At 39.3% G+C, this 144,179-nt stretch overlaps 2 protein-coding genes and 1 long non-coding RNA gene across 19 annotated transcripts in view; 1 reads left to right on the plus strand and 2 right to left on the minus strand.

Annotated features, from left to right (window-relative positions):
* Window positions 1-1,886: 1,886 nt before the first annotated feature.
* JAM2 (junctional adhesion molecule 2) lies at window positions 1,887-76,168 on the minus strand. 3 transcript variants are annotated; one of them, XM_058427521.1, is made up of 10 exons: window positions 75,551-76,162; window positions 31,526-31,591; window positions 25,199-25,306; window positions 21,154-21,306; window positions 17,703-17,905; window positions 14,279-14,378; window positions 10,475-10,582; window positions 7,118-7,137; window positions 4,236-4,274; window positions 1,887-1,987 (listed from the first exon to the last, which is right to left on the minus strand). In XM_058427521.1, exons 1-8 carry the CDS (start codon window positions 75,615-75,617, stop codon window positions 7,118-7,120), a joined length of 825 nt encoding a protein of 274 aa, XP_058283504.1. In that variant the 5' UTR covers window positions 75,618-76,162; the 3' UTR covers window positions 1,887-1,987; window positions 4,236-4,274. The 3 variants fall into 3 exon arrangements, with proteins under 3 accessions (XP_058283504.1, XP_058283505.1, XP_058283507.1); XM_058427524.1 differs by lacking the exon at window positions 1,887-1,987 and adding an exon at window positions 2,046-2,393 and having other exon boundaries at window positions 4,236-4,278; window positions 7,122-7,137; window positions 75,551-76,167; XM_058427522.1 differs by lacking the exon at window positions 7,118-7,137 and having other exon boundaries at window positions 10,471-10,582; window positions 75,551-76,168.
* Window positions 76,169-108,071: 31,903 nt separating this feature from the next.
* MRPL39 (mitochondrial ribosomal protein L39) overlaps window positions 108,072-144,179 on the plus strand; it is a 227,299-nt gene continuing 191,191 nt past the window's right edge. For 11 of the 15 annotated variants that reach the window (XR_009209756.1, XR_009209758.1, XR_009209757.1 and 8 more), the window contains exons 1-9: window positions 108,072-108,176; window positions 108,901-109,107; window positions 111,620-111,759; window positions 114,087-114,186; window positions 115,692-115,759; window positions 118,120-118,232; window positions 121,256-121,321; window positions 122,243-122,396; window positions 126,341-126,388. Coding sequence is in view for 11 of the 15 variants with exons in the window: in XM_058427707.1 (XP_058283690.1) it covers window positions 108,104-108,176; window positions 108,901-109,107; window positions 111,620-111,759; window positions 114,087-114,186; window positions 115,692-115,759; window positions 118,120-118,232; window positions 121,256-121,321; window positions 122,243-122,396; window positions 126,341-126,388 (969 nt within the window). In the remaining 4 variants the exon portion in view is untranslated. The other 4 variants (XM_058427710.1, XM_032175387.2, XM_032175388.2 and 1 more) reach the window with 4 other exon arrangements.
* Window positions 140,242-144,179, minus strand: part of LOC116482167 (uncharacterized) — a 13,388-nt gene continuing 9,450 nt past the window's right edge. The window contains exon 3 of the long non-coding RNA XR_004251780.2: window positions 140,242-141,511. This is a non-coding gene — a long non-coding RNA (uncharacterized LOC116482167). The remainder of the gene's footprint in view (window positions 141,512-144,179) is intronic.

The raw sequence follows: 144,179 nt of genomic DNA on the forward strand, positions 1-144,179 counted from the left end.
CGGCAGAGTCAAGTAGTTGTTAACAGGGACCTTATGACTTAAAATATCTACTTTCTGGCTCTTTACAGAAAATGTTTGCCGATCCCTGACTCATGTGGTGAAAATATGATTTTGGGGGCAGAGCCATGTTACAGAAGCCCAACCTCCAGGAAGGGATCTGGTGAGCGACATAGAATGTCATAGACAAGTCAAAGGGGGAGCATTTTCCTGGTGGCCTGGTGTCCAGGCACATGCTAGGCACTCAGTGGGTGCTTAATCCATTTGTTCGGTGAATCCTGGGGATTTGCTTCGCCAATTGGGTAGAAAGAGCAGACTCTTTTGAAAGAAGATTAACCTGCCCAGTGCGGTGGCTCACGCCTATAATCCCAGCACTTTGGGAGGCTGAGGGGGGTGGATCATTCGAGGTCAGAAGTTTGAGACCAGCCTGGCCAACATGGTGAAACCGTTCTCTACTAAAATACAAAAATTAGCCAGGCGTGGTGGTACGCGCCTGTAATCTCAGCTACTTGGGAGGCTGAGGCAGGAGAATTGCTTGAATCCGGGAGGCGGAGGGGTGGCGGAGCTTGCAGTGAGCCAAGATTGTGCCACTGTACTCCAGCCTGGGCGACAGAGTGAGACTCCGTCTCAAAAAAAAGAAAAGAGAGAAAGAAAGATTAACCATGTTCATAGTTGTCAAAGGTAGCAAGTGACCTTTTCATCCAGATTTGCCCAGAACAGGACATGCCCTAGCCATATTTTGTTTTTAATATCAATTCAGTAATTAAAAGAAGTTACAAATGATAGCATTTTTAACATAGTCTAATTGCTCTGGTAAATGGATCATTGGAATTTTCACATTGTAATAGTAGCTGGAGGCTTTTGTGGTTCATCAGTTGAGAAACCCACATTAGATCCACTTTTCATTTGAGCCATTGCTCATGTGCCCACTATGTATCAAGAGGGGTACCAGATGCAGGGAGTCATACTGAGCTTTTTCATCTCATTTTCCTGGTAGACTATTACTTCTTCCCTCCACATCCCTCCTTGTCCAAAAGCAGAATTGTCAACCCCTGACCAAGGGACTTGGCCCGGAATGTCACTGCACAATTTTTAGAGACAGAAAGATGTGAAGTCACCACTCCTGCAGGGAAAGGTATCTGCAAACTTGTGTAGGCTCCAGTGGTGAGTTCTGATGCCAAGGTCACTGATCCTCTTCAAAGAAATCTTACAAGAAGGAAGCAGTGGCAAGCAGCAGTAGGGGTGAAATAAGCCACTTGGGTTTGTGTTTGACCATCAAAATTATGTTTAATGAAGAAATCAGTGACACATACCAGGCAAATCCTGTGGTGCACACCTGTGAGCTCCAACCATTAGGCATTTCTTTTGATGTTGCTTTTAGTTCCCAGGAATGGAAGTAAACACAAAGTGCAAATCCTTGGGCATAAGACCCATCCTGCTTCCTCCTTTCTGTGGATGTGTTAGTGATGAACGAGCATCGGAATAACGATGATATTAGGGGAGAAAAGAGGATTCTGGCAGAAATGAGACCAGAGGTTCCTTTTGCATCTGTCAGAGTATTTGGTGGACCCCCTACATCAGACTCTTGCGCAGAGTCTGATTTATATTTTCATGACCTGTAGATTAACTTCACAATCAGTATGTTACATTTTAGTAACGTTCTCTAGAAGTTAGTTAGGAGGTGGTTAACATTTCCCAAAGCCCAGAACATTACAAAGTATTTTGATTCTTTTAACTTAGTCCAGACACAAGAAGCCAGATTGTATTTTAGGTGTGGACAGAACTATTTGTTTAAAATAACAAGTTCAGGTGAGTTAGTAGTCATGAAAATTAAAATGAAATACCAATTCCATTTCCTCGTGTACCTCTTTGCAAATGTCAGACAAAGCAGAGTTTTATAATAGTTTAATAACTTGTGTAACAACGGTGGCTTTGGTGTATCTCAAAAGTGGAGTCTTTAAATTATAAAGGATTTTGTGTGCTTGAAATCCTAGGAAAAGAAAAAACAAGTTTAAATATATTAATTCATATTTAAAGAAACATAAATCTTATGAATATCAAGCTGTATTTATTGTAAGAATCTTACAGGTAAAAACCAGTATTTATTTATTTATTTATTTTTATTTTTTGAGATGGAGTCTTGCTCTGTTACCCAGGCTGGAGTGCAGTGGCTTGATCTCAGCTCACTGCAACCTCCGCCTCCCGGGTTCAAGTGATTCTCCTGTCTCCCAAGCAGCTGGAACTACAGGCACACGCCACCATGCCCAGCTAATTTTTGTATTTTAGTAGAGACAGGGTTTCACCATATTGGCCAGACTGGTCTAGAACTCCTGACCTCGTGATCCACCCGCCGTGGCCTTCCAAAGTGCTGGGATTACAGGTGTGAGCCACTGCACCTGGCCAAACCAGTAGATATTTAATTAAACTTGTTTTATGGAGAATTAATTAACTAACTCCTAGCAGACAAGGTACTCTGAAGCTTTGCCTAGAGAGTGAAGAGGTAGGACTGGAAGGCAGAGGCAGATAAATCCTGTTAGGAAGATGCCCCGGCATCTGGTGTTGGAGGGCAGGCCTGTTGCTACGCATCCTATGATGTACAGGACAGCACCTTACACCAAAGAGTGATGTGGCCCAAAATATCAGTAGTGCTGAGGTTGAGAAACCCTGTGGTAGGGCACAAGAGAACTGAAGGGAACTCTAGCTCTTAGCTGATGAGGGCAACTGAGAGGAAGGCAAAGAAAAAATAAATGACTTTTGTTCATTCAGTTTAGCCACAATGTGCTTCATGCTGTTTGGAGGGATGGGAGTATTCGATTCCACACTCCAAGAGTATTTTCTGTAAATTGCAGGAACAAAGACGTTCCATAAATTGTAGGCACAAAAATGGTAGGAAAAAAGTTTCTTGTCCCCTAATTAAACATCAGTACGCTTTCAGTGTAGTAAACCACAAAATAAGGTGAATTCTGTAATAGTTTCTGGAACAATTTTTAAAAATCAAATTTTTACAGAAAAGTGGGTAAGCACTTAAAATACTGATGTCCAGGCTCCCCCACCCCCACCCCCCAGATTCTACTGAGAAGAAATCTGAGAGACTTCCTGCCATAGATGAGTAAAGCGTTTCTGAGAATCCATGCTTTGTTTCTTAAGAAACGACTTAGGCCTCTAAAACCATAGGAACTCCCCCCACCCCAACCCACTATATTCCTGAGAAAATCATCCAGAAGGCTGAATATCCATCCAAAGAGCTACAAAATCTGAGTAACGATGGTATTTGCTGCGTCAATGTAGTGTTTACAAAGAGTCCGAATGTCTAAATTATGTTCCTTAAACCCTCTGAGTTAGGTAATTACTGCGTCTTTTCAAACACTTCTGAAATGTTCCTTTCAATTATAACAGGATATTCTGTGCTCTGGTCTGAATGTTTGTGTCACCCAAAATTCGTATGTTGAAACCTAATCCCTAATGCAATAATATTAAGAGGTGGGGCCTTTAGGAGGTGATTAGGTGATGAAGCAGGACCTTCATGAATGGAGCTAGTGCCCTTACCAAAGAGGCCAGAAGGTGCTTGTTTTGCTCCTGCTACTATATGAGGACACAGCAGGAAGGCTCCATCTATGAGGAACAGGCTCTCACTAGACACTGAATCTACTGGCGCCTTGATTGTGGACTTCCTGGCCGCCAAAACTGAAAATAAATTTGTTGTTTGTAAATTACCCAGTGTATGGTATTTTTGTTATAGCAGCCCAAATGACTAAGACATTGTGTAGCCCTGAAATGTTCCAAGTGCTTCACATAACCAAAGGTGGGTCCTAGAACCACAGCTCTGCTGGAACCACTCTGCTTGGTCATGCTACAGGGAAGAAAAGGGCCTGGGTCCCAGCTCCACCACTGTTATCCTGTAAGAACCTGTGTTTTAATTTACTCATCTGTCAAAGAGAGCTGATAATGCCAGACCTAGTGATACTAAGAAGGCAGAGTAATTATAGAAAATACCATGAAACAAATAATGATATGATTAAAGATCACTTCTGCAATTGGAAATGCCAGGTATCTTTATCATGCCATCCTAGACAGGGTACGGAAGCTAACATCTACTTAGCTCCTTTTAAACACCAGTGATAGACAATGGTGCGAAGTGTATTAAAAGTGAAAATTCACAAAGTCCATATAATTACTTCATTTCCCTGCCCTATTCCCCAAACATATTCATTCTATAAATATGCTTTAAAGATACTCACATTTTCACTCATTGTCGTGGCTTTAGATGAAGAATTACTCTTCCTGTTTGTGGAATATAAAAGACAATGTTTACTACATTATCACTTCCAATCTGGAACACATATGCTCTTTTAGTTAATTTTACTTCCATACATTTTCTCAGCAAGAACATGAACATATATCTTAGGTAGAAAAAAAGAGACAATTCTTACTGAATTTCTTATATTTACAAACAATATTCACAGAGAAAGTCATGCAACAAAACATCAGTGTTTGTGAAGCCTTGTGCATGTAAATGTAGCTTGTGGCTAGTATACTAAAGATTTTTGTGGAATACACAAACCAGAGACTTACTAACTTTTAATTTAATATATTAACATTTAACATTTTGAAAGCTTGACTATTATAATCTCAAAATTTATTTATTTTTCCATGGAAAAAGTTTTACATGGTGACTAGGGTTCCAGTCATCCATTTCATCATTCAACATATTTTGAAGGCCACAGATTTAATGAATGTGAGGGCATATGTCTAGGAATGAAGTTACTCCCCACCAGATTACTACTTGATTTGCTGAGATACTGATGGAAGAATAACCTCCCTCACTGCAGCTATGTCACCCTTCCCACTTAGTAAGATGATGTCTCCCCTCTGTTCAAAACCTTCCAATTACTTTTCATGTCACTCAATAAAAGCAGAAGTCCTCACAATCACCTGGAGGTTAGGGGTGGGAAGTAGCAACACTTTCAGGCTACCCTGCCCTTCTGAACTCACTAGCTTTATTACTGCTAGTTCTTGATAATTTGAATTTCAACCTAGACTTGTATTAGGATCTTACAAGACTGAGAGACCAGGATTGAACCAGAAATCTGGGAACAGGAAGTCAACAGCAGCTGATTCTTCAAAGGAATTAAGAGATGACAAACTGTCTGAAGCCATGGCTTCAGTATAGCTTCTCCACTCCCAGCTGCCATGGCCTCAGATAGTTTGTCATCCACCTTCTCTCTACGCCCATAGAGCCAAAGTTGGATCTGCCACATCCATACATACAAGAAGGACAGTCATAAAACAAGTACACACAAACTACAGGGCTTTGGGGAGCTCATCCATATTTCATGTACCAATGACTCCTACAATTCTATTTCCAGTTATTTCCCCAAACTCTAGATTTTGAATATTCAGTTACTGATTACCTCTACTTGGAATCAAATAAACATATCAAATATTAAAATTCCAAACACTCCAACCTCTCCACTTATCCCCATCACCACTCCCAAACTCTCTCCTCTTAAAATCTTCCACACTTCCGTAAATGGTAATTCCATCCTTCTCATAATCTTGAAGCCATCTTCAATTTCTCTGTTTCTCTCACAGCCCACATCCAACAGATCATCAAGTTATTAAAACATGATATCCAAAACACTGTCACTTCTCAGCATCTCCCAACACTGCTTTGGTACCAGCCGCCATTTTCTCTTGCCTTACTTAGTGTGGTAGTTTGCTACCTGATCTCCCTGCTTCCACCTTTTGTCATCTCATAGTTTATTCTTAACAGAGAAGCCAGTGTGAGTTTTGAAAAATTAAGATGACACCACTCCTCTGCTTAAAGCCCTCCAGTGACTTTCTGTCTTACTCAGACCAAAGTCAGACTCCTCACAACTGCGTAAAAGGGACTCCATACAATATGCCCCCACTGCTACTTTTGTACACTCATCTCTGTTTCTCTCACTCTGTTCCAGCCACCCTGGTCCCGCTGACATCCCTCAGATACTCTAGGCTTGCCTGGCCTCAGGATCTTTCAATTTGCTCTCTCCCCTCTGCCTGAACGCTCTTCTCATGGTTATTTGCACAACTTGCTTCCTCACCCTCTTCAGGTCTTTCTCAAAAATCACTTATTAGTGAGATCCTTTCTGACCACCCTATTTGAAATTAGAATCTCCACTCCTACCCTTTGTATTGTATATTATCTTATTTGTTTTATTTTTCTCCATAATATCCCTATCTGATATACTATATAGTATTAACTGTTTATTTTCTGCCTTTCTCTACTAGAATGTAAGCTCCATAAGGCAGAGTTTTGTGGGGTTTTTGGCCTGTTTTGTTCACTGCTGTATCCCCAGTCCTTAGAACAGTGTTAGGCACAAAATTGGTATTCAATTAATATAAAAAATAACTAAAATTTTATTTGAAAATTTTCAATTTAGCAGAATACAGTAAATATGTTTTTTGTAATTAGTTCATGGAAATGCCTATGAAATCCAATTAGTGACCATATTTCTTGTCTGGGTAATCATTCTCTCTGTACTGTCATTTACAAGTAGGTATGAAGTGTGAAGTGGGATGTTCATAGAGTCTGGATATTTGCCTCGTCCAAATCTTATGTTGAATTGTAATCCCCATCGTTGGAGGTGGGGCTTGTCAGAGCTGATTAGATCATGGGGGCGGATTTCTCATGAATGGTTTAGTACCGCCCCCTTGATGCTGTCCTCAGAATAGTGACTGAGTTTTCTTGAGATCTGGTTGTTTAAAAGTATGTGGCACCTCCCCAACCTTGCTCCTGCTTTTGCCATGTGACGTGCCTGCTCCCGCTTTGCCTTCAGCCATGAGTAAAAGCCTCCTGAGGCCTCCCCAAAAGCCAAGCAGTGTTGGTGCCAGGATTGTACAGCTTGCAGAACCCTGAGCCAATTAAACCTCTTTTTAAAATAAACTACCCAGTCCCGGGTATTTTCTTAAAGCAATGCAAGAACAGCCTAATACAGATGTATTTCTTGATAAACTTGAGTAACTTCTTGGGAGAGTAAACCTACACAAATAACCCAACTTCTCTCTTTTGACTTTAAATAGATGATTAATAGAAAATTAGTTGACATAGGAGAAAGACATGCATTGTAGGAAAGTATACTTACTGGAAGGAGGTTTCTTCTACAAAAGAATAAGTATATATCATTAATGCAAGGGTTATTATGGCATGATACAGATTCATATAAAAATGAGTTTGGGTTGAATTTATTTTTATTAATTTTAATCTTCACTTGCTGACATTTATACCTTCTAAATTAAGAGTTGGCAAACTTTTTCGGTAAAGAGCCATACAGCAACCATTTTAGGCTTTGGGGCCAAGACAATACTATATAGGTACTTAAGTAACGAGAGAGCAAACAAATTTCCAAACATTTTTATGGATAAAATAAAAATATAATAATAATAATAATAATAAAAGTCTTGAAAAACAGGCCTACTAGTTAGAGAAATGGAAATCTTTTGGGGAAGATAACATTTCTCTTAATTGGGGTTCAAAGTCAGTAGTCCCTATCATCAAATAGATTGTAAATGTTCATCTGTAAAGCCATTTTTGTTCATAGGCCATAGAAAAATAGGCGGGGAGGGCAGATTTGGTCCACAGATAGTCTGCCAACCTCTGTCCTAAACATATATTCAAGAATATGCTTCTCTTGGATAGATTTTTCTGCTAGATGAAAATGAGAGTAACATTCTTAGGTAACGAACTCCTAATATTCAAGTCAACTTTTAATTAATTCAGTATTTTATGAAAATTTTTTTACTAACTCCTCATTAAAAAACTCAGACCAGTATTATTTTAGGGTATAGATAAAGATGACAAGAGTTTTGAAAATCTTATTTGTCTGTACTTTCACTGATGACCAGCAGGGGGACACAGCTGGATTCAATTCATAAAGTTACATTACAGTGGGCTAAATTGAAGCACTGAACAAGTATTAATTGACAGAGCTGCTCTTTTTGTTTGTTTGGTCAGTGTCTTGCTCTGTTATCCAGCTTGGAGTGCAGTGGTGAGATTACAACTCACTGCAGCCTCGACCTTCTGCGCTCAAGCGATCCTCCTACTTTAGCCTCCTGAGTAGCTGGGACTAAAGGTGTGTGCAACTATGCCTGGCTTATTTTTTATTTTTTGTAAAGAAAGGGTCTCCCTATGTTTCCCAGGCTGGTCTTGAAGTCCTGGACTCAAGTGATCCTCCTGCCTCGGCCTCCCAAAGTGTTGGGAATGCAAGTGTGAGCCACCACACCCAGGCCAGTTATTCTTAATTATAGGGCATCTCTTTGAATCCATGTCCACGGAAACATTTTATGAGACATAATACCTAGTTGTACGTATTATTAGGAACACATTTTATATTTAAGTTTTGTTTTGGCATAAAATATATATTTTAAGACCAGGAGTGGTGGCTCACACCTGTAATCCTAGCATTTTGGGAGGTTGGGATGGGAAGATTGCTTGATCCCAGGAGTTCAATACCAGCCTGAACAACAGAGCAAGAACCTGCCTCCACAAAAAATAGAAGAAAATTAGCCAGGCGTGGTGGTATGTGCCTGTAGTCCCAGCTACTTGAGAAGGCTGAGGTGGGAGGACTGCTTGAGCCCGGAAAGTCAAGGCTGCAGTGAGCCGTGATCACACCACTGCACTCAGCATGGGTGACAGAGTGAGACCCTGTCTCAAAAAAAAAAAAAAAATGGTTTTAAAAATCTAAATTCCAAAATTAATGTTTGCTGTAAAACAATGTGTCTAGAATTGTATATGCTATAAATTTATAATTCAATTAAAAATTTTATACACTATTGCCAGTGGACCTGATAGAATGCTGCAGCTTCTGAGCTCTCCAATAATATTAAAGAGGGAGTGAAGAAATGCATCGAGAATAAAACATTTTTAAATCTCACCCATTTACCTCAAACCTATTGCATTATCAAATGGAGATGTGAAGTTACAAGAGGTCTAAATTTGAAGAATTCAAAACTGTGTACAGAAGTAGCTCTCATAAATACAATAGGTTTCTAGTTTTGACTGAACAATTCTCTTTTTTGTTGTTTTTTTGAGATGGAGTCTTGCTCTGTCACCCAGGCTGGAGTGGAGTGACATGATCTTGGCTCACTGAAACCTCCACCTCCCAGGTTCAAGTTATCCTTCTGCTTCAGCCTCCTCAGTAGCTGGGACTACAGGTGCACGCCACCACTGTTGGCTAATTTTTGTATTTTTAGTAGAGACGGGGTTTCGCCACGTTGGCCAGGCTGGTCTTGAACTCCTGACCTCAAGTGATCCGCCCGCCTCAGCCTCCCAAAGTGGTAGGATTACAGGCGTGAGCCACCACACCCAGCTGAACAATTCTCTTCTAAATACAGTTGTCCTAAATTTAACATTCAACATTTCACTTTTCTACACTGAAGAAATATTTCACTTATTTATTTCAATGAAATTTCTTAAAAAATTTGAAATCAACTTATATCTTGAGATATACAATTCCTAACTTAAAATAAAAAGATCTTGGCCGGGTGCGGTGGCTCACACCTGTTATCCCAGCACTTTGGGAGGCCGAGGCGGGCGGATCACGAGGTCAGGAGATTGAGACCATCCTGGCTAACACGATGAAACCCCGTCTCTACTAAAAATACAAAAATTAGCCAGGTGTGGTGGCAGGTGCCTGTAGTCCCAGCTACTCGGGAGGCTGAGGCAGGAGAATGGTGTGAACCTGGGAGGTGGAGCTTGCAGTAAGCCAAAATTGCGCCACTGCCCTCCAGCCTGGGCGACAGAGTGAGACTCCATCTCAAAAAAAAAAAAAAAAAAGATCTTAAAGACAGGCAAAGATACTATGAATATCCGTTCACATTGAATATCTCTGTCTCGCTGCGCTGCACCACTCCAAGGATGCCTCTTGCATATTCTGTGGTGCTCCCTGAAATGTGCAACTAGGCAGTTCTGCCTTTTCTCCCTAGGTTTGCCAAGGTGTTTCATAAGCCACCTGCATGTCATCCTGAGCATTTTCTATAGCAGAAAATAAATGAACAATATTCTCCAGAGTTTGTTAGAACTTGCTAGGAGAGGGCCAGGCACAATAGCTCACGCCTGTAATCCCAGCATTTTGGAAGGCCAAGGCGGGCAGATCACTTGAGGCCAGGAGTTCGAGACCAGCCTGGCCAACATAGCGAAACCCCATCTGTACTAAAAATACAAAAATGAGCTGGGTGTGTTGGTGCACACTTGTAATCCCAGCTATTTGGGAGGCTGAGACATGAGAATCACTTGAACCTGGGAGGTGGAGGTTGTATTGAGTGGAGATTTTGCCACCATTGCACTCCAGCCTGGGCGACAGAGCAAGACTCTGTCTGAAAAACAAACAAACAAAACAAAACAAAACAAAAAAGCAACTTTCTAGGAGAAACAGTATCTCATAAATAAACTCCATAGCCATACAAAGTTATCTGCCAAAGAAGGGTGAAATTCACTTACTTGAAAAGTAGCCTTTCCTCTGAGCATAGCACACACCAAGGCCACAAACGGAAATCACTAAAGCCACAACTACTACGGCTGCTATGATGCCACTTATGTTGAGATCATCTGGAATGCAAAATAAATTATGCATACGTATATGTGGATTACACGGACAAATGCAGTCATTAAATCGAAAAGTTTCAAAAAAAGGTCCCCTTTGCAGCTATATCATAAAGCATACTTTAATGATTGTGAAGCCTGTTCAACTAACTCAATTCTAAGACATAGTTCAAAATTGATTAAAAATATTAACAGAACTTAAGCTTTGGAAAAATACTAAATTTTAAAAACTTCTCAGATTAAAAAATAAAATGTATTCTTTTGCATTCATTTGGAGATGTGTAATAATTCACAGGATTAAAAGACTGGAAGCAATCTTTGAAGTTCAATGAGTTCAAGTATTCTACTGCCACTCCCTACCCTACATCTTACTTAAAATTCTTCTACATCATCATCTATGTCAGTTTCACAAATAATCAAAAACTCAACATCAAAGAAAGCATGTGGTGCCGGGCACGTTGGCTCATGCCTGTAATCCCAGCTACTCAGGAGGCTGAGGTGGGAGGACTGCTTGAGGCTAGGAATTTGAGACCAGCCTAGGCAACATAGCAAGAATCCATCTCTAAAAAATAAAAAAATAAAAAAAATTATCCAGGTATGGTGGTGCATTCCTGGAGTCCCAGCTACTCAGGAGGCTGAGGCTGGAGGATCACTTGAGCCTAGGAGTTTGAGATTATAGTGAACTATGATTGCACTACTTCTCTCCAGTCTGGGTGACAGAGCGAGACTCTCTTAAAAAAAAGCACATGTCATTGTTATTCTGTAAAACTAAGTGTAAGAAATACGTTCCTTCTTGAATTATATGGGGATGTGTGTGTATGTGTGTATACACACATACACAGCCATATACATATATGCAACTAAACTGTCATCCCATTTATGAAAAATGAATTAAATTCTCTGAGGCTTTTCCTATGGCTGTTAAGGCATCCGTCCTCTAATGTAATGCAACTGGATTTTTTGAACCCAAGTTTGGAAATAAGTACTGTGAGGTTTTTTTCTTCTTCTCAGATTGATTCTGTTGCCTAATAATTACATTATTAACCTTCCAAGCTTAACATTTCTGCAAATTGAGAATTTTATTAAAAATACTCTAATTCAAGTCATTAATAACATGATGAATATGGATTTGTTTAGGAAAGAAATATGTAACAGGCTAGTAGACACCTCCTGCCATACAACACAATTTATTAACATTCTCTGAGCATGGGATTCAACTATGTGTGGATCCACCAAAACATTGTTTGGACCATATTTCTCCATCTTGTCCATGAGGATTTTATGAGCCACACTCTTCTGCCATTTAGATACTTCCCATGTATTTATTAAAGGAGCAATTCTTCAAAGAGTTCCCATTTTACAAAGCAAGTTTTAATTAGCCTATGATTAAATAACCTAGAGAAAATATGATGTAGCATTTTCTCAAAAATAACTTAAATATTTTAAAGCAATGTACATTTTGGAAATGAACTTTTTAGAGATACTGTTTAAGTGAATCTGTTTATCATAAAACCTTCTGGTCTCGAACTTCTTTCCTAATGCCAAGTGTGTTATTAATTTTCTTAAATACCTCCAAAATATTAATTGATATTTTAAAAAAAGAAAACTTGATAAATCTCTTGAAAGATTAAGTAATTTGACTAGAGTAGAAAACATTAATTATTGCTTGGTATAAACTCAGTTTGCTTGGGTATTGAGAGGTCAGTAAGATTCAGCTTTTTATTTACTTGGATTAAAAAGAGCAGAGAGAAAAAAATCTACAGTAATCATAATCTTAGGCAAAGTCAAATCAATAAGTGAAATTCCTGAGAACCAAAGTGTGCCTTCTATTTACTTTGTAGTGGTCATTAAATCTGACATCTATGAAGCATTCAAAGTAAGGGCTATTATCTAACAAAAAAAAAACTGTCTTGTAGTTTGCCAATGAATTTGACATCTATGAAGGAAGGATTCACCCTAAAAGAAAATACTGACAAAAAATTGTCTTGTTCTGTAAGTGCTGAGTTGTAGTATGAATTTTATGTTATTTTTCTTCAATGAAATGGGAGACAGAAGAGTAATAGATAAGGAGTAAGTTAACTTCTTACATCCTGTTCACCATTTTCCGTGATGTTGAGCAAGTCGTACAGCCATATTATGCCTCAGTGAAGAGAAAATGTAACATTAAGTATGAAAATATTTTGTGGTTTTTTTTTTTTTGAAAAAAATTCTCTATAAAAGGAAGGTACCATTTTTCTGACTGAAAGAAAAGGAACTAAACTGCTGAAAGGCTCAGTGTGAGTGGAGTCTGCTGCAGTTCTATAGGGAGGCAGCCATAAACAACCAACAAATCCATGCTTTACTTTCTGCACTTTGAAAAAATTTCTTTAGGACAGTTAACATATTCTAATTTTGGTTACATGTGAATATAGTTATAATTCACAAAGAAAACCAAAAAAATGAATTTATGAATTTGTATGTATTTCAAAAGATGTAAGTCCCAACCAAGGACACAAAACACCTCGGATCAATGGATAAGCATTAAACAAATTAATTTTAACTTTTAAGCTAACTTGTACTTAGAAAGAGTAGATATGTGAGAATCGTATTCAAATTAAAGTGGTCCTAGTGGAGAAACAAACATTTAAATTGTATTCGTTATGTATTTATTGTGTGCTAAGAAAAAGTAACTAATACATCAAAACCATGACTTCCCGGATATGATTCCTTCAGAGAAGGCAAAGGTAGACGTTTAAATTCAACAGGACCATTTAAATGGAAGGAAAAATAAACAGAAATAGTGCTGGTAGACAAGGTAATGGTAAAAACCATGAGGACAGGCCGGGTACGGCGGCTCACACCTGTAATCCCAGCACTTTGGGAGGCTGAGGTGGGCAGATCACCTGAGATCAGGAGTTCGAGACCAGCCTGACCAACATGGTGAAACCCTGTCTCTACTAAAAATACCAAAATTAGCTGGGTGCAGTGGGCATGCCTGTAATCCCAGCTACTTGGGAGGCTGAGACAGGAGAATTGCTTGAACCTGGGAGGCAGAGGTTGCAGTGAGCCGAGATCGCGACACTGCCCTCCAGCCTGGGCAACAGACAAAGACCCTGTCTCAAAAAAGCAAAAACAAAAACAAAACAACAACAAAAAAAAACCCATGAGGACGTATGTTAATAAATGAAACTAAGAAAATAATGCCTTAATTTTTAAACATGTTGTGATGAATTTTTTTTAAATGATAATTTCAAAGCAGCATTGAAAGGGATACTTTCTGATTACTTAAATAACTGCTACGTTGACTATAAATGTCAACACCTGAATTAATTTGGTGGATAATATCACTGATATACATTCCTGAATTTTAAAAATATCAGAAATTCAAACTTCTGGACCTTCAACAATTTAGACTACAAGATACTTAGCTTTTATTTGAGAGAAAGATTACTTAGAAGAATGTATTTTAAAAACGATTATTTAAAAAACTAAAAAAAGTTGTTAAATACAATACTAAGTATTTTTGGCTTATTTGGGAGATGGCTTAAAAACAGCATCTTTGCTTCTTTGCAACACACCATATCAAGTTAATTTTAATCTTTCTCTCCTGTTTATTCTTCAAGTCACTCAGACATTTCCTGCTCCTTGCTCCTTGTACCCCCAAATGCTGTACTTCACAGTCTAATTGCAAACCATTTGTTCCTCCCAGTATTTCATGCTTACCTACTTGCATTCGTTTCCCAGGACACCTGCGATATCCAACAGAATTGCGGGCTTCACAGGAATATTCTCCAGTGTCCAGTTTGGAAACAGTATTAAATTGCTATTTGTGGATGCAAAAATATATTTTTAAGCCATAGATCTATAAGTAGACTTTTTAAATAAACCTGTCCCTCAAATTTTAGCATTAAGTTTGTCTTTCCTTTTTAAAAATTTGGGACTTTCTGTCTTTACTATGAATTTAAAAATCTACCATGACTTCAAGGAGTTTAAGCTAGACTTTTGCTTAATTTGGTGAGAAGAACAAAGATAAAATACATACAGGGAAGTTCCTTTTTTTTTTTTTAACCGTGAAAGCAGTACAGTGAGGAAGGCAGTGAGCATTTTTTAAAGTTAATAACACATGGTAGTATTAAGTAGTCTAGGTATTTCTAATTCCTAGGAAACATCATTTATAAATGAAGGGCAGGCCTCCCTGGTAAAAGGGCTAATGCACTTTCCTAAGTCACAAGCGAATTCACTGCAGCAGCCAACAATAAACACTTCCTTTAAAGAGCCAGTTACTACCAGGAAGTAGCTTAGAGCCTAGGAAAATCTTAATTGGTATCGGTTTATAGGATTGTGGATTCTATCAGTTCTAGAATTTTTTTTAATTTGAAAAGAAAAGCCAGCCCTTGCTCCTTCCCATTCCTGTCAAAGCAACCAAAAGCTAAGACTGATATAATAGACTTTGTTATTTTTATCAGTAGTTTTATCCCCTTGGAGGATATTTGGAAGGAATGAAGGCAGACAAAAAGGAAGAAGAGGATAAAAGAAAGAAGATAGGGAGGGAGGGAGGGAGAAAGGAAGAAAGAGAGGGAGAGAGGGAGAAAGGAAGGAAGAGAGGGAGGGAGAGAGGGAGAAAGGAAGGAAGGAAAGAAGAAAGGGCTGGAGGGAGGGAAGAAAGGGAGTGTAATCCTGGTCACCTTGAAGGGTCATTGTCTTAGATCCTCCTAAATGGAGGGAGAGAAAGTTTTCCTGTTTTTCTTTTTTTTATTTTCCACCCTATGGAATCATCTGTCACTCTCCTCAAAGCCAGAATGCTTTTAGAATATTCACCATGAACTCAGGGCCAAGGTTACATATAAATAATATGTTAGACTAAAACCCAAAATGATCTTCCAGCATATTATAGCTGGTAATTAAAAGGAAGTCATTGGCTTCCATACACTGGAGTCTTTGTTGTTCATTTCTCACGTAAGAACCCATCCTAGTTCAACCCAGGTGCATTCCTTTGACATCACAAGCTATTTCAAGGGTTGAGGTTAGCTGAGGAAAGTGAATCTATCCTTTCAGACTTGCCTTGGGGCTTTTACCAACTGCCCTGAGAAAAAATAAATTTGAAAAGTAAATATAGCAAAGTGTGACAGCAGGATTTTCTGCCCAATTGCTCAGTGTAAAATCACTCAGACCTGCTGACTGCGCCTGCTGACTGCTGAGAGGCCAGAGCGTGGCCGTGCTTAAGAAGTAACTGCATCCAATAGGCTTTATTATTCAGCCACTTTAGCAATTTGCTTTTTTGTTTATCAGAAGATCTAGTTTGTAAATGTTATTGTGCACTTGTAGATGAAAGGAATGAAGCATTATATCCTCCTTTCAAAATTCATTAAAATTGGCTGGGTACGGTGACTCACAGCTGTAATCCCAGCACCTTGGGAGGCCAAGGCGAGCAGATCACTTGAGGTGAGGAGCGCGAGACCAGCCTGGCCAACATGGAGAAACCCCGTCTCTACTAAATATACAAAAATTTGCCAGGCATGGTGGCAGGTGCTTGTAGTCCCAGCTACTCTGGAGGCTGAGGCAGGAGAATTGCTTGAACCTAGGAGGCAGAGGTTGCAGTGAGCCAAGACTGCATCAATGCACTCCAGCCGGGGCAATAGAGCGAGACTCTGTCTCAAAACCATTAAAAAAATTATTAAAATTGTTATTATCACCACGCCTTTAAGTTTTTTTTGCTAATGGCTGCCATAGTGATTCTGCATTGCTGGAAGGCAGACAATTTTATACTGACATAGAATATTACATTGACTGAATTTTTTTTAAAAAGCTTCAAGCTTAATAACCCTTTTTTAAACTTCCACTTCTATTCCTATAATCAAAGATGAAAAAGTAAAATACTTTTTTCAAATGTAATTAGCTTCACAGAGCTTGCTTATAGATTGTCATCAGTATTCCTAGAAAGTCTTTCAATAAGAATATTTTACTAGAGGAAACAGAATATCTGGACTCAATCTAAAGTAATAGATACTAAAGTCACAGAGTCAATTGTTGGTGATCTACAGTCATGGAAATATTTAATGATATAGGAATCCTACCATGATTGACTACAGTTACTATTTTCACATGGTCAGGGTATCCCCAAGCAAGTTTTCATGCATTTGCCCGATGTTGTAAATTGAGGCTGCACTTAGTAATTTTCCAGGCCAGAAGACAGCTGTAGATAACTGCCTGATTCATCATCATGAATCAGGCTTAGTGGGCTTTGGGGGCACTGTTACTTAAGAAGGCAGCAGGCATTTTTTTTTTTTTTTTTTCTTTTTGAGACAGAGTCTGGCTCTGTCACCCAGGCTAGAGGGCAGTGGCGCGATCTCTGCTCACTGCAAGCTCCGCCTCCTGGGTTTCCGCCATTCTCTTGGCTCAACCTCCCGAGTAGCTGGGACTGCAGGCGCCCGCCACCACGCCCGGCTAAGTTTTTTGTATTTTTAGTAGAGACAGGGTTTCACCGTGTTAGCCAGGATGGTCTTGATCTCCTGACCTTGTGATCCGCCCGCCTCGGCCTCCCAAAGTGCTGGGATTACAGGCATGAGCCACTGCGCCCGGCCGCGCAATTTTTGAAGTTTATAGCCGGTAGTCTAGGTATTTCTAATTCCTAGGAAACACCACCGATATATATGAAGGCCTCCCTGGTAAAAGGGTTAATGCACTTTCCTAAGTCACAAGCGAGTTCACTGCAGCAGCAAATAATAAACATTTCCTTTAAAGAGCCAGAGTTACTACCAGGAAGTAGCTTAGGGTCTAGGAAAATCTTAATTGGTATCATTTATAGGATTATCAATTCTAGAATCTTTTTAAATTCTGAAAAGATAAACACACAGCCTTTACTCCTTTGTTTCAGGAGCTTTTGCCCCTTTGCTCTTTTACTGGTCCTTGCACACTTAGCTCCCTCAGTCTCTGTTTTCTCTTCCCATATCCTGTAGTAGCTCTTTCCATCACTTCTTGGTACAAGTGCTGCCATCTTTTCTGCTGCCCCTGCCTCTCTCCACTTAGCAAGCAATGGTATCCGTTCTCTATTCAACATCATCTTAAGTTCTAATAATTTTTTTTTATCCAAATGCAAGACAGTTATCAAGTCAATTCTTGACCTTACCAGAGTTCCAAATGACCTTACCAGAGTTCCAGTTTTTGTATTCATTGTGTATGAGCTGTTGGTGCTTTGGGAGCCAAGTCTGGGATTTTCTAGCAAACGGATGCCATCCTTAAACCACGTGTATTCAGGAGCTGGATTCCCTTCTTTGTCTTGACATCGTAGCTCTACCACAGTTCCACTCAGAGCAGAAGAGGGTACTTCACATGATGGAACTGCTGGAGCCACTGAACAATGAAAGTCAAATGATATTGGTTATTTATAAGCTAATCAAGGTTGTTTGTTTTCTTCAAAGCTGTTGACTTTGTCTCTACAATCAAGGGTTTTAATAGCCAGGTAAAGAGGTGTGCTTACTGGACCCTGTGATAGAGACTCCTTACTTGTCCAACAAACCCATCTTCTTTCTTCATGGGCACACAGTTGACCATGTTTCCCAGCACTCTTGTTGCCAGATGGGGTCATATACATGAGTTCTGGCCAATGGAATGTGGGAAAAAGTGATATATCCCATTTCTGGGCCAGACTAATTAAAAACCTCCCACATGTCCATTCATATCCTCCACCCCCTCCTACTATCAAGTACGTGTCAACAACAATGGTGACCTTGGAACGTCATGTATTGAAGATGTCAGACCTATATTAGGTTGAGTCTCTAATGATTTCATGAAATAAAGTAATATGGCTCCTCCACCACTGTCCCAACTATTTAGGCTTTACTTAAGTGAGAAAGAAACTTACTATGTTAAGCAACTCACTGAGAGTTAAGGGTTTATCTGTTATAATAATAAGCATTACTTTAGCTTATACAACAGCTATTCTTTATTAGATAAACTGTCTCTACTGTTTTCTTCAATTGGTTTATTACCACTTATATTTAAAAGAAGCCTAACGAGAGAGAGAGAGAGTGTGTGTGCGTGTGTGTGCAGATAGTTTTTTTTTTTTTTGAGGCAGAATCTCACCCTATAACCCAGGCTGGAGTACGGTGGCGTGATCATGGTTTACTGTAGCCTCAACCTCCCAAGCTCAAGCGATTGATCCTTCCACCTCAACCTCCCAAGTAGCTGGAATATAGGCTCGAGCCACCATGACCAGCTAATTTTTAAAAATGTTTTTGTATAGACAGGGTCTCACTATGTTGCCCAGGCTAGTCTTGAACTCCTAGGCTTAAGCAATCCTCCTGCTTTGGCCTCCCACAGTGCTGGGATTACAGGCATGAGCCACCATGCCCGGCCAAACCTGAGTATTTTTTTCAGGACCAGTACTCAACTATAAATCTCATTCTGTCTAGAACTGGCCAAGTTAGAAAATACCTGGTCCAGGTATTAGGGTTATTCTGGTCTCAGGGATTGCAAAGTAAACTAAACTTCATTAGGTGACCTATTTATTATCCAGCAAAACCCAGAACTGGCCGTATTCTAAGGTAGTCTCCCAAGATTGCAGTATTTCTACTGCAGAATTCCAAGGTGGTCTCCCAAGATAGCAGTCCTTGGTATAAATACACTTTTTTTCCAATTATTCGATCAAACACTAATCTAGGTACTATAGTAGAAAGATTTTGGAAATGTAACTGAGGTCCCAAAACCATTGTCTCTAAGATAGGATGATTTCATGAATGGGTTTAACCTAATCACATGAACCTTTAAAAGCAGAGAATTTTCTCTGGCTGATTACAGAAGGGAAAGTCAGATACTCAAGGCACAAGGAGAAGGCTAGGTGTAGTGGCTTATGCCTGTAATCCCAGCATTTTTGGAGGCCAAGGCAGGAGGATCGCTTGAGGCTGGGAGTTTGAGACCAGCCTGGGAAACATAGTGAGATCATGTTTCTACAAAAAAAAAAAAAAAAAAAAAAAATGGGTGTGTGCCTGTTGTCTCAGCTGAGATGGGAGGCTGAGATGGGAGAATCACTTAAGCCAAGGAGGTTGAGGTTGTAGTAAGCCATGATCTGGAAGACAGAGCAAAATCTTGTCTCAAAACAACAACAAAAATGAAGTACAAGAATTTGATATGCTTTTCTTTCATTGAAGATGGAAGGGACCATGTTACAGGGAATGTGGTGGCCTCTAGGAGTTGAGTGTGGCCCACCAACTGATAGCCATCATGGAACAGGGACCTCGGTCCTACAGCCACAAGGAACCAAAATCTGCCAACACCAAGAATGAGCCTGGAAACAGATTTTCCTCGTAGCCTGTAGATGAGAACTCAGCCTTGTCAACACCTTGATTTCAGCCTTGTGATACTTTGGGCAGATACCCAGTCTTCTTGTTGGACTTCTGCTCTACCGAACTATTTAGTTATTATATAACACTAGAAAATGAATAAACTGGCCGGATCTGCTGCAAGGTTTTCTGATTTAAATTTCTCCTATACTAGTGCATCACCAGTATTTCAGAAAGAGCATGAACAATATGAAAAAGGAAGGGGAGCTGTTTTAGTCTTGCAACTTGGTAGATTATACACCACCAGTGAAAGAGAAGAGATCGTGTTCCTCCACAAACTACCATCATGAGCTGTTACTATCTATCAGTGATTCTTTTTGTTTTTGTTTTTTTTTGAGAAAGTCCTGCTGTCTCCCAGGTTAAAGTGCAGTGGCACAATCATAGCTCATTGCAGCCTTGAACTCCCGGGCTCAAGTAATCCTCCAGCCTCAGCCTCCCAAGTAGCTGAGACTACAGGTGCATAACAACACAAATGGCTTTTTATATATATTTTTTAGAGAGAGTGATATAGGGGACTCACTATGCTGCCCAGGCTGGTCTCAATCTCCCTGACCTCAAGGGGTCCTCTCACTTCAACCTCCCAAAGTGGTGGGATTAGAGGCATGAGCCCCTGTGCCTAGTCTATCCATAATTCTTATAGAAACTAAACATACTGGTTTTGGAGTTAACCCCATCTGGATTCAAATCTTAGTCCAGACACTTTCTAGCTGTATGGCCTTGTTAAATCATTTAACTTCCATTTGTTCATCTATAAAAATCATATTAATGAAGATGAAGTAAACTTACTTATGTGAAAAGGGCTAACATATCAGGTATATAATTAATGTCAATTTCCTTTATTTACCAAATGACTTCTAATCCTACCTTCGGTCTACTTTTTTGTGTGTTATTGCTTCCCTACCATCTCATGTGATACTACTTTAAATGGTTGGAGAAATTGTGTATATGCTGAAAACTATTGAAAAATAAACTCTCAGGAAAGATACTCCTATGTACATTGTAGGATCATTAGCAATTGCCTCCATCTTTAACAAAGAGATACTTTGTGATAACGCATTACTAAAATTTCAGCAGCCAATGAGGAGAGGGGGAGAAATGGCCAAGAGCTTGCCAGGAAGGTGATGCTTATGGTCTCTGTAACTTGACTGGTTGAGGCTCCCAGTTGATGCTGGCATGTTCATGGACCAATGCTTGGATGCCCCCAGGGCTGGGTGGTGGAGAAGGGTGGGAGACGTAGTCACACATATACATGCACATCACCTAATACTTCCAGAGTGACTGTATCCTCTTCCAGGTTTTGGCCTTGCTCAGATGGGGCACTAACTTCACAACGATATTTCCCCGCATCACTTCTTGTCACATTTTTGATCCGGATATTGAAATCTATCATCTCAGCTCGATTTTTAAAATCACCTTTTAGAAAAAGAAGACATTGATGTTAGTAATAATCCAAGTAGCTTTCTGTGTAATACCTTCCTCTAGTCAGTTCATTTAGTAACCAAAGCATTTATTTCCCTTTTAATAAACTCAAGTTTAAAGCCTAAAAGTTGTATATGGATGCTGTTATTTAAAATTTTTATTTTGGAAAGGACAGTTTTTAAAATGTTCAAAAGGCCAGGCGTGATGGCTCATGCCTGTAATCCCAGCACTTTAGGAGGCCGAGACGGGTGGATCACTAAGTCAGGAGTTCAAGACCAGCCTGGCCAACATGGTGAAAACCCGTCTCTACTAAAAACACAAAAAATTAGCTGAGTGTGGTGGCGGGCGCCTGTAATCCCAGCTACTCGGGAGGCTGAGGCAGGAGAATTGCTTGAACCCAGGAGGTGGAGGCTGCAGTGAGCCGAGATTGTGTCACTGCACTCCAGCCTGGGCGACAGAGCGAGACTCAGTCTCAAAAAAAAAAAAAAAATTCAAAAAAGCATATTTAGTTTTATATTCTCATATTTTATTTCATTTTGACATCTAATTTTAGTTTATTCTACTAGCTAACTTTTTTGGCAGTGTTGTAATGCCTATGTTCAACCTTATACTTCTCACTGAATGAAAATTTTGAAATCTTTATGTATAAGGTGAATAACTGTCAGTTAAGCAGTTCACTGAGCAATTAAATGTTTTTGCCCATATGCAGTCAGATCTAATTGCTGCTGTAAGATAGTCATAATTTCTCCAGTTTCAGTCTAACATATACCTCATAGTAACAAGATGCAGGTGTGTACATATTTCTAATTAGTTGGGTGGCCCTTAACAAGCCATTTTAGGTCTTTGCCTTCACTCACATAAAACAGGGATAATAACATTTTTTTTTAAAATTTACTTTCTAGGTAAGCAGACATAAGGCCACATGAAAACATTTTGCTAAAAGTTGCTAAACAAACGTAAGGCAAAATTTGTAAGGTATTGTCATATTAATTATTTTCTAATATTTAACTGACCTTTTTCTAATTTAACAAATATAAAAATTGCATATTTTCAGAACTACAAAATTCAGTAGTTATACAAGGTGAATTAAAATAGTAAAGTTGGTCATAATAATAAGTTCATTCATGTATGTTTTTATTTAATTATATTAAGAAATAATTATAAAATAGGTAAAATTTAGTGAAATCATTGCTATTTATTCTGCTTAGGTGGTCTTGCCCATATCAGTGGATTGTCTGGCACTGGCCACTCCATCAGGTACTCAGACAGTCATATGGCCCATAGATTTTGTCAAACAGATTTGGCAATACAACTCTGACCTGTCCGTCCGTCCATATGCCAGATCAAGCATGTCAATCTCCTTGTCAGTAATTGTGTCTAACTTCTCAAATATGTGCTTTTCAAAAATGAGGTGACAGAGCAAGCCAAGGTTCCCTGCCATGCAACAAACCCATCAATATCTACATTATTTTCAACCACAACATCTAGCAGAGAGTCATCAACTTGTCCTTTGTTTGTTAATGTTTCACTGTTGGTTTATAAAGTGGACTGTTATTTTATCTTCTGAGCTGCTCTGGGCCTTCACTGACGTGTTTGATCTCTGGCTGACCCCAGTGCTCTCACCCCGTCTCCAGGTGCCCAGCTCCCTGGCAGGCTGTCAGCTCCAGCATGGGCCCTGTGAGGAGAAGCTGCCAGCAGGCCTGGCCACTGAGGCCCTTCTATATTATGTATATAAATTTTTTTTTTTTGAGACAGAGTCTTGCTCTGTTGCCCAGGCTGGAGTGCAGTGGTGTGATCTTGGCTCACTGCAAGCCATTCTCATGCCTCAGCCTTCCAAGCATCTGGGATTACAGATGTGCACCACCACTCTGGCTAATTTTTGTATTTTTAGTAGAGATGGGATTTCACCATGTTGGCCAGGCTGGTCTTGAACTCCTGGCCTCAAGTGATCCTCATGCATTGGCCTCCCAAAGTGCTGGGATTACAGACATGAGCCACCATGCCCAGCCCCATGTTATATTTTAAAGAATTCAGCTCAAATGCTTGCCTCATTCCCTTTCTAGTTCCCTTGTAAAAATATTCATGTCTTCAGAAAACCAGGGAGTCTGGTTTAATTGACTGGAACAGTAACTTTATGTGTGGTGGCCCATGTAACACTGCGGCACAAGAAAAGATGGTTAAAAACATTATTTTATTTTTTGATAGTAACATATTCAGAATTAAAATAATGTTTTGCACCCAGTGTGGTGGCTTGCACCTGTAGTCCCAGCCAACTGGAAGGCTGAGGTGGGAAGATCGCTTGAGGACAGAGTTTGAGGCCAGCCTTGGAACATGGCCAGATCTCATCTCTTTAGAAAAATGTAAAAATTAGGCAGGTACAGTGGCTCAAATAAATAGTTTTGCATAAAATAATAGTTTTGCATTTCTGCACATGCCAGAAATGGCAACTACAGAAAATTCAAGTGAAGACAGCTGTGCTATTAACACCTTACAGCCAGTAGTCTTATCTTGACAGAGAAGAACTCGAGGGGATATTTTAAATTTTCTATAAACTTCAAACATTTTCACTTAATTCTTTAACATTAAAGAAATACATAGTATTTTAAAATAATAACATGTTTATTACACTTGTAAAATTGTATTTCCAGCTTTAGAAATATTTATAATGGAAAGATTCAAGCATACAGAACATTAGAAAGTAGAGTCAATTGTACCTCAATGTATCATTGACCAGCTATAATAGTAATCAATGCATGGTTTATCTTGTTTCATCTGCATCATTAACCACTGGTTTATTTTGAAGCAAATGGACATTATAACAGTTCATCCATCATTATCAATATTTTAAATTATAAGTTCATCACATATTCAATGGCAAGAGTAGGTAGTAGAAAGAAATGTATAACAAAAGAAAAAAAAGAAAATAAAGCACTTGATAATGGTTGCTGTCATAACCCACCCATAAGTCTTAACTCCCTGAGCTTCTCAGTGGTGGCCTACCTTTCAAATGGAGTTAAGGAAATAGGGTGACAGCATTATGACTGAGAAGCAATCTTCCATTTCCAAACCACACCATTTTTTAATTCCTTTCTCTCAGGAGTTTATCTATAGCCAGGCAAGTGGCTCACACCTGTAATTCCAGTACTTTTGGAGACTGAGGCAGGAGGATGGGTTGAGCCCAGGAGTTCAAGACCAGCCTGGGCAACATAGGGAGACCTCACCTCATCTTTACAAAAAATAAATAAATAAACAAAATTAAATTAGCTGAGCATACTGGTGTGCACCTGTAGTCCCACCTACTTGGGGACTGAGATGGGAGGATAACTTGAGCCCTGGAGGTGGAGGCTGCAGTGAGCCATGATCATAGCACTGTGCTCCAGACTGGGCAAGAGAACAAGACCTTGAAAAAAGACAGAAAGGAAAGAAAGGAAGAAAGGGAGGGAGGAAGGGAGGGAAAGAAAAAGAAAGAAAAGAAAGAAAGAAAGAGAAGAAAGAAAGAGAGGAAGGAAGGAAGGAAGTGAGGGAGGGAAAGAAAAAGAAAGAAAGAAAGAAAGAAAGAGAAGAAAGAAAGAAGAGAGGAAGGAAGGAAGGAAGGAAGGAAGTGAGTTAGTTTAATCTACTGAGCCAATAAGAGCAATTGCATTTTGCATCCTTTATGCCTGAGTTGAGAAAGAAGAATCTAGGGATTCAGTGGGCTTCACCTCCCACTGTTCTCTGCTTTTGTGGCTATTGTGTTTTATGTCTCAGACATGGTTGCTTTCATCTCACACTTACAAAAACACATTTTCAGTAATCAGTCATGTCCTGATCTCATTTGCCAATTAAAGGATCCTGGTTGTACTTGGCATTCTCTTGCTCACACCTCTTCAAGCCTACAGCTTCTTACCTTGAAGAGTCTGTTGATAGTAGACAAAGGAGACACTCCGACCCAGTTTCTTCCACTCTAATCTGGAGGAAACAGTCTTCTTTGGGGTTTTGCAGGCTAAAATAGCCTCTAGGAACAACAATAAAAATACTTGTTTTCTAATTGTCCCCATGAATTTGTATTTTACTTAACTAGGTAACAAAATTTTAAACATCTCTAAATTACTCCTTTATAGTTTTATTCATTCATTCGTTCATAAATTACATCAACAGGTCCCATGTTGGCTCAACCCAGAGATGAATTGGAAGCCTTCTAGCTCTTCCACATAATAACTGTATGACACTACGCTTATTTCCCTGGTTATCAAGTTTGAGTTTTCATCTGTAAATGAGCTAGTATTTCACAGAGTTGTTGTGAGTCTTCAAATGCAATAAGATATGCAAAGCACACAGGCTTGGACATAGTAAGGACTTAACAAACGGCAGCTATGATTAATTATGTATCTTCTTATTCCCAGTGTCAGTCTTGAAGGAGTCTACCATCTGGTAGAAGAGGCAACTACAATAATAACTGGGCATTTCAGCCCAGTGTTGCTGAATACCAGCTATGCAGATGGTGATTCATGCTTAGTACCCAAGAAAGGCACTTAATCCAGCCCGGGACATGCTGGGAAACCCAGAAAAGTTTCCACAACATGCTATATTCTCACGCAGACCCCTTCTTTGTCAACCTTCTCTACAAATACATTAATACATATCCAATATGGTCTCCTAATAAATCATTGATTTTTACCCCCAAACAACAGCCTATATAACCTTGCCTCAGTCCAGATAATTATTAAAGTATTAAATCTTAGCATCAAGTGTAACTGCCTCAATGTAGCTAAGTTCTTTTATTAAAAGAAATTCACCGCAATTGTGTCATTAATACTTGGAGCCTCCAAAGGAACCCCCTTCTTTTCACTGTCCAAACGAGATGTCTGAGAGAAAAAAAAAACCCAGTGCCAGTCTGGGAACTGCTTCGAGTTGCCAAATGGAAACCTCCAGTTATAAATATTTTTTAAAGTATTTTTTTAACCAGGCTCTCTAGAATGTCAACTCCATGTTTCTGAAATACATTTTTCCCACAAGGCATATGGTTTGACCTAAAAAAGCACAGTATCTTTGACCAGAAATTATTTTAAAATCCTTTTCATACCTTTGATTTTAATGTTAAGCAAATGAATGTTAAAAAAGAAGGCAGAATATTTAGTTTCTAATTTTTTTCATTCCACACATATTGCTGGACATACAAAAATGGAATAAAAGGTAATGGAAAATAGAAAGTAGGGCAGAGAAAAGAAAGGCAAGGAAGAAAAGAGCCAAAAGTTGTTTTCAAGGATGTCTAAAGTTTTTAAAGCAGGTTTTACATTACAAAGAGACATCATTTTACAGACATGTTTACAATTATGCTACAAAGACAAATGTGTGCTAAGGGACCTGGCTGAGGAAACACAGTTCTGTTCTCTTGATTAAGGAGAATGGGTGGTGACCTTCCGGAGTCTTGAGTTGTAGATAGGTTTCCTTCCGGTATTTTGTGAGTTTCCAACAATTAAACACACACCCACACTCATTTTTAGCCTATTCCTCATGTCTTCTATGTCTTAAGAATAATTTTACACTTAAATAATTGCATTGTTTTACATATTTAGATACTCATGCATGTGCGTGTGCATGCACGTGCACACACACACACACACATATACACACACCCCACCTGGTGAATTCTTCCTAATTTCTGTCCTTATTGCACTGTGAAAAAACCTCTATGAAACTTATACTAGAAAATATAGCAACAATTTTCCTAAGTCCAGTGACTTCACTCTAGCCTCTCCCTCGCTAGCCGTGTAAAATGTGGAGAAACGGTTTATCCAATTCATCCAAAATATGTGGAGTACTTACTGTCTGCCATGCATTGTTCTTGAGCTATATCAGTGAATGAAACAAAGATCCTTGCCCTTTGGGATCTTACAATTTAGCAGGGGAAGTCAGATAAACAAGAAACATAATAAAGTGAATTGCCTAGTATGTTAGCAGATGATGAGGGTTATGAAGACAAAAGAGAGCAGAGCAGAGTACAGGAGGTTTGGAAGTGCTAGGGACAGAGCTACAATTTTTGAAAGACAGTAGCCAGAGTTCACCTCATTTAGAAGGTAATATTTGACCAAAGGTTTAAAAGAGGGAGAGAATTCATTATATGGTTCTTTGAGAAAGAAGATCCCAAGCAAGGAGAGCGCCAGTGCCTAGGCCCTTGGGTACTAATGCCTTGATTTTGAACTCCTAGCCTCCAGAACCATGAGAGAGTAAATTTCTATTGTTTTAAGTCACCTGGTTTGTAGTATTTTTTAATGGCAGCCATAGGAAACAAATGCAGAGAATAAAAATACTGGAATCATGGGGTCAATACCTGACGATAAGGAAGTAAATGAACTTACAACCTAACTCTCATGAACTCTCTTCTCTCTCTTCAGCCAAAATTCAATACTGATGCCAGCATAATTTTCTGTATCAGGCTTTAGGGTTATTGCGCCATAACATGGTAGGTTATAGCAGGGGCTTCGGAGTTAGACTTCTACCATGTACTCCATATGTGATATTGGGAGAATTGCTTTTTTTCAACATTATATCCACGTCTGTAAAATGATAAAAAGAACAGTACTCATCTTACAAAGTTGTCACTAAGACTAAATGAGACACTATATTTACATGCGTGATGCACATGGCACCACCTTACATGTAGTACGTGCTCTGTAAATGGTCACTATTGTTTTCACCCTTGAGGAATTTCTCTTAGTTATAGTTGCAAGCTTGCATTGACGTAGAAATATATACTTTATACCATCACAAATTTACCTATAAATCACTCCAATTTGAAATAAAATGTTATCTCTGTAGGAGATAGCAAAAATTATAGATATAAATCATATTTTCTCAACCTAAGGCATATTAAAAACAGGAAAATATGCCAAGTCTTTTCTATTAAGGTGATTATTTCATTGCCAAAATATCTATTTCATTTGGATCAAGAAAAGAGAATTCTTTGTTTATAAAAAGCATTAGCAACAACATGTGGCAAAATAATCACATTTAGGAATCACATAGATAGAATCATTATGAATTTTAACTTTCCTGGATTCTGTACTGCTAATTATCCTTTGATTTCATTCTCAGGGCTCAAGTTAAAAATCATCAAAATCTTACATAACACAAAACGAGAATTGATACTACCAAAATAGCTCTGACTTAGCAGAAATTACTTCTGTGAAGAAATGCTTGCTATTAAACTCTAATTTATAGCTTTCAGGTTTAGACTACCCTTGCAGAGGGCTGCTCATGTAATTTACAAGCCTGGCAGAGCTGCCCTGATTTCAGTCTCCTTCTGCTCTTGGCACTATCATGGGAAGTGATACAGCGCAGCGGCGCTGGAAAGAAGGAATTAATTCATAGTTTCTTGATCTCAGAGAAACGAGGCATAACAAATGAACAAATAGGGTGAAACACACATACACATATATACAAATCATAAAATATTATAGACTTACAGCAAAATTAAGTTACTGCATTTAGTCCTAAGACTAAAATTAAGAAGAAACAGAAATGTATTTATGCCTTATGAAGAGCCAAAGCTGGAATGATGGGGACACATATACAATAGAATTAAAATGAAATTCTTAATTAAAAAGAGGTGAGATGAAACAAGAAAATAGAAAACACTTATTCTGGAGTGAGATTAACATTTGATTGCAATACTTTATGGAAGGAGTTTGTATATTAAAAATAAAACATGCATTAAAAAGTAATGCAAATGGGTACAGGGTTTTGTTATGGAGTGATGAAAATATTTTGGAACTAGGTAGAGGTGGTGGTTGCACAAAACTGTGAATGTATCAAATGCCACTAAATTGTTCACTTAAAAACTACAAATTTCAGGTTATGTGAAATTCACCTTGATACATTTTTTTAAAAATAATGTAAGGTTAAAGAATATAATGTTGATGTCCTAACTCAGATATGGTGGGAAAGGATATAAATCCACTGTACCCAGTTGGACCCAGCATTAAGAACCTCCGAGAAAGTGAGAAGTGGAACTGAACTTCACTTACTTTGTCCCTCAGGGACATCCTGGTCCATTTTCCCCTCTCTCACTCTGTGCTCACCCTTGTGGCCTTTCCAGCTTCCATTCTGGCATCTCACCCAGCCCTGTTTATCCATCCTGGAGGTGTTCCATAGTCCCAAATTCCCTCAATCAGTAATTTCCTCTTCCCACCTCTCTCCGTTTAAAACTAACTCATACCAGAGTGTTCTATAGCTTAAGCATATAAAATGTTAGAACTTAAGAGAACCTAGTTAACCTAATAATTTTTAAGTAATTTATTATTAAGTTACTCATTTTTTTTAATGATGAGCTTTTTTTTTTTTTTTTCCTGAGACAGAGTCTCAGTCTGTCACCCAGGCCTGGAGTGCAGTAGTGTAATCTTGGCTCACTGCAACCTCCGCCTCCTAGGTTCAAGCTATCTCCTGCCTCATCTTCCCAAGTAACTGGGATTACAGGTGCCCACCACTAGGCCTGCCTATTTTTTTTAGTAGAGACAGGGTTTCACCATGTTGGCCAGGCTGGTCTCGAACTCCTGACCTCAGGTAATACACCTGCCTCAGCCTCCCAAAGTTTTGAGATTACAGGCGCCAGCCACCGTGCCTGGCCATTTTATTTATTTATTTATTTTTGAGACATTCTGTCACTTTGTTGCCCAGGCTGGAGTGCACTGGCATGATCATGGCTCACTGCAGCCACAAACTCCTGCACTCAAGTGATCCATCCACCTGCCTCAGCCTCCTGAGTAGCTGGGACAACAGGTGGGCACCACATGTCTGGCTAATTTGTTTGTTTTTTTATAGAAACAGGGTCTTCATGTTTTCCAGGCTTATCTCAAACTCCTGGCCTTAGGAGTTTGAGATTACAGGCATGAGTCCCCACTCCCAGCCAGGACTGATTCTTACTACAGCATGTTTTTACTTAACAAGCACATATAATTCGTATTATCTGTTAGGCACTATTGAAAGCACTATGTAAATATTAACTCATTTAATTCCCCCCACTCCAGGCCTTTACTTCAATCTTTGTCTCTTTCCTTCAAACCTATCTTTCTCCAGCTCCGGGAACCTAAGACATACCTGATGAAGACAGATCAGACATGTAGGACCTGTTTCTTAAATGTTCATAAGCTCTGGCCTAAACAAGTATTAAATTTAAGAAATAGTAATTCTTCTGATTGCCCAATATTATTAATTGTATAAAAGATAAAGGATCCTTTGGAAAAGTAGTAGGTGATCAATATTTGAAATAAACTTATAGGGCAGGTGTGGTGGTTCATGCTTGTAATCCCAGTAGTTTGGGAGGCCAAGGTGGGCAGACTGCTTGAGCCCAGGAGTACAAGACCAGCTTGGGCAATGTGGCGAAACCCTGTTTCTACAAAAAAATACAAAAAATTAGCCAGACATGGTGGCCTGTGCCTGTAATTCCAGCTACTTGGGTGGCTGAGGTAGAAGGATCACTTGACCCTGGAGGTGGAGGTTGCGGTGAGCCGAGATCATGCCACACTGCACTCCAGCATGGGTGACAGACAGAGATCCTGTCTCAAACCAAATAAAGCAAAACAAAACAACAACAACAACAACGAAAGCTTATTAAAAAGCCCATATGTAGGTTACTAGTTTCTTTTGATAATTTTTTAACTGTGGCAAAATAAACATAAAATTCACCATCTTGACCATTTTTAACTGTATAGTTCAGTAGTATTAAGTATACTGTTGTGCATATAACAATCTCCAGAACTATTTTATCTTGCAAAACAGAAACTTTATGCTCTTAAATTAACTCCTCCTTATAAACATTTTTAAGAAGCTAAAATAGATAAGAACATGGGACCCCAAAGTAAGCTATATTAATATCATCTTAAATACACAGAGTGGGGTTTGAAGTGTTCATTTCTATGTATCATATCTAGCTGGCTAGAAACTTTCCAAGCTCTCCATCTCCCAGTTTCACAAATTAGATTTGCTTTGTTGCAGATAATTTAAGTTATAGGAGACCTTCTTTGCACATCCAGTCTTTTACTGAATGTCGAAAATTTCCACTGAGGAGGTGGAGTAAATGTTCTGGAGGTGCAGTCAGCATAAAGCAGCATTTCAGGCAGAGGAATTAGTAGAAGGTAAGGCAGAGAATCCCAACAAATAGAAAATAACATCACACGAGTCACTCTCGTGAGTTATTTAAACAATACAGCCTGTGAAAATCAGTAAGATACTGTACCTTGGTACTCTACTGCTGTGACTACTTGTTGGTCTTTTGGGGCAGAAAACCCATAGGCCTTATGATCTGAAAGATTAAAACAGATAGGATAATTAAAATTATACAAAAATTCATTTTCAAATGTCTGAATGGGATGCAATAGTCAAGAAAACTGTCCTAAAGTTTGGTGACAAGTTTACCCAATTCATAACACATAGTTTTAAAGTATCAAAGTAGGAAAAAGCAAACGAAACTATACATGTTTATTTTCTAGATTGTAGCTTTGGTCTTTAAGCATTTTCCAAAGTAGATTCCATGCATCTATTTGGACCCCACCCCAGACAACACACTCTTGCCAGCCCGATCATTGAAAAATAACTTACATCTTTAATTCAGCTTAATATGAAATCTAGTGTCACACGGTATTGCCCCACAAATAAAAGCTAATTCTTTTTAGTGCTTATTTAAAAGTATAAATAGCTTTATGAATTTATCCTTGACAATACCTGTCATATAGAAATGAGTCATTTTACATACTTTTGATGAAATTTGTATATATATAAAATAAATGTATATAAGCTGCATATGAAATTATGATGAAAAATTCAGGCAGAACATCTTTATTTTTTTCCCCAAAACATTTCAATGATTTTTGAGAACTCGTCTATAGACTGAAGTAACTGACTATGGTGGCTACCGCTACTGTGATCTAATAGTTACATGATGCTGCTGTTGCTTATTATCACTCCCTTAAACTAACACAGAAATTTTCATTTAAAAAGGCACCTTTGATACAGATAGGAGACAGGGAAGTACTGGGTAGAAGAAGGCAGCTCCCTGGCAAAGGCCCCACCCTCAGGCCTGGAGACCCGTCACCCTGAAAGGGGACAGGCATTCCTGTTTTCATGCCCGAAAAGTTGCCTTTTGTCCCACCATGCCCCTGTCCTGTACCTATATAAACCCCAAATCCCAGGTTCCAGAAGCAGATGAGCAGGCGAGGAGACGAGTAGACAAGCAGACAAATGGCGGAACAACAAGGCAAAGAAAGACAGATGAGGAGAGACGTCTGAACACCAAGAGGAGTTCGGCTGGGGGTGGTCAGAGAAGTGTTTGGCCTCTGGATGGCCAAACTCCAGGAAAAGACCATCTTCCCACTCCATCCCTTCTTCCAGCTCCCCATCCATCCTGCTGAAAGCTACCTCCACCACTCAATAAAACCCTGCATTCATCCTTCAACCCCGTGTGTGACCCGATTTTTCTGGGATGCTGGGCAAGAGCTCAGGATACAGAAAGCTGTCACATTGGCCCTCGGCCCATGTGAAAAGGCAGAGGGTCCGTTTAGCTGGTTAACACTCAGGCCATCTGTGGATGGCAAGGCTAAAAGGGCACATTGTAACACACACCCACATGGGCTCCTGCACCTGTCTGTCTGCATGCTGCCCCTCCCCTCAGGGATTCAAGCAGGGGTGGCGACAGAACAGGTGAGCCACACCCCTGTCACACGTCCTGCGAGGGGGATCAGGGAACTCTCCCATCTCACCTTCACATACTTGCTTTTATGCTGTAAAATTCAATATTCAAAATAACCTGGTGTGGTAGTCATTATTAGTACTAAAGAAGAAAGTATCAGAAAGTATCAATAAAACTTTCTAATTCTGTCTTTGATCTATATCACTTTCTTTATGGATGTCATTCTGTACTCCAGTGTAATGACCACGTTTAAAAATAATTTAAATACTTCCCTATAAGTATACATCTCTAAAATATAAATGCTACAAGTGCAAGTCTGTAGCCTGTTATAGTCTCTGAAATTAACCCAAACACTCAGAACAGTGCCTGGCATAAAGCAAGACACAATAAATGTTTGTTGAATAAATGAGCCCATTCCTTATTGTATACTAATGAGAAAAGTCCAGTAAATGAGGTCGGATCAAACTGATACTAAGGAAGAGTTCCCAAAGGCAAGCAATTCTTTTTCGTTGTTGTTGTTTTTGTTTTTTGTTTTTTGTTTTTTTTTTGAGACGGAGTCTCGCTCTGTCGCCCAGTCTGGAGTGCAGTGGCACAATCTCGGCTCACTACAAGCTCCACCTCCCGGGTTCACGCCATTCTCCTGCCTCAGCCTTCAGAGTAGCTGGGACTACAGGCACCCGCCACCACGCCCGGCTAATTTTTTGTATTTTTAGTGGAGACAGGGTTTCACCATGTTGGCCAGGATGGTCTGGATCTCCTGACCTTGTGATCCGCCCACCTCAGCCTCCCAAAGTGCTGGGATTACAGGCGTGAGCCACTGTGCCCAGCCAGACAAGCAATTCTTTGGGGAAAGTATTGTAAGTATACAATATTGGATTGGTATTAATTGTTTCAAACTCGGAATAATGCAAAGCATTATTGTTGGTTGATATGGTTTGGCTGTGTCCCCACTCAAATCTCATCTTGAACTGTAGTTTCCATAATCCCCATGTGTTGTGGGAGGAACCTGGTGGGAGGTAATTGAACCATGCTGTTCTCATGATAGTGAGTGAGTTCTCACGAGATCTGATGGTTTTACAAGGGGCTTTTCCCCGCCTTCACTCTGCACTTCTTGCTACTGCCATGTGAAAAAGGATGTATTTGCTTCCCCTTCTGCCATGATTGTAAGTTTCCTGAGGCCTCCCCAGCCACGCTGAACTGTGAGTCAATTAAACCTCTTTCCTTTATAAATTACCCAGTCTGGGGTATGTCTTTATTAGCAGAGTGAGAACAGACTAATACATTGGTCATCTCAAGTAGACAATTTAGGCAAAACAATCCAACTGCTGTCCTTTGTTATTCACCCAAAAAATTATACATGATATAAGGTAAGACTGAATTAAGCCTATAATGAAAATCTAAAGAAGGTTATTTCTTGACTATATATTTCTATAATTTACTTGAAATGCTATTTCTCCACTCATGCTACCATCTGTTCTCTGTCTTCCTGTGGTCTACTGACCCTGTTTTCACCAAGACAAAAATGACCTATCTGTTGGCATATCTAATGGACACTTTTCAGTCTATATCTTATCTGACCTCTCTATGACATGTGACTCTGTTAACTCCCTTGTATTCTGTAACTTGATTCTGTCCTAGTCTTCATCCTTCTGTTCTGATCCTGGTGCTTCATTCTGTCTGCTTTGTGAGTTCTTCTTCCTCCTTGTTCTGCCCATCCATCCATCCATCCATCGTCATCCATCCATCCCTCCAACCATCCATCCATCCATCCATCCAACCATCCATCCATCCAGAAGCTGCTTTTCTGACTAAACTACCTCCTTTTTAAAGAGTATTTTATACTCTCATTGACCCAACTAGCATTTATTTGCTAAAAAGTCATAACTCCACATCTCCAGCTCCAATCTGTCTCTTGAAATTAAATTTGTAAGCCCAGCTTTCTGCTGGACATCTGTATTTCCATTTCCCACAATTACCACAAACTCATAGGCAAAACTCATCAGCTTGCCCCCAAACTTTGTCTTATTTCTACAAATCCCATCTCTGTGTAAAGCATCACATTCCATGTGGCCACTCACACCAGAAACTTAGGTGCTGCCCATGATCATTATCTCATCCCTTCATTCATCAGCTTCCATCTATAGACTAAGAATTGTGAGTCCTCCATGAAAATGTTCTGAAGTATTTTTCCTTCCATCTCTTTCCCATCTCTCACCTTTATGCCACAAAGTGCTCAGGGAAGGGATATGGACAGCCAAACCTGAGAGAGAAAAATAGGGTCTTTTCTGCCTTTCCACATCAAAAGTCCTAGCCATTAGATTAATGGAAAACATTCACAATTTAGGCAAACATTTAAGAGAAACCATCATGAGCAAATTACACCTGCTTTCCAAACTTGGAGTACAGAGAAGGAAGTAACTTAGAGGACAAGGACCTTGATGGACTCTTGAGAAAGGATAATAATAGCTAACATTTATTAAGCACTTGGCACTTTACAAGTATTAACTCATTTGACTCTTACAATTCTCTGTGGCAGGGTACCATTTGTACTCACATTTTTGAGGGTGGGAAAACTGAGGCACAAAGAGAGTAAGAAGTTTGGCCATGATCATACAAGAAGTAAGTGGTGGAGTTTGGCTTTGCACTCAGTCAGTATCTAAAGCCCACATAGTTAATTACTGTGCTATACTAGGCCCACACCTGTTGTCCCCCAAGCTGAACACTAGCAAGGATTGCAGATTAACAAAGATGCCAGGTGGAAAGATTCATTGGTCTAATGAAGACAGGAGAGTTTGGGAAATTGGTGGTTAGAATGAAGGCAAAAGACTGGCTCTGAAGCACAACAGGAAGGTGGAAGCTAAGAGGCCGAACTAGGAAAGTAGGACACCAAGGTAATCCCAGAGAGGAGGTCTAGGTGAGGGTTTCTTCATCTTGACACTATTGATATCTGGCACCCAATCATTCTTTGTTGTAGGGGGCTGTCCTGTGCACTGTAGGATGTTTTGCAATATCCCTGGCTTCTACCCACTAGATGCCGGTATCACCACGCTCCCAAGTGATGACAACTAAAAATATCCCTAAACATTAGCAAATGTACCCTGAGAGATGGGTGTAAAGAACTCACTCCTGGTTGAGAACTACTGCTCTAGATTTAGAGTTAGACCAGTTTGAACAACCAGGAACAGGAATAAACCAATAGACTATAAAGAATGTCAAAGAACCATGAATTCTAGGATTTTGAAAAGTTCGTATAAAATCAGAATTGTATAACTGTGAAAGAGAATTGATTATACTCCTGGAAAGGAGAGAGAAATCTTTCATATGACATGACAACTCTTCTTTGATTTATTCATCTCTATATATCAACATGTAAATTAGTCTTCCATTGTGCTAGATTTTATCACTCCTAAGGAGCACATGCTATTCTGGAGAATTTTTTTTTTCCTTTAAAAGCCTGGACAGCAAATCTAATTGTGAAGTTAAAATTTGCAAAACTACTTTGAGAGGCCAAAGAAGGAGGATCACTTGAGGCCAGGAGTTTAAGACCAGCCTGGGCAACATAGTAACATCCCCCATCTCTACAAAAAATTTTTAAAAATTATCTGGGTGTGGTAGCACCTGCCTGTAGTCCCAGCTACTTGGGAGGCTGAGGCAGGAGGATCACTTGGGCGCAGGAGTTTGAAGCTGTAGTGAGCTATGATCACACCACTGCACTCCAGCCTGGGCAACACAGTGACTCAAAATATATATATTTTTTAATTTGCAAAAGTCTATGGGACACAAATTACTATATTTCTAGTATAACAGGAAAACCAGTGATATGCAGTTTCAATAGCTCTAAATGGCAAACATATTCAATAGGGAAACTGGCAAACATGGTGTCTATGTGAAGAGTACAGGACTGAACTGATCCTTTCTATTGACAGCTGTAAATATGTCTGTAGAAAGCAGTGACCCATGTGGCTCAATCTTAGAGAGGTGTCAGGTCCACCAGGGAGTAATTTCAAAAGAACTCTTTTGCTTGTATATTTCAAGAGCCATGAAAGGGGTCCATGCAATCTTTTTAAATATCCTTTTCCATACACTTTGGTCACATAGCAGCTGTTCTTTCTTTTCTCTTCCCCCATATCCCTTTCTTCTCCTGCATTCCTTTATTTCCTAGCTTCTCTTCTGCTTCCCACGTTATTTTATAGACTCCAAAGATAGAGTCTGAATCTTCAGAGAGCAGAGGAAGGAGAGACAGGAGACCAAGCCAGAATCCTCTTCAGTGAGGTAGTGAAGACAGGATCTTAAATACTCTTGTTGCTTTACTCCTACTTTTATTTATTGTTTATTTTTTTAATTTTTGAGACTGAGTCTCGCTCTATTGCTCAGGCTGGAGTGCAGTGGTGCAATCTCAGCTCACTGCAACCTCCACCTCCTGAGTTCAAGTGATTTTCATGCCTCAGCCTCTTGAGTAGCTGGGATTACAGGCATGCGTCACCACACCAGGCTAATTTTTGTATTTTCAGTAGAGTCGGGGTTTCACCATGGCTGTTCTCAAACTCCTGACCTCAAGTGATCAGCCTGCCTCGGCCTCCCAAAGTGTGGGGATTATAGGCGTGAGCCACTGCGCCCGGCCTACTCCTACTTTTGATGACAAAATCTCTGAACATTTTTGCCAGTGATTCCAATGCCAAACCATTGTTCTGTGAAACTTTCAAAGTATACTTTGAAAAGGTCTCTTTGTCTCTTTTAGCAATGTGTGAATTAATGCCCTCGGAGAAACTCTACTTATGATTGACAATTCTTGTGATTTCTGAAGTATTTTAGTACACTTTTTAGACAAAACAATGAAGACTCAAATTCCCTGGAAATCAGTCGAGGAAAACTTCGGGGCAAAATAGGAAAAGATAATCTTTGTTCCCTCCGTATCATCATACCTTTGAACTTTTCAAACACCACACTGCCTACTGAGAATGTTTATTTTCTTCAGTAGGTTCTGGCCTTCCTTCATTTCAGGCAAACTTCAGTACAATCTGAGATTATAAGATTTAGGAACTGGGTTTCAGGAATCATTGAGACAGAAAATCATTTTCTCTTTCTCAATTCCAGTTTTCTACTTGTTAAAATTTCCTTTAAGAAACATTTCTTAAATTGTCAAAAATTACTATTAAAGTTCTGTGAAAAATAACAGCTGTTAGCTTCAGGAATTTTGTTAATTCCCTTGTACATTTTTTATGTGTATATTAATATTTGAACAGAAAAACGATGTATCACAGATGTTAAAAAAGAGGATTAGTTGAATTGGCAAAATTATGTAGGCAAAAAATTATAAAGGGAATTAGCTTTAATAAATTAATTATCAGTAGTATTTGTTAGTAGCTGAATATTTGTTTCCATTTTTTTTTCTTTTTGTGTGTATAAATTTAAGGGGCACAAGTACAATTTTGTTACATGGGTATATTGTGTAGTGGTGAAGTCTGTGCTTTCAGTGTAGCCATCATCCAAACATACATTGCACCTATTTTTGTGATTTTAAGTATCTTCTCCTTCTAGCTACCTTTCTTCCTCTAATTCTATTTACTTCAGGGTTTGCCAACAAATTAAGTAAAAATATTTAAAATGTATGGTCACTTATGTGGAACTTATTTGAACAGAAAGCTCTGAATCTTTAAATTAAAAAAATTTATCATAAGATTTCTACCTTGTTTTAGCCTTTCTAGTCTTAGAGTTCCTTTTTAAAAAATTTGTACCTAATAACTCTTTTTATAAAAACAAAATGTTGTATTTTATATCAGCATATCACTAGCAGATGTTAGGTATAGCCCCTGTTGGCTGCTTTCTTGAAGTGATTTTTATTTTTTCTTCACTTTTCCAGAATAAATTAAATAGGAAAATAAACAAAAGAGAATGGTCATGTAGGCCTGCTGGTTGAGGTCAACGATTGTCTTAAAGTTAGCCTCAGAACATCTTTAATAGTTATGAACATGTTCCAAAAGCACTGGCAGAAGTTCATAAAATAAGGTGAAGATATGATTATTTTCATAACTGCTAACAACTCCAAGTCAAATAATTCCCAGTCAAATGAAACCTTTTGTGTTTCTTTTCCTCCCAACTTTAAGAACAAAAGTTTTTGTATTCTCTATTACTCATCTAAGATAGTCTGGTTTGATGAAGAATATTTACTTTACATTACTACAATTTTAAAATTACTATAAAGGTGTCATTTAAATTAACACTTTTAATTGAAAACATGACTAGGAAAAACTGGAGAAGTGTTACATAAGTTGGGTTTTTTTTTTCTTTTTCTTTTTTCTTTTTTTGTTTTGTTTTGAGACAGAGTCTTTCTGTGTCACCCAGGCTGGAGTGCAGTGGCGTGATCTTGGCTTACTGCAACCTCTACCTCCTGGGTTCAAGTGATTCTCCTGCCTCAGCCTCCCAAGTAACTGGGATTACAGGCATGTGCCACCACACCTGGCTAATTTTTGTATTTTTAGTAGAGACGGGGTTTCACCATGTTGGCCAGGCTGGTCTTGAACTCCTGACCTCAAGTGATCCGCCCACCTCGGCCTCTCAAAGTGGTAGGCTTACAGTCATGAGCCACCGTGCCTGGCCGGAAGTTTTTTGTTTGTTTTAAATGTATAGTACCACAGTATCACGTATAAAAGCAAGTTATAAAAAGTATGGATATCAATGATAAGTTTCATAAAAATAAAAATTTATGGCCATGTGGTTTTGATAGTTACTGAAAGACAATTATTATACTGATATGGTTTAGATCTGTGTCCCACCCAAATCTCATGTTGATTTGTAATTCCTAATGCTGGAAGTCGGGCTGGTGGGGGGTGATGGGATCATGGGAGCAGTTTCTCATGAATGGCTTAACACAATCCCCTTGGTACTGTTGTCATGATAGTGAGCGAGCTCTCCTGAGATCTGGTTGTTTAGAAGTGTGTACCCTTCCTCCCTTCCTCCCTTCCTCCCCTCCCTCCCTCCCTCCCTCCCTCCTTCCTTCCTTCCTTCCTTCCTTCCTTCCTTCCTTCCTTCCTTCCCTCCTTCCCTCCTTCCTTCCTTCCCCTCCTTCCTCTCTCTCTCTCTCTCTCTCCCCTCTTTCTTTTTCTGAGACAGAGCTTCCCTCTGTCACCAAGGCTGGAGTGCAATGGCGCCATCTTGGCTCACTGCAACCTTTGCTTCCCGGGCTCAACTGGTTTTCGTGCCTCAGTCTCCCGAGTAGCTGGACTACAGGCATGACCCACCATGTCCTGCGAATTTTTGTACTAATAGTGGAGATGGGGTTTCGCCATGTTGGCCAAGGTGGTCTCAAACTGCTGGTCTCGAGTGATCTGCCCACCTCAGCTTCTCAAAGTGCTAGGATTACAGGCGTGAGCCACTGCGCCTGGCCAAAAAGTGTGTAGCACCTCCCCCCTTTCTCTCTTGCTCTGGCTCACATCATGTGAGACGCCTGTGCCCCCTTTGCCTTCCTCCATGATTGGAAGCTTCCTGAGGCCTCCCCAGAAGCAGAAGCCACTATGCTTCCTATACAGCCTGCAGAACCGTGAGCCAATTCGACCTCTTTTCTTTATAAATTACACAGTTTCAGGTATTTATTTATTTATTTATTTATAGCAATGGGAGAACAGATTAGCACATATACTAACAAATATAAAAAGTTGCACAGGGTTAGCATTGACAAATAAAATAATGCCGCCCAGTATTTATTATGGATAAATATGTATATTAATAGAAAGTAACCCAATGAGGTAGGAACTAATTTGGAGCCAGATATTATGGTCATCTATCTCATTATCGTCTAACCATACTAGATTTAGAGAGTAGGGGAGAAAGAAAAAGCGAAGCAGACACGTCTTTATAGTCTCTCGAACCAGACAATCTGGCCCTTCCTCTTAATGAGACATCGGTATCCTATTTTCAGAGAAAGGGAAGCCACACCAAAATGCAAGGAGAAAGAAAAGACGCACTTGACTTTAGAGTTACTGGTGGCTAATGTCCTGGTCGGTTTATGATCATCTTAGGAATTTAAGGATAATTTTCACTATGAATAAATTCTCCCCTTAAGAACCTAACTCCTAAGTAAGATATGACTCCACTGCGCTAAAATCCTCATTTGACAGATTAGTCTGTTCTCACACTGCTGAGACTGGGTAATTTATTTATTTTTTATTTTTTATTTTATTTTATTTTTTTGAGGCAGAGTCTCACTCTGTCACTGAGGGTAGAGTGTAGTAGCATGATCTCAGCTCACTGCAAGCTCCACCTCCCAGGTTCAAGTGATTCTCATGCCCCAGCCTCCCGAGTAGCTGGGATCACAGGCACCTGCCACCATACCTGGCTAATGTTTGTATTTTTTAGTAGAGATGGGGTTTCATGATGTTGGCCAGGCTGGTCTTGAACTCCTGACTTCAGGTGATCCACCTACTTAGGCCTCCCAAAGTGCTGGGATTATAGGCATGAGCCACTGTGCCTGGCCAAGACTGGGTAATTTATAAAGGAAAGAGGTTTAATGGACTCACAGTTCCATGTGGCTGGGGAGGCCTCACAATTATGGTGGAAGGCAAAAGGCACATCTTACATGGCAGCAGTCAAGAGAGAATGAGAGCCAAGCAAAAGGGGAAACCCCTTATAAAACCATCAGATCGCATGACACTTATTCACTACCATGAAAATAGTATGGGGGAAACTGCCCTCATGATTCACTTATCTCCCATCAGGTCCCTCCGACAACACGTGGGAATTATAGGAGCTACAATTCCAGATGAGATTTGGGTGGGGACACAGCCAAACCATATCAACAGATATGACAATTGACAGTAGTTAAATAAGTTGCTCGAGGTCACAATGTTTTAGAAAGCAGGGAAGCCAAGATGTCCGTCTGCTTAGTCTGCCCCACAGTCCCCTTTCCTCTCTCCCTGCCCTCAAATCAGTACAAGGCATTATGAGAAAGTAGCTCCAAACATAAGACCGCCAGACACACTGTAATGGCTTCATAGCCATTTTCAACCTTTAGGGTTGTAAAGATATTATTCAGAGAGTACACTACAAATTTCCATCTTAACAGAGACAGTGTTAATGAGTAAATGTTTATGGTGAATGAACTAATTTGAATAAACCATGTATATTTATGCACAAAAGTTTTATGCCCTCTCCCTTTTCTGGTTCTTCAACAACTTAAGTATAAGAGTGACTACTGATGATTCAGAATTGAGGATAAAGTTATTTTCATATAAGTTACATGCATTACTAAGTTCAGGAAAACTTCCAGGGCATTCCATTGCACAAATAACTAGATTAAAATTTTTCAGTAATATTAGAAAGAGATGAAGTAATTAAATTAACTTCTCAAAGTAAAATAAATTCTCAAAAATTTCAAAAAAAATTGTCCTTCACATGTTCAATCGTGTAATGGTAGCCAGTGGCACAGGAAAACCTGAATATCTCACCAGGTACTTCTCATCAGACATGAAGAAGCCATTTTAGGATTCTGTAGTCTTTGATTTTCCCCAAGTGACAATCTCAGCCAAACACAATTCATTTACCTGTGACATTAACTATAGATTTTAGATAGATGGCAACAGTCAACTCAAATCTAGTAGACTATCAAGACAAAATGAAGAAATACCCCTTCCAAAATGGATGCCAGTAAGAGCCACATACTCAGCGGAAGCCATGGTTGTTGGCCATTCTGTGTTCTAATTGCTTCTCCTTAAGAGTAAGTTACCAGAAAACAAAACGATGGCCCTAAAACTTCATTAGTGGATAGTAGAAAAATATGAAAGATGTCAGACATCAAAACAGACACTTGGCGTAATGGCAAAGAGAGAAAGAACAAGAAGCCTGGGTGCCCTCCTTACTAATGAGACATGGTCTGGGTTGTGTATAGGCGCACCTCTACAGCAGAGATGGTGCATCAGACTTTGAGAGCTATATTAATTAGGATTATTCATTGCTCTTTAATCTGAAATTGTAGTTACCTAACTCCTAGACCTAGATACAGCTTTTAAAGATTGAAAGTACAGAACCACTGCCAGCATTTGACAGTTCTGTTTCTCACTAGAAATATACTTACTAATTTAATTGTCAAATAAATCATTTTTAAGATTAGGTATTGTAAATCATTTCTCCAGAGTTTGATCAGCTCTGGGCAAGTGGTTAAAACTGAGTTTCTGAACCTGGATTTGAACTCTGGTTCTGAAATTCTGTGAGAATCTGTGCATCTCTGCACAAAACACCCTAACAGCTGATACACATCCAGATTTCTCAGGGGCTGTTTGGGTCAGGGGGTAGAGAAATAATTATTCCACAGGTATTTGTTACTTACTAAACCACCTGGATGTGGTGGCATGCCCCTGTACTCCCAGTTACTTGGGAGACTGATTTGGGAGTATTGCTTGAGCTCAGGAGTTTGAGACCAGCTTGGGCAACACAGCAAGATGAGGCAGGAGAATCACTTGAACCTGGGAGGTGGAGGTTGCAGTGGGCTGAGACTGTGCCACTGCACCCCAGCCTGGGTGACAGAGCAAGACTCTGTCTCAAAGAAAAAAAAATAAAGAAAAAGATAAGGTTTTTCTAAAATAGGTTATATATAATAAATAGGCACATAAAGGGATACAGGTTGACCATGAGTTTAATAAGGCTTAAGTTTTGGGACCAACCCTTACAAGAGTACCTACCAAGGCCCAAGTGAGGGTGGGTGGGGAAGGCTTAGCAATACATGCACATTTTGTAAAATTTGCAAGAATAAGGGTTTTTTTTTGTATTATGTTTCTTACACAGGGAACTAATAACCCACTCCACATAATTTTGGGCTTCTTCTTATTAATGAGTTTACTTAGCTTTCTCAACTTTACCACCCACAAAGCTGGGAGAAAGAAATGGTCTCCACGGACCATGATCTGATATTCAGCCTTTAAAATACTAAAGATTTTATATGGCCAATGATTTAGCATGCACACTCTCTATCAAACTTCATTTCTTAAAATATGAGAGTTGTGTGAATTTTATTTTTCAACTTTCCTGCTGGAAGATGACTCATAAAATCTTGGCCCTTACATTACATACAAGTGTTATTAATTAAATTCTATTACCACAAGTGCTTACAGAAGAAACTTGAAAACCAAGGGAAACTTCCCAGCCATTGTTGCTTCATGCTTCCTTTGATTAGTCCTCAGGAAGCCAAAAGAACAAGAACCATTTATTTTGAAGTGCAGAACATGGAAACAATGGTTTGGCATCGCTTAACTATCATATTCACAATTGTCAGGCAAGATTCCTAAGAATTAGCTACCCTGATTTCTTGGGTCCTGTAAATCCAGGGACCATAATTTCCCTTTTCTTTTGGTAAAAACAGTTCTTTGACTTTTTTATTTCAAAACTAGTCCCACACATTCAACTGTGAGCTAACACCAACACACACTTTTTTAGGGTCAGTGAACTAGACCAATAAAATAAATCATTTAGTGAATATCTGCACACATTAAAATCAGTGGGACCTTTGGAGCTGCCTCCTAGAATGGTCAGGAAATGAATTTTTGTGCTATTGGATAAAGGTCAATTTTTTTTTTAAAATTTTGACACAGGGTCTTGCTCTGCCACCCAGGCTGGAGTGCAGTGGCGTGATCATAGTTCACTGCAGCCTTGATCTCCCAGGGCTCCAGCAATCACTGCACCTCAGCAGTCCTGAGTAGCTGGGACTGTGGGCACATACCACCATGCCTGGCTGATTTTTGTGTTTTTTGTAGAGACAGGGTCTCTTTACGTTGCCCAGGCTGGTCTTGAAACTCTGGGCTCAAGTGATCCACCTACCTTGGCCTCTCAAAGTGCTGGGATTATAAGCATGAGCCACCATGTGCAGCCAAGGTCAAATTTTTGAAACTCTTTCAAATTGAGTATTGGAAAGAGGAACAAGGGTATTTGTGTCCAGATATGGTATACAAAAGTCTAATTGTCATAATATAACTCAAGTGAAATGGCTGTTTGATGTTTGTCATAGCATGAAGAGAACTGGATTTATGACAGAATCTACCAAAAGTTTTTTTTTTTTTTTTTTTTGAGACGGAGTCTTGCTCTGTCGCCCAGGCTGGAGTGCAGTGGCGCGATCTCGGCTCACTGCAACCTCCGCCTCCCAGGTTCACGCCATTCTCCTGCCTCAGCCTCTCCGAGTAGCTGGGACTACAGGCGCCCGCCACCACGCCCGGCTAATTTTTTGTATTTTTGGTAGAGACGGGGTTTCACCGTGGTCTCGATCTCCTGACCTCGTGATCCGCCCGCCTCGGCCTCCCAAAGTGCTGGGATTACAAGCGTGAGCCACCGCGCCCGGCCAAAAGTTTTGAAATTATTTAGAGTCAGCCTTAGCACATAATCTTAGCACTTAGTCTTAATAAGGTGGTATCAGAACTAACTTTACTCCCATTGGGATAAAGAACTAAATTGTATTCTAACACTATTATTTTCAACAGCTTGGCTTTTTGAGTAAGTATCATCTAAAATTAAATAAAAGGCAACATTAGAGTCTAGCAAGGTAAGAAAAGAGTAGACTATTAGAGAAATGCAACTTAAGTCTTAGTCTTCATTATAGATGGAAACAGAATCATTCTGTCTTTAGGAAGTCATAACCCAGTATTTGAAACCCAGTGCTGTGAATTACTAGCCACGTCACCTTGGACAAGCTACAGCCTCAGTTTCGTTTAAGTAAAATGAAGCTAGTAATGCCTTCCCTAGTTGGTTGTAAAGATTAAATAAAATGTACATAATTGCTTAGCCTACATCTTGGCACACAGTAGATTCTCTATAAATACTTGCTTCTCATCCCTCTCCCCTCACTTCACATTGCTTTTTATCCAATGTGGTGACGCAGATAGAGCATTTTACAAATGATTCTACAAGAATCGTGTATGAGGATGTTCTATGAAAAATGAATTGTTAGGGTTATACTTTTCCCCCATCTTTTTAAAATTTATTTATTTATTTATTTTTTTAGACAGGGTTTCACTCTGTTGCCCAGGCTGGAGTGCAGGCACACAATCACGGGTCACTGCAGCCTCAACCTTCCTGGGCTCAGGTGACCTCCCACCTCAGCCTTCCGAGTAGCTGGACCACAGCTGTTAGCCAACATGTCTGGCTAATTTTTCTATTTTTTTGTAGAAATGGGGTTTCACCATGTTGCCCAAGCTGGTCTCAAACTTGTGGGCTCAAGTGATGTGCTTGCTTCAGCCTCCCAAAATGCTGGGATTATAGGTGTAAGCCACCACACCTGGCCTCCCCTACCTTTTTAAATGTAATGACTATTTCATTATAGTGGAAAAGCCCTGGGTTTAAATTCTTCCTCCTTTTTTGTCCTTGCTATGATATGTTTTGGATATTTAAAACCTCTTTGGCTGTGTCTCGTCCTCTGTGAAACATAATTTATGATGATGCCTTCCATAACTACCTCAATTGATACAACCCATCACACCCTTCTTCTTAACACACTTTCTACACTTAACGTCCAGGACAACACACTTTCCTAGTTTTTTTCCTCGTGTCTCCCATCCTTGGTCAAATCTACTTCTGTATCTGTATTTCCTTCTTTAATGATGTGATCCAGATTCCTGGCATTAAACACTCTGACATGCTAAACACTCCCAAATACATATTTCCATTCTGGACATCTTTGCTGAACTTCAGATCCAAATGCCTATCACCTGAAAGTTTATGAGACATTTCAAACTCTACATCCAAATATCATCTTTCTTTCTAAACCTGTTCCACCTTCTCCACCCCAGATGCTGGCAACTCAATTATTCCACTGCTCTGGTTGAAAAACATCTGGCATTTATCTTTAGTGATCCCATGTATCACAGCCCATCTCCTATTCATTAGCAAAACCTACTGGCTTTACCTTCAAAATGCATTCAGAATCTGACCACTTCTCACTCCTCCCATAGCTACTACTGAGGTCTGAGCACTAACATCTCTTTCTTGGATTGCTGCAATAGCCTCCTGACTGTCCTGCTTCTGTCCTGCCTTTCTGGAATCTAATCTCAACACATCCACTAGAGTGACCCTTTAAAATGCTAAGTCAGATCATGGCACTCTTCTGCTCAAAACCTTGGACTGGTTCTTCATTTCCCCAGAGTAGAAGGAGAAGTTCTTTCATTGGCATAGAAGGTCCTATGCAAAGTGGCCCATTGCTTTCGGACCTCCTTTTCTTGACTCTTCCCTCCCTCTGCTCCAGGGACACTGGCTTCCTTGTTCATCCTCAATCAGGCCAGACTCTGGCTGTTTCCTCCATCTGAAAGACTCTTCCTTTAGATGTCTATTAACTCCCTCACTTCTTCACGTCTTTGCTCAAAGGACACCTCTTAATAAAATCTCCTGTGATCTCTCTATTAAATATTTCAGCTCACCTTCATCTCACCTTTCCCCTTCACATTCCTGATTCCTTTGATCCTGCTTTTCTTTTTTCATATTTTCAAACGATATACAATTGAAAGTAGCATTATTATCTTCTAATGCATTATATGTGTGTTTATGTACTGAAGGTGGGGCCCTTTATTTTGGCTACTAATTTTTGTTAATAATCCCAAGGGCAAAGAACAATGCTTGCCAAATGGTACTCAGTAAATATTTGCTGAATGAATGGAAGTGAATTATGGAGAAGATGGAATGGAAAACACTAGTCCCCCCTAATTCATGAGAGATACGTTCCAAGACCCCCAGTGGATGTCTGAAACCATGGATAGTACCAAACCCTATATACACTCTGCTTTTCCCTATACAAACATACTTATGATAAAGTTTAATTTATAAGTCAGGCACAGTAAAAGATTAATAACAAGAATAATAGAACAATTATAACAATATGCTGTAATAAAAATTATGTGAATGATGTCTCTCTCAAAATATCTTATTGCACTGTATTCACCCTTCTTGTAATAACCTAAGAGATAAAATGCCGATGTAATTAGATAAAATGAGGTGGGTAACAGGCATCGTGAGGTAGCATTAGGCTACTATTGACCTTCTGACAATACATCAGAAGGAGAACCATCTGCTTCAAGTGATCCTGAATCATTCAGCCACAACGATGTCACTGGTTGGATGACAGGAACAGGCAATATCAGTGACTAACAGGTGGGTAGCTTCTACAGCATGAATACACCGGACAAAGGGATGAGTCCCATCCCAGGTGAATTGTTTATTTCTTGAACTTTTCATTTAGTATTTTTCGGCTGTGGTTGGCCACGGGTAAAACTGCAAAAAGCAAAACTGTGGATAAGAGGGGACTATGATATAATGAATATACCACTTTAATTTTTTTAATTAAGAGATGAACTGCCCGGGATTAAAGAACAAAAGATTTTGAAGTAGCCAATTCTGACACAAAAGACATTACTGTGCAGAAACAATTTTCACATTATGCTGTGACAAAAAATTAAATGAATATATTTGATGCTTAAAATGATACAGCCAATTCCTAAAATATTTTTCTAGATAGTAACTTAGAAGGTGATTTTAAAAGCCGCAACTACCAGGTGCGATGGCTCATGCCTGTAATCCCAGTATTTTGAGAGATGGAGGTGGGAGGATCACTTGAGGAGTTTGAGACCAGTCTGGGCAACACAGTGAGATCTATCTTTACAAAAAATAAACAAGTTAGCTGGGCATGGTATGTGCTCCTGTTGTCCCAGTTCCTCAGGAGGATGAGGTGGGAGGATCACTTGAGCCCAAGAGGTCAAGGCTGCAGTGAGCTGTGATCTCACCACTGCATTCCAGCCTGGGAGACAGAGCAAGACCTTGTCTCAAAAAAACAAAAAAAATAGCCTGGCCAACATGGCGAAACGCTGTCTCTACTAAAAATACAAAAATTAGCTGGGTGTGGTGGTGGGTGCCTGTAATCCCAGCAACTCAGGAGGCTGAGGCAGGAGAATAGCTTGAACCTGGAAGGCAGAGGTTGCAGTGAGCAGAGATCGCACCATTGCACTCCAGCATGGGTGACTGAGCGAGTCTCCTTCTCAAATAATGATAATAATAATAATAATAAAAGCCATAACAATGTAATTTTTAAAAATCTCTATTACTATAAAATCAAAATAAGCTTAATAAAGCATTCTAAATTTAATAACACAAGGTGAGCAATTTTCTTAAATTATTTGCTTTTTTAAAATGTTGATATACAACTGAAAATAGCATTGTGATAGTTAATTTTACCTGTCAACTTGGCTAGGCAATGATGCTCAGATATGTGGTTAAACATTCTGGATGTTTCTGTGAGGGTGTTGTTGGATGAGATTAACATTTTATTATTATTATTTTTGAGATGGTGTCTCACTCTGTCACCTGGGCTGGAGTGCAATGGCACAATCTCAGCAAACTGCAACCTCAACCTCCTGGGTTCAAGCGATTCCCCTGCCTCAGCCTCCTCAGTAGCTGCAACCACAGACGTGCACCACCACGCCTGGCTCATTTTTGTATTTTAGTAGAGATGGGGTTTTGCCATGTTTGCCAAGCTGCTCTCAAACTCCTGACCTCAAGTAATCCACCTGCCTCGGCCTCCCAAAGTGCTGGGATTACAGACGTGAGCCACTGTGTGTGGCTTGAGATTAACATTTAAATCGGTAAAGCATGTTGCCCTCCGTAATGTTGGTGGGTCTCATCCAATCAATTGAAGGCCTAAATTGAACAAAAGGCTGACTTCTCTCAAGCAGGAGGGAATTCTGCCAGCAGATAGCCTTTGGACTTGAACTGCAGCCTTGGCAATTCCTGGGTCTGTAGCTTGCTTGCCTCCATAATCACATGAACCAAATCCTTAAAACAAGTCTCTTTATATACACATATGTGCATACATGCACACACATACACACATATCTTGTTGGTTCTACTTGTCTGGACAACCGTAATACAAGCATCATAATGAATTATAGTAGTAAATTAATTTGAGTGCCTACTTAAAACTAGTGAGCCTTGTACCTTAGGAGTTCCTTTGGAGGTCTGGCAACACAGTCATTTAAAAAGTGTTCCATAGTCTATTTTGTTCTGAGAATGCTGATCTAAAACAACCTTACATAATCAAGCACTTGCCTTTAAACCTTAATACCATCTTCAGAGGCATGTCAAGGACAAAGGACATGCTCATGTAGCCTTTCTTATCCCTTGCACAGCCTTCACTCAGAGAGGAGGTACAGGCATGGGTGGGAGTGCTGTCTCCTCTCTATTACAATTTTCTCCAACCCTCAAGACCCCTCTTAAGTCTCACCACCTCTAGGAAGTTTTACTGTTAAAGCCCTAGGCAACACTCTAGACAACCCATAGAACTTTTCTCTCCAATCTATGTTGATGAAATTAAGTAGCACTTTATGATTTGTCACATTTGGTGGCTATTGTGACACTATTCTCTTCTTTGAGGTTCCTTTCCTGCATCTTCTCCCTCAGACTGGCCATTGGCATTTAGTGTTTTACAAAAGGGATACGGATTCCATGCTGATAAAGAAACACTGGGTTGAGAAACACTGGGTTAACAAGTTAAACAAAGTTCTCTATTGTATAAAAGGACTTATTGGAGCCTCTAACATGCTAAGGAGCATTGTGACTCTCTAGGGAGGAATATAATTTAGAGCAGAAAACACTGGAGTAGAATGAGAGAGAAAAAGTCCAAGAGGAAACCATGTAAGAGATTGAGAAGAGGCAATTGGAGAAATCAGAGAAACTAGGACAGAATGATGTCATGGAAATCACGGAATGGCAGGCTTTCAAAGAGGGAGTGTCAACAATGTTTGATGTTCTAGAAAGGTCAAGTAAGGTTTTGACTTAAAAAGCAAGCCATGGGCTGGGCGCAGTGGCTGACGCCTGTAATCCCAGCACTTTTGGGAGTCTGAGGTGGGCAGATCACAAGGTCAGGAGTTCGAGACCAGCCTGGCCAACATAGTGAAACCCCGTCTCTACTAAAAATACAAAAATTAGCTGGGTATGATGGCGCGCACCTGTAGCCCCAGCTACTTGGGAGGCTGAGGCAGGGGAATCACTTGAACTCAGGAAGTGGAGGTTGTGGTGAGCGGAGATCACGCCACCGCACTCCCGCCTGGGAAACAGAGAAAGACTCTGTCTCAAAAAATAAATAAATAAATAAAACAAAAAATAATTTAAAAAGCAAGCCATGGACTTAGGAACTAGTAAATTATTGGTGATACAATGATAGCAATTTCAATGGCATGGGAAACAGGCAATGTGCAGTGAGCTGAATGGTCTGTAAGAAAATTTAGATAATAAATATATATCACTGTTTCAAGAAGTTTCCTTGGAGAATCATAGAGGGGTTCTTTCCTACATTAAGTTGTAGAGATGTGAGCATATAGCCTGTGGTAAGAGAACTAGTAACGAAGATAAGTTGAAGAGACATGACAGAGAGAGGAGATTAATTGCTGCAACAAAGAACACAAGAGACTGGAAAAAATAGGATCATGCACACAGGTGTGAAATTAGCTTTGGGTAGGAGAGACCCCTTGTCTTCATCTGTTTTCTGTTGCTTATAATGGAATACCTGAAACGGGGTAATTTATAAAGAAAAGGAATTTATTTCTTATAGTTATGAAGGCTGAGAAGTCCAAGGTAGAGGGGACACACCTGATGAGGGTCTTCTTGCTGGTGGGGACTCTCTGAAGAGTCCCTAGGTGGTACAGGGCATCACAGGTTGAGTGGGCTCAGTGTGCGAGAGTGCTAGCTCAGTTCTTTCTTCCTTTCCTTATAAAGCCACCAGTCCTGCTCCTATGATAACTCATTAATTCCTTAAATTGTTAATCTATGCATGGGTTAATCCATTCATGAAGGCAGAGTCCTTATGAATCAATCACTTCTTAAAGGCCCTACCTCTCAATACTGCTACATTAGGGATTATGTTTCAACATGAGTCTTGAAGGGAACAAATATTCAAACCATAGCACCCCTCTTCCTTTGATTCAGGAGGGAAATTGACAAGGATGAAGATAGATGTGGACAAGTTTGCAGTTCATCCTCCTTACTCTTACATGAGTTAGGGCCTTAAAACACTATCTGCTATTTAGCTTCCTTCAGAGGCCTCCTGTTACCTTCAAGATGAATTCCAGATTCCTTCAAATGGCCTTTTGGAACTGGCTCCCATCTTTCCAGCCTCCCTTTGACCACTGCCCCCTACAAACCCTATGTTCAAGGCACCCATGGTGGAGTTCCCAGACACTCTGGCTCTCTGCATTCTCCAGGCCCTCTGCCTGGAATCCCCTCTCTCCTGCCGAATGATGAACTTCTATGTTATTTAACACCTGACTTAAATGTCAAGAAAAGTAAAGCTTTCACTGGCCCCTTCTGTCCTCCCATACATAGTCAACCCTTCCTCTATCTGACATAGTACTTTTTATAAGACTTTTAAAAAATTAGGATGTTTTACATGTCTGATCCTCCCATTGGATAGTGTTAGGAACTTGATGCTGGAACTATTTGATACAAGATGGTGTCTACATCATACTTAACCCACAATAGGAAGTAATTAAATGTCTGTCATAAACAAAAGTGGACATCTTTTGTCTTCAAATCAAATGTATAAACTTCTTGTACTGTATCTTAAGAATAGTATAAGCTATATTTACATATAATATAAAATATACTTAAATATAGTATTAACTGTCTATTGTTTAATGTATTGCAATACTTAGGCTATGAGACCTACAAACAATACCAGTTAAATTAAAAACTAAGTATAGCCAGGTGCAGTGGCTCACACCTCCTATCCCAGATACTCAAGAGGCTGAGACAGGAGAATCACTTAAGCCCAGGAGGTTGAGGCTACAGTGAGCTATGATCACATCACTGCACTCTAGCCTGGGTGACAGAGTGAGACCCTGTCTCAAAAAAATAAAATATAAAAATAAGGCTGGTCACAGTGGCTCACGCCTGTAATCCTAGCACTTTGGGAGGCTGAGGCTGGAGGACTGTTTGAGCCCAGGGCTTCAAGAGTGGCTTGGGCAACATAGCAAGACCGTGTCTCTACACAACAAAAACAAAAACTAGCCAGGCATGGCGGCATGAGCCTATAGTCTCAGCTACTTGGGAGGCTGAGGTGGGAGGGATGGCTTGAGCCAAGGAGGTTGAGGCTGCGGTGAATTTTACTGTATCACTGCACTCCAGCTGGGGTGACAGGAGTGAGACCTCTTCTCAAAATATATAAATAAAACAAAAGTTTTATCTATATGTTGACATTTTTGATAATGTTACAGGTTTATAGCCTGTTTGCACAAAAATCTAAAAGTAATTTTGACACTGAATAATTCAAAAACTATCCTTACCTTAACTACATATAAAAGAAAAGAATACTTAAATAGATTTTAATGAAACACACCCACATCTACACATATCCATGGTTATTCTGCAGCATGTTCTGCAATTATTTTTTAACATTTTTCTCCCATTTAATTTTTTTGCTCCTGTTAGCTAAAAATGAATCTTGGAAAGGGAAAAACTGTTTCCCTAAAAATAGAGTATATAATTTTGTTTTCAACCACCACAAACCTAAGAATTTAGTGCAGCGATGAAATACATGTAATTTGCATTCATTTATTTTAATTCATTGGTTCTTAACACTATCAGACCCTCATTTTATAATAAATTTTGATGCCTCCTTTATTATCCTGAAATGAAATTTATAGATAATATAACATTACATATACAAACATATAATTTATATACATAAAATTTATGTATATGTAAAATTTGGGAAATAATGTAATGTCCCTTTAATGTTAAAGAGAAATAAAAAAACGAAATAATATATATTTTAATTCATAAATGCTTATACATGAGTACACTAGAAGACACAATGAAGTCTACACTTATTTTTATTTATTTTTCTTTTTTTAGAGATAATGTCTTGCTCTGTCACCCAGGCTGGTGTGCAGTGGCATGATCATAGCTCACTGTAACACTGAACCTCTGGGCTCAAGGGATCCTCCTGCTTCAGCCTTCCAGGTAGCTAGGACTATAGGCATGCACCACCATGCCTAGCAAATTTTCTTAAATGTTTACTCTCATAGAGATGGAATCTTGCCATGTTGCCCAATCCAGCTAGTCTCAAACTCTTGGCCTCAAGAGATCCTCTGCCTCCACCTCCCAAAGTGCTGGTATTACAGGCATTAGCCACCATGCCTGATGTACACTTATAATGTTAAGTGGGATTTAAGTAAGATCAGAAACCATTCCAAATAGTATAGGAATATAAGAATAGGGTTATTGGCCAGACGCAGTGGCTCACGCCTGTAATCCCAGCATTTTGGGAGGCTGAGGTGGGCGGATCACCTAAGGTCAGGAGTTCCAGGCTGGCCAACATGGTGAAACTCCTGTCTCTACTAAAAGTACAAAAATCAGCTGCGCGTGGTGGCAAGTTTCTATAATCCCAGTTACTAAGGAGGCTGAGGCAGGAGAATCGGTTCAATGAAATTGTCCAACACCCACCGGGAAAGAAAGATCTGTCTCAAAAAAAAAAAAAAAAAAAATAAATTATATTCACTTATATGAATATGCAGCAGGACTTTGGAGAGTTATGAAAAATGAGGGACTCAGGAAAATTCTTTATTTTGCAGGACTGTCTGGCACACAGCAAGCTATTTAACAGGCCTGGTCCCTGCTCAGCAAATGTATAGCAACCACTCATCATTGTGACAATGGAATAGGTCCCATAAAATTTCACAGTATCCCCTGGGGGCAGTAATCCCCTTCCTGTTGATAGTTCCTGATTTAATTCCTTGAGCACACTCTCTGTTAATAGAAAGTTGAATGCTTTGTTTTATAAACTGAGGATGTTTTTGTCTTATACAGCTAACGTAATGTGACCATGACGGTAATTTTTTAAAAGTAAAATCTATCATCTGCATTAGTTTCCATTGACCATACTTGTTCTCACAATAAAACTGTAAGAGGGGCTGGGTGCAGTGGCTCAGGCCTGTAATCCCAGCCTTTGGGAGGCTGAGGTGGGTGGATCACTTGAGGTCAGGAGTTTGAGACCAGCCTGGCCAACATAGTGAAACCCTGTCTCTACTAAAAATACAAAAAAATTAGCTGAGCATTGGTGGGGGTGGCCTGTAGTCCCAGCTACTCAGAAGGCTGAGGCAGGAGAGTTGCTTGAACCCAGGAGGCAGAGGTTGCAGTGAGCCGAGATTGCACCACCGCACTCTGGGTGACAGAGCGAGATTCCATCTCAGAAAAACAACAACAACAAACTATAAAAGAGGTATAGGAGAAAACGCTAGGTTTATATTATATTTCAAAGAATCAATTTTCAGCTAAGGAAAATTCAACTAATTTTGATGCATTTAACTGGGATAATTATTGTTTTAAGTCTTCTTAGCTGTCAAGAATAGTATGCATAATATATTTAATTTTTTCAGGTATGTATTAACACATTTTTAAATGATCTTAAAGCTCTTTGATCCAAATCTCTAATAAAAATCTTTGAAAAGGCAAACATATTATGAAATCATAACCCAGTTTTTTCCACCTTCAAAGATAAAACACAGAAAAAGTCTCATATTAATTAAACTATAAGTGCCTGAACCCTAATTAGAAATCTTGGACTCAACATTTTGAAAGAATCCCAAATGCTTTCTGATTGATCCTGTTCCTATGGAAACTAAAGTTGGGAAGTAGTGAAAGACAAAAGAAATTACAAAATGGCACCAAAGAAATCAGCTGAAAGAGTTATTTTTTATTTTAAAAGGAAGGAAAAACACAGCCTTGTGTCCTGTCATCAGACACACATAGCAATTTTAAAAATAACACATAATTGAAATTTAGGAAATGCATGACGTATAATAATACTTATCTTTGCTTAAGACAATATTAATGTTATTCTTTTAATATGAACTTACAGCAAAAAAAAGGCTAGAAAATTATGAGGATGTTTTCTATTTCCCTTTTAAATGATCTGCTGTGATGCTGTTAGGATGACTAAATTGGATAATAAACCCCTTCCAGTAGGGAATGTGTTCATTTTTGGATATTTCTCCCATTTAGTTAAATAATATTTTCAGAACATGAAATATTTATTACAGGCTTATGGCTTACCCTTCAGGTTAATATTGCTTTGAATTTGATTTGAGTTGTGAATATGGAAGGCATTTATATGTAGTGAGAGACAGGGACACTGCAAATATACTGTTGGTTGGTACTTTCCAGCATATTCTTTGTATCCTTGTCTTCCAGATAGCAAAGAATGTGGGATTGTGAGTCAGTAACTCTAAGTCCTGCCTTGGAATAAGTCCTAAAAGTACTCTAAGCTCCCGTGTTTCTCATTTATGAAACTGTGGTAAAAAAATAGTCCTATGGGTCTCAAAGTAATGTTAACATGAGAATTAAGTAAAATAATTCCTCTGAAAGTGTTTTGTCAATTGTAAAGTTCCATTCAAATGCTAATTTTGTTTTTTCTTTGCTTTTTAATCCCCTCAGGTTACCCAACACTTCACCCTGATCTTTTCCCTTCATTCTTCCTGACCTCTAGATAACAACTGACATTGCAAAATTCCTCCCCAGCTTCCATGACACTGGTTCTGTTGGTTGTCCATTATTACTCTGGGCGCTTGTTTTGTTATTTTGTTATTGTCTCTGCTCTTTTATGTTCTTTAACCAAGCATGTTTTCCAGAGTTCAGTTTTTTGCCTCCTACTAATCTTCTCCATGTTTTTCCCAGAGTGGTTTTACATTTCCGTTTCCATTTTACCACTTAAATATAGGGGATAGGTACAGATCATGATCATCCACTCTCCAGTGGTCTTTAGAGACACATTTAGTTGGCTATTTTATTGCTTCCTGAAATATATATATATAAAAATGATTCCTTCTCAATTAAATACCATGATTTCTCTGGTTCTACAAGGTTACGACCTTGGAGTTACTGTTTTGATTCCTTTGATGTCTCCTATATTTAATAAATCACTGCATTTTATCAATTTCTATTTTCAATGTCTTCTGGATTCAACTTTACCTAAACAATTTTGACAGCCTCCAGTTTAATCCTGGATCTCATTACCTAAGGCCTGCCTTACAGTTACCCTTTCTTCCCAAGTCTAGTCTATATGTAAGGGGCAAAATGATTGTTTATCTCCAATATTATTTTTTGATATATTATTCCACTCTTCAAAACCTTCAACAACTTCCTGTTGCCTACTGCATCAAACAAAAAGTTTATAGCATGCTATACAGTCAACATTATGAATATCCAGCATTTTTGGAGCCTATTTTCTTGCTTTCTTCCAAAATAGGCTCTGTTCTAACCAATGAGAATTCTAAAGGAGGCAGTTTAGAACTTTAAAACATGTTCTCAGCTACATATAACATAATTTTATTATAACAGGCTAAAATATAGTACGTTTTCCCATTTAAAAACATAAAATGTTAAATTATAAACAATACAAATAATCATTAAATCAAACCCTTTCATTTAACAAATGAGGGAAAAAAGACTCAAATACAATAAGGTAGCTTTTCTAAAACCATATGATTACTAAGGGCAGAACTGACTCAATCTAGCCCATTGGAACTCTAGTTCCATTTTATTTATATTATACTTTTTTGCTTCTTTGTGAACAAAATTTGACATTTGTGGTTAGATATAAGGAGGTCCTTTGAACATATAGTAGGGACATTTCACATGGATATTTAACTTATGAATTCAATAATGTACCACTGGCAAATATATATTACAAATATAATTCATAAAATTAATCAGTTTAAAAAGTGAAGGTGATTCTGTCCACCAACCCTGTCCTTTTTAACCTGCCACGAGTCACCTTGTAAGAGAAGATGCGACTAATACTCTTTCAGGTAAAAGATGAAAGGTTGGTTGCAGTGGCTTAGGCCTGTAATCCCAGCACTTTGGGAGGTGGAGGCAGAAGCATCACTTGAGCCCAGGAGTTCAAGACCAACCTGGGCAACATAGTGAGACCTCATCTCTACAAAAAAAATAAATAAATTAGCACAAGCTATTATTGCACCACTGCATGCTAGCCTGGGTGACAGAGAGAGATCCCATCTCAAAAAAGAAAAAAAAATAGATCTAAGTCCATTGTTCTCTGAAAAGAAATATTTGTATTCAATATACATATAAGTGGGATAACTGCTCTATAAGTGTTGCAATAGCTCACTTCCAAAATGTTTTGTCCTTTCATTTTCTAATAATTAGAAATAAATCTCCTTAAACATTCTAGCCCACATAATGAAAAAGGCTGGTCTTGATTGGTCTCATCATTACTCAGCAAATTTTGGTAACTTGTGGCCAAATATAAACAGTTGAACTTATATATAATTGTACAAGCAAGTAATATGTGATTGTTCAAATTATTAGGACTCTGAATATATATCCCATGGAGGGCTGTGATGCAATCTTGCTTCCACTCTAAAATTAAGACGCAAAGGAGTGGGAGGTGAAGTGAAACTTCTTCCTCCATTAACATCTACATTCCCTTGCTCATAAATTCTTAGTGTATTTGGAGAAAGTGTTATCCAGCACAGAAATAGCTTCTGACACAAATGACTACAATGACAGTGTGCATATGCTGCTGACACAGGCTCCAGGCTGTTCTAATGTGGCTGCTAAATGCCTCTACTTCTTCCATTCTTTTCCCATAACCGATATCTTCTCTAGAGAATCCTTATAGATTTGGGGTCTTCAGGGCTAAAGGAACTATGAGAAATTAAATCATACGAAGAACTCACAGGAAGCTTGATACTAAGTTATTAGTGACAAGAACTTTAACATTAAATGAATATTTTAGAAACTATGGCCAATTTTGAAATGTGCTTGAGTTGATGTGTTGAATGTAAGACATCTGCAGGTATTCTCTTTACTTGTTTAGAAGGAGCCTGGGGGTGGACAAGAGGGCCTTGATGGAACCAGTCTCTACTAAACAAATGCAAGACAAACATTTTAAATTTTTAGGAATTTAATCAACTCTTTTTTTATATTCACTTTTTCTTGCCATCAGTCTATGAATGTGGCATGCATTCATCTGATGAGTATTTTTACATTTTAGGGAATAAAATATTAAAGTCTCTTTCAAAAGAAATGCACTGAAAGGTCCACGCTACATCATTAAAAAAAAAAAATGTAGCTCCTATGCAGTGGATTTACTAACAGACTTTGCTGTATAACCCAGAATCTTGGAGTTCTAGCTGATGACAGGGTTGAATTGGTTTTCTCTTTTTTTAAAAGGCATTTAAAAAAAAAACTATTAGTGGGAAATAGACTAACTAAATAGCTTTTTAAAAGGGACTATTCAAACATAATTTGCATTTCTTATACTGACTACCCTGGTTAAGGCACAGCATTTAAGAGAGCTGGTGTTTCAACTGGGCACGGTGGCTCACACCTGTAATCCCAGCAATTTGGGAGGCCGAGGCGGGCGGATCACCTGAGGTCAAGAGTTCGAGACCAGCCTGGCCAACAGGGTGAAACCCCGTCTCTACTAAAAAAAAAAAAAAAAAATTAGCCGGGCATAGTGGCAGATGCCTATAATCCCAGCTACTCGGGAGGCTGAGGCAGGAGAATTACTTGAGCCCGGGAAGCAGAGGTTGCACTGAGCTGAGATGGCGCCACTGCACTCCAGCCTGGGTGACAGAGCGAGACTCCGTCTCAAAAAAAAAAAAAAAAAAAAAAAAAAAAGAGCTGGTGTTTCAAATATTTCAAGTAAATTCACTTTGTTCTATTTATTTTCTCTTTAAATCTATAGAGTGAAAAGTGGAGCATACAAAAAAGACCAGAGGGCTTCAATGACAAAAAAAAAATAGAATTTCAGTATATTTATCATGTTATTATCTTTTTTTCTATTTTATGGGTTTAAATAGTTTTTTATTAAGAAAATTTTCAAATATATACAAAAATAGAGATGACAAACAATAAACACCATATAGTCATCATCCAGATTAAAGTTATAAAGATTTTATCATATTTACTACATTTACTTTATTGAAGAATATTAAAGCATATCATATATACCAAATAATTGTCTTTATTACTTTAGCAAGCACCACTAAAGATTAAAGACATATAACTATAACACCATTTGAACAACTAACAAAAATAATTCCTTGTTATAATTTAATATCTAGCCACATTTCCCTGATGTCTTATTTGAATCTGGATACACACTACATGTCAGCATTACATTTGCTTCTTAGGCCTTTTGATGCATGTGTTTAATCTAGCACCAACCTGCTCTTTCCTCTCTCCCCCTTTGTTTTTACCTTTCATGCCATTGACTTGTTGCAGAAACCTGGTCAGTTATTCTGCAGAAAAACCCACTTTCTGAGTTCATGCATGTGCTACCTTGTGGTGTCATTTAATTTGTGCATCCATCCTTCTGTAATGAAAGTTCACTTGCTGAGAGGCTTCATTCAAGTGAAGGTCATTTTCTTTTTTTGGAGGGATGGGCAAGAATATTACATGGGGAGTGCTATGTGCTTCCAACTTTTTTTCTTTTTTGAGAGAAAGTCTCACTCTGTTGCCCAGGCTAGAGTGCAGTGGTATAATCTTGGCTCACTGCAACCTCTGCCTCCCAGGTTCAAGCGATTCTTGTGTCTCAGCCTCCCAAGTAGTTGGGATTACAGGCACGAGCCGCCACACCTGGCGAATTTTTGTATTTTTAGTAGAGAGGGGGTTTCACCATGTTGGCCAGGCTGGTCTCAACTCCTGACCTCAAGTAATCCACCCACCTCAGCCTCCCAAAGTGCTGGGATTACAGGCGTGAGCCACAGCACCTGCCCTGGTTGTCCTACTTTCAATGATGCTAAGATTAATCAGTGTTTCAGGTGATAACAGACTGATCCTTCCATTGTAAAGCTCCCATCAACATTTTGTCTAATGATTTTACCCATTAATAATCATACCCTAAGTCAATTACATGCTGCAAAATGATGATTAGATTCTATTTTTTTTCATTATCTATTTTCTTTGACATTCATTCACTTGAATTCTATAAAGAACTTTTCCTTCTAAGTTAAGGCTATGTGGTTACACATACATGCCTAAAAGAAAGCAGAATAAAGATAATTATTTATTTTGATTGCCAAATATCAGGGTAAGGAGTAACTGACCTAGTCAATTCTAATGGTGACCAAAGAGTGAAGACTTTTAAACATTTTATTTATTTTCTTTTTTGTATCTTTATAATTAATGCATTTTAAAATAAATTCAACATATTTAAATCAATTGCATTCAGTATATGTTTTCTCTTTTGATTCTCATCTTGCCTCCAGTTTGGCCAAAGAAAGGATTTTTAGGTTGATTCCTTTGTCCTTTGGGCACAATCTCATTAGTCTTTTGACAGCTACCTTGCTTTCTAAGTGATATGGTTAGGCTTTGTGTCCCTACCCAAATCGCATCTTAAATTGTAATCCCCATAATCCCCATCATCCCCACGTGTAAAGGGAGAGACCAGATAGAGGTAACAATCATGGTGGCAGTTTCTCTCATGCTGTTCTCATGATAGTGAGTTCTCACAAGATCTGATGGTTTTATAAGGAGCTCTTCCCCCTTCACTTGGCATTGTCCTTCTTGCCACTTTGTGAAGAAGGTGCCTTGCTTCTCCTTTGCCTTCCACCATGATTTTAAGGTTTCTGAGGCCTCCCCAGCCACACTGAACTGTGAGTCAGTTAAAACTCTTTCCTTCATAAATTACCCAGTTTCTGGCAGTTCCTTATAGCAATGTGAAAACAGACAAATACACGAGGGCAGCAAACCATCCCAGGCTCATCTTAAATCGCCTAACCTTAAAACTGGAATCAGGTGTCCCTCCAAAGTTTCCTAGTCATTGTTAGTGTGGAATGGTATTTAGGGATTATAGTCTATATGCTAAGTATGCTCGTTTTCAAGGGGTTGTAGAATAGTTTATATTATTATCCTCAACTCCTAACTCCCTTCTCATTTATTTTTGTATGATTTCTAGGGCCTCCCAGCAGGCAGAACACAATTCTCCATCCCACATGTTTGGCCACATGATGTGCTTTGACCAATGGGCACATATCATGTTAAGTAGAAGCTTTTAGAGCCTTTAAGGACAGAGCTAAGCTTTGTCCTTTGCTTTTCCTTAGGCCACAAGGACAGTCTATTCCAAAAAGGGCCAATTCCTTCAGCTTGAGTCCTGGAAAAAGCAGATTGTAGAGAAAAGACTCAGCAGCTGACCTGGAGCCACCAAAATGGAATACAAGGCAAATATATAATGCATATGGTGGCAAACTACTGAGGTTTTTGAGGTTATTCGTTACTTCTTCAAAGCTGATTGATACAGGCTGTGATGTCTTCTGGGCCTTTTTAGTGGACAGATAGGAAAAGCAGCTTTGAAAACAGGAAAGCATCATGAGTTCAAACTCAATTCAAATAGAACATTTCCAAATCAGATAGAACATTATAGGACCTGTACTTAATTTTTAAAAACTTTATACATATATCTCTTTTTTCCTACACTAAAAATCTTAATTTCTATTTACATTAGTATAAGTACTGATTTGTATTTCCTATAATATAATGTAGTGTCAAAATAACAAAATCATTATTTTAAAGTACTAAAGTTTAAAACATATTTGCAGGTATTTTTGTCCTTAAGATATATTCTACTGTTTGGTGGAATATTATGTTTTTGGGTTCAGATTGAAATAATTATTTCCTTTTTGTGGTTATATCACTAATTTGATATACAGTAGGTTCATTTCCTTATTTCTTTTTTTTTCTTTTAGAGACAGCATCTTGCTCTGTCGCCCATGCTGGAGTGCAGAAGCACAATCACAGCTCACTACAGCCTCAGTCCCCCAGGACCAAGCAAACCTCCCACCTCAGCCTCCTGAGTAGCTGAGACTACAGGCATGCCACCATGCCCAGCTCATTTTTATTTATTTTTCTTTTTTGTAGAGGTGTGGCCTTCCTATGTGGCCTAGGCTGGTCTTGAACTCCTGGTCTTAAGCAATCTTCCTGCCTGGGCCTCCCAAAGTATGGGGATTACAAGTGTAAACCACCATGCCCAGCTCAGTAAGTTCATTTATTTCCATTTGTTTTCCATTTTTAGGGATGGCTATTTTAGTGAATTTTATCTTTTGAAATAAAACATTTAAAATTTCAAAATGAAATCTATGTAATAAGCTACATATAGTAAAAGAAATCTGTTCCATTCCTGTTCTACCTATCGTTAATAGTTTCATTAGTTAACAGTTTAACCTGCCAGTGTTTGTCATACACAAAATGTAGCATGTTGCATTAGATTGTTCTGCATCTTACTTCTTTCACTTGCTATATTTTGGAGATAACAGTACAGAGAGATCACCGTCATTCCTTTTTATCGCTACAGTGCCTACCATTGTGTTATTTATTTAGCCAATCCCCTATAAATGGGCATTTGTTTTCAATCAATCTTTTTTATAATAGTTGTGAAATAAATAATACAATGCATAAAAAAGAAATAACAACATGCATAAAGCATGTCCTGTTTTTGCAACTACAGCTTTAAAATAGCTTCCCAGTAATGGGGTTGATGGGTCAAAGGGCAGATAGAGAATTTTTCTACATATTGCTGAATATGATGGGTTAAAGGGTGGATGTAGAATTTTTCTACATATTGCTGCTCCATAGCAGTTGTATCATCTCACAGCTCCATCAGCAGTATGTAGAAGGCCTATTTCCATACAACTTCAATAATAGTATGTGGATGAGTTTATATGATTTCGCTAAGAGAAGAAGTGCTATCTTTGGGACAATCTAATTTGCATTTTAAGTTATACTGAGAAAAGCTTCATATTTGAAGAACCATTTAAATTTTTCTTCTGGGAACTCTGGGTAGTTTTATGTGCCATTTATAAAATTTTGATTTCTGTATTTAATTTTTAGGGGCTCCTTTTATATCAGTGATAATACTCTGTCAGAGACGTAACTTACAAATATCCTTTCCCAATTAGTCATTTATCTTTTTTTTTTTTTTTTTTTTTGAGACGGAGTCTTGCTGTGTCGCCCAGGCTGGAGTGGAGTGCAGTGGTGCGGTCTGGGCTCACTGCAAGCTCCGCCTCCTGGATTCACGCCATTCTCCTGCCTCAGCCTCCTGATTAGCTGGGACTACAGGCACCCGCCACCACGCCCGGCTAATTTTTTTTTTTTTTTTTTTGTATTTTTAGTAGAGACGGGGTTTCACCGTGTTAGCCAGGATGGTCTCGATCTCCTGACCTCGTGATCTGCCCGCCTCGGCCTCCCAAAGTGCTGGGATTACAGGTGTGAGCCACCGTGCCCGGCCACTCATTTGTCTTTGGATTTATTTAGGGTGTTTTATTTTTCCCATGCAGACACTCATTCGATATATAGTCCAGTTTATAGAAAAACAGACCCATGCTTTATTTTATTTTATTTTTTTGGTGGGGGCAGTTATGGTTTTATTTATTTACCTACTTACATTTAGATCTCTGATCCATTTGAAATTAATCATCATGGAGAATATCAGGTTCTGATCCATTTCTCCCTCAAATGGCTTCTCAGTTGTAACAATATTGATTAAGCATTCTCCATGGTTTCAAATGCTACCATTTTACACACACATACACATATACACACAATTTCTAAATGAAGTTGGCATAATTTCTGGACTTTATATACTCTTCCTTTGGTTTGTCTGTCTATTCATGTACCAATCTCACATTATTTTACTTATAGAAGCTTTATAGAACACTATAATATAGGGCTATAACCACCTCGTTTCTGCCCTGTTGGTGTATTATTGTTTAATTCTCCATTATCTCATTCATTTGATATTTATTCTATGTATTATATGTTTTATGATTAATATGTTGATACAGAAACACATATTATAATTTATAAATAAAACATGTCAGGACATATGCTCTTTTAAAAAATGAAGTAGGATATGTAATATAAAAAAGTTTGAAGGTCACTGATCCGATGTTTTTTGAACATGCCAATATCTTCAGATAGCTGTCCTGGGTGGGAGTAGCACAATGGAGCTGAGAGTCTTATGTGTATCTGATTTTGGCTTTGCCTAATGCTGAACGAAACTCTTGGCTGAGATGATGACTCACCTGGATCCAGGGGTAATTTTTTAAGTGCTAATGAGCAGGTGTCAAGATCCCACAAAATCATTAAAAGTAACGGCTAAAACTGCAGTTACTTTTTCACAAACCTATAAAAATACTGGATAAGAATGCCTAGGAAAATCATCTTTGATTTGGAAATGAAGATCACTTTATCAGGCTCTACAATGGTTTAAGTGTGTCCCTTTGAATTCAGGTATAGGAAATTGAGTTCCCAGTGTAATGGTGTTGAGAGGTGGTAGGACCTTTAAGAGGTGTTTGGGTCATGAAGACTCCGCCTCCCTCACGAAGATATTAGTCCCATTCTCATAGGACTGGGTTAATTCTCACAGAAGCGAATGAGTTCTTGTTCTCATGGGACTACATCAGTAACTGCAAGAGCAGGTTGTTAAAAAGTGAGGCCATTACTTGTGTTTTGTCTCTTTTGCACATGCTTGCTTGCTGCTCCTGCAGGTGCTTCCACATGTGATGCCGTTCACTATGCTCTGATGTAGCATGAGGCCCTTGCCAGAGGTGGCTGCCCAATGTTGAACTTCCCAGGCTCCAGAACCGTGAGCCAAGTAAACCTCTTTTGTTTACAAATTACCCAGTCTCAGGTGTTCTGTTACAGCAACAGAAATAGACTAAAACACTCTCTATTGTCTCATCTCTCTTAATAAACTTTTGTTCATTGTGGGATATAGATTACTATTATATCAATTGAGTAACAAAGAGATTCAGCCATGAGGGGAAAGTCTGGAGATCCCCTGCTCCAGAGAGTAGAACTTTTACAACTAACATGCTGATACGGTTTGGTTGTGTCCCCACCCAAATCTCATCTTGAATTGTAGTTCCCATAATCCCATGTTATGGAAGAGACCTGGTGGGAGGTAATTGAATCATGGAGGTGGTTACGTCCATGCTTTTCTCGTGATAGTGAATGAGCTCTTATGAGATCTGATGATTTTATAAAGGGCTTTTCCCCCTTTTGCTCAGCACTTCTGCTTCCGGCCATCAAGTGAAGAAGGATGTGTTTGCTTCCCGTTTTGCCATGATTGTAAGTTTCCTGAGGCCTCCCCAGCCATGCGGAACTGTGAGTCAATTAAACCTCTTTCCTTTGTAAATTACCCAGTCTTGGGCAGTCCTTTATAGCAGCGTGAGAACACACTAATACAGGCTTTGTTCTAGTCTAGATTAAGCAACTTTTGAGGGGTGTATTGTTTGACTCATCTGAGTTTTTAATCAATGCTTACTAATTCAAGAGGAACTTATGTGCTTTTAGGATATAAGGAGGCATCACGAAATCTGGAGAATTTCTTAAAATCCTATAAGGCAGACCAGTCTCTATATTTCCTTGTATCTTAGGGAGGCCACTATTAAAAAGAGAAGGAGGGAGTTTTAGGAGCAGAAGTATTATGCATTCATTTGAGACTATTAATTTTACATATGTCTTGAGGTTTTTGTTACTAAAAAGTTATATAATTTTATGAAGCTACAAAACAAATAAATATTAAATTCCAGCTTATGTAATTCTACTTAATCAAGTATTAAATGTGCCAGGCAGTACTCTAGGTTCTAAGGACCTAAAGATGTGTTGTCTCTGCCCCCAATAAGCTCACAATACAGAGAGATATACATGGAAAAATTATAACAGTACAGCTCAGTAAGTGCCATAAGAGAATAAAGAATATACCAAAAGCACCAGAGTATAATATACAGTAGACATCAGCTTTGAGGAATTGATGAGTTGGAAAGAATTAAGAGAAGGCGCAAGGAATTTTGGAGTTAGACCTTCAGGGAGAAATTGCATTTGGCCACATGAGGAACAATAGCAACAACAACAGAGATGAGATGAATGGAGGTTGGGAAGAAGTACTGTATCTAGATAAAATGGCATAGATGTTCACTCGTTTACACACACACACACACACACACACACACACAGCACAAAAGAACCTGACTCGTTCTGGATCCAAAAGCACTATATGGACCGTACAATAATCTCATGTCTCCAATATGCTTAGGTACAGTTTTAATGTTTTATGACATAGATGGCTGCATGTTTCGGTTATTGGACAAATGGATACTTGAGTTGTTGTTTATTCCATTGTGTCAGTTCTGCTTCTGATCAAAATCCATTCCTATTTGAAAATACATCTAGTGAATTTTTTTTTTTTGAGACAGAATCTTGCTGTGTTGCCCAGGCTGGAGTGCAATGGCGCAATCTCGGCTCATTGCAACCTCTGCCTCCCACATTCAAGTGATTCTCATGCTGGGACTACAGGTGCATGCCACCACACCCAGCTAATTTTTGTGCTTTTAGTAGAGACAGGGTTTCACTATGTTGGCTAGGCTGGTTTCAAACTCCTGACCTCAGGTGATCCACCTGCCTTGGCCTCCCAAAGTGCTGGGATTACAGGCATGAGCCACGGCGCCCAGCCCTCTAGTGCATTTTAAAAAAAACATAAACACCATTCTCTCTTTTCAAATTTAGCACTTGCCCAGAAGTTTCACATGTTCCCTTTTTATTTGTGGTCATTATTTCTTCTTTGGTCTCCTTTAAAAATAGCACCCCTTTGCACTTGTCTGTGAATCTTAGCTGGTGCTAGTGTCTCTGTCCTCTCTGGGTGCACACACGTTCTCCTTTGGACTTTTTAAATGGATCTTGCTTGGAATTCTTCCCTTTCCATATTTGGTTGCTGGTTTGGAAGTTTATTTCCCTCTGTTTTACTAATCACTTTGTTTCATTATTTTTGGTGGTTTTAGTTAGAAAATAGCTCCCACTGCATTTTGGCGCAACAATTTTAAAGGCCTCTATAAGATGTTATCTTGAGTCCTGCTTGTAGACTGAGCTTTAGGTTGTAGCTTAATTACTAACATAAATAACCTTTTGGAGCAAGGTGCACAATACTATATATAATATGATTTGATTTTCTGGAAGCTATACAGCAGTAAGCATAATAAATTGTGATCTTTATTTCTAAATAAATTATAAGAGTATGGTTATATATGCTGGAACTATTTCTTTTCTAATTTCCTGAAACCATTTGCAGGAAACTTAAGGATGGGCTATCTGAGAAGCACAGGAATCAGGAAGGCTGGAAAGGAGACTTATTTCTTGTTTTGTAAACTTGGTGCTCTGTTTGAATTTGCCCTAAGCATATATTATTTTTAGTTAGACATATAAGAAAATGTGTTTCACAATTAATTCATTTTTATCTTTGGTTTTGTCCATAGTATGGATTTAGCAAGTTTCACAATGTGAAGAAAGCGAAGAGTAAAAACAGCAGGTGACTGCATTGACAAAATGAAAGCAAGCAAATTGGACAAACCTAGCATAAAGAAGATAGACCAGATTATGCATTTTTACTCCTTACAAATATAAAGACAAGCCCATCCTAAATTATCCCAGTAGAAAATTTCGACAACTACAACAAAACAGAAAACCCAGCAAAACAAATAGAAATTTGATGCTGATGACATGCGATAAAGAAAAGCAGAGCTCTCCAGTAAAAACCAAAATTCCTGTCTGTTAAGTTTACAAGGATTCTTCCTTAGGGCTTTCTGAGCCAAGACAATGGACAGCTAAGAGGGCAGCTCTTGAAATACTTTCACAGGATTTGCTTCTCTGCTCATAAAATGTAGGAACAATTCAAACTGGAGAGCATTTCCTACCCATTCACTGGCCTGAAGATTCATAGAGTAGGGTTTTGTGTTGCTGTCAGCGGGCATCTATCTGAGCACACATCCATCCATCCTCTCTCTCTCTCCTTCTCTCTCTCTCTTTCCCCCCACACCCCATGCATGCATACACTCACACACTTTGGAACATAGAAGGCCACTTCTCTGAACATCAAATCAAGTAAAATGACCATTCTAAGGGTGACAACTCAGGGAAACTCTGGAAACACTGGAAACAAATACTGAAAATAAACTTACGTATGGGAGAGAGAATAACATTGAAAGAAGTATACATAGTAACCAAAAGAGCTACTGTTTCATGTTTATAGGGTGGGAACTGAACAGAAAGTTGAAAACGCAGCATATGTGATTAAAAAAATTTTTCCTTAAAAACCAAAGAGCCATTTTTCTTAAATTCCTGATCAGATTTAATTAACTACATTTCAAATGCAGTCATGCACTGCATGACATTTTGGTCAACAATGAACCATATCAGTGGTCCCACATATTATAATAGAGCTGAAAAATTCTTATCATCTAGTGATGCTATAACGCCTGTACTGCTGTAACACAAGAACTTTATTGTTTTATAAATTTAGTGTAGCCTAAGTGTACAGTGTTGATAAAGTCTACAGTAGCCTACAGTAATGTCCCAGGCCTTCACATTCACTCACCACTCACTCACTGACTCGCTCAGAGCAACCTCCAGTCCTGCAAGCTCCATTCATGATACATTTCTATACAGGTGTACCATTTATCTTTTGTGCTGTTTTTACTGTACCTTTTCCATGTTTAGATATGTTTAGGTACACAAATACTTACAACTGTTTACCATTGCCTATGGTATCCAGTACTATAACATGCTCTATAGGTTTGTAGCCTAGGAGCAACAGGCTACACCATATAGCCTTGGTGTGCAGCAGGCTCAACTATCTAGTTTTCTGTAAGTACACTCTATGATATTCACGCAGTAACAAAATCGCCTAACGACACATTTCTCAGAACATATCACATCATTAGGTGACAAGTGTAAAGAGCAATTGTCAGTGGTTAAATGTGTATGTGTAATTATGTGAGTATATTTATCAATAAACTATATAAAATAAGTACTTATACAAGCAATTGACTGGACTACTCCAATAACTTCTAACTGGTCTCCCCAGTTTGACTCCCCCCACCCCAATCCTTCCATTCACCATACTCCATCCAATGCATTCTCTTTAAAATGTAAATCAAACTGATATTCAATGTCAAAATGCTTCAATGGCTTCTTCAGTTTACTAAGTGTGTTATACATGTAATTCTCCCTAAACCTCTATGAGGCAAGCACTCTTACTGGGATTATCACCAACACTGATGAGTAAACTGACATATATACAGGTGTTAATGTATAAGATCACACAGCTGGTAAGAGCACAGGGTGCAGCATTGGAGTGCATGTTCTTTACCACCATACTATGCAATTTGAAATACAACTCATAAAAAATACAGCTTTAGGCCAGGCGCGGTGGCTCACGCCTGTAATCCCAGCACTTTGGGAGGCCGAGGCAGGCAGATCATCTGAGGTCAGGAGATCAAGACCAGCCTGGCCAACATGACAAAACCCAGTCTCTACTAAAACTACAAAAGTTAGCTGGGCATGGTGGTGGGAGCCTGTAATCCCAGCTACTCAGGAGGCTGAGGCAGGAGAATTGCTCAAACCCGGGAGATGGAGGTTGTGGTAAGCTGAGATTGCACCACTGCATTCTAGCTTGGGTGACAGAGCAAGATTCCACCTCAAATAAAACAAACAAACAAACAAAACCAAAAAATCAACAAGCTTTATATCACCATGAGTTATACTTTAAAGGTAAAAGTTATGGTGGCTTCATGGAATCTGGAATATTCTTGGCTACAGCACTGAAAACACTGTGGCTGGGCATAACCTCATTTTGGCTGCTGTGACAGACAGAATCATAGCCCTACAAAGATGTCCACATCCTACTCCCCAGAGCCTATAAATATCTTACTTTACATGGTAAATAGGAATTGAAGTTGTAGATGGATGAAAGTTGCTAACCAGCTGACTTTGAAATGGATAAATTATTCGGAGTTACTCAGGTGAGCCCAAGGTAATGACAAGGGTCCTGATGAGTGGAAGAAGGAAGCAGAAGAGAGAGAACTAGAGAGGCGGCAGCCTGGCGTCGCAGGCTTAGAAGCTGGCAGGACAGGGCCATGAGTAGGGAGCCTCCAGAAGCTGGAAAAGCCGTGGAAACAGATTCTGCCCTGGAACCTCCAGAAGGAATGCTTCATGCTGATACCTTGATTTTAGCCCAGTGAGACCTGTTTCAGCCTTCTGACCTCTAGAAGTTTAAGACAATAAATTTGTATTGTTTTGTTTTTGGTCATGTGTTTCACAGAAATAGAAAAGTAATACAGTTGGGTTATTTTTTCTGAGTTCTAGCCTCGTTAACAGTAACACCATCCAAGAAAACAATCCCTGGTTTTAAGTTTTCTTTTGCTGCTTTTGCCAAAGGAAGCACCTGACCCAGGTTCTAATTCCCCTTTTCCATCCTCATCATCATCTTCCTCAAAACATCAATCTAGCAAGAGGGGTATACTGGAGTATTGACTCAGCAGTGTTACTACTATATTGCTTTGGGATGAAAAAATATTATTTTAAGAATGGCCTTTATAGCTTCCTGGTGTTCTGACTTCAATAAAGCTAGCAGCTCTTACCTCCATATTCCAATACATCTTCTCTATGGAGAAGGCCCACAGGAGGAAACCAAGGCAACGGAAACCATGGGTGGTGAACATCCGTAAGCTCCCGTGGGCCCCTCTCATTAAACTGCTCACTTGGGAGGATAAATGAGTGTTCTTGGTCATAGGGAACTCACTGTGCTCAGGCTGAAGTTTTTGTTTTTGACTTCATTCTTTCTAATATAATTTCTTTCCTAGTCTTGAAATGGTTGTTAAATCCACCTACAAGCCCATTTTAACATTTCTGTTCATCAGATAATTGAGACTATGCCAGCATGGAACCACTTCTCTCCAGCAAATTGATTATGACAGTTGCTTCTTAACAATAGGTACAGAGGGCAGCATTTTCCTAGCACCTTTTCCCTGGAGTGCTGTTTTGGGTCACTTCTGGCAAAAACGCAGAACCTTGTGATTTTACAAAAGATTCAGACCTCTCTCCCCTACCACAATCTTTATCAGTTGATGAGAGATCAGACTCAGGCTAAGCGCCTGGATCAGGTTCCAGTCCAGCCCTGAGGACCAGCTGCTACTGGCTAGGTAGAATCAGGAACTGATTCATGATCAGCTCCTTGGCTCTGAGAGACCCCAAAAGGCATGACAACACCCCACCAAACACAGAATACTCATTCCTATTATTTTTTGAGATATCAGCTTAAATGATGCCTCAGAGAAATCTGACACCCCACCTACTTAACATGAAGTTAGAGCTTCATGATTTATATTGCAATCAGTTCAATCTATACACTTCTTTTACCTACCCTACCTCATCCCCATTCCATCTGCTGTGGCTTATGTCCCCCCACATTCATATGTTGAAATCTAATCACTAATGTGATGGTATTAGGAGTTGAAGGCTTTGGACTGTGATCTGGTCATGAGAACCGTGCGCTTACAAAGAGACCGCAGAGCTGCCTTGCCTCTTCCACGACGGGAGGTCACCCTGAGAAGGCTCCATCTATGAACCAGGAAGTGGGCCCTTGCCTGACACTGAATTTGCTGGTATCTTGATTGTGAACTTCTCAGCCTCCAGAGCTGTGAGAAATAAACGTTGTTTATAAGCTACTCAGTTTATGGTATTTTGTTACAGCAGCCTGAATGGACTAAGGCACCATAGAATCAACAGTCATATATTTATACCTACTATTAACCAGGAACTTTGCTCAGCACTGGACATATAGTGGTGAGCAAACATCAAGAAATTCCTTTCCTAATGGAGTGGGAAAGAAAAATGTAATTCAACTAAACACACACAAAAATGTCCATATATCAACAGGGATACTGACATCATCGTTTAAACAACAAGAACAACAACAAAAAAGCAATCCTCCAGACTACTAAGAAAGATATAAAGAATGTTGATTCACAGCAGGAACAAGAGGAAAGAAGGGAGTAAGCATGATATTGTACATGAGAGGAGTGGCCAAAAGAGTGGCACAGTTACATCTGGGAAGAATATTAAAAAGATGAATATGTAATAACAGCATAAGAAATCCACTAAGTCTTTAATAAATAAAATAGTATTGGATTATAACCCAAAGTATAAAATGAATATTTATCAGCCCATACTGATAGAAAAATAAATGATTAAATAAATAAATGAAGGGAAGGGAGAGACATATCTCCCATGCAGAAGAGCTCCAAATAATTTATGAAGATACTCCGCCTTCAAGGAGATGGAGCATAACTCTCCTTCCTGAAGAAGTGTGGGTTGCGTGTAGTGACTTCCTTCCAAAAAAGTCTAGTATGGAAATGAAGAAAAAAGGGTAGGTAATCTGTGGAGAAAACTGGTATGCACTACATTAGGAGTATGATTATAGGTGATCAAGGTTCACATCAACAGCAATAAGCCATGTGTACAGTATGTTCCCATCAACAGCAGTAAGTCATGTGTACAGTATGTTCCCATCAACAGCAAAAACTCATGTGTACAGTATGTTCCCTGGAGATAATGTGATGAAAATGTCACTTTACCTAGGCTGCTTACCACTTTCTGATCTTCCTCCAAAAAACCTATAACCCCAGTCTAGTTATCAGAAAAATATCAGAGAAACACCAATTCGTGGTCATTTTACCAGATACTTGACCAGAACTCCTCAAACCCATTATAGTAAAAGAAAGCAAGGGAAGCCTGAGAAACTGTTACAACCAAGAAGAACCTAAGGAATCAGGACAACTAAATGTAATATGGTAGCCTGGATGGCATCCTGGAATAGAAAAGGCATTAGGTAAGAATGAAGGAAATTTGAATAAAGTGTACCATACTAATGTAAGATATTAACAATATGGGAAACTGGGTGTGGAGTATATGAGAACTCTCTACACTAGCTTTGGAATTTTTATTTAAATCCAAACTGTTCTAAAATTGTTTTAAACATAAAAAAAAAACTACCCACATACAAAGAAAACACTCTTGCAATGCCAGATCTTTTAGTATCCCAGGAACAATATAGAAAAGTCCCCACAGCATTCCGAATACATCCCCTATAGGAATCAAGCTTAGCAAAGCCAATGTGTTATATTTACCTAAAGCTTGAAGAAGTCACTCAGCCCCATTCATTTATGCTTTTGTTTGCCTCTTGGTTGTTTCTCCACTACAATTTCAGACTTGGAGTGTATTGTTTCTATGTTGGTGATTCAATAGGAATAGCACAGCAGAACGATTTTCTGTTTTTAATTAGTGACAATTCTACACTAAAAGGCACACTCTTTTCTATTTGAAATTTAGAATTTCAGCAGAATACGTAACTTTCTCAGTTGTTCGGTTACAATTTCTCCAGCCTACCTCTCTGTTGCCTTTTAGCATGAGTGCATTTTTTTTCTTCTGTGTGTTCCATATGATACTAATTGATATTTCAGAATTGCATAAGGGTTTCATTGTGAAACTTTGGCTTTCTGGTTTGACTTTATATAATATTGGTCAGCACATGTCCCTTCCCTGAGACAATGTGCACCTTCCTCCTCCACAAAGGGACGTGGCTCACATCACTTGAGCTGTGCGATGATCACTTGGGCAGTGAGGGCGTGAGAAAATATCATTGTATTGTGGTATTAGACACTCGTCCCGCAGGTTAAGTATTATAAGTATTACTTTACCAGAACGTGAATAGCAACAATAACTCATTTTACAAAAGAGAGAAAGAGAGACAGAAAGAAAGAGAGATAGAAAGAAAGAGAGAGAAAGAAGAAAGAGAAAGGAAGGGAGGAAGGAAGGAAGGAAGGAAGGAAAAAAAGCAAAACAAAAAAGGTGGGAGAAAAAAGCAAAAGCAAAAGTAGAACTGCATTGCTTAAAGTCTATTGCAAGTTCCTCCATTTTCCTAAAAAGTTAACGCGAAGAAAACAAAATAACGGCAACGTTCCCAGGATTTTAAATCTCATGAGCCCAGAATCCGTGAAAATCCTGTTTAAAATCATCCGGTGAAATTGGCTTTGGGACGTCTCCCCAGCTACTGGATCATGTGGCTTCTGAATCTTTCTAACAATCGTCCCGTTGGATGTCCCCTGAGGACACAGCAGCTGGCTAGAGTCCCCAGACCAGACTTCTGTAAGTGAATGTAGATGTGCAGGTGGAGAGGATAAAAGTAATTCTGGCTCAGCAGCCACGAATTCCCCACACCTCCGCCCCGCAAGTGCTCTGCATATCGCCGGCTCAGCTGGGGCGCTACAGAGCCCAGACCACGCGGACGCTGCCCCCTCCTTGGGGACTCAAAGTGTGGCCGCGCCCGCCTCCCAGTGATGCCATCTTTCTTGGGGTCTTAGCATCTTACCAGTGGGTAGTGAGTTTTTTGCATTCGAATCACGTCCCTCTGTCTGAAAACTTACCCCAACTTTGCAAACAGATGAGAACCTGCTAGTGGGAACCTTTAATTTTCTGTATCTAGAACTCACAAAATCAGACTCAATTTACAAGAAACCCACGACGTCGCGCTCCCTTGCTCCCAGCGTCCGCCCGCGGGCACCCTGGGTTTCCCGCTCGCCTGGGCGCAAGGTCAGACGCCCCGCGGCGACCTCGGCCCAGAGCCGCCCAGACACCGTCCGCGAGCGCCCCGTGGGGGGCTGGAAGGTGGGGGCAGGCTGGTCCAGGCAGGAAGGGTAGAGGAACCCGAGAACTTACAGCCCAGGGCGACCACCAGGTAGCGCAGCAGCAGCAGGAGGAGGCGGTGGCGGCTCCTCCTCGCCATCTTCCCGGGGCGGCAGGCGGCTGCTCTGAGGAGGTCGAGGGTCCTGGCGGCAGGAGCGCAGGAGGCCGGGGGCCCTTGAACTTCTGGGGCGGGAGAGGAGCAGAGAGTCGGGAGGGGAGGAAGAGGAGGGACGGCTCTAGATGGGATGTCAGTTTCCCCCTCCCCGGGGCGCCTTCTCAGCTGGCTGCCAAGAGGCGGGTCCTCCAGCCCAGGGATGGGGGTCTGTTCTTTTTGGGGGGTGTGGGGGTGGGGGCTAGAGGGCGTGAAAACCAGGCGAGGCGTCCGCCGGGTCCTAGAGCAGCGCCCGGGAAAGCCCCGGCGGGTCGTCCCTCCGCCCCCACGCCTCCGGGATTGATCGGCTTTGTGTCTGGTCCGCGCGGGGCTGCCAGCTGTCCCCAGGGCGAGGAGCCGGGGGCGGGAGGCGCGGGCAGGCTGGGGGTGGGGGGATTGGGTGTCTCGGGGACGGGGATGTATGCGGGTAGGGAAACGCCTCCTGTTTTGCCCCAACTCCTTTCTTCCCCTCCTTGGCTCAAAACTTCTTTCTGGCTTTTCAGCCTAGGGGTGGAGATATTTGGAAAATTTCTGCCCAACGGGCGAAGCTGAGGGGGTGGCGCTCTGAGGAGATGGGGTTCGCGGGCTCCGCCTCGAACTCGAGAAAATAAAAAAAGCAATCAAGACTCGTGCTGGAAGTCAGGTCTCAGATTTTAACACAGACTTGGTCCCTTCTCAGTTTAAGCTTTTTGCTCCTTGGAGATTTGAGGTGCATTCGTTTCGTGTTCTTGTTCTTTGCTTTTTTTTCAGTGTCAGAGTTGGAAGTTCATCTAATGGTGTGAAATATTTATCATGTTTCTTTCAAGTTACATAACTGCTGCTTGTGGAGTTTTCCACGTGTTAAAACTCTACAGCTGCCCTTTGTCAGGTTTATTTTTGGTCTACTGTGCTTTTAAAAGGGAAACCCATTATGAATGCTCGGTTGCGTGCTTTAAAATTGCACCGCACTTATATTGGACGCACGTACACTGGCAATTTTTATATTTGTTCCTAGGGACCAAAAATGTATGGTGTATTCAACAGTATTGGCAGGTCTGGAAAAAGGCCATTCCCAGGAGAAGAAATTAGTATGCATCAGTTTTTTTGTTTTGTGTTTTTGTTTTTGTTTTTTTTAAAGGTTGAATAATGGATGAAGCTATGTATAGAAGATAGTTGATTTAGTGGTGTATTTATAAAGAATTCAGCTAGCTCAGTGGACAAAGGCGACCAGAGTTGAGCTGTGCGGAACTGTGAGGAATGAGGCATCCTTGCTGTTGCCGTGGTGACAGTGATGAAAACTTAGTACCCAGGGAGGGGGTGGGAGGAGAGGACCGAGGGGGCCCAGAAAGGAAAGTCAAAATGGCAAAACGTTAAAACTCGTACTCCAGTCAAGCTAGGAGAAGGGGCACAGATTTAACAACAGCTTATGCCAGTTTTTCTGGGCAGTAATGAGAAAGATTTGATGCTTAAAAAGAAAGGTTGTTGGCATCTGCTTTCTAATTCTTGCTACAACTATATGTCTTTTACTCCTCTCTAAAAATATACACAAAAATGTCATACTTAAAAAAATTCTATGCAATCCTATGTGAGTAACTAAGTTATTTATTTGCTGCCCAGCCAAGGCATTTGTCAAATGGCAACAATGTGCTGGATGCTGAAGGACAACCATGAACAAGATAGAGGCTTTCTTGCTAACAAGCTCACAGTCTTGAGGGGAGAGAGAGTCTTATCTGGAAAGATGCCTGATACCATATGATAAATGTTACAGGAGGACAGAAAATAATAACAGCTATTTTTATTGCATGCTTTCTCAGTGATGGAGTCTGAATAACGCAATATCTAATCCCCCAACAACTCCATAAAAGAGGAAATGTTATCATCCCCACTTCGCAGATGAGAAAACTGGGCTGAGAGATACTAAATGGCTTGTCCAAAGTCCATGATAAGGGGATGTTCCTTTTGTTGGGAGTGGGGCCAGGGCTTTCTTTATTAAACCTTGAAAAATGGGTCAAATTCTGAAAGGAAGGACATAAAGGAAAGGCATTCTACATAGAGGAAACAGCAGGATCCAGAGCTAGGAAATCGAAAAATGGTTTATTTAGAAAAAGCAAGGTTCTACAGTACTAAAGTGTATGTGGGATCGGGATAGTGAGGTAGGTGGTGGTGGTAGAAACTGAAGGGGAGGTTAGTGTATGAAGAGCATTCACGCTACTGTCTAGACCTCATCCTACAGCTAATGAGCTTTTTGAAAGCAATGAGATAGGAAAAGATTCATATTTTAGAACTGTGGTGTCCAATATGATAGCCTCTAGATCCAAGTGGCTATATACATTTTTTGTTTTGTTTTGTTTTTAATTTGAGACAGAGTCTCACTTTGTCACACAGGCTGGAGTTCAGTGGTCAAATCTCAGCTCACTGCACCCTCCGCCTCCCAGGTTCAAGTGATTCTCCTGCCTCATCCTCCTCAGTCCAGTAGATGGGACTACAGGCATGTGCCACCATGCAGGCTAATTTTTGTATTTTTAGTAGAGATGGGGTTTCACCATGTTGGCCAGGCTGGCCTCGAACTTCTGACCTCAGGTGATCCGCCCGCCTTGGCCTCCCAAAGTGCTGGGATTACAGGTGTGAGCCACCATGCCTGGCTGGCTGTATAAATTTGAATTCAATTATATTTAAAATGCAGTTCTCCACTGACACTGATCACATATGCATTTCTCAATAGTCACATGAGGGTAGGGGCTACCATACTGGAAAATGCATTTCCATCATTGCGGGAAGTTCTACAAGAGAGTGCTGCCCTAGAATGATGATTCATATTGAAATGTGCAGGATGGATTACAGATAAGAGAATCAGGGTGTTAGTCAAGTCTAAACTATTACAATATCCTGAGAAAGAGACGAAGTTGTGAAGTAAATGGTCACTGTGTGATAAATGAAAAACCAGGCGGATTCAGATGATATTTCACAAACATGGTCAGCAGGATTATGTTATCAGCTAGATGTAGGGGTGAGAAAGAGAACATGTAGGTATCAGATTTCTAGCATGGGTGGCTGTATGTGGGGGTTATAAATAGTGTCATTAAAGGAATAAGAAACATAGAGGGCATACATAATTCCTGCAGGTTTGGGATGAGTTGAGGGAGGGAAATATAGCTGGGGTGACCAGTAAACTGTTAGGATGAGTGCTCTAGAGCTCAGGAAACCCTCAGGATTGACTAAAGAAAGAAATATAAATATTAGCAGCATCTTCTAGAACAGTGATCACTGGACTATCTTCTCCCCAGAATCCTTTGGATCTCCTTCATTATTCTTTCCTTAAAATTATGTTAAAATTCTGAGTTTCAGAAGTTTTAATCTCAGCGGCCCCAGGAAGCTGTATTATTAACAAATACCTTGATTAATTCTGATGCAACTAATCTATGGATTATTGTTTGAGGACCTTTCTAGAAGGCAGGAGCAGTGAATGAGATCAATCAGACAAAGAAGTGAATGTTTATGGATAAATCTAAGGAAATAACTGCAATAAGAGGTAGGAAGAGAAAGAACCCAGAGAAAGAACACAAGTACAAGAAGTTCAAGAAGTACAAGTTCAAGAACACAAGTTCAAGAAGTACAAAAGGAACTGGGAGAGAATCAGGAGCTAAAGGTGGAGGCATTTGTACAGTCCAATGCTAAAAAGAGGGTTGAGAATTGTCTCTTGTATTTAGTGTTTATGAGGGTATTGCCCACATGGATAATAGAGAAAGCAAGCCTCCAAAAAACATGTAGAAAAAATTTGCAGATTTGTGTTTTTATACTTAGTAAAGCAAATAATGCATAAGATATATTAAAAATATTTAAAAATTTTTTTAATTATTATGGGTACATAATAATTTTATATCGTTATGGGGTACAGGTAATGATTTGATACAAGCATACAGTGTAGTAAGCAGGGTAATTGGAATATCCATCTCCTCAAGCATTTATCATTTCTTTGTGTTAGGAATATAACTGCCCAATGGGTTCACCTTGCCCGATGCCCAGATAGAGCTGATTTATCAAGACAGGGCAATTGTAATGGAGAAAGAGTCATTCACGCAGAGCTGGCTGTGTGGAAGATGGAGTTTTATTATTACTCATATCAGTCTCTCTGCATTCAGGGATCAGAGTGTTTAAGGGTAATTTGTGGTAGGTGGGGGAAAGACCAGTGAGTTGAGAGGGCTGATTGGTTGGGTTGGAGATGAAATCATAGGAAGTTGAAACTGTCCTCTTGTGCTGAGTCAGTTCCTGGGTGGGGGCCACAAGATCAGATGAGCCAGTTTCTCCATCTGGGTGGCATCCAACAGCTGATCCATCAAGTGCAGGGTGTGCGAAATATCTCAAGCACTGATTTTAGGAGCAGTTTATGGAGGGTCAGAATCTTATAGCCTCTGCCTGAATGACTCTTAAACCGTAATTTCTAATCTCGTGGCTAATTTGTTAGTCCTACAAAGGCAGTCTAGTCCCCAGGCAAGAAGGGGGTTTGTTTTGGGAAAACGTTGTCACCATCTTTGTGTCAAACTATAAACAATAAACTAAGTTCCTCCCAAAGTTAGTTCAGCGCAGGAATAAACAAGACCAGCTTGGAGGTTAGAAGATGGAGTTGCTTAGGTCAGGTCTCTTTCACTGTCTCAGTTATAATTTTGCAATGGTGGTTTCAGGAACATTCCAAGAAAAAAACTATTCATGACGCTTGTTAAAGATGGTAAGGCAGACTTTATTCAAAGGGGGAGGCCATGGAGATAGGTATGGGAACCACTGCAGCAGTCGGGGAGAAAAATTGGACACAATTTTTCAGTGGGGGAGCAGTGGGGTCTTGCAGTGGGGGAGGAAAATTGGACTCAATTCCAACAACAAGGACAAGTGGACTTCTAACTCAGTAGCAGGGTTTGTGGGGGGTGTCAGTGGACGAAAAAGTACTAAGAAGAAACATCAAGGATAAGGGGTTTCTAGCTAAACTGACTTGATAGGGTTCTTGCTGAAGGCAGGCCAGGGTGACAAGATATTGAAGGTCAGATACCAAGGAGGGGAAATTTTCGATAAACTGACTTAGCAGGATTCTTGCTCAAACTGGATTCTACAAAGACAGAGAGGGAAGCCTAAGGTTGGGTCTAGTAAGAAGAGGACTCAGGGGGCCCTGACTAAAGTTTTGGTCAAAGGAGAGTGTTTTTTTTTTACATAAGAACAAATAATAAATTCCTAACTTAAAAAACATCAGCAACAGGATGGCGAAAGAAATGGTGGTAGGTAATACTGCTTCATTAACAAGTATTTGGGAACTGGTTTCGTTGTGGTTCTGCTTGTAGGAATCACTGCACCAGGGAGCATGGGGCAACTTGTTGGGAGGAATGGGGAGGAAATATTGTCAGAGTTCCTCTAAGTTCTGTTCTCTTCTCCATGATCATACTACTTGCCCCCACCTGTCACAATCACTTTCACTCTGACTCTATAAGCAGTTTTGTCAGGTAAATAGAAATGAGGACTTGGTGTTTTGGGACAGCTTACCATTTTTCATTCTTTCCACCCATTCTAATTCTGAGTTCAAAGTAACGCTGATCTGTTGAGGCACATTTCCTAAAACAAGCAATGAAGGAAAGGGCTGGGTTTAAATGGAGTGACTTCTCACATCTCAGATTTGGTATTTCTGTGTTGGATGGTTTATTTTTCCCCATGGGTGTGGAGAAGGTGCTGGAAAGTGTGCCCACACTCTGAAATTTAGAGAAAAATATACTCCTATTTCCAGAACCACATACATTCCCAAGTGTCTCTCATATAAGTTTAAGCTCTTATGGATAGAATGTAAGGTCTTTAACGGGTTCCCGATTACCTAACTTCTTTTATCCCTCACCGTTATCTCCTCAGATCACTTTTTTTTTTTTTTTTGAGACAGGGTCCCCCTCTGTCACCCAAGCTGGAGTGCAGTGGCACAATCTCAGCTCACTGCAACCTTCGCCTCCCAGGTTCAAATGATTCTCCTGCCTCAGCCTCCTAAGTAGCTGAGATTACAGGTGCCGCCACAGCAGCCAGCTAATTTTTGTATTTTCAGTAGACACAGGGTTTCACCATGTTGGCCAGGCTGGTCTGGAACTCCTGACCTCAAGTGATCCACCTGCCTCGGCCTCCCAAAGTGCTGAGATTACAGGTGTGAGCCACCGTGCCCGGCCCAGATCACTTTTTGAAATAAGCCTGACTTCAACATTGTGTCCTGATGAGCCCGCAAGCACACTCATGCTGTGCCCCTCCCACCCTCTTTTCTAGCCAAATAAACCTATTCAGGGAAGCCCACGGTGTCTTCAGCATGTAGCTTACCTTACTCTCCCAAAGTGACACCTTCCTTCAGGTACTTTATAACAATACAGTACTCAAAACGTACCTTCAAGAAAAATTAACAACTCACTAGCCTCACCTGGTTTTAATTACTACAAGCAGGAACGTTCTCTTTCACATTGTCTGCTTCTAAATTACATCATTAGATTAGTTTTACCTGCCAATTAAAATCAGTAAAAGAAGCACTTATTAGTGGCTCTTTCTTTTATAGTGCTTTTTTTTTTTTTTTTTTTTTGAGACAGAGTCTTGCTCTGTTGCCCAGGCTGAAGTGCAGTGGCATGATCTCGGCTCACTGCAACCTCCGCCTCCCAGGTTCAAGCGATTCTCCTGTCTCAGCCTCTGGAGTAGCTGGGATTACAGGCGTGCACAACCACACTTGGCTAACTTTTGTATTTTTAGTAGAGATGGGGTTTCTCCATGTTGGCCAGGCTGGTGTTGAACTGCTGACCTCAAGTGATTCGCCCACCTAGGCCTCCCAAAATGCTGGGATTACAGGTGCATCTTTCTTTTATAAAACATATTTATTATCAACTCAGTAGTTCGTGCTTTACTGAATGTTAATTAGCAATTTTATAAGAAAATAGGTGATATGAAAATGATTTTTAATGGAATTTTCTTGGGGGAGAAAATAACATTTAACAAACACTTGCCAGGATCAAACAAAGGATGGACAGGCATCCGTTAGTCTACAAGCATGAAATCATAACAATGAAAACCTTTGGGGAGAATGTACAGATACTTTCCAACTTCACTCCCCACCATTTCTCCCTTATTCATTTCACAGTTAAGGAAAATGAGGCCTATAATGGTGAGATGGTTTACTCAAGATCATTCTCCAAGATAAGAAAAGAGCCATACCTGGAATAAACACATTAGGTCTTTCCTGTGCAGTCTCCAAACCAGCATAGATCCCTCTATATGGGCAGGGAAAAGATTTGTCTTTCTGCATATAACATGACCTAAGTTATACTTTATTTCCCCTGAGAGTCCTTGCTTAGGACAGCTATGCTTAATATATGTCCTTAATTAAACAGCAAGTGGGGAGGGTAGGAACTCTCCATTCTGCTGCGGGGAGCTATGCAGAGTCTAATGCAACATCTTGTACCTTGGGTAATATAATCCAGATGAGAGGATGCTGAAAGGAATTGAGATAGATTCAGTAATTCTTTCCTTTGGTCCCTGCTCTCCAGAGCACTCTTAAAGACAATGATGATAGCCAGGCACAGTGGCTCACACCTGTAATCCTAGCACTTTGGGAGGCTGAGGCAGGCGGATCACTTGAGGTCAGGAGTTTGAAACCAGCTTGGCCAATATGATGAAACCCCATCTCTGCTAAACATACAAAAGTTAGCTGAGCGTGGTGGTGTGTGCCCGTAATCCCAGCTACTCAGGAGGCTGAGGCAGGAGAATCGCTTGAACCCGGAAAGCAGAGGTTGCAGTGAGCCAAGATCGTGCCACTGCACTCCAGTCTGGGCGATAGAGCGAGACCCAGTCTTAAAAATAAATAAATAAAAAGATGATGATATTAATTGTTAACATTTATTAAGGCCTATTTGGTTGGCATTGTGCAAAGCACTTTATAAGCAACATCAAGCAGCTTTGTGAGGAAGTACTATTATTATTTCCATCTTACAGATGCAGAAACAAAAGCTTAGAAAAGTCCCTAACTCAGGACCAGGCAACTAGGAATAATTGAGCCAGATTTAAACCAGATGTGTCTGACTTCAAGACCAATGCTTCTAACCACTGCTATGGTGTGAATGACTGTGTCCTCTCAAAATTCATATGTTGAACTCTAACCTCTGAGGTAATGATATTAAGAGGTAGGACCTTTGGGAGATGATTAGGTCACGAAGGTGAAGTCCTCATGTGTAGGGTTAATGCCCTTATAAAAAAGGCTTGGCCAGGCGCCATGGCTCACACCTGTAATCCCAGCACTTTGTGAGGCTGAAGCAGGCAGGTCACCTGAGGCCAGGAGTTTGCGACCAGCCCAGCCAACATGGCAAAACCCTGCCTGTACTAAAAATAGAAAAATTATCTAGGTGTGGTGGTGTGTGCCTGTCGTCCCAGCTACTTGGGAGGCTGAGGCATAAGAATTGCTTGAATTTGGGAGGTGGAGGTTGCAGTGAGCCAAGATCGTGCCACTGCACTCCAGCCTGGGTGACAGAGTGAGACTCTGTCTCAAAAAAAAAAGAAAAAGAGGCTTGATGGACCTACTTTTCCCTTCAGCTATGTGAGCACATAGCCATAAGGTGCCATTTTTGAAGCAGAGAGTGAGCCCTCAGCAGATATTGATTCAGTCAGTGCTTTGATCTTGGAATTCCTCGCTTCCAGATGTGTGAACAATACGTTTTTGTTATACATTACCCAGTCTAAGGTATTTTCTTAAAAGAGATTGAGTAGTAAAAATTAAAAAAACAAAAACAAAAACAAAAAACCTTGAATAGACTGAGGCAACCATGAAAGTATCTAAAAAGATGGACTCTAATGCAATGTATTTCTCCCTTCTAGGAAGAAAAACCATCCTTAATATTGTCACTTGATCTCTGTAATGAGAATGTCATCTGCACATGTTTGACACTTGATATTTGGAAAGTATTTTCGTGTGCATTTTCTCTTTAGATCTCTGCAACACCTTAGAGGGAGCTGGGGGAAAGGTATGATTATGCATATTTCAACAACCCTATCTATAACTGACGGATATCAGTAAGTACCTAATAAACTTCAGAAGCCAAACCATTAGGAGTGTCCCATTTATGTATGATCAATATTCAGGGTGCTCCAAGTGACTAGCCTGGGGATATGGGAAGCATGCTGTCGGGAGTCTGTGTGGCTGGGATCAAGTTCTGTCTCTGTGTGGCTCTTAAAGAGAATTCAGTGACTTCGTAACTTGTCCACATTGACAGTTAGTGACCCCAAGCCTTGTATCCAAAGACTCTGCTCTTCATTCACTTGCTTAAGTGAGTTCCCATGTTCTAAGGACTCCTTAGTCTACCTCTCTTGACCTCCACATCTGTTTTCAGAAATGCCTACCTAGATGTGCCACTCAAAATCAATGTCTGAAATTGAGCTGGCCTCAATGCCTCCCCACCCCACCTTATTTTCCTCTACTTTTCCTCCTCCCTCTTTCTTTTCTATTCTTTCCATCTTCCATTATCCAGTGTGAAATAAGAGCCTACAATAGGCCAACCACTCTGCTAGTGGATGGGGACACAACTGCATGCAATAACAGACAGTGTCTCATCTTGTGAAGATGTAGGTGGAGAGAGAGACATAAATCAGGGAAAGCGATCACTGAGGGTGCTATTAAAAAAGAACTTGCTATCAGGGGGGTCATGGAAGACTTCCCAGGGGAATCTGAAGGCTGGAGTCTGAAGGAGGTAGGAGAAGGCAGGTAGAAGAGTCTGTGAAAAGGGGACATCACGGGCAAAGGCCTTGTCACAGGTACTAGAGAAAGAGAGTCAGAAGGTGTGGCTGTAGCATAAAGGTTGAGAGGAAGAGGATGGAGCCCACAGAGTGCCCCTACTTAAAATCCTCAGTGGTTTCCAGCAGTGTTTAGAATAAAAGCAGAACAGACAACAGGGCTTCATCTTTTTTTCTCATTGAGCTTCCACAGATCCTTGGCATATGCTGCTTCTGCTATGAAGTTGATTTGGTTCTTCATACTTTTATTTCTTTAGTATTATCTAACATTCACTAAACAATTGCTATGCGTTAGGCACTAGGCTAAGCTTTTTTTCATAGTGTCTTTTAAGAATTTAATCTTCATAATCATATTGAATATAATCATTCAATATGGCATTGTGCAAAGCACTTTATAGGCATATAATATATGTCCTTAATTTTTGTAATATAATCATATTCAATAGGGGAAACTATTATTTCTATTTTGCAGGTGAGGACATAGGGACAGAGAAGTTGAGCAACAGGCCCAGAGTTGTGACAGCTTGTGGGTAGTTGTTATCGACTGAATGTGTCCCCCCAAAATTGATATGTTGAAATCCTAACCCCCAAAGTGATGGTAGTAAGATGTGGGGCCTTTGGAAGGTGATTAGGTCATGATGGTGGAGCATTTATGAATGGGATTAGAGCCCTTATGAGAAGAGACACAGAGCTTGCTTCTTGTCTCTGCTTACATGCCAGGTACCGTGGCTCACGCCCGTAACCCCAATACTTTGGGAGGCCAAGGAAGGCAGATGGCTTGAGCCCAGGAGTTGGAAACCAGCTTGGGCAACATGGTGAAATGCCCTCTCTACAAAAAATTAGTCAGGCATGGTGGTGCGTGCCTGTAGTTATAGCTATTAGGGAGGCTGGGGTGGGAGGATGTGTTGAGCCTGGAAGGTTGAGGCTGCAGTGAGCTGTGAGTATGCCACTGCATTCCAGCCTGGCCAACAGAGCGAGACCTTGTCTCAAGGGAAAAAAAAAGGATACAATGAGAAGATGGCTATCTATCAACCAGAGAACAGACCCTCACAGGCACCAAATTTGCCAGTACATTAATTTTGGACTTCCCAGCTCCCACAACTGTGAGAAATAAATGTTTGTTGTTTAAGCCACTCAATCTATTGTATTATATCTATGGTATAATCTTGGACTTCCCAGCCCCCACACCTGTGAGAAATAAATGTTTGTTGTTTAAGCCACTCAATCTATGGTATTCTGTTATAGCAGCCTGAACTAACCAAGACGGTGGTGGAGCAAGCTTTGGAAGCACACCTGGCTGACTCTAGACTTAATGTGCCTAACTGTTATGTGCACTGCTCCTCATTTATATCCATCTCATCTAGTCAAAGCCTACTCATCCTTCTGCCTCTGCTCAGCTGCCATTTCTTTAGGGAAATTCCCTGCCCTTCCCAACTGGATCCAACTCCACTCTTGCATTATAGCTGGGGTTTTACACTTAATTGATCGCAATCAGTCATGAGCAGGACTCTTTGAAGGAAAAGTCTGTGTCATTTTTGGCTTATTGTTATTATATAGTCTCTTTGCCTAACAAAGTGCTTGTCTGTTAATAAATGCTCAATAAATATTTGGCTACTGGATGAATATATAAATCCTTATGTCATTTTGACAGGAGTATGATTATATGATTTACATAAGTTTTTAAAACTTAACAATATGTTTTTTAAGCCAAGGGTATCTTTAAGCTTCAGTATCTCAATATGCCAATCTCAGTGCCAAGTGTTCTATTTTCATTATCAACTTTGATTCTTCACATGAAAGAGATGAAGGTCAGAGTGAGATAAATTTCCAGATCATCCAGTTGGCCAACAGCAGAACAAGGAGATGATTCCAAGTCTTATCTATATCTGAAGGCTTTACTCTACAGCTCTGCCACGTTACCTTTATTCTTACAACCATCTTTCCAAGTTAACCAATCTACTGCAACGTCAGTCCTGATGGCACCATTGTGTTGACAGTAGGGATATAATAACTTGTTGAACAAACCGTATTTTATTTACTTTTAGGTCATTTTGATTTTTTAAAACATTTTAAAGCTGTGGTGCACATTCTTATACATTTATACCCTTGTCTAATTATTTCTTCAGGGTACTTAGTAAAAAAGTCAGGCAGTTTTTAAACTGTTTCATTCAGGGGGCCAAACTGGCAACAGTAATACTTGAGTTTTTAGTAGCTGATTCTGTTACTTTGCCTATTCGCCAAGAGAATATTTCTCCCACTGTGCCAACAAGGAAAAACACAACTTCAAAATAATCCTTTGCATTTTTGTGAATTTGTCCTGGAGTACAGAAAAAAAAAAAAAAAGATTAAATCCATTGTAGCCCTTTTTTGGATCTAGACCTTAGGACATTCTTTTGAAATACAGAATTTATAAGATACTCCAACTTAAGATAGATAAATAAGAGTGGGTGTAGCAACAACAGGCTGCTTATGATTTATTTGGTGTTTACTATGTATCCTGAACACATTTTTTCTCTAATGAATAGCTGTAAATATTTATATATATATTTGTTAATCAAATTCTTAATGATGATGGAATTCTATACCTAGAATAACAGCATCAGCTGCATTCTTTCATCTTTAGAAATCTTTGAGAAGATGTCAAAGACCATGGATAAACTTGATCTCCCTTGCTACAATGAAAATTGGATGTACAAGAAACAGAATGATGCATTTTCACTTCCAAAGATTTAGAAATTCCGCTGTGTTCTTGGATCTGCCCCCTTTAAGCCAGGTGGATGGTTTTAGTCTTTCTGGAATGCTCTTTTAGGCCCTAATGAAAAGTAGCTTACTGGAACAGCAGCAGATTAATGTTTAGTTTCATAACTGATATTCTGTTAAGTGACAACATTCTGTCTACCCCACTAGCCAAGATTTCTGTTTCTTGGGAGAAGTCAAAAAAGGAGATATTTTCTCGTATCACAGCCTTTAAAATGCTTCCTTGTTTCACAGAATGATAAGGCTGGCCATGCACCTTATAGATGGGAGTGCTCGCGGGAATGGGACCAGTTTTGCAAGATATTTTCTTCCTTGAAGCTTAGCATTATAAAGAAGGCCAGGCTGTTGATTCCCTGAAGCTAGACGTCAACACAGAGACAGAAGTTCAAATGCTTGTCTGTTGGCTTGGAGCCAGGGCACACAATGGCAAGGAACAGCAGAGGCTTTGAAAATGCCCCTTGGGGTGGATGATGTGTAACAAGCAGGATGCAGGGTGAGGGCCTGTGGCGGAAGTGACCATCCTTGTCATTCCTTCCTAGGATAGGGACTCAACATCCTGGAGCACTAAAAATCAAAGGTAGAGATATACTGGCCATTCCAGAAGCAAAGAGCTTGTGCCTCAGACCCAGTCTCTGAGAAGCCACCTAGCACCTCTGGAACTTTGGTTCCTTGTATACAGAAAATGGGACTGAGATATGTGATCTTAAAGGCACTTTCAAATAGAAAACTACGCTGCTCTTATGTTTGAGTCTGCAAATTCAGAAACAAAGATTAAGCAATTAAAAAAAATTTTTTGGGGGGGACAGAATCTCACTCTGTCTCCCAGGCTGGAGTGCAGTGGCAGGATCTCAGCTCACTGCAACCTCCACCTCCCGGGTTCAAGCGATTCTCATGCCTCAGCCTCCTGAGTAGCTGGGATTACAGGCGTGCACCACCATGCCTGACAAATTTTTGTACTTTTAGTAGAGACAGGGTTTCACTATGTTGGCCAGACTAGTCTCAAATTCCTGGCCTTAAGTGATCTGCCCACCTTGGCCTCCCAAAGTGCTGGTATTACAGGCGTGAGTCACTGCACCTGCACGCAGTCGGATTAAGCAATTTTTTTTTTTTTTTTGAGATGGAGTCTCCCTCTGTCTCCCAGGCTGCAGTGCAGTGGCGCAGTCTCGGCTCACTGCAACCTCCACCTTCTGATTCAAGTAATTCTTCTGCCTCAGCCTCCTGAGTAGCTGGGATTACAGGCATGTGCCACCACACCCAGCTAATTTTTGTATTTTTAGTAAAGACGGGGTTTCACCATGTTGGCCAGACTAGTCTCGAATTCCTGGCCTTAAGTGATCTGCCCACCTTGGCCTCCCAAAGTTCTGGGATTACAGGCATGAGTCACCGCACCCAGCCAGATTAAGCAATTCTCCTAATAGCAATACCATATATTAGGGCTGGAAAGATGTCAAAATGATAAGCGACCTGGACTCAGCTACTACAGATATTTTTTTCTCTACTGCCCCCGGCCACTGAACTGAAACACATTTTCTCTCTGTCTGTGTTTAAAGTATAATAATTATTATTATTATTTTGAGACAGACTCTTGCTCTGTGGCCTAGGCTGGAGTGCAGTGGCGTGATCTTGGCTCACTGCAGCCTCCGCCTCCCAGGTTCAAGCGATTCTCGTGCCTCAGCCTCCTGAGTAGCTGGGTTTACAGGCGTGCACCACCATGTCTGGCTAATTTTTTTGTATTTTTAGTAGAGATGGGGTTTCACCAGGTTGCCCAGGCTGGTCTCAAACTCCTGACTTCAAGTGATCCACCCGCCTCAGCCTCCCAAAGTGTTGGGATTATAGGCATGAGCCACCATGCCCGGCCTAAAGTATACTTAATTTTATTTTAGTGGGTCAATAATGTTAGAATAGAAAGGGATATAGGGAGACAGAAGAAACAGATGTCTTAATTGGGGGATATAAATTGGGGATTCATGAGATCATCTGTTTCTTTTCTCTGCTCTCTTCTGATTCTCCTTTTATCACTTTTTTCTACCCTCCCTTCCCTCTTTCTGCATTTAAAAGCACCAAAATATTAACTGAGATTCTTAGTTAAGAAAGAGCTACTGTTATTTAGCGAAATCTTTCCACAGCATTTTTTTCAGTGAGGAAGGATTTGGCTTTTGGCCCAACTTGACCACAGTTTATCAATAGTTTAAGATGAAAGAGAATTTAGCATTCTGCTGTCAAGGCTTTTTTTGAAACACCAAAGAATAAAGCCTCAGCTGGTACTTGGAACAATTCTAGCAGGTTCAAGTTCTTTTCTTGACCTTTGCTAGTAGGAGAAAAAGCAATCGGAAGAATAATGGAAGCTTTTTGCTACTGGAAATCCCTGTAGTTTTAAACTCAACAGTTTTAGTTAATTAAAACTCATCTTTTATTAAAAAAGTGACTTTCAAAAAAAAACATACACACTAGAATTAGAGGTGAAATGTCATACTATCCATAATTTATATGAAAATACTTCAGAAAAATAAAGAAGCAGCAAAATGTGGCAAATTGCTAACCTATGTGCTGTAGTTTGTTCAGGTTGCTATAAGGAAATACCATAAACTGGGTGGCTTATAAACAACAGGAATGTATTTCTCACAGTTCTAGAGGTTGGGAAATCCAAGATCAAAGGGTTGCCAGCAGATGCAGTGTCTGGCGAAGGCCCATTTTCTGATTCATGGATAATGACTCTCACTGAGTCCTTACACCGTGGAAGGGGAGAGGGTGCCCTCTGGCTCTTTTATACGAGCTCTAATCCCATTCATGAGAGTTCTACCCTCATGACCTAATCACCTCCCTGAGGTCCCATCTCCTGGTACCAGCACATTGGAGATTAGGTTTCAATATCTGAATTTTGGGGAAACACAAATATTCAGACCATAGTACTAGGTATGAGTATCTAGAATTTGTTACACTATTTTTTCTGCTTTTCTGTATAGTTGAAATGTTTCACACATATTTTACACATATTTCAAAATTTCACATACATAAAAAAATTAAGAAGTTAACCTCATCTTTATAAATAAGGGGCCCAAGTATATTGAGTTAATTCTATACCCCCTCCCCTTCACTAACTTGCTGGCTCTTCAAAATAGCAAAATAAAGAAAATCTCTTTATTGTGTTCCTGGGTCCACTTATTCACTTGATCCAAGAGAAATGATCACTATTAAAATAAGTTTAAAGAGGTCTTGACTGAGAGTTGAAAGTCCAATTTATTGGGGAGAAAAACAGAAATTTGTGTTCTTTCTTGTTTTTATCTTGCTCTGTCCAACTGAATCTAAGGTCCCTGATTTTTAGAATAGAAGAGCACAAGGAAAGAAGCAGAGGAGCTAGCAGGGTGGAACTCCATGGGGCCTTTCCCTTGCTTGCTTAGGAGAAGTAAATAAAATTAACCTTTCTCACACACACAAACAAAATACACTCAGGTCTAAGTTGGAAAAGTAATATTGATGACTTTTAAGAAAGAAACTTGGGGTATTAGTGAGGACTTGAGAGAAAGGGATGGGGGCACTTAAACATTGGTTTTAGGGCCTATGCCTATTTTTTTCTATTCACACTAAGTTACACTTAATGTTTCCCAACTGAGTAGGGGACTGAACTCTCAACCAGTGCTTCTCAGGCTCCAACGTGCATCGGAATCAACAAAGAGTCTTGTTAAAATGCAGATTCGGATTCAGCAGGACAAGGTGAGGCTGGGATCCTGCATTTCTAGCAATCTCCCAGGTGCTGGTGATTCATGGACCACACGGAACAGCAAGGCAATATTCAAATGTAATAAAATAGCTACCTCCTTTTCTGCTACTGAAAATAACAAGCTGCAAAGAAGAGCCACATTTGAGGAAGATTGTTCATCCTACATTTTCTTACTGTATCAAATCTGAATACCTATTTTGGGCTATGCATTCTCAAGCGGGGGCAATATTTTCCCAAGGGAAAGAAAATTATTCTGTTGAGGGTTGAAGAAAAAGCTTACTCTTTTAATCTTTAAAACACAGATACACATACAGTACATAAGCAGATATATCATTGATCAACTGCATTAAAATGTCATAGGGGGAGATTAGGAAAAGGTCTAAAAAAGTTACTTGGGTGGGGGATATAATGAAAAAAGCTTGAGAACCACTGCTCTAAACTATTACAGAGTGTCATGAAACTGGGGCAAGTAAAAATTAGCCAGCTGGCCTGTTTGTAAATTAAATAATCAGTTATCAACATTTGGGCCATGTGTTATATATCACCACCTAGATTCTCAAATTCTCATTGACAGAATGATGGAAATTTTTTATTCATGTAAGAGCACACTGGATTGATTTTCATGCAACTTACTTGTACCTTCAGGGCCTTCTGGTGTCAAAATATTTTAGATTGCAGAGGAAAGGGATGAGAATAAAATCCACCATGGTTATCACAGATGATTTCTACCAACAGGGAAATTCACCCAAATTGCACAAACAGCAATCAGATTGTAAGTAAGTGAAAAGTTGAAAACTGGAATTGCAAACACACTCCCTGCCTTTTTTTTTTCAATGTTTATAATGTTCACTGCCTTCTAAATGCATTTCTTTATATCCCCTTCTGAAGGCATTAAATCTACACTTCCAGAGAAAACTAGAATGCCCCACCCCGCATCCCCACCGAGGCTGTTGCCAGGTAAGACAATGCTGATTCTCCTCAGGACCCACCCCACCACCCCAAAAAGCTGCTGGTTTTTGAGTGGGGCCTAGAATGAGAAAAGGCTCTGCAGCAGGTCCAGGCTCCCTGCAAGCTTCTCTGCCACATAGACCCTATGATCCAGCAGATCCAATGGTACTTGAAGTGTCAGAGGCAGATAGAGATGCTCTTTGGAGCCTTTTCAGACCCTTAAAGGTGAATCAAAGGGAAGGCCCTTAGGATTTTAATGCAAAGCTCTGTCATCCTTCACAGATAACTAATTTCCTTTTCAGAAACAGCTTTTGGCCTGCTATTGGCCCTTAGTAGAGACTGAATGCTTAACCATGGGCCATTGTTACCCTGTGACCTGAGCTGCCCATTATAAGCTGAGTGTTATCTGACCCACAAAGCAATAATGTTGGGTGTGCAGAGCAGCACTCAGTTGTTAAATGGAAGTGGTATACACATGATCAGGCCTGTGCAGGATTTGAAGGTACAAGCAAGTCACATGAAGAAGTGGCCCAAATGTGCGTGGTCCCCACTCCTGGTACATTGCCTTCTCTCTCCCAGCCTGCACCTGTGGTCTCATTGAGAGCTCCCCCATGATCAGTTGGCAAAGGAAGAGAAAACTAAGGCCTGGTTTACAAAGGATTCTGCATGATATGCAAGCACCACCTAAAAATGGCAGGGGCCTGGCACTTCGGGAGGCCAAGATGTGAGGATTGCTTGAGCCCAGAAGTTGGAGACCAGCCTGGACAACATAGCAAGACCCCATCTCTACAAAAATAAAAAGACCCCATCTCTACATCTTGGCATGATGGCACACACCTGTAGTCCCAGCTACTCGGGAGGCTGAGGTGGGAGGATTGCTTGAACTCAGAAGGTCGAGGATGCAGTGAGGTAGGATTGCTCCACTGCACTCCAGCCCGTGTGCCAAAGCAAGACCCTGTCTCAAAAAAAAAAAAAAAAAAAAAAAAGAGTGCTGCAGCGCCACAGCCCCTCTCTGGGCCACCCCTCAAGGACAATGGTGAAAAGAAATCATCCCAGTAAACCCAGTAGGCATAGCTTTGAACAGTGCACTGGTTGTTCACTTTGCTTGGAAAGAGAAATGGCCAGACATGGGATTATGTACTGATTCATGGTCTGTGGCCAGTGGTTTGTCTGGATGGTTAGGGACTTGGAAGCAATGTGATTAGAAAATTGGTGACCAGGTCATTTGAAAAAGAGGCATATGGAGAGACCTCTCTGAATGGGCAAAAATTGTGAAGATATGTGTGTTTCATGTGAACACTCACCAGAGGGTGACTTCAGAAGAAGAGGATTTTAATAACCAAGGGGATAGAATGACCTATTCTGTGGATATCAGGTTGGCCTCTTTTCCCTGCCACCCATGTTATCACTCAAGAGGCTCATGAATAAAGTGGCCATGGTGGCAGGGATGGAGGTCATGCAGGGGCTCAGAAACATAGATTTCCAGTCACCAAGGCCAACCTGGCTACAGCCACTACTGACTGCTTAATCTGCCTGCAGCAGAGATCAACACTGAGTCTACCATTCCCTGGGGTGATCAGCCAGCTACCTGGTGCAGATTGATTACATTGGACTGCTTCTATCGTGGAAGGAGGACCATTTTTTCTTACCGGAATAGATACGTATTCTAGACACAGACTTGCCTTCAGTGCTTGCAATGCTTCTGCCAAAACGACTATCCATAGATTTATAGAATGCCTTATGCACCATCATGGTATTCCATACAGCATTGCTTCTGATTAAGGAACTCACTTCATAGCAAGAGACATGCAGCAATGGGCCCAGGTATACGGACCTTGCTGGTCTTACCACGTTCCCTACTAGCCTGAAGTAGCTGGCTAAATAGAACAGTGCCTTTTGAAGACTCAGTTACAGCATCAGTGACGATAGGTAATAATACCTTGCAGGGCTTGGGCAAGGCTTCCTAGAAGGCTGTATATCCTCTGAATTGGTGTCCAATATATTGTGCTGCTTCTCCCATAGTTAAGATTCATGAGTTCAAGAATCAAGGGGTGGAAATAGAATTGGCACCTCTCACTATTATCCTTAGTGACCCACTAGCAAATTGTTTGCTTCCTGTTCCTGCAACCACGTGGCCTTCTGGCCTAAAGGTCTTAGTTCCAGAGGGAGGAATGCTTCCACCAGGAGACACAACAATTCCATTGAATTGGAAGTTAAGATTGCCACTTGGCCACTTCGGGCTCCTCATACTCTGAATCAACAGGCAAAGAAGGGAACTACCATGCTGGCCAGGGTGACTGGTTCTGACTACCAAGGGGAAATTGGACTACTACTCCACAATGAAGGTAAGAAAGAGCATCTCTGGAATAAAGGAGATCCCTCAGAGTGTCTCTTAGTATTACCATGCCTTGTGATTATAGCCAATGGAAAACTGCAACAACAGGCCAGGAGCAGTGACTCATGTCTGTAATCCCAGCACTTTAGGAGGCCAAGGTGGGAGGATCACTGGAGGCCAGGAGTTCAAGACCAGCCTGGGCAACATAGCTAGACCCCATCTCTACGAAAAAATAAAAACTATAAAAAAAGAAAACTATAATAATCCAACCTGTGCAGGACAACTACTGGCCTAGACCCTTTAGGAATGAAGTTTTGAGTCACTCTACTAGGTAAAGAACCAGCTGAGGTGATTGCTGAAGGCAAGAGAATATAGATGGGGTAGTGGAGGAAGGTAGTTATAAATACCAACTATGGCCATGTGACCATTACAGAAATGAGGACCATGATTATCATGAGTATTTCCTCCTTATTTTATTGTAAATATTTTGTTGTATATATACACATACATATCCATATCTATATGTGTATGTGTACATGTACATATCAAATATCATTGTTTGCTTTCCTCTCATTCCCTTATCATGTAATATAAGAATAATGACTTGACTTCCTAGTACTTAAGTACTGTTACTTCTACATCTTAGTATTTAAGTTTTGGGATATCAAGAAGAATAAGCACCACTCAACGACGTCATCTCTTCTGTGGAAGGAGTTAGTGCATTTTCAATTGTACACAGAACAGTTGAATCATGTTAGGTGGAATTATAATCTTGTTAATGTTTTTATTTGAAGATTAAGTATGGGTTAAGGAGAAGTGTATGGATGCCAAGTTGACAAGGGGTAGACTTGTGATAGTTAATTTTATGTGTCAATTTGACTGGGTCACGGGTGCCCAGATATCTGATTAAACATTATTTCTGGGTGTGTCTGTGAGGCTGTTTCTGGAAGAGATGAATATTTGAATCAGTTGACTGAGTAAAACAGATTGCTTTCCCCAGTGTGGGTGGGCATCATCCAATCCATTGAGGTCATGACTAGAACGAAATTAGAGGAAGGGACAAGTCACTCTGTCTGCCTGACTGCTTGAGCACAGACATTGGTTTTCTTCCCTCAGACGGGGACTTACACCATCAGTCCCCTGGTTGTCAGTCTTCAGATTTAGACTGGAGCTATACCAACTCCTTTGCTGGGTCTCCAGCTTGCCAACTGCAGATTATAGGACTTCTCAGACTCTATACTTGCATGAGCCAATTCCTTATAATAAATCTCTCTATTACAGATTTATTTCATTTATATCATCTAAATCCATATGATCTATTGGTTTGTTTCTCTGGTAAACCATAATACAGTTGTTTTTCTAAGAATGAGGTAATAACAATCCCTTTAGTTGATACACACTTGATTCAGAAAATTGTAAGATTAAAAAACACGTATAATTGCATTTAACTATGGTTATGTGCTAACCTGCTTCCCATGCCCAGATGGCTGTGCTGCCAATTCATGGCATAGCAAAGAAGTCTCGTGCCTGTTGCTGCATTAGGGAGTCTAGTGAAGGTGACTTCTGCCATTCCCATGTGAAGTAGAGAGAGTAAAAAGTCACCCCAAAATCTGGGCTAGAATCAGCCTCCAGGGTATGAAGAGGCTAGTTTTAGTAGCAATAACCTGCTTTATTGAACGACCTGACAGTGTGCTAAACGCCTTCTGTGCATTAAGTGCTTTAGTCATCCCCAAATGCTATGAAGCAGGTATTATTATTAATGCAGTTTTCCCATGATTAATTGGAAGCATGAAGTGGAAATAAACTTGCCCAAAGTTACAAGGCCAAGAAGTGGAGAGCAGGGATTTGCATGTAGGCAGCCTGGCTCTGCAGCCTATGTTATATTAGACACTCAGAGGCAGTTCATGATGGTTGCATTCAGCTAGTTTTGGGTGGTCAGAACCCAGCTGTGTCTTCTCCCCAGGCATGTCAAGATTGATGGGAAGAGGCAAGCATCATGATTAACGGACTAGGAATTAGGCATCCTCTCAGAAGGCCAGCCAGACAGGTCAGAAATTTTCTTAACAGCTTTATGGAGATATAATTCACATACCATACAATTCACCCATTTAAAGTGTAAATTCAATATTGTTTAATATATTTATAGGGATGTGCAACCATCACTGCATCTAGTTTTAGAACATTTTAGTCCCTCCTAGAAGAAACCTAGTACCCACTAGCAGTCACTCCCCATTTCCCAGCCTACTTCTCCAGTCCTAATCAATTACATATCTACTTTCTGTCTCTGTAGCTTTCCCTGTTAATGGAAATGAAGTTATACAACACATGATTTTTTGTGATAGACTTCTTTCATTTAACATAATATTTTCTAGATTCATCCATGTTGTAGCATATATCAGTACTTCATTCCTTTTTGTGAGTAATATTCCACTGTATGGATATACCACATTTTGTTTCCCATCCATCAGTTGATGGACAGTTGGTTGGTTTCCACTTTTTGGCTACTGTGAATAATACTACTATGAATATGCATGTACCATTTTTAGTATGGACATGCATTTTCATTTCTCTGTTTCTTTTTTTTCTTTTTTAAGAGATGGAGTCTCACCATGTTGCCCAGGCTGGTCTCAAACTTCTGGGCTCAAGTGATCCTCCTGCCTCAGCCTCCCAAAGTGCTGGAACTACAGGTATGAGCCACTCTTCCTGGACTCTCTTGGTATTTATGTAGAAATTGAATTGCTAGGTTACATGATAACTCCGCGTTCAACATTTTGAGGAAATGCCAGCCTGTTTTCTAAATCAGCTGTACTACTTTACATTCCCACAGGCAGCGTGTGAGGGCTCCAATATATCTACCTCCTCACTAATATTTGTGAATATTGGCCTCTTTAATTATAGCCATTCTAGTGGGTATAAAGTAGTATCTCAGTTTACTTTTATGTACATTTCCCTGAGGTTAATGATGTTGGGCATCTTACTGCTTTTCATGCCTCTTCCTAGTTTGTTGAATGTTTATTAGGTTGAGCAATTTCTCTTCTATTCGTAATTTACTGAGCGTTTTTTTAATCATGAAACAGTGTTGGATGTTGTAAAATACCTTTTTTGTATCTATTTAGATGATCATGTAGTTTTGTTATTTATCCTGTTATATGGTATATTATACATTGATTATATTGATATGTTAAAACATTTTTATATGTTGCTGGGTTAAGTTTGCTAGAATTTCGTTGAGGAATTTTTGCTTCTATATTGCTAAGGGCTACTGGTCTGTAGTTTTACTTTGTTCTGTTTTCTTGTTATTTCTTTGGTTTTGGCGTCAGGGTAATTCTAATTCTGGCATCATAAAGTGAGTTAGAAAGTGTTCCCCCTTATTCTACCTTTTGAAAGAGTTTGTAAAGAATTGTTATTAATTCTCCTTTGAATGTTTTGCAGAACTCATCAGTAAAGCCATCTGGCCCTGTCTTTTACTGACGGAACACTTTGAAATGACTAATTTGTGCTCTTTATGTCGTGTAGGCCTATTCAGATTTTCTATTTCTCCCACTACATTTTTGGTAATTGCATCTTTCTAGGAATTTGCCCATTTCATCTAAGCTGTCTAATTTGTTGGCATACAGTTGTTCATAGTTTTCCTTATAATCCTTTTATTTCTGTAAGATTAGTAGTGATGTGTCCTCTTTCATTCCTGATTTTTAATAATTTATATTTTCTCTTTTGTCAGTAGCTAATGGGTTGTCAATTTTGTTCAACTTCTCAAAAAAATCAACTTTTTGTTTGGATTTTCTGTATTGTTCCTCTAGTCTCTATTTCGTTGGTTTGTGCTTGAATCTATATAATTTCCTTTCTTCCACTAGCTTTGGGTTTAGTTTGCTCTTCTTATTCTATCTCCTTAAAGTGTAATGCTGAAGTCTTTTAAAAGGTGGGCGTTTGTAGCTATAAATGTAAGAAGAAACGGGGACTATTTTTGTCTGAAGAAGATTTAATAGTCTGATAGAAATCTCCTGGTAAGACTAAATTACATATAGTGTTACCTGGATGCTTTGCTTATCCTCATTCTATGGCAGAGAAGCGTTCAAAATGCACAAGTGAAATCCATAAACTCCAGTAGAACATTTGTTTTAGAAGTGACGATTATTCAAAGAGTTCATATAATTTTTAATTTTGAAGGATGAATTATTTGATGACGATTGTGAAACAGTCTCAAACCTGACACGTGTAGCAATTCTGCAGCCTGAGAAATTGCTACTGGCATTTGCAAGCATGGCAGAAATTTAATAAACTGTCGCCAAACCATTTGCTTGTTTGAATGCCAAGGTTTCCTTCCCCACGTCACATGCAGTGTCCTGTTGCCAACAGTTATCAAAATACTCCCACAGTTGTCACAGAGAGAATTGTTCAGGGAGTTATTTTTTCTTTATTCTTCTTGTCCTTATATTTCATTGCCTTACCACTTCTATTTGGGGATTTATTTGAGCAATCCAAATACCATCAGTATGGAACAGTTAGATATTAAATAATGGATTACAAAATAATATTTGAGATATAGCTATAGACATATAGATAGTACAAAAAGATTAAGAAGGAAGACTTCTATGCTTTACTCCCTAAATAATCTTAGTTTGAATTTTGATAGGGAGACTACATTGCTTGTGGAATGTAAAACAACAAAAAAAATGTAAAAACAATTAGGAGACAGGGAATCAAGAGGAAAGTACTAAGAAAAGTCCAGCTAGATAAACTCATTCTAATTAAAGATATGCAATTGTGTGGTAGAAAAGGTAATAACAGGGTTTAGAGATAAAAATCCAGCCCTTTGGATGAGAGATTGACAAGAAGTTGAAATTACGGGCTCTGGGTTTGCATTTTCTGTGATGACCCCAGTAGATAAGTGCCAGGCTAGGTTTGACAACGTCTTGAATATGAAACAGAAAAGGTGGAAGATTAGAGGGTGTGACTCTGGACTTCAGTCACAAACGCAAAGATGCATGAAGGTGTCGCCTTTTATCACCAGGATAATATTCACAACTGCTATCTAAAAGAAACATATTTCTGCGGTGTCTTGTGTGATAATGGCTTTGATGGACACTTGGCAGTCTCTATCAAAATGTCATATGCATGTAACCTTGACCAAGCAGTTCCATTGCTAGGAACCTCTTCTGAAGAAATACTTACACCAGTGCACAGATATTACATAGACAGATGCTCACTGCAGCAAAATACTTTAAATATCCTAAGAGATATTTCTCTGATTACATCAGAGAGAGAGAGAGAGAGAGAGAGAGTATGGTTAAGTAAATTATAATTCAACTTGATTTAGGTCATAGGGCTACAAAGGGGGGAGCTGGGATCAAACCTAGGCTTTTCGCCCTCACTATACCACATTTCAGGAGTTAGTCAGTGGGTGCAGGTGGCTTTTGGGTGATCAGGACCCATCTGTGTCTTCTTCCCAGGATAGGTCAAGATTGGATGGTGGGGAGGGGAGGGAAGGCAGGCAAGTGTCAAAGCTAAGAGACGAGGAATAAGGCAGACCAGGTTGGGAATTTCAAACAACAATGAAGGAATATGAAAAAAATTACATATAATTAAGGGGAAGTGGTTCTGAAGGAAAGTATCTTGTTTGACCAAAAGACGATACCTTAATCAACTCTAACTCTACTCCCAAGGAACCATGAGCACACCTACCTCTAAAAGACTCTGAATGAGCTTGCTGTTAATCTAATAGGCTTTCTTGCTCTGAAATAGGATGAGGGAACAGGGAGAAGTTTACTTTTGAAGAATGTATTTGTTTCTTTTCATCAAAGAAAATCCATATTAACATGTGTTTCAGGGATTAGTACATCTTTGACTTTCTAAGAATGGGAGCCGAATTCTTGCAGTGTTCACAGAGCTATGAAATGAAGGATTTGGTGTGACTGCTGCAGGGTGGGATGATTCAGAGAGTTTTTTTTTTTCTTTTTCTTTTTTTCTTTGTGTGTGTGTGTGTTTTTTTTTTTTTAGACAGAGTCTCACTCTGTTGCCCAGGCTGGAGTGCAGTGGCGTGATCTCGGCTCACTGCAAGCTCCGCTTCCTGGGTTCACGCCGTTCTCCTGCCTCAGCCTCCCAGAGTAACTGGGACTACAGGCGCCCGCCACCACGCACGGCTTATTTAGTTATTTATTTATTTTGTATTTTTAGTAGAGACGGGGATTCACCGTGTTAGCCAGGATGATCTCGATTTCCTGACCTCATGATCCACCCATCTCGGCCTCCCAAAGTGCTGGGATTACAGGCGTAAGCCACTGCTCCCGGCCGATTCAGAGCGTTTTAAGGACCACATGCCAATTTCAGGAGTCCTGGCATTTTCTGCATTCTCTGGCATTTCCAACGACCCCAGATGCTATACTAGCATTTTGTATGACCTTGAGCCAAATACTAGCCTTTCTGTGATTCATCTTCTCTACCTATTAAAAGAAGGGAGTGGAATTATGATCTGTACTATCTCTTCGAGTTGTGATATTTATAATTTTCAACACTTACCATATCATCAACATTTTAAATGAACATTATTTAGTACTTATTAATGAGGGTTGGAAACATAAAAATTAACACAGTTCATATATATACATATATGTACACACATTATAGTTTTCTATGAATGAAACAAAAATATTTTGTACAAGAAAGTCTATCTGTGATCTGTATCCTTGGTTCTCCCCTTACTATTAGGAAATTTTTGATAAGAAAGAGATGGTTTGAGGAGAAATGATAAATGATAGCTGAAGGAGTGGACTATGTATATATCTTTGTATTCATCTGCCTTTCATTTTTCCAGAACCCTCACCCTCTCCACCCCATGTGCGTGCGCGCGCGCGCGCGCACACACACACACACACTCCATTGCCCCCTCAGCTCACAACAGAGTTGATAAGGAATAATGTTGAAATAAAAGTACTGCTACCAAAACAGATATGTAGACCAATGGAACAGAATGGAGGCCTCAGAATAACACCACACTTCTACAACCATCTCATCTTTGACAAACCTGACAAAAACAAGCAATGGGGAAATGATTCCCTATTTAATAAATGGTGCTGGGAAAACTGGATGTAGGAAGCTGAAACTGGATCCCTTCCTTACACCTTACACAAAAATTAACTCAGGATGGATTAACGACTTAAATGTAAGACCTAAAACCATAAAAACACTAGAAGAAAACCTAGGCAATAACATTCAGGACATAGGCATGGCAAAGACTTCATGACTAAAACACCAAAAGCAATGGCAACAAAAGCCAAAATCGACAAATGGGATCCAATTAAACTAAAAAGCTTCGGCACAGCAAAAGAAACTATCATCAGAGTGAACAGGCAACCTACAGAACGGCAGAAATTTTCACAATCTACCCATCTGACAAAAGGCTAAGATCCAGAATCTACAAAGAACTTAAACAAATTTACAAGAAAAAACCCCATCAAAAAGTGGGCAAATGATATGAACAGACACTTCTCAAAAGAAGACATTTACGCAGCCAACAGACATATGAAAAAATGCTCATCATCACTGGCCATCAGAGAAATGCAAATCAAAACCACTATGAGATACTATCTCATGCCAGTTAGAATGGCGATCATTAAAAAGTCAGGAAACAACAGGTGCTGGAGAGGATGTGGAGAAATAGGAACGCTTCTATACTGTTGGTGGGAGTGTAAATTAGTTCAACCATTGTAGAAGACAGTGTGGTGATTCCTCAAGGATCTAGAACTTTAAATACCATTTGACCCAGCAGTCCCATTACTGGGTATATACCCAAAGGATTATAAATCATTCTACTATAAAGACACATGCACACGTATGTTTATTGCAGGACTATTCGCTATAGCAAAGACTTGGAACCAACCTAAATGTCCATCAATAATAGACTGGATAAAGAAAATGTGGCATAAACCTAAATGTCCATCAATAATAGACTGGATAAAGAAAATGGTGGAATACTATGCAGCCATAAAAAAGGATGAGTTCATGTCCTTTGCAGGGACATGGATGAAGCTGGAAACCATCATTCTCAACAAAATATCACAAGGACAGAAAACTAAACACTATGTTCTCACTCATAAGTGGGAGCTGAACAATGAGAACACATGGACGCAGGGAGGGGAATATCACACACGGGGGCCTGTTAGGGTGTAGGGGGCTGGGGGATGGATAGCATTAGGAGAAATACCTAATGTAAATGACGAGTTGATGGGCACAGCAAACCAACATGACACACGTATACCTATGTAACAAACCTGCACATTGTGCACGTGTACCCCAGAACTTAAAGTATATATTAAAAAAAAAGAAATAAAAGTACCATTTAGCCTCATGACATCACATACCAAGAGAAAAAAAAAAAGCCATGTGTTGCACCTGCCTATTCATCTCTTCTTATTTCACAGCAATTTGTCTTCAGGTGGAAGTAGAGGGTTTTGAGCCCTGATATAATTGATACAAATGTGTTTTTATTATGTAGACATGTAAAATGCATGTCAAATGCTTCTGCAATTATTTGATTCCCGAAATACAGCTTAGTTTATATGCTTCATAGACCTTCCGTTACAGGCAGTGTAACTGACCCAGGGCCCCAGCTGCTGAACTCTGAAATAACATGTTTGCTTTGAGGCAAAGGTGCTTCCTACTTCCCAGGGGCTGCCCCCAGCCAAAGACTGAGCACAGTGTGGACACTGAGGTATGCCCACTTTGGCTTTGGGAATTCACCTGATGATCTTGCTGAAACTTCATTAGACTGCACTGATGGTCAAGAATGTGTTCATTCAATTCTCCTTCCTTCTCTTCTTCACATGGAGTCAACCTTACCTGGCCACCTTCCCCTTTACCCTTACAAACATTTCTCCTAACAAATTCCTTGCATACTTACCTCTGTCTTGGTATCTGTTCAGAGTATCTGGACTAACACAAACTGATTAAAAAGTACAGCTTTTTGAGGCATAGAACCATATGTTTGGTATCTTGCATGTTGGGTCAGTAGGAGGAACATAAAGGATATATAATGGGGTAGCTGATAGAGGCATCGAGAACTCTCAACAGTGGTATCCTGTGTGGGGTTTTGGTAAGAACTTGTGAATCAAGAAAAGAACTGAGAGTCAAACTTTTCATTAGGCAGCTTTAAATTAAAAGACAAAATTTCCCAACAAGTAAATGTATAACGATTTGAAAATGTAAACTCAAATATTTGGATTTAAAAAGCATATAAATTTGAGAACAAAGAAAGTATAGGGTTTGGAGACAGCCAGATTTGAGTTTGAGCCTCAGATCATCTTTGCGATCTTGGGAAAATTACTGTGTTATTGGATTTTTTTTTCTTTTGGAACAGGATCTCAGTCTGTCATTTAGGCTGGAGTGCAGTGGTGCAATCACAGCTCACTACAGCTTCGACTTCCCGGGCTCAGGTGATTCTCCTGCCTCAGCCTCCTGAGTACCACCACACCCAGCTGATTTTTTTGTATTTTTTTTTTTTGTAGAGGCAGGATTTTGCCATGTTATCCAGACTGGTCTCCATCTCCTGAGCTCAAAGGATCCACTCACTTCAGCCACTCCACAGTGCTGGGATTACAAGAGTGAGCCATCAAACCCGGCCTTGTTATTGAATCTTGATTCCAGTGATTTGTATTCCTCCTTGAATGTGAAGTATATAACCTCATTTACTGGCTCCCTGCAGGAGGCATCCTACTTGATTGACATTGGTCTTGACCAGGGAACTTGCTGGGGCCAGGGGACTGTGTGGCTGAGACACAGGTGAGTCTGAACAGAAGCTTTTAAGAGCCAGTGCACAAGGTGGTTAACTGCTTTCTTTTCCCTCTGCCACAAGAAGCACAAGACCAAGAAGGGACTGCTTCTACAGCCTGGATTCTGGAATAAAGTTGCAGAGCTGCAATTGGCTGGTAGCTGCCATCACTGACAGCCAACATAAGCAAAATAAACTTTTCGTGGTTGAAAACTACTGAAGTTATTCTCCAAAGTTTTGATGTTGAAACATTTCAGAATAAAGTTGAAGGAGTAGTTCAACTAAAATCCTCACTTAGATTCTCTAATTGTTAACATTTTGCCAGATTTGCTAAATTTGTCTTGTTCCCTCCCTCAATATAGAGCTCCCTGTTTTTGCTGAAACATTTGAGAGTTAGTTATAGGCACAGTGATATTTGGTTCCTAAATATTTTAATATACATATCTTAAGAATAAGGATTATTTACTATATGACCATGATACTATTATCACATCCAAGATGTATGACATTGATATAATATTATTTAGTATACAGTTCAAGTTTCTCTGTCACAATAACATTGTTTGTAAATTTTTTTTTCCTAATCCAAAATCCAAGCAAGGATCATGCATTGATAATAACTGTATATCTCTTTAGTCTCCTTTAATTTAGGACAGTTTATTAACTTTTTGGGGGTTTATCTTTCATAAAAATTACATTTTTGAAGAGTTTAGATCAGTTGTTTTGTAGAATATATCACTTTTTGGATATACCTGATTTCCTCATAATTCTTTAGATTCAGGTTAAATATTTATGTTAGGAATACTACATAGATTATACTGTTTATATCACAACCAAGAAGCACAAATAATGTCAGATTGTCTCATTTTGGGTGATGATAAGTTTGACCACTTGACGATGATATCCACTAGATTTCTCCATTGAAAAGTTTCATTTATCCATTTGTATTTTGTCAGTAATTTGTGAGGTGATACTTAGAGACTATGTTAATACATTGAGCCTCAACAAACTTTCTCTACTGGTTTTAGCATCTATTGATGATCCCTTCCTATACCAACGGTTACATTGGTAGATGCAGAATGATTTTCCCTATTCTATTATTCCTACGACTTTTATTATCTGGCATTCTTTTGTATGGAAAATTCCCTTCACTCTTTCCACATTCATTTATTCTTGAGTATCATTATGGATTCATGAATTTTAAGTATACATGTCATAATATTTCAGCATTATTCTTTTTGTTATGCAAACTCTCCCAAATTTGGACAACAGGAGCCCCTTTGAGCTTGGTCCCCCGTCCTTTTTTAACATGTTTCTGTTTGTCTGTATTTTATAGTTAGTTATAGGCTTTCTGGCACAGTAATGATCCAGGCTTATCTTAGATATTTACTGTTATAGACTTAATTCTTTTTATTTGGCAGAGACATTGACACAGAGAGACTAAGATTTGGGGAGCTGATTGATAAGGCAAGAGAGGGGATTCAGAGTAAGAAAATATTTGGGGGGGAATTCTTGGCCAAAGATTTACCTCGGGTATGTCTCTCAAGCTCTTAAAACCTGAATTTCTTTTCCTGGAAAATGAAGATTATTATGCCAATTGCTCAGGTAGGTTGTGAAAATTAATAAACCCAGCCCTATGATTGGCACATAGTATTTTTTGGCCATTGTCAGTAGTGACAACCTTTCAATTAGGTTAATTTCTCATGCTGGTGAACTCCAATTACCTGCCTCCAATGGGTTTTATGATCAAACTTGCTTGGGTTTATGATCAAACGTGCTGAAGTTTATGTTTACAGGCTTTGCTTAAATGTGGCTCTAAGATGTTCCAAGGGCACTAGAGTGTTTCTAGGTAAGGTTAAATGGGTACAGGCTCTAAAAGGCCGATGAAACAGACAGCTTTCATGGGAACGGTATGCAAATTTGAGGAAGCAAAAGATACACCCGCCCTCCAACACTATAAGTATATATGTACATTTCGTGGTTTGAATTAGGATCTTAAATGAAATGTAGCCTGGTAAAATGTAGACTGGATGTAAATCCAAGCTCCGTCACTTACGTTTGCCATTTTAAAAAGTGAAGATACTTACACTTTCCTGGCGCCGTGGTTGCAACATTTGGGCCAAGGAGACGGTCAATCTACCGTGGCGCGGGGTCATATTTGTACCTTAGGCAGCACTTCCACCTGGTGGCGGCGCACTCCAATTGCAAGGCAAAGGACAGAGTGGGGGAAAGGCTGAATTCGACACTCTTAAGCCACAGAATTAAACTACTGTAAATGAAAATATTTCCATCCTGTACCTACGGAGTGCTTACTTCAAATAACACTCACGTCCTGGTAGGACAGTAAAATTAGACAATGCGCTGAAGTTTGCCTGCAAGGGCATTCATTCATTCATTCATTCATTCAAGAAACACCTGTTGAGCGCTGACTGTGCGCTGCGCTCTGTTCTGGGCGCTTGGGATACATCAGTGGACTAGAGACAAAAATTCTGCCCCGGGATGCCTTCTCCTATACATCCTGTTCTATATAAACTAAACTAGAAAATTTGTAAAGAGCTCTTACGAATTACAACGTCCTCTCCAAAGTCAAGGGGACGTGTTCCGAGGCCTCTGTTACCACAGCTAAGTGGAGAATCGGGGTGCAGACCCACTCCAGCCGAACTAAGAACCTACCCGGCACAATTGAAAGTTAAGCCACGCGCTAGAAGATGTCATATCTGACAAAATAGAAGACGCCTTCCCCATTCCCCGCCCTCGCCCCCACCCCCAAGAAGAAATCCATATATTCTTTTAGGGAAGCAAGCGCTTCACCCGGGTGGCCGGGATCGAACCCGCGGAGGGCGGAAGGCGGAGGGCAACGACGCCTGTGGAACTGTTTCCCTGCAAAGCCTATGTGGTGGGTGGCAGGCAGGCCGACCACCCTGGGGGCCCTGCACCTCTGGGTAGGTGACCGCGCCCAGGTATCGAGCACAGGTAACGCGTCCCGGCTCCGAGTCTCGGGGTCTCAGCCACTGAATCCCCAGCGAGGCCTGACGCCTTCTGGTGGAGGCGAGCAGTCTGAGTGCTGGCTCCGGAACAGAACTGTCCTGCGGAACTCCGAGTGCGCGCTCGGTTTCCGGGGGAGGAGGGCGGAGAAGGACTTGCGCGCGACGGTTCTCACCGCTGCTATGGAGGCGCTGGCCATGGGGGCCCGGGCGCTGCGGCTCTGGAGGGTCGCACCCGGTGGCGGGATCAGCTGGAGTGAGTTTCAGAGGCCGTGGGGACAGGGAGCGAGGCCTAGAAAGTGGTGTCTGTCTAGATTGGGCCTGAGGCGGGGCCGGGGAGGTCCCGCGGGGCAGAGGAAGGAGGAGGGTTTCTTAGTCCCTCAGCGGCGGTCGCCCTTGCACAGCTTGGGAGGACAAATTTATGGGAACGAGGGCCTGACTGAGGGCAGAGGCAAGGGCAGGGGTCAGAGCCAGGCCGCGGGAGGAGCTTGGGCCGCGTCTGGGAAGCAGCGCACGTTCCGTGCACGTCTGTCCATGTCTTCCCAAGGAATACTGGTACTTGCCTTGGCAGGTTCCCTGATTTGGCCTTTGGGAAATAAACTCAGCATTTCTCATTCTGGATATTGATAGTTTTGGTGTGGGACCCTTAGTTTCCTGAAATTTTCTTGTTTTTCTTCAGACCCTGTCAAACCGACCACTTTGTTCACCTTCCCAATGACTCTAGTCCAGTTTTGACTCCGTTTCCTGGTTACTTTTTGCCCCTTATTGTAAAGCACTGATTGGAAACACGACACAGGAAATTGGTGGGAAATAGCGATCTGATGTGAAAGAGCCAAATTTAAAAGTAGAGGTCAGCTCTGTTTCTTCCACTGGTGTTTGTTAATATTACAAATTGGTTTAATTTTACCTCTGAGCGCACTTTTGCAGGCAGTACGTTAGTCATTTCTTCAGTCTTCATATTTATTGTAACTTCTCCACAGGATTTATAGCAACATCGCCAGCTTCTCGGCTGTCACCGACAGAATTGACAGAAATGCGGAATGATTTCTTTAATAAAGAGAAAGCCAGGCAGTTATCATTAACTCCCCGAACTGAGAAGATAGAAGTTAAGCATGTTGGGAAAACTGACCCTGGTACTGTCTTCGTGATGAATAAAAACATTTCAACTCCCTACAGTTGTGCCATGCGTAAGTAACAGAATCAGGTTATAGTTTTGACCCTTTTACTTAAGCTGTGTGGAAGAACTGGTGCAGGAGACAGGATGTTGTAATTACTTCTGGTCATCTGCGGCCATGGCAATCCCTTTATACCAAAATCCTGTCTTGAGACCTGCATGGTGACTGCTCCCACCGCATCACAGCCCTAGCTAAAAAGAGCAAGCAAATCCCAGCTACTTGGGAGGCTGAAGCAGGAGGATAGCTTGAGGCCAGAAGTTCAAGACCAGCCTGGGCACCATAGCCACCCTGTCTCTCAAAAAATAAAAATAAAAATAAATTAGCCAGATGTGGTGGGCGCAGAAGTCCCTGGACTTCCCAGAGGTTCTTTATCTGGCACCTTATTGTCTATTCATTGTCCCTGTAGCTCTGGAGGGTACTCTGAGTATTGCAAGGTTGGCACTGTAGTGCACAGATTGTCCTGCCTGGTGCTTATTTGAATGTGGCTTTGTTTACGGTACTAGATAATTTTCTGGCAGAAAGTGGCCAGACCTGAGTGCATTGTTACTAGTGTGCTTTCTCCTTTAATTTAATTTAATTTTAGAGATGAGGGTCTGGCTCTTTTCCCAGGCTGGAGTGTAGTGGTACTATCATAGCTCACTGAAACTTCTAGCCTCAGCCTACCAAGTAGCTGGGACTACAGGCGCCCACCACCACATCTGGCTAATTTATTTTTATTTTTGAGAGATAGGGTGGCCGTGGTGCCCCGGCTGGTCTTGAACTTCCGACCTCAAGCTCTCCTCCTGCTTCAGCCTCCCAAATAGCTGGGATTTGCTTGCTCCTTTTAGCTAGGGCTGTGATGTGGTGGGAGCAGTCACCGTGCAGGTCTCAAGAAAGGATTTTGGTGTAAAGGGATTGCTGTGGCCGCAGATGATCAGCTTTTTTTTGCCGCCTTTTTCTTTCTCTCCTCTTCATTGTATAGCCTAACTTACATCTATCATCTGCTTTCCACTTGGCTCTCTCTGTGTTGTATTTTTGTTTACATTTATATGTACATGTGGTAAATGTGTGAGTGGGAATGGGCATGGGGTGAATGTGATTGGGGTAAAAGTATTTATTTATATCTTAAAGGAGACAGCCATGCCCCATGTGTGATTTGGTGTGGAAATGAAGGGAATAAGAACTTCTATATTTTATTTTTGATCAAAATGTTTTGATAGTACCTTTGATAGAACTGGTAATATTTAAATTAAAGAAGCCCCAGAACAGATACAGGCATGACTAGCTGCATTGCTTAAACTTTTGGAAAACTCAGTAATGATTCCATTTAAGTAATTAACAACTTTAGTTATCAGCTTAAACTGGCCTGGAGAGTGTACACTCACTCTTAATCTTCCTTCACTCTGGCATTTGAATTAGTACTTATAAATATTTACTCATTTGGTTTTCAAGTATTTCTGGAACCTCTGCGATATGATAGGCATTAGGACTACAGAGGAGGATAAGACAAAACTCAGGCCCTTAAGGAGCTTTATACACATCACATGTAGTGATGAAGCTTCTGAAGCATCCTCAGCATGACCCCTGCACTGAGACGTTCTTGTCATTCATGCTTGCAGTCAATCAGTAAACTGTTACTGAATACCTGCTGTATTCCAGGCCTGGTGCTAGCCTCTGGATATACTGATGAGTGAGCAAAAGTAGACATGATCCCTGACTTTACGGGATTTATATAGTGGTTGATAATTTAGACCCTGTAGTTTGACTACTTTTGTGAATAGCTGTGTAATTGCAGAACATCTAATTGGCATTAACAGTTGGCATTGCATTCTGGGATGATGAAACAGACCACAGCTGATTGGCTTATCTGGGAATTAATACTAATTATTAAAAAATGGTAACTACTGTATTTAACTTGAAGCATCTATGTCACAGAAATAAGAGATGGTTTGGGAGCAAGACCCAAAACCAATCTAGAACTGATTTTTGTAGGTGTGTATTAATATATTTCCCTTTTCTTTTGAGTTGTGTGTGTATCTATCCAAATATATCCATGATGCCGTTCTCTGAATATTCAAATGTAACTTTTTTCATTAATAATTAGCAAATTAATTTCAAACTAGATGTAGCCTGAATGAATTTTGTAAATGGTTTGGGTAATTTTGTTAATAACCAATAAGACCTTGAGTATATTGGCTATTTTTTATTTATTTATTTATTTTTGAGACAGAGTCTCGCTCTGTCACCCAGGCTGGAGTGCAGTGGCGTGATCTCGGCTCACTGCAACCTCTGCCATCTTGGTTCAAGCGATTCTCCTGTTTCAGCCTCCCAAATAACTGGGATTACAGGCACGTGCCCCCACACTTGGCTAATTTTTGTAGGGTTTTTTTTTTAATTGATTATAGACGTAATATACTTTTTTTCTCTTAAAAGGACAGTCTGCAGAATCTTGCCTTTCCATTGTTTTATTTCTAAATATAGCACTTAAACACGTAACTTTTCATTCTGGATTTTGTTAGATAATCAGTCTGTTTTAAATTTCTAGATTTAAGTGAGTGGTATTGCAGGAAGTCCATTCTGGCTCTGGTGGATGGACAGCCTTGGGACATGTATAAGCCTTTAACAAAGTCCTGTGAAATTAAATTTCTGACTTTCAAAGATCGTGATCCAGGAGAAGTGAATAAGGTATTTCTATCTCTACATTCTTTTTCTATTTTCCCAGTATCTTCACCTTTTTATTAAGACCTGTTTATGGGGTGTAACATAAAAATATGGCCAAGTTCAAATGTTGTATTGTACTCTTTAGTCAATGTTTTACCTGTTAGATTAGGCACTTTTGTAGTTCAAAAAATATCAGTGGCATCCATTTGTGGGTATTTTTGGTATGCTGTGTCTTTTATATTCATATCTTTGTTCAACTTACATTCATTAATCACTCTCTATATTGTGGGTGATTCCATTTCCACTGCTACTGCTTGAATTCAGCCTTTGACCATCTTATCTAGATAATTTCAATAACTTTTTAACTCTTTCTGCTTACCCATCCCCCCACTTTTTTTTCCGGCACTTAAAAGTTGTTCTTTTACAGGCATATAACAGCTTTATTAAGTGACTTGTCTAAGGATCATGTCACTTACACCTAAAGAACTTGCCTACCTGTTAACATTCACATAGCTTTCCAGGCCCTGTATAATCTGTTCCCAGCCTGCCTTTCCAGCTTGGCCTCCCCCTGCTTCTTTCCACTTCCTCCTTGCTCTGGCCTCATTAGAGTACTTGGTCACTGTATTAGTCCGTTTTCATGTGGCTATGAAGAACTCCCTGAGACTGGGTAATTTATAAAGAAAAGAAGTTTAATTGACTCAGGTTTTCATGGCTGGAGAGGCTTCACGAAACAATCATAGTAGAAGGGGAGGCAGGAACATCTTACATGGAGGCAAGAGAGAGTGTGGGCGGGGGGGTTGGACTGCTAAACACCTTTAAACCATTAGATCTCATGAGAACTCACTCACTATCGCGAGAACAGTCTGCGGGAAACTGCCCCATGATCCAGTCACCTCCTACCAGGTCTCTCCTTCGTTTGCGATGAGATTTGGATGGGAACACAGAGCTAAACCATATCAGTCACTAATGGTTTATGCTGTGTTATCCACCTTGCTTTTGTTGATGCTTTCGTCAAATGTGAGCATTTTCTTTTCTCTCTATTAAAATCCTATTTATTTTTTACAATTCAGTTAAAAGGCCATCTGCTTTGTGGAACCTTCTAAGTTTCTCCTTGTCAAAATTAATCCTCCTTTCTCTAAGGTCTCACACAACTTGGCTAGTCTCTAGATACGATGTTTTAATTTTGTCTTGTAACATAAACGGTTGAATGTGAAGATAGGGACCATTTCCCTGATTGGACCTAGTTCTTGATATACATACAGTAGGTGTTTAATAAATATTTGTTGAAATAGTTGAACAAGAAAATGATAGAAATGAAAGTAATAGCCAACAATGAGTATGTATGTATTATGTATCAGGCACTGTTCTAGGTGATTTACAGATATTAACTCATTTAACCTTCATACAAACTGTGAGTTCGTGCTATTCTCCCCATTTTCCCGATGAATAAACTGAGACAAAGAGAAGTTCAGCAGCTTGACCAAGGTTACTGATTTAGGAAATAGTGGAGCCCAGATTTGAACCTAGGTATTCTGACTGGAGTTCAACAGAGATTTAAAGACATTTAGGTAGGATAGAAGAAGAAGTACATGTTGCTACTTGCCTTCAAGGCCTGGGTCTGTACTTATTTTTAGTGTAATATGATTGCATAGAATTTATAATGGAGAAGTGATCCCACTTTTTTAGTCCTCAGATGTTAAGAAGAGCTTCTGAAAAGTATGCAGAGTAGTGTCAGCAGGAGGGGAACACAATGGACAGGTATGGTGCAGGTTTCTCCTTGTGACTCTGATCAGGTCATTGCTCTGATACCATCTCAGGCATGTCCATGAATCAAAATGTGCTGGTAAGATGAAAGCCCAGTTCCTGCTGCTCTGCTATAAATATGAGTACTCTGAACGATGTGTTAGGGTGTTAGGTATAGGATAAGAGTCACTAATAATTCATAAAAGTTGAGTTTTTCTCCGTATTTATAAATGGTATAAACAGTTACATAATTGATATATTTATTTTACTTTAGCACAAGTTTGTTAACAAGTTAACTTTATTGTGGGTTAAAAATAAATACTTTCAGATAATAAAACTATCTGTCAGGGTTGATAACCATTATGGTGTTTGATATCTTGCACAGAAACATTGCTAAGAACCTGAGGTTCATGCTTCATTCTTTTTTGATTTTTGCTTGGTCGAGGTAATGTCATGGCCTGATGGTAACTGTTGCTACATTGTGTGAACAGAGATATATGAGAAATATTTTCTAAGTCAGAGGTTCACTTAAAATTTAATATTGTCAAAACTTTAGTGAATCTCAGTGTGTTTATATATATTTTTTATATGTTTTTTTTTTTTTCTAGGCTTATTGGCGTTCCTGTGCTATGATGATGGGCTGTGTGATAGAGAGGGCATTCAAAGATGAATATGTGGTCAATTTGGTCAGAGCTCCAGAAGTTCCTGGTAGTGTATATATATAAATATATGTCTTTTTGTGATCCTTAAATATTTTGGTACCTATTTTTGATGACATATAGAGTTTAGTACTAATATAAATTACCATTATACATATGTTTCATTTATCATGGGTAACAAAATCTTTCTTACTATGATGAAACATGAAGTAGTCTTTGCAGGTTAATAATTAACATCATAGAATTACTGGAAAGTGTTTGTCTTGAATATGAATTTCATGGAATTCCACTATCTCAGCGTTTATTTATTTATTTGAGATGGAGTTTCGCTCTGTTGCCCAGGCTGGAGTGCAGTGGCGTGATCTTGGCTCACTGCAAGCTCCGTCTCTGGGGTTCACACCATTCTCCTGCCTCAGCCTCCCTAGTAGCTGGGTCTACAGGAGCCCGCCACCACGGCTGGCTGATTTTTCTGTATTTTTAGTAGAGATGGGGTTTCACCATGTTAGCTAGGATGGTCTCGATCTCCTGACCTCGTGATCCGCCTGCCTCGGTCTCCCAAAGTGCTGGGATTACAGGCGTGAGCCACCGTGCCCGGCCCTCAGCGTTTATTTTTTACAACTTTAAGCATATATTTCCAAATTGGATGTGTAGAGGAGGAGGAAATATGAGTATAAGTAGACTGCTGGAAAGAGCTGTGCTTAGGTGGTAATATTTCACCAGACATGACCATTACTTTGGAGAGTGACAGCACTTTGGTGAAATGAAAAGGTGTGGACTGTAATTTTGCTAAAACTAGGATTTTGGAATAGTAAATATGGTAGGATCACATGTCTAATTTTTTTTTTTTTTAAAGAAATAGATGTACCTAAAATATTTGAAAGAAGCTCAAGAAATGATTCTAAGAACAAAACACCAAAAAGAAGATATTTAGGGGATATAAAAGAAATTTAGCATTTCGTATCCATTAAGTTATTTATCTACTTACTAAATATCTTGTTCTTTTGGATTTTTTTTTTTTTTTTTTTAAGACGGAGTCTTGCTGTGTCGCCAAGGCTGGAGTGCAGTGGTGCAATCTTGGCTCACTGCAACCTGCACCTCCCAGATTCAAGCGATTCTCCTGCCTCAGACTCCCAAGTAGCTGGGATTACAGGTGCCTGCCACCAAGCCCAGCTAATTTTTGTATTTCTGGTAGAGATGGAGTTTTACTGTGTTGGCCAGGCTGGTCTCAAATTCTTGACCTCAGGTGATCCACCTGCCTCAGCTTCCCAGAATTTTTACATCTGGTAACTGTATGAAATCTGTATAGTAATAGCATTTTTGAAGAAAACTTGAATGTTTAAAAAATATTAGTGATTTGGGGTTAATCTTTTGGCTAAGGGAAATTTGACAGAGCTCTGGCAAGCAGCTGGAAGAATGGCAACCATTTTATAATTTGTAGAGTTGGGAGAGAGTGCTAAACCTTCTTTTCATGGTCTAAATATTCGGTTGTTGCAAATTAGTAACTTTCTGTTGGGGCAGGTTTGACTTTGCTTTTTATTTTGGTTGGATTTACAGTAATTTCTGGTGCCTTCTGTTATGACGTAGTTTTGGATAGCAAACTTGATGAGTGGATGCCAAGAAAAGTAAGTGTATTCTTCTGGAATATTAATTTTAGAGTGTCTGCCTTTCTTTGTTAGAATGATTCCTATGTTAGTATTGTTGAATGGTACTGCATGTTGAGTACATTTAAAAGAATCTATCTATGTATCTATCTATGTATCTATGTATCTGTCTGTCTGTCTATCTATCTATTGGTGGTGTTGCTTTTTCAGCCTATTTAAGCCAGAGGTATGTGAATGAGAGTATTTACATCAACATGGTCAGTTGTCTTGAAACTTTATGTTCTGCTTGACCTTTTCTTGATGTTCCTTCTAAGTGGTTTTAAGGTAGTGGTTTTCAAGAGGCCCAGAATCTGAAATATAAAAACTTAACTATCTTGACCCTTGTGGTAGTAGGGGGCCTGGAGCCATACCTGTTTGGATTGCTGGAGCACAATTTGAAAACCACTCCCCTAAACCATTTTAACTTGTTGCATACAGTGAGGTCCCTGTATGTACAAGGGTCACATTGAGAGCTGGGTGAATTAAAGAATCAGACTTTGACAAAGCTAACTCAAGCATCAACAAATGAAATACTAACAAACTAAACTCTTTGTGAATGGTTTGCCTTTGTAATGAGGATGATCCTTGTTGGTCTGGGACTTGGGTAGCAACAGAACCTAACAAGGACAGTCTAGCTCAGGTTCTCAGTAGGTAAGGGGTGCTGATGGTTATCAAAGATCAAGCCTGGAGATGTAGTTCTGATTGGGGAGAATAGGCAAATACCTAATTCTTAATTAAACAAAACTATATGTCCTATGTATTGGGAGTCTGGAGATCTGAAAAGGGGAAGCAGTGTAGCACATCATTTTATCATTTCCACTGTGTACATTCTTTTTATATTTAATATCTCTGAAAATATATAAGCCTTATATTAGATGGTATCTTGCAATTAGAATTTGTAGTGTTTTTTTTTTTTTTTTTTTCCCCTTAGTAATACATCTTAGATTTAGTGAAATACTGTAGTGGTTCTTAAAAGCAAGGATTTTGGAGTAAGGGCAGATCCAGCTTTAAATTTGGCCTTGGAAATTACTTTTTGTATAATCCTGCGCATATTGCATAACATTGAGAGGGAGAGAAGAGGGAATCAAGAAAGAATGACAAAAAGGGAGAGGGAAGAGAGAGAGAAGAGGATGGAAGGAGGGGAGGGAAGGGATTGGAACTGTTTCTTCATGACCTCTGGGCTCCTGTCAGTGTAGCTTCTTCCTTTTCAAGTATGTCTCCAAATTTAAGATTTTCTTTACGGGGCAAGTTAGGTAAAAACTGAGGTCAAGATTTAATTTTCATTATCTGTGAAACATAACTGCTTTTTTCTTTCTTTCTCTCTCTTTTTTTTTTTTTTTTTTTTTAAGAGATGGGGGTCTCACTATGTTGCCCAGGCTGGCCTTGAACTTCTGGGCCCAAGCAATCTTCCTGCCTCAGCCTTTCTAGTAGCTGGGACTGCAGGTGTATGCCACTGTGCTTGGCTTTTGCATTTTTCTTTTTTAAAAGATAAAACTTTACAAAAGAAATGTGCGAGCTGACTGTATGGAGTTGGGTTGAGTAGACAGCTTAAAGAAAATAGGGGAGAGTTACATTGAAGGAATAGTTGTATAAAACCATGAATGTTGATTTTTTTATATAGTAAGTTATTCTTTATAGAGAAGTCATTTCATGCAAAAAAGTCTAATAGGATTTTTATGGAAATAATTTTATTATAAAAATTACTTGTGTGATAGTGCTTGGTCTTTTCTGTATTATTAGTAATGATTTATTGTATGAAAGCTCAATTAGAATTTTTATTAAAAATCTTAAAAACATTCTTAATGTGTATTCTTCATCATTTTAATTGTGTAAAATTGACATTTTTATTAAGCAGAAACTTTTAATATTGGACATGCTATACTTTGTACAGGGTGGGTGATGATGCTACATTTCTAATGAAACTTTCTTAATTATGAAAACAATAATTTTTTCCCCATACATTTAATAAACAGTTTTATTCATACTGTAAACACATTTTTATGTCTTGCTATTTATTTATTGGCATTTTTACTTGCTGCATCATAGTCTTAATAAACATTTTAAGCTTGTATAATTTGGATGAAATTTCTTTATAGTTTTATCTTTAATAATTAGTATTAATGAAGGCTGACAACTTAATTACAGGTAAATAAGAAGTTTTATAGTTTATGGTCCAAAACTTCAGTTGTTGCAAATTAATAACTTTCTGTTCTAACAAATTTGATTTTGTCTTTTATTTTAGTTGGATTTGCAGTACTAAGCATAGAGTTTTGTCTCAACTGACTTATGGAGAAACACTTTTCAGTAAATTGTTACTAAAGGTTATTACTTTCATTTTTAAGGAGAACTTACGTTCCTTCACAAAGGATGCTCATGCTTTAATTTATAAAGATCTTCCATTTGAAACTCTGGAAGTTGAAGCAAAAGTGGCATTGGAAATATTTCAACACAACAAGTAAGTGTTGGCTTTCTTTAAATCAAGGCTAACTCTCCCAGTATTATATGTAATAAAGAAAATTCAGGTCTTAAGAATTTTTATATTTGATATACATGTGACAGTGTATTATTTTCCACTCTGAGACCTCTCTGATCTCATTTATTTCGCTGAGGAAAATGTTCCCCATCTCCCTTGATAATTTTCTCACTTTGTTTTACTTCTCTGTTCTTGGACTAGCCTTTCTCATTATATCAACATAGTGGTGTTTCCTTTTTTTCTTTCTAGTGTGAAGTGATAACGTACGTTAAGCGACTATATAATTGTGTGTATTTGGCAGTGTTTCTCTCCTACCCCTCCACACTTAAAATGACACTGATAAGATTGAAAAGGCAAGCAGTTTGGGAGGGGGCTAACAGCTGAAGTAAAATGTTTACACAGCCAGGTCTTAATCTTCTGCATGTGAATTATTCATTTGATGGATTTTCTTTAACATTTTAATTCCTGCCTGGCTTCTCAGTTCTCAGAAAACTTTCAGTTCACCTTCGACTACCAGTTATAAGAACATGAGCTAAATTTTAACATTAATCTAATAGAATATTAGAACTAACTAGAAAGAGAAACCTGTGCTGTAAAAAAAAATAACAGAGTCTGAAGCCAAAATATGCACCTACAAATTGTTAAAGGTTACAGATTAGAATTTCTTTAGGTATATAGAAGTTGAAATACAAATTCTCATAGGGATAGGTTATCATAAATATATTGGCTTAGTTATGAGTGTGTTTTAGACACATACTTTATAGCTTGGCATTTCTCAAAGCAGTCTGTCTTATAATATTCTTCTATAGGATGTTAATTGACATGTGAAACCATGTACTGTGTTAAGCTGAGTTTGAAGAACAGTGGCTTAAAAAATTTTACTCATCGCACTCAAGGGTCTCCCAAAGTGGACATTGAAAATTTCCCAAATATATTTGCCCATGGAATACTTTTTCTTGAAACATTTTTAGCATGTCCTGGAACCAGTGGACTTAGAAACCAGTTGTAATGTACTGTTTTAACTAGAGTACAGATAGTATTGTAGAACCAAACCACCATTTATAGCATTAATTTGACAAGAAAATTCTTTGAACTATCTGAACACGTCAAGTCACTCTCTGTGCCAAAAGTCTAGGCACATGCTGCCCAAAAGAAATATAATATGAGACATCTGTATAATTTGAAATTTTCTAGTAGTTACATTGAAAAAAAGTCAAAACAAAAGTTGAAGTTAATTTTAATGATTTTATTTAAATGATACATCTAAAATGTTACTCAGTGTAATCAATATTAAAATATTGATATTATTTTATATTCTTTTTCACAAAATCTTCAGAACCTGGTATGTGTTTTACACTTAAGGCACATTTTAACTAGTACTAATCACATTTAAGTGCACCATGGTACTTTACTGGACAGTGTACTTTTGACTTCCATTCAGTATACATTGAGATTTCCCATTCCTCTAACTGTCAAGGACCGGTAGCGGCTTCTGGGACTTTTGTAACTTAGTTGAGTGTGTGGTAGGAGGAAGGGGATAATTCTGGAGGAAGCTTGATAGGACAGAAGAGTTGGTTCATTGAAGGTGGGTCAGTGATTGAGTCTTTCTGCTGCAGGAGTAAGGGTGGGACCTTTTTGTGGCTTTGACTCTCGGGACAGGAGCATCTCTTGGAGGTGGGTCAGGAGGGACAAGTATTCAAGGGAATTGGCACCCTTATTAGTGCCTGGGGGACTGTAGCAGTCAGTGGGTGGTTTTGCATAAACCAGTGTTCCCTAACTTTGCTACATAATTGTGCATACACCTGTGGTGCACATACACATATTACTTGTTTAGCACCCTGAGGTAAACAGACAAAGCTCTCAATAGTAAATGGTAAAGTCATGATTTGAACCCGGGCTGTGCAGTTTCATCTGTGCCTTTAGCTATACTGACAGAATTGGGTAGATTTGAGAGACACTGGGCAGTCAAATTGACAACTTGATAATGAATTGAATAAAGGAGATATGGTAGGAGAAAGGAATCAAGGAAATCTCCCAGGTTTTTCACATGGACACCTGGGTGGTTGGTGGTATCGTACTAAGACAGGAAATTCAGGAGGAAGAACAAATTTGGGCAGGGAAAGAGGTGGTAATTTGTGCAGTTTGCAAATTTCAGGGTAAGGTGCTTGTGGAACATCCTAGAGGATGTCCAAATGGGTCTTGGATATACAGTTTGGTGGTCAGAAGAGGTAGGTAGATTAGAAGCAGAGATATAGGAGATATAACTACATAAGTTGTAGCTCAAGGGGCTGACCTAGGGAGGATGCTTAGAGTGAAAAGAGGGTGTAGGATAGAGTTCTCAAAGGGTAGAGAAAGACAAGAGTGACCAGAGATGTAAAATAACAAGCAGTAAGGAATGCCACTGATACCCATGGAAAGAGCACTTTGAGGCTGGGTGTGGTTCATCGCTATAATCCCAGCACTTTGGGAGACTGAGGCAGGAGGATTGTTTGACACCAGGAGTTTGAGACCAGCCTGAGGAACATGGCAAGACCCTATCTTTACCAAAAAAAAATTAGCCCTGCATGGTGGCTCACACCTGTAGTCCCAGCTACTTGGGTGGCTGAGGCAGGAGGGTCGTTTGAGCCCAGAAGTTTGAGGCTGCAGTGAGCTATAATTATGCCACTGCATTCCAGGGTGGGTGATAGAGTAAGACCCTGTCTCAAAAAAAAAAAAAGAAAAGAAATAAAAATGGAAAGAAAGAACACTTTGAGAAGTGGAGGTGAGCATTGGTATTAAGAAAATGAGGACCAAAAAATGTCCACTGGGTTGACACCAAGCAGGTCTGTGACTTTGTTGAGAACAGTTTGGCAGAGTCATGGGGCTGTGGCCAGATTAAAGGGAGGTTCCAAGTGTAACCTACTCTCAGAAAGTGTGGCTGAAGAGGAAGAGAAAGGGAGGTATCTTTAAACACCTTTTTACATATTTTGAGTTAAAAAAATGTTTTTTTCTTTGCTGCTTTTCAGGTACAAAATAGATTTCATAGAAGAGAAGGCATCTCAGAACTCTGAGAGAATAATCAAGCTACACAGGTAAGTAAAAGTCTAAAAACTGGCTGCTATGTTAGAGTAAGGCTTAGCTTTATTGTTATCTGAATGAAGCATATGACCAAAAAAGATATTTGTATCTTATTTTGTTCTTATTACCTTATTTTTTGTTGCTTCATTCATTGTTTTGATATGGTGGTAAATGGAAGCTTGAAATTATCTTCAGGAACACTTGTGGTTTCTATAATCCTCATTTTATTGTTTGCTATTTTTATTTAATTTTGAGTTGAAAACCACTGTTTAAGAATGTAATTTTTAGGAGTTTTGAAACTGGGCAAGATAGTCGTTGTGATGAGTTGAACATGGTAATTCATATGAATACTGACTAACTAGTAATTACTTATGATACTTGTAAGTTAAGCCAGAATGTGCTTTCTGACGCATGGATGAGAAAGGTCCACTGCTTATGATGACGTTCTCCCATGGGGAGCAAGTCCCAAGACAATGCATTCTGCAGAAATGACTTCATGACCTGGATCCATTTTCTCAACCTCCTGTTTTTATGAATTGGACTTCACTTTTTTCTCTAGAAACTGCCCTTTGTTTCTGAACACAATCTGTCCTACACACTGAATTCTCAGCTTCGTTACATGGGTTATTGTAAGGTTGTAGATGATCGGTTTTAGGCAATTGGATCAGCTTGATAGCATGATGTGTTGTGTGACTCTTAAAGACCTTAAAATTTATATCAATGCTAATTAAGAAAATGGTTCATTTGATTTAATTTTCAAAGTTTTAGCCTCTTTACTTGAGATCATTATGTCAGGGGTCATTAGAAACTGAATTGAACCATATATAATGTTCTTGATTAGGGATATTAGCAAAGAGAAGGAAGAGATTTCTTTTTCAAGCTCTTACAAATTATTTGATGTTGCAGTTTTGTTTATTTATTTTTAAATCAATCAGAATAGGTGACTTCATTGATGTGAGTGAGGGCCCTCTTATTCCAAGAACAAGTATTTGTTTCCAGTATGAAGTGTCAGCAGTTCACAATCTTCAACCCACCCAGCCAAGTCTCATACGAAGATTCCAGGGTGTGTCTTTACCTGTTCACTTAAGAGTAAGTAAAGCTTAAAGTTCCAGGTCTTCCAATTTGGGTATAGATATAATTCCGGACTTGATTTTATACCAGTTTGAAGAATATAAACTTTTAATTTTTCTTAAGTTATATGACACTAATATTTTATAAACTCAGGTTTATGATTAAAAACAAAGTTGCCCAGGCTGTAAATATACAATTACAAAAGAAACAGTAGTTGAAAAAATTAAATCAAATTGATATAGCATTTAAAAATTTCAAATTAGCATAGGTGAGGGTACATTGACAGAGGGGGTATTAGAGTGCGTATTGGTAAGACTTTCTGGAATGCCTTTTAAGCTTAAATTTGGCATGCTCTTCCCTCTAATTTTAATGATCCGTTCATGACCCGAAGCCTGACATTTTCCACATTGCTCCTACCCCTTGCTAATCTTTTTATTTAAATTTTTTATTTTGAGATAATTACGGTTATAAGACAGCGAGAGATCCCATGTACCTTTACTTGGTTTCCTCAATGGTAGCATCTTGGAGTACTAAAATACAGTATCACCACCAGGGTATGGACAGCGATACAATGAAGATACAGAACAATTCCTTCACTACGGGGATCCCTCATGTTGGCCTTTTATAGACACACGCATTTACAGCCACTTCCCTCTGTTGCCCCGTTACCCTGCCTGCTTACCCCTGCCAACTACTTATCTGTTTTCCTTTTCTATAATTTTGTCACTTCAAGAATATTATATGAATGAGATCAAACAGTATGTAATTTTTTTGGGATTGGCACTGTTCACTCAGTATAATTCTCCGGAGATTCATCCGAGTACATTGAGTGTATCAGTAGTTCATTCATTCTTATTGCTAAGTAGTATTACTTGGTCTGGATGTATCACGGTTTGTTTAACCATTCATCCATCAAAGGCCATCTGAGTTGTTTTCAGTTTTTGGCTATTACAAATAAAGCTGCTGTGACATTGCGTGCAGGTTTTTGTGAATATTTCTCTGGGATAAATACCCAGGAGTGCAATTGCTGGGTCATATGATAAGTGTATGTTTAATTTTTTAAGAAACAACCAAAGTGTTCCAGAGTGACTGTACCATTTTACATTCTCACTGGCAATGTGTGAGTGATCAGTTTTTCCACATCCTCACTAGCATTTGATGCTGTCACTACTTTTTTTTTTTCTTTTAGTCATTCTGATATGTTTGTAGTGATTTCTCATTGTAGTTTTAATTTGAATTTCTCTGTTGACCAATGGTATTGATCATCTTTTCATGTACTTATTTGCCATCTATGTATCTTCATTGGTGCAATGTCTGTTTATGTCTTTTGCTAGTGTTCTAATTAGATTGTTTTACTTTTTAACAGTTGAGTTTTGAGAGTTCTTTATATGTTGTAGATACTAGTTTTTTGTTAGATATGTAGTTTTCAGATTTCTCTCTTTTTCTGTCTGTACCTTGTGTTTGTATATGTGGCTTGTTTTCTCATTCTCTGAGCAGCCTTTTGCAGAGAAGAAGTCTTTAATTTTGATGAAACTAGTTTGTCAAAATTTGATAAAATTTTTGTTTTTATAGATTATGTTTTTGGGGTTAATCCTAAGAACTCTTTGACCAGCCCTAGATCCCAAAGATTTTCTCCTTTTTTTTCCTTCCTAAAAGTTTTAGAGTTTTACATTTGTTTAAATCTGTGGTCCATTTTGAGTTAATTTTTCTATGAGTGTGAGATTTAGGTTTAGGTTTTTTTTTTTTTTATGGTCTATAGATGTCAGATTGCTCCAACACCATTCGTTGAAAAGGCCACTCTTCCTCCACTGAGTTACTTTTGCATCTTTGTTAAAAATTAGCTGAGCATATTTATGTAGGTCTATTTTTGGGTCCTCTATTCTGTTCCACTGATCACATATGTTTAGCTCTCTACCGGTACCACACAGTCTTGATTACTGTAGCTCTAAATACGCTGTGAAATCAGGTAGAGTAATTCCTCCCTTGTTACTATTTTTTAATCAAAATTGTTTTAACTCTTCTAGTTTCTTTGAATTTCCATTTAATGTTAGGATAATATTTTCAATGTCAACAGAGTCTTCCTGAGATTCTAATAAGAAGTCCATTAGACCTATATAGCAGTTTGGGGAGAATTGACATCTTTAATATGTCGAGGTTTCCAGTCTATGAACTTACTGGATCTTCTTATTTATGTTTTCTTGCATCTCTCTCTTTTTGTAAAATTTAGCACACCTCTCCTGTACATTTGACTTTGACTTTTCTCCACATACCTGCTTCCTTTCCTAGCCTTCCCAATTTCAGAAAATGAGATCATCCTTTAACTCAAGTTTTTCCAACTCACAGCCCATAGGCTGCATGCGGTCCAGGACGGCTTTGAATGAGACACAAATTTGTAAACTTTCTTAAAACATTATGAGGTTTTTTTGCGATTTTTTTTTGTTTTTGTTTTTGTTTTTGTTTTTAGCTCATTAGCTGTCATTAGTGTTAGTATATTTTATGTGTGGTCCAAGACAATTCTTCCAGTGTGGCCCAGGGAAGCCAAAAGATTGGATACCCCTGGTTTCCTTAGTTGTTTAAGGTAATCCTTGATTCTCTTTTCCCCTCGTAGCCATGCCCCAGCCCATCCATCCGCAAGTCCTTTCAACTTTTAACTCTGAAACATATTCTGAATCTATGCACCTTATAGCATCTCATCTGCTACTACTTCCCTTATCCAAGTTCCTCTTTGTTTTCACTCACCTTCCTTGCTTTCACTCTTGCCCTCTACAGTGCATTTTCCACTTAGTAGCCAAAGTGATCTTTTTAATACACAATCTGTTATGTACTTCCTCGGCCCCAAACTTTCCAATGGCTTCCCTTGAACAAATCCCAACTCTCTACCCTGTCTCACAAAGCCCTGCATTATCTGGTCCCTGCCTGCTTCTCTGACTTTATCTAACACCACTCCTTTCCTCACTCACTATATTCCAGCCACAGCTTAAGGTCTCTGCACCAGCAGTTTATTCCGCCTGAGTCAGGCATGGTTTTCCCTTTAAACATACCAGTCAGCTCTTTCCCTAGAAGGGTTCGTATGTCGATATTTATTAATTTTACCTTTTATTATAGATTTTATGAGCTCATTCAGTGTGAAATAGTCACTGGCCTGCCCATATGTCTTGTTACCACTTTCAGTTGACCTAATAAAATTGATGTGGTCATGATACACTTTGCACAGTTTTCTTTAATGCATTCTGATAATCCTCTGCTACAGGAGGTTGTTATGGACTAAGGAAATTGAGTTTAAGTTTTACTATTGTCTTGGGAGGCTGAGGCAGGAGAATTGCTTGAACCTGGGAGGCGGAGGTTGCAGTGAGCCGAGATCATACCACTGCACTCCAGCCCGGGCGACAGAGTGAAACTCCATTTCAAAAAAAAAAAAAATTTGCTATTGTCTTTGTTGGTTTTACTTACTCTTTAGGGTAACTTGATGAATCCTCTGGTTCTGCCATTTCAGTGTGAAGATGTCACAGTTGGTTTTTAATGACTGTCTTCTTGTGGTTGCTTATGATTTGAAGAATAACTTCTAGAATGTTGAAACTGGCTATTTAAGGATTGAACCACAGTCTATGGGAAAGTAGGGCAGATTTTTGCTTCCTATTAGAAGAAATGGTTTCTATGATGGAAATGATTAAGACGGGCAAAAGTGAAAGAAGGGCACATTCAATCCTTAAGCGTTTTTTTCTTAAATGCTCACTGCAACCTCTGCCTCCCGGGTTCAAGTGATTGAAGAAAGCAAAAAACAAAGCAGCTATCCCCATGTAGCACCTTTTTTCGCTACTATGATCCACTTTTATAACCATTTATCTGTATTAGTACTGCCTAGCTTTTTATTTATTTTGTTCTAAAAGCTATATAAAGACTCTGTCCCTTTTACTTTGACATTACTGCTTTATTTAGTTCATCGCAAATCTTTTCTTTTCAAGGCACATTTTACAATATGGGATAAGCTATTGGAAAGATCTCGGAAAATGGTAAGTGTTTTTGACAGCTAATGAGTACTCTTCTATAAAGAAATTCATCAAAATTAACCAATAACAACCAAAGGCGGGAAAAATGAAAGAAACAAAGAGAAAGGAAAAAAGTAAGTTGTCTCAACAGTCAAAGCAGTGTTGTGATTGTTCACTAGTGTGTTGGTAAGGGTAAAGTTGTAACTTGGCAGCTCTCTTTTGATTTTATTTGTTAATATCATGAAAATGATATTGTAGAACTTGAAGAGAAATAAGAATATTACTATGTAATAGTAATAGTTCTTAATAGTTGTAATGGTATCAGTTAGGTCTTAGGATTTTTTTTTGTAAACTTAATGAATATTTAAAGGATTAAGATTTGTCAGGTGTATTTTAAAGCCGCCTTTAGCCATTAACAGTAAATGTGCAAATGTCCTAATGTCCTGAAAAACCAGATTTGAATGTTTGTGTTTTTGTAGTTTATTCTTTGTCATTAGCATTTAGACTTAATGAGTAGGAATGATAGTATTTCTTTTTTTTTTTTTTTTTTTTTTTTTTTTTGATCTCGGCTTACTGCAACCTCTGCCTCCCAGGTTCAAGCGATTCTCATGCCTCAGCCTCCCAAGTAGCTGGGACTACAGGTGCCCACCACTACGTCCAACTAATTTTTTTGTATTTTTAGTATAGACAGGGATTTACCGTGTTAGCCAGGATGGTCTCGATCTCCTGACCTCGTGATCCACCCCCCTCGGCCTCCCAAAGTGCTGGGATTACAGGCGTGAGCCACCGCGCCTGGCCCAAGTGATTGTATTTCTTGATCACAACTATTCCTGTTACCTGTTTCATAGGCTAAGTGTGCCTCTTTTACTTAGGTTATCTGATAGCTGTCCTGTGTAATCTGGCCTCATTAGGCCTTCCTCCTTATCCTAATTTCCCACAATGCCACAAACACTGGTTAAGCTGCAAGCACATTAAGCATCACACATTAAACTTATTTTCACGTTTGCTTATTTCTTCATGATAGTTTTTCTTTCTAGACGCCATTTCCCATTCTCTTTCTATTTACCACGCAGTCATTCTTCACTACCTCTCCTGAGTCGTACCTCCTCCATGGAACAGTCTCAGAGTAATCTCTAACAAATAATTACTCATTCATATAAGTTTGTGCTTGATTGTGTATGTCCACATACTGTTTTTTGATTGTTTTCTTTGCCAGTACATTTATCTGCTGTCTGTTAAGCCTTTCAGGATTTGTTATATTTGTGTAAGCCCAAATTTTGAACACAACATTAGCACATGAAGGGGTTACCCAAGAAATATTTATTGACAATTTTTCATAATGATATATAAACCTAGTCTTTATTAATGACTATATAGATAGGAATTATTGTTTAGGGACTTCACCATAATGTTCTTGAGTAAGGGTTATATAATTTTTTTTCTCATGAGAAGAAATTACCTTTGAATGGATGGAGTAATTTTCTCTTTTTAGTTGGTCACAGTGATCATTTTAGATTAAGAAACTAAAGAAAAAATGTTCAGCATGTTTACTTGGAGTTAAGTAAAATTAAAAAAAATTTAAAAAGCTAAAGAATATTAAAGAAATAGTTTGGGAAACTAAAGAAGCAATAGTAACTGAACACTTTAAAGGAATGAAAAATGTAGAAAAATGGCAGAGACAGTGTCTTACCTAGAATATCTAGTGATGTTAGTCAATACATATTTTTTCAAACATTTATTGTGGTTTAGTTGCTTTTTCCTACTGTCCATTTTGCTTTTCTGAAGGGATTAGATTAAACGTGGTTCATTGATGCAACACAGACTTACTGATTGTTTATTGTGTGCCAGGTACTGTTACGGTCTGGAGGTACAAAAAAATGAACAAAATATACTTGCTGCCTCAGGGAAGTAATGTTGGTTGGATAATTAGGCTTATAAGCAGACAGTTCAGGTGTACATGTGGGGCTCCGGCATAAAGAAGAGGACTCAGACCAAGCTGGGGAGTTGCTTAAGGAAGGCTTCCAGGAATTGGAGTCTCTTAAGCTGATTTTAAAGGGTAAATAAAAGTGGACCATGCAGATAATCTGTTGGAGAATGGGTTGGAGGTTATCTCAGAGGAAGTCACTTGCCTACATAGAGAACATGATGAATGTAAGATGAATTTGAAAGTACAGATCACATGTAGGGTAGGTAAAGAGGCAGTCCAAAAACAGAATATGAGGGGCTTGTGTTCTGTGTTGTGGAACTTGCATACCTGACTTTCCTCCTCCACCCCACTGAGATGCTAGAGAGTAACTGGAGAAAATTTTGAGTAGGGAAGTGACCTGTTGATCAGCTATTCTTGTTTAAAAGCTCATTCTAGGGGTAGCATGGGATATAGCTGTGACTTAAGCCAAGAGTTCTGTTAGGGGGATAGAAGAGGAGAGGTCCTAAAGTTCAGCCACGATAGGGAGAATGACTGTGAGAGTTAACTTAGGCTGAATTAGTAGGACTGTTGATGGAATATGCAGGTAGGAAGAAGAGTGAATTCTTGAATGCTGTCCTTAGGTAGCTAGGTGGAGCCCTTTACCAAGATAGATGATGCAGGCAGGACAGGTTTTGGGGTGTTGAATTCAGATTTAGCTGTGTCTGTTTGATGAGTCTGAGTGACATAGAGTAGAAATAGGGACATAGAGATATCTATTTAGACTAAATCTGTAATATGCTCTATTCTAAATGGAATTATATTCCAAAAGAAAATAAACTGATTTAAAATAGCTTGTTACAGCACTTCAGGTGTTTTTTCTTACACTAATGATTTTGTTTTATGGCTGAAAAGTAAAATGGCCAACTTGAGAAGCCTAGGTGTAATATGCCTTAGATTATATTTTTGAATGGAATTATTATTCTTTACCTGATAATTTGTATTGGTTACTTGGCCTTTAAATCTTTCTTCTTACCTAACTTTCTGTAATAATTACGATTGAAAGGGAAAGATAAAGGGTCATTATAAGAGGGCTGTGGAATGATTTAAAATGGTGGGTGAAGGGTAAAACTGAAAGTGTTTATTAGGAAAGTAAAGCTATTCATGTTTTTGCAGGTAACTGAAGATCAAAGTAAACCAACAGAGGAATGTACATCTACCTAATAACTTTCTAAAATTTAAATATGTATAATAAAATAAATGTTTTAAATAGAATGTTTGTGTGTGCTTATACAGATTAACCCTTTCTCCCCAAGATTGATAGTGATCTTTACTTTTTCTTTTCTCTAAAGTATGAAACAGTTCATGTTGCTCAAATAAAAACTGTACAAAAATAGGTCACTCCCTTCCTGCTCCATGGATGCAATACTTTAGCATGTTTTCTCTTTTTTTTTCCTACAGATCTAGGCAGATACATAAAAATATAAAGGTAATTTCTAAAAAACATAAATAGGATCATACTATACTTGCTTGTGTTTTTTGCCAAACAGTGGCATAGTAAACATCCTTGTGCAAAAATGGCAAATGTTTGTAGATAAATAATATTAACTGGGTATTTATCATGTGCTGGGCCTTGTGCTAAGCTCATCACATGTGGAACCTTTTGTATAATCCTCACGGTGACATGTTGAGAAGATGTTTCTATTTTTTAAATGAGGAAACAGTATAGAGCTTGAAAGTGGTAAAGCGGGAATTTGAATGGAGGCAGTTTCACTCACATGCTCTTATGTTCTACTCTACGTTGCCTCACGTATAAATAATTTTGTAGAAATAGATTTCTGGCAGTGGAATTATTGACAGGTGCTACCAGATGCTGGCTTCCCAAAGGTTTTGCCAAATGTTACTCCCAATAACAGTGTCTAAGAGTGCCTGTTTCCCCACACCTTGAGTAAGCCTTGGTTATCAGTCTTACAAAAATATTTTGCCAAAAACTTTCTTCTTCTTTGTCAGCAAGTTTTCTGCGTCTTGTGCACAGGCTTCCTCTGAAGGCCGTATTATTTTTTTTTTTTTTTCTGGGTGAGGTCAACTTTTTCTTAGAGTCCATATCTTCCTGTTTCTTGATTAACTTTCTCATTTTGCTAGCATTTGTCTCTAAGCTCCTTTATAGGAAAAAATGTCTAAGAGGTGAGCCATTGCATGTCTAAAGTGGGTTATGCACTTATATTTGATGAACTATTTAGCTAGATACAGAATTCTAGATTGAAAAGTAGTTTTCTCTTAGAACTTTGAAAGCAGCTTAGTTATTTTCTGGCATCTGATTTTGCTAATAAAAGGTCTGATGCCAGTCTGATTCTTGTTCCTTTTTATATAACCTGTTCTCTTCATTCCTTTCTCTCAACACTCTGGACACTTAGGATCTTATTATTCTTGGTGTTGTAAAATTCGACAATCCTGTACCTGTATCTAGGTCTTCAGTCAGTTATTCTGCTTGGTACGTAGGCGATCCTTTCAATTTTTGACATCTCTCTTTTTTTTTTGAGACGGAGTTTTGCTCTGTCTCCCAGGCTGGAGTGCAGTGGCGCGATCTCGGCTCACTGCAAGCTCCGCCTCCCGGGTTCACGCCATTCTCCTGCCTCAGCCTCCCGAGTAGCTGGGATTACAGGCGCCCGCCACTGCGCCCGGCTAATTTTTTGTATTTTTAGTAGAGACGGGGTTTCACCGTGTTAGCCAGGATGATCTCGATCTCCTGACCTCATGATCCACCCGCCTCGGCCTCCCAAAGTGCTGGGATTACAGGCGTGAGCCACCGCGTCCGGCCTCTCTTTTATGTTTTTTTACTTTATTTGTTCTTTCTTTTCTCTGGAGGTTCTTTGTTTCTCTAATACCTTTCAGCAGTATTTGCATCTTCTGTATTGGTCCTCTGTATTTTTTTCCCTTTCTCGATTATTTTTCCTGCATTTATATTTTACTCACATTATGTCAAGCATATTTTAATGTCTGAAAGCTCTCTTTTGCTTCTGTTTCATAGAATACTTTCCATGTTTTCTGGATGTGATGTATTTTCATGAAGCTCTCTGAAGATATCAATATAATTGTTACTCATTTGTTCATTCACTTTCTAGTCCCTGAATCATCTCTTTTCTCTGGTGACAGATTTTTTTCTTAGTCTTTCATTTACATGTTTCAGGCTTTTTTCAAATGTCTTATGTTTGTTGGCTGTCAGTTTGTAGTTGAAGATGTGGATGTAGGGAGGCTGAGTGGCAGCTCTGTGGTTTGAGCAAGGTTTGCCTTCTCGTAAGCATCACCAAGGTTGAGTAGGTAAATCTGGCTGGTAGGATGAGGGTTTTTAAAATGCTAGAATGAAGAGGTCTTGTCTTGGCTACCGATTTCTAAATTGACTATCCTAGTTTTACCCAGACTGTTCTTTCACTTACTTTATAAAAGATCCCTTCGATATTTTGCATGGGGCACTTCCTGGATTTAGGCCCTTCTGTATTTGAAGATGGGGTAGTGTTCAACCCGTTTGTATACAGACCTTTAATTAATTCCTTTCTTTTTAATTAGTTTGGATTTAACTAATCCCTCTACTGTCTTCTATCATCTATGAACTTCTGCCGCCTCTGAGCTAAGGCCCAGCTGGGCCGGTTGGCTGCCTCTGATGCAACTTCCTCCACATGTTTTCTAGGTGGTGACATTCTCTAGTGTTTTGTTAGTCGCTTAGCTTTTTGTCTTTTAGAATTTGGTTGACATCTCTTGTTTATTGATTTTTTTTCCGTTCCCTTTGTTGTTTGTGAATTTATATACTTCAACATTTTTCTTTTAAAAAATTGTGAAATATTTGAGCACACAAAAGTAGAGAGAATATTTTCACCAACTCTTGTTTGAGTGGACATTTTTCATGCTTTTTGGGCAGCTAGCACTGTTTGAACCCTACCCTGTGGATCTTACCTTACCCAGGAGAATAATGAAATTTAATCTCCTACCCTTCCTTGCAACTACGGCTCAGACAGGTAGCATGGGCTCACCAATTAGACATACCTGTGTGAAATCTGGAAGCAAGTACTTTGCAGACAAGAGTAGTATGAGATACATTTTGTTGAGCGGAGCAGTGACATGGTTTTCAAGGCAGCAGTGGCAGAGGTCCCATGTAATGGTGCAAGGTGTGGAGGCTTTGCTTAGCAGTTTTTCCCCTGCAGCTGCTCCAAGGTATAAAAATGGGCATTTTTTGGGGCTCCGTAGTCCTGACCTCCATGCCTGAGACTTGTGAGCCATTTTATTCTGTTTGTTTAAACTAGCTAGTGTAGATCCTGTTGTTTGTAACCAAGAGTGATGACATACAGCCACTATTTAATTGTAACCACTGTCAACCTTTTTCCTTATTTACTTCAGATCCTTTTGTGTTTAAAGGAAAAGCTGCACATCCATTGAAGGTCTTGTTATGTCATTTCCTTCCTCTCAAGAAGAACCACTATCCTGTTTGTACCTGTCCTTACTCTTCATGATTTTATATTTTTTACTACAATCCATAGTATTCTCTGTGTTTTAAAACTAAACATAATTGGTTTCATAATATATATCTTTTGCAATTTGCTTTTACTGCTTATCTTTTTTTATGTATAGCATGTTGATACATGTACATTCATTTCAACTGCTATATAGTATTTGATTATATGATTAATCCCATCATTAATTCATTTTCTTATTGACCACTGAGGATGTTATTGGGTTTTGAGTATTACAGTATTTCAGAAAATATCCTTGTACATGTTTCTTTGTGTACACATTTGATAATATCTCCAGGGCCTGTACTACAGTGGACCATGCATCTTCAGCTTTACTAAATATTAATTGGCTGCCACAATAGTTGTACTAGTTTACTCTCTATCAGCAGTATGAGCATTCCCATTTTCTCCACTCCCTCATTAACATTTATTATTTTCAGACATTCAGATATTTTGTTGGTTGAATATGCACAGTCCTATCATTTAATTTGCTTAATACTGAGCATATAGTACCAATAAGCATCTCTTCATTTGTTTTTATGAATTACCAGTTTACAACCTTTGCCCCTTTTTTACAATTGGATTTTTGGACATCTCATATTAATAGTGTGTGTGTGTATATATATATATATTTTATTTATTTATTTATTTGTTTTTTTGAGACCAAGTCTCACTCTTGCCCAAGCGGTAGTGCAGTGGCACGATCTTGGCTCACTGCAGCCTCTGCCTGCTGGGTTCAAGCGATTCCCCTGCCTCAGCCTCATGAGTAGCTGAGTAGCTGGGATTACAGGCAAGTGCCACCACACCCATCTAATTTTTATATTTTTAGTAGAGATGGGGTTTCACCATGTTGGCCAGGCTGGTCTCCAGCTTCTGGCCTCCAGCGATCCACACTTCTTGCCCTCCCAAAGTGCTAGGATTACAAGTGTGAGCCATTGCATGTGGCTGGTTCTTTATATTTTTAGAAAGTTAAACCCTTGTGGGCCAGGTGCAGTGGCTCACGCCTGTAATCCCAGCACTTCGGGAGGCCAAGGCTGGTGGATCACCTGAGGTCAGGAATTCGAGACCAGCCTGGCCAACATGGTGAAACCCCGTCTCTACTAAAAATACAAAAAATTAGCTGGGCATGGTGGCGCGTACCTGTCATCCCAGCTACTCGGGAGGCTGAGGCACAAGAATTGCTTGAACCTGGGAGGTGGAGGTTGCAGTGAGCTGAGATTGCACCAGTGCACTCCAGCCTGGGTGACAGTGAGACTCTGTCTCAAAAAAAAAAAGAAAGTTAAACCCTTGTCACTACAAATATTTCTCTTGTCTGGCTTACCTTTTAATTTTGTTTATACTGTCTTTAGTTTTAAGGTAGACAATTCATCTTTTCCTCTATGATTTATATTTATGAAATTTAAGAAAGCCTTCCCTAACTTGATGTTATAAAGCAGCCTGCTGCATTGTTTATTTTAAAGTCTTGATTTTCACATTTAATTATATAATTTATTTGAAGTTTATTTTTTGCATATAGAGTGAGGAAGGGGCCTAATTTTGAATCACCCTCTCCTCCACAAGGATAGGCAGTTATTCTGGACCATTTATTTCCTGTCTTCTCTTTTTCTGTTGTGACAGAGTTTCACTCTTGTTGCCTAGGCTGGAGTGCAATGGCATGATCTCAGCTCACTGCAGCCTCCGCTTCCCGGGTTCAAGCGATTCTCCTGCCTCAGCCTCCCGAGTAGCTGGGATTACAGGTGCCTGCCACCTGACCAGCTAATTTTTGTATTTTTAGTAGAGACGGGTTTCACCATGTTGGCCAGGCTGGTCTCGAACTCCTGACCTCAGGTGATCCGCTCACCTCGGCCTCCCAAAGTGCTGGGATTATAGGCGTGAGCCACTGTGCTTGGCCTATTTCCTCTCTACTCTTACTGATTGTGCCATGCTTTCATGTAAAAGGTTCCTTTCAGTGCCTGGGTCTGCTTCATTGGTCCATTTATCTGTCCATGTACCACTGTAACACCGTTTTAACAACTATAGCTTTATAACAAGTTTCAGTTTCTCTTATGGTGGGTTCTCCTTTCCTATTCTTTTTCGAAATTTTCATGCTTATTGTAGGGTCAGCTTGTTAACTTCTTAGTTGTCTTAAAATCTGTTTTGCCTGGCCTGGCGCAGTGGCTCATGCCTGTAATCCCAACACTTTGGGAGGCTGAGGTGGTCAGATTACGAGGTCAGGAGATTGAGACCATCCTGGCTAACACGATGAAACCCGTCTCTACTAAAAATACAAAAATTAGCCTGGCCTGGTGGTGGGCGCCTGTAGTCCCAGCTACTTGGGAGGCTGAGGCAGGAGAATGGCAGGAACCTGGGAGGCGGAGCTTGCTGTGAGGAGAGATCGCGCCACTGCACTCCAGCCTGGGCGACAGAGTGAGACTGTCTCAAAAAAAAAAAAAAATCTGTTTTGTCTGATAATGACATTCATACGTCGGGTTTCCTTTTAATGGTACACTTTTTCATGTCATTATTTTTTAGATTTTCTCTTAAGAGCATACAGAAATCTCTTTTTTTTTTCCTTTCTTAAACCCATTCTAAAATGATTGTGGATTTGGCGGTTTCTCCTTATGGCTAAATCAGCATTTGCTTATTTTATTTTAAGATGGTTTTGTTAGCACCGTGTATTCTGGTTTGGGATTTTTAAACGTGCTGATAAATTGCTTCTTTTTATCATTTAAGTAATGATCCTTTCTATCTCAGTAATAATTATTTTCTCCTTTAATCTAGTTTTCTTAATCTATTTTTTAGAAAATCAGGTTCTATTGTTAATACTAGTTTTTTTTTTTTTTTAGTATTTACCTGGTGTATTACTTTCAACGTTTTTATGTTGTTAGGTTTTAAGTCTGTCTTTTGTAAATAGCATAAAACTGTTATTTTCCTTTTAAATCTAGTCTTTGAATTACTGTCTTTTAGTAGATAAATTTTAATTTGTATTCACTTTACTGTGATTATCATTTCTTTGCATTACTTTTTCTCCTTTCCTGTCATATGTTGGATTAATCCAGTTTTCCTTATTTTCCCTTTCTTTTTACTTTCTGTTTTAGAAGTTAGTATTTCATTCATAGGTGTACCATTATTTAATCTATTCCCTATTTATGGTTGATTTTTAATTTTTGTTACTATACTAATACTTCAATTAGTAGCCTTGTATATATATGATTCCACACATGTGCTAGTAGCTCTGTAAAATACATTGTTGTACCTGATTCCAGGTCAAAGAGTATATGTATTTTAACTTTTAAAAAATATAGATAATCTTTTAAAGATAAATTTATCCAATAAGCAGATTTTATATGTCATATGTGATTACATATATTGAAGGAAAGGGGAAATATTTTGTTTTAGGAGTGGCTACTACTGCGGTGTTATTTTTGAAACATCTCAAAATTGGTTATTATGTCAGGATTGCCTGTTGAGAAAAAAATTCCGCAGACAAAATTTCCTATATTTATAATATATGAAATTTTTGTATATAATATTTCATATATTTATAATATATGAAATTTTCGTATATAATATTTCATATATTTGTAATAATGAAATTTCTTAAAGCAAACATGGAGACTGCCTTCTTAATTTGCAGGATTTAGGGAAAACCAAATTGATGCTTGAGCGTCTGTAAGGAATCCATACAAGTCAACTTGAAAAACAGTTCCTCAAATTGGGACACACATATGCCAGGTATAGACAGTGCTCAATATTAGAACAAGTTGAATTTCCAACATCAGTGGGTACTTGGATACATTTTCTCATTCAATTTAAGCAACTGAGCAAGGTCCTGAGCTGGGTGTAATACTAAAAAATTAAAAAGGATTCTCCTTTCCTACAGAAGCTCAATCTAGAAGAGAGGATAATGTATACACAAATAACAAACCAAACGTGGGGCACAATGCGAAGCACGTTTATGGAGGAGCTATAATCTGCTTTGGGAGTATGGAGGAGAAAGATCACTTCTGGCTGTAACCCTTTTTGGAGTTCTTTTACTATGTGCTTGGCCTGGGTTAAGGGAGCACATTGCTGAGCTGCTAGCAGTTGAGAAAGGACAGAATTTTCCTAAGTGGAGACTGGGTATGATTGTTGAAGCCTTGCAGCATAGGTGAGAGGGTGAGATGGGATGGCAGTGACATTTGTGACTGTCTCATTAGTCAACCCACTCCTTGCAAAGCAAGAACTGGCACCCAGTTCCTTCTCACTGACTTTCCCTCTCTGTTGCACTAGGCAGCAGCTGATAGATTGGGGTTAGTTAGTATCAGGTCATTGGTTGGTTGCAGCTGGTGGTAGAACATAGGGCAGCTGGTTTCGGGGTGGTGGATGGGGGGAGCGGGGGAAGTCAGGTGTATTTTATTGAGGTGGTTAGGATGGTTTTGGTGATGAGAGATGATGAAACTTCATTGGAATTTCATTGCTGCTTATCTCCAGAGAGGTCAACCACAAGACATCTCTTATCACTTAGCCTATGTTGCAGACTCTCATTACATGGTGAATAGTGTGTAAACAGATCCATATGTTGCAGGATTTCTGCTGAGCACCATTCCTAGTAGCCACATCAACAGTAGCATCGTATATAAAACCACTATTTCCTCAGAATTGGTTTAGGAACCACCTGAATCTGAGCTACCTGGTCAGCCTGGTAAAAATGTAGTGTCCTCAGCTCCATTACAGTATTAGAATCTCTGGGAGTGGGAGCCTGGGAGCTTGGGAACATGCATCTTCACAAGCTTCCCAGGTGAGAATCCCTTGATCTTCACTTATATGTAGAACTTTTCACTTAATTGTCTGCTGTGATGAACTTTTATTTACCAAAAATCATTTCTTTCAGCTTAGCAGTATAGTGAAAATGAAATGTTCACTGTATTTAAACTCATTTCTGTTTTTAGACATGGACTTAGAAAATTAATGGTGTGATTAAGTCAGTAAACATTTGAAAGGGATATGAATATGCAAGATGGTGTTTCATCCCTCAAGGATATCACTTCTTCTATCGCAATCATTTACACCCCAAAGTAAATAAGGATATACTACGTTAAGTGCTAGTGAACTGGGAAATCCCTGAACATTACAGAGAAGGGCGGAAGAGTGACTGAATATAGAGAAGACACCATTGTGATGACATTTGAGGAACCCACCTAAAAAATTCCAGTACTCGTATGTCTTAGATGAATGAAGACTAATACTAGTACGCTTACATTTGTTAAAACACTACAGTAACAGGCCGGGCGTGGTGGCTCACACCTGTAATCCCAGCACTTTGGAAGGCCGAGACGGGTGGATCACCTGAGGTCAGGAGTTCGAGACCAGCCTGGCCAACGTGGTGAAACCCCATCTCTACTTAAAATACAAAAAATCAGCTGGGCGTGGTGATACACACCTGTAATCCCAGCCACTTGGGAGGCTGAGGCAGGAGAATCCCTTGAACCCGGGAGGCCGAGGTTGCAGTGAGCCAAGATCGTGCCATTGCACTCCAGACTGGGGGACAAGAGCGAGACTTCATCTCCAAAAAAAAAAAAACCAAAACCAAAAAAAAAAAAAAAAAAAATTACCAAAACACTACAGTAATAGAAAAAAAAAAATCCTTATGTGAACATTATTTCACTTACTCTTATTGCTGTGGGAGAATTTGAAACCCAAAGTGGAAAGTTAAACTCTTATGTGCAAGTCTTTCCTGCTAGTTTCACTGTTTTCCAGTTATTATTAGTAGAGAACCACATGCTCAGTCAGCTTTTTGTGCTTGTGTCTCATCTATGGACTCTATTATTTTTCTTTAAGCTCGCTTTTCTCTTCACGTTTCCTCACTTTCTTGAGGTATTTGCTATCATCTATTTTCAGAAAATTTCTAATATTCTTGTTCTGTATATATTCTTCAGTCCTCTGACTTGACTTTTTTTCTCATATTCCTGTATTTTTTTTCTCCTTAATTTTTTAGCTACTGGGTCCATCTAACTGATGACAGTGAATATGAAGGGCTTGGTTTTGAATTCCGTAAATTTCTGGGGAAGTGGGTCAGATCCTAGATAAATCTTGTAACATTTTGCAATTTTTAAAATCCATCCTTAGTTTGTAACTTACACACACAAACACACAGACACACAGACACACACACACACACACACACATATATATATATATATATATATACACCTTGTTACTTACCCCTTCCTCCAATCCAAACACAGACTCAGTCTTACTCATGCTCCAAGAATTTTTGTAATGGCTGGTCAGGAGGAATCCCTCTAAGATGAGGAGATAGGCAGTCAGAAGCCTAGGTGGGCTGGGCATGAGAGAAAACCCAGGAACCCTGGTTCTTTGGGGCGTCACCACGGGATTATAGTTAGTTTGGAGCTAGAGTGTCCTTGGGGAGATCTGTTGTGGTAGATCATTTGATTTAAATGACTGAAATGTAAAAGTTTGAAAGTTTGTGTTTAACACTTAATGCATAATAGACATTGTGCTTTTTCACATGCATGATTTCACTGAAGCCTACATCCTATGAAATATGAAATATATTCATCATTTTATTGATGAAGAAATTGAGGCTTAGAGGAACATTCAGTAACTTTCCTAAGCTTCATGTGAGTGTACTCAAATGCTCTTCAAATAAGGCATTTCCCAGTACAGCTTTTCTTTAAGTGCCTTTGTAACATTCATAGCTTTTTGTTGTAACAGCAGGAAGGTTATACTACAATAGTTTATTCCAGTCCTAATGTTCTATGACTTTGTGTCTTTAGGCAGCAAGCAGGATTTTGAAGAACTGGGACTCAAAGCAAGGAGTACTCTTGTAGATATACAGTGGCAGATAAAATGAATTGAAGAAACACTTTTTTTTTTTTTTTTGAGAGGGAGTCTCACTCTGTCACCCAGGCTGGAGGGCAGTGGCACGATCTTTGTTCACTGTGAACTCCACCTCCTGGGTTCAAGTGATTCTCCTGCCTCAGCCTCCTGAGTATCTGGGATTACAGGCACGCACCACCATGCCTAGCTAATTTTTGTATTTTTAGTAGAGATGAGGTTTCACTGTGTTGGCCAGGGTAGTCTAGAACTCCTGACCTCAAGTGATGCACCCGCCTTGGCCTCCCAAAGTGTTGGAATTATAGGCATGAGCCACTGTGCCTGGCTTGAAGAAACACCCTTGAATGTGTTCTACCTACGTGGGAGCTCCGTGGAGCCACAAGCTCATTCCAGGGGTTAGGAGAAGAAATTTGTCTTGGCAGCACATACAACTTGAACAGAAAGTGAGGAGAAGAAATTTGTCTTGGCAGCACATACAACTTGAACAGAAAGTGGGGCAAAGCCAAATGGGTATTCTTACATGAGAATACTGTGTCCTAGGAGTCAGGAATGTTCCCTTTAGTATCCTCATAATTTTCTTCCATTGTCTTTTTTTGGCAGATAGCTGCTGAAATTATAATTTGTACTTGGCAAAAGAAAATGGGCCATAAAAATTATTTTAAATCAACTAAAGACTCATGAGATTTATTTGGTTACAGTGAATAACCTTGACAAAATGTTGAGAAGAGTTGTTAAAACAAGTATACATTAAATATACTAACAATTACATTTGGTTACATATTTGTAAGTGATGGTTATTTAGAAAAACTGCATAGAAATCCAAACCTTAAAAATTCTGCAAATCAAATCATTAGCTTTTCTCTAATAAAGTAGGGTGACTAGTTCTTGGATTAATCTAACTATAACATTAATGTAGCACTTGATTATCTTATGGAATAATTCTCTATCTCACCTAAGCCTCACAACAACCTTGTAAAGTATTATCCCCACTTTATGGAGGAAGAAACAGGCTTAGAAGTGCAAAGGTAGATTCTCTGCTCGCGCAACCGTATTATGTGGCTAAGCTATTGAACTTGAACCTAGATTTGGGACTTCATTTCAAATATGACATTTTTTGATTAAATCTTTGTATCTTGTATGGAAAAATATCACATTAGCTGTCAGATGTTATTTACCCTGCTAATTGTTAAAAATATTTCATTTAAAAAATTCAGCTTCATAGCCTTTCAATTTCCCTTTAAGAATCAAATTAAAGTATTAATTTTAAGCTGAAGTTGCCTAAACAGAAAATCGTTACCTGGGGGAAAGTACCAGTTTCTAAATCTTTTAAAAAATGTTGCCAGACAATCCATGATATAACTGGAAGTTAGTAGTCCTTCTACTTTTTAACTACAAAAATATAGAAATTTGTGTTTAGCCCACATTTCTAACAGTTGAATCAAAGGTGTTTATGAACATTATAATGAACAAGCCAAAACCTGCAATTAAGAATGACATTAATATGTTTTCTGTTAATGATAAAAACAAACATGGGCTTGACATTTAAATGAAAATGTTTGCATTTAGGATACTACTGATAAATCTTTTAAATAACCTTACTTTTAAAACTTAGTTTAAGGTTGAACATCCCAGTGACCAGATTATGATTAACAGATTGAAAAATGATAAAGCCTGAAGTCTAAGTTTATCCAGCAGGGTGACTCATGCTTCTTTGTCATCCTCCCACGGCAGCAATTTGTTCCATGTGAATGCTAGTAACAGGCATCATACCCTGTTAATGCTAACATGTAGGAGTCAGTTGGAGGTAAAAACCCCTATCACGATTAGCATTAACAGCATACAGCCTACAGCAAGCCTTCAGCACTCAGAGGAGGAGGCATAAAGAATTTAAACCACAGATTTCCCCTTCCTGGTTTGTGCCACCTGCAAGAGAGAAAGAAATGTTTGTGTATGCACATGTGGTTGTAAAGCTGGAGTGACAGAATATAGTAAATCTGAAAGGAAAATAGTCCATTTTCTGTTGAAAGGAAGGAGCTCATTAAATCCTGGGAAGTAATTTGTCGAAAGTGGTAGAGAAATTGGCAATTAAAAGATGACATTGTTACCTTTAGGCATATTTGAAGACTTTTTGAAAATTATGTTTTAAATTCTATTCTCTAGTTTTGAATCGGGTACACATATGTATCATCTTCCTTAAATAAAAAAACAAAAACCACTCTTCGGAGTTTTCAAATGCCAAAATGCAAAGAGAGAGGCTTGCATTCTGACACAGTACAGTTTTGTTTTTTTTTTCTGATTTGTACTTCATCTGGGAGCTAGACAATTAAAGGCCCAAATGTTCAAAATAGTCCTTTATGATTTATGAAAATTAAAACCCAATTAACCTGTTTTATAAAGGTAGGGTTCAGGCTGAATTTTTCATTCTGTAATACATAGTTTTACCTTTATTCTTTCAGGAAATATGATACAAGCAATGGAGGTTTGCCTACCAACCAATCTATCTGAAAATGTCCCCGTCTACTATTTAGAGATTCCTTTGCGGAAAGCACTACCCAGTGGCTTTGGTTTTGACTACATAAAGGAAGTATGACTTAAAGAGTCCTCTGTGTTTCAAACTACTTGTCTTAGGCAGAGGGTTGATTAAAAAAAAGAACAAGACGAATTTGCTACTTCCTTTTAGAGTCTGATTTTACTCTCTCAGATAAAGTGACATTTCTCCCACAGGTTTCTGATTTCAGTGTTACTATAGCAGAACCTAGAAGTTAGAGTATCATTCAAGTATGTGGTCTCCTGCAGTACAAGAGGGGAATCACCTTTTCTTTCATTTAATAATGAAACCAGCTAGATATAAAAATGTGACTAAGTTCAAAAGAAACGTATGAAGTAAAAAATTCCCCAGTGAATATATTTTGACGGGGCAGAATATCGTGGTTTGGAAATTTCCAAACCAAGGAAATATATCATTCTTACTGATAGTATTTTTTTTTAAACTTTACTGTTTTCTGAGATGAATTAGTTGATGATGAAAAAATTTGGATTAAATGATGTCACTTCAGGAATTCAATTCATTTTACAGAATTTCAGTCCATAAAGATTGTAAAAATGAGGACTTTTTTTCCCCCTTACAGGGTCCTGGACACAGTAAATGCTCAATAAATACATATTAATAATCTAGTGTTAGTGCCACCCCAGCCAATATAACTCACCCTTTTCTTAAAAGATGTGTTTAATTTGTATTGAAGGTAAATTGCTGGCATACTATTCTACCCATAAGTTTTATTCCTGTTCTTTAAAGATAACATATGAGCACAGGTATTAAAATAAGTATATTTAGTATACTAATTAGCTTTTTCCCTCTTTTTAAATATACATATGAATTGCCTGATTAGAGCCCTCAGAAAAGTGACAGTGTTTTTGATAATGTGTAATATATATTAAAAATTCTAATAGCTTTTTTTATTTGTTCAAACTCTAGATGTATATTGAAATAAAACATGTCACACAGGTCCCCTTTTGTTCTCAAACACAACCTTGTCATACAGGCGTGATGAATTCCTAACACTGCAGAGAAATGAGAAGTTTGTCTAAATATACTATAGAACCTTAGGTCATATTTAAAACACAATGATAGATGAAAAACATTAATGAACAGAATAAAGGAGAAAATATCCCAGAATATATATATTTTCAATTTAAAAATAGTAGACTTTTAAGGACATTAGAATGACTAGAAGGTCATCCATCAGTGTGGAGTCTATGTCCACTTCCAGTGTTTTTGACTGGGCTAAGCAACCAACAACAGAATTGCTGTATGCCTGAGTGGGAATTTGTGGTCATAGACAACAAAGGCCAGTCTATTAGCCAAGGCATTGGGCAGAGGGTGCTTTCATGAGGTAATAAGAAATGAAGTAGTTCTTTCTGGAATCGGTGTGGCCACCAGCTGGTAAAGTGGCAGGGGAAGAATTATACACAATTATAGGCGTGACAATAAATAGTGACAGTGCTAACCAAGTAAGAATGTGACAAGCATGATGTTTAATGTATAGCAATGCAAGAGGAATTTATATGAATTATACATTAGAAATTAGATTGGGGTCTTTGACTAGGTAGTTCTGCAGATATACTTCCAGCCCCCTCACTCCACAATACTTCTTATGCCTACCACATGAAATATCCATTGTCAGTATAAGTTTTACTGTGTAGCATAGGTTCCAAGTTAAATGTTCTTAACCAATTACTACACACTGTCTATCAAAATCATTCCTTCTCACAGTGGGTAAAAATCTACCAAGAGGAAGCACTATGTATACTAGATTAATGATAACACCAAGTATCTTTCATTATATGACAGGCAATTCTTCCTCTCGTAGTAAGAATGAAGCTGAAGGTGGTACTTTGGGAAATTTTTCCTTAAATTATGCTTTCCTGAAGGACAATTTTTTTGGGGGGGGCTGGAGTGTGAGCATAAGATTTAAGAATATCTGGCTGGGTGCGGTGGCTCATGCCTGTAATCCTAGCATTTTGGGAGGTCGAGGTGGGCGGATCATGAGTTCAGGAGTTTGAGACCAGCCTGACCAACATGGTAAAACCC

This window comes from Hylobates moloch, unplaced genomic scaffold, assembly GCF_009828535.3.
Source record: "Hylobates moloch isolate HMO894 unplaced genomic scaffold, HMol_V3 SCAFFOLD_14, whole genome shotgun sequence".
Classification (NCBI taxonomy): domain Eukaryota; kingdom Metazoa; phylum Chordata; class Mammalia; order Primates; family Hylobatidae; genus Hylobates; species Hylobates moloch.

Bases quoted from the DNA above. Each gene is read 5' to 3' on its own strand.
- JAM2 (XM_058427524.1), bottom strand. From the start codon at position 75,617: ATGGCGAGGAGGAGCCGCCACCGCCTCCTCCTGCTGCTGCTGCGCTAC. The intron at 25,307-31,525 runs GTACAGTATCTT...TGTTGTTCCTAG, and splicing joins CACAGCAGTAGAGTACCAAG to AGGCTATTTTAGCCTGCAAA. The intron at 14,379-17,702 runs GTAAGGTCATTT...ATCCACAAATAG, and splicing joins ATACAAAAACTGGAACTCTG to CAATTTAATACTGTTTCCAA.